This window comes from Hydractinia symbiolongicarpus, chromosome 4 (assembly GCF_029227915.1).
Source record: "Hydractinia symbiolongicarpus strain clone_291-10 chromosome 4, HSymV2.1, whole genome shotgun sequence".
Taxonomy (NCBI): Eukaryota; Metazoa; Cnidaria; class Hydrozoa; order Anthoathecata; family Hydractiniidae; genus Hydractinia; species Hydractinia symbiolongicarpus.
Genome location: NC_079878.1, coordinates 8638558 through 8756982, shown reverse-complemented (window position 1 = coordinate 8756982; position 118425 = coordinate 8638558). Strand labels below are relative to the sequence as shown.

The following is a 118425-nucleotide window of genomic DNA, read 5'->3' as shown; positions in this document are numbered from 1 at the left end:
TTTCATAAGCTAAGGATACAAAGATGTTGTTAAAAATAGCACAAACAGGCTATTTATAAAGAAGTTTTTTGTTCTATCTTCTTTAAAAGCTGAATGATCATCAATTTTTTTGGTATTCAGTAAATTTTTACAATATGCAAAAATATTAAAGACGTTACGTAAACTTAAAAAAACTTTTATAAAATAATTTCCAAGAGACTTTTTCGGGCATCGGGACTTAAATTGGAATTTTTTGTATTAAACAGAATTACTCATATGTGGTGTAAGGTATTCTGTTAATTATTGCCGTTTGTCGATTGGAACCAAGATGGTGGAGAGAGCTCTGGATTTGGTGCAAGTATTTAACTTATCCACAAGATTTTTTCGTTGCCAAGGTTCGCTTGAGTTAGCATTGTATTCGCTTAAAATATGTTCCTGGAATATTTTGAAAAAGTTTTTCATGAAATAACTTTGAGATCTTCTCCTTCAAATTTAAGCTATACACACCAAGTCCAACACGTTTTTACTTGTAAAATATTGAGAAAATTAAAAGTGTATTCGTAAATTGACAAGCCTCTTGCTCAAAAGCATTTCATATAAAGCAGGTTTAGATATAGCTAGCTAGTTGCATTATAGCAAAAAAGACACTAGTTAGGAGCAGCTTCTATACTAAAGTTGCCAAGTTTGATGTTTCTTCTGACATGCAGATCCCAAGTTATGGGGTCGTCAGCAAAAAATTAAGAGGCCTGGGACAAGCGAACGAGTGTGATTTTGTCCAAATAATATATGTTAATCAATTCACCTTTAGCTATATATAAAATTCGTTTCAAACTTTTTTTTAAAATCATTTCAAATTAGTTTCAAGATTGTTTCAAAAAAAATATGAAACATGGAATTTGTTTCATAATACGATTTTAAAACAATGGAAACATACAGTATCAATCGGGAGTAACTATACATGAGTATTAAACTACTGGTACAAGTAATTTCTTTAGTGGGTATTCAATGAGTACGAGGCGAGAATAATGCGAGTATGAGTACGTCAAAATTACTCGCACATTTTTGCTACAGTACTCGCTAGCGTGCTCGAAAGGCAAACAATATAATTAAACGAGAAACTGGCGGAGAATGCACTTGCGGCCAATATGCTTTTATGTTGGTGTTGGATTTATTGAAAAACATATTTTTACAGTGTTAATTTCTTCGTTCGTTAGTTTTCTATGTTCAATAGTGAGTTCAAACTGGTAATGAGATTACATGCTAACACTTTAAGCCCTGGCGTATTGTTGTTATACAATCGAATCAGCAGTCCCATTTGGAACCATGACACAGGGACCTGACACTCTGAAGAGCCAGATGAGTCTAAACTGATTCGCGTTATATTCAACTCAACTGCGGAAAAGTGCGCACAAACGCAAGCTATATATGATAGCCAGAACGAGGGATAACCTCAATTGCCTTACGGCGAAGTTGTAACTTTTAAGCGAACTCTTTTGCTTCTGAACAAACAAACAAACCAGCGTCACTTCTGAAAAATGATTTTAAGTCTAAAAATAAGAAATGAAATTCAGTTGTCTGCGTTATAAAGATCTCCTCACTCTCTCTAAAACACGATTCTGGAGATAAATTTTTCTTTTGTGTTGAATGTTATTCTAATCTATTTATATCTTTGCAATAACATTGAGAATATTGAAATGATTTGGTTCTGGTAATAGAACAATATATCAGGTATCATGTTTACGAGTTATTCACATGTATTTCACAAGCTAGTGCCTAGGACTAAATTGAGAAATGCTGTTAAAAAACAGTAAAAAATGTAACAATTTTAGTTTGAATGATATTCATTCTTTCTTTTCTTTTTTATATTCGCTACTTTCAAACTACAGGTGCCCACAAAATATGTGAAAAAAATTAAAAATACAATTTCACAAAACACGTCAAACTTTGTCCTACTTATTACTGCTGCTTATTTTATTATGCACACTATGATTTGTAAGATTTGAATGGATAATAAAATTATAAAAACATGAGAAAGAATCTTCTGTACATCATTGTTATAGACGATCTGTAATAATTCATTATTTTGTTTGTTTTTTAAGACGCATATCCTTGATATACGTTATTTTTAATAACATTTTTCATATAAGAACATAAAGCTTCATAGAAATAAAATTTAGTGCTGAAATTTGGTACTGAAATGCTCCTTTAAACTTTCCGCGAAATGCTGGCTACACGATAGACTTGAAAGCTACTTATAATTTATGACAACCCATTTTATAGTAATTAGGGAAGTCACTCAAAATTCGGGTGCACATCATTCTCACTGGATTCAAATTTCCCTGCTGGGCACATTTTATTTTTGGTTACTTACAAAACAATAAAATTAAATGCGATTGGCCAAATTTAGTCTCGAGAGTTCATTGTTTAATTCATGCTTAGGAAGAAAAATAATGTTTGAATGTAGCAACAAAACATTTAGCTAGGAGAAAAAAGCATTTAGATAACAGATGTAAATAGCAAAGGGTTTCCTCGTCACTGAGAAATTAACTATATATAAATCCAAAGTTACAGTACAGTCCAGATGTAGGCGTATGCGTACGCTCAACTTGCAAAAATAATTGCTTTCATTAAAGAAAACAATAGGATAGCGAGATCCTTTCAAATTGCGTGTAAATAATTGCTTTGTGTTAAAAACAAAAACATAGCAAGAAACATTGTTTAAAAACAATATTCTGCGCAAGAAAAAAATAAAATCCGAAGGCCATTTAATTTTTATTTTTTTAACAACGAAACTAATTATAGTAACACGATTTTAATCTCGATATATTTAAAAAACATAAGCTCTTTTAAAAAACAACAAATCCAATGATCTAAATATTTTTTAAAAAAATAATGCTGTTTTTAAAACTTTTAGCAATATTTCTTTATCGTCAAAACATATTTTTTAACATGCGAAACTTTTAAAAGTTCTTTTTATAAAAAGCAACGTTTAGCAATGCAAACGGAAAAACCCTACGTTCGGGACTTTTCCCTTCGCAATAAGATTTCGAAAACAAATTAAATTTTAATACCAAAGAAAGAAAAAATCTAAAAATGTAACTTTTGACGTTTTATAGTATCACATTACATTTTATTGTTAAAAACATTGTCTTTGTTTTTTTAAGCGCGCAACAGCTCTATCTCTTAGAAGATTTAAACAATGCATCTTGCTGTCTATTTTATAAAACTATCAAACAATGGCTTGCCGTGTTACATTGATAAAGTTGATAACATTTTAAATACTTAAAACGCAATCTAACGAAGCTTTCCTATTGCCGTTCTTCATTCTTTAACTTTCTAAAAAATCATTTCTATCGCCGCTCTTTGTTATTAAACTTTTAAAATGTGATATAAGGAAGCTTTTCTATCGCCGTTTTTCGTTCTTAAATTTTGAAAAGGCGATCTTAAAAACATTTCTATCGCCGTTTTTTCATTCTTAAACTTCTAAAACACGATCTAAAATAGCTTTTCTATCAAAATTAAAGTTTCAATCTTTGTTAAAATATAATAATTTCTATCGCTTAAAAGCTTTATTTAACCCGCGCAACCAACAATGCCTTTTCGCTAGTTTATTTAACTTTTAAAATGCAATCTGAAAAAGCATTTTATCGCCGTTCTTCGTTCTTAAATTTTTTTTCATCGGAATATTTTACATTAAGGAAATTGTTAGTTTTAAGAAAAACTGTTTATTTTTAGTTTTTGAAAAACTGTTTTACGATATTTACGATAAAAGATGTTGTTGATGATGTGGATGTTGTGTTGAATAAAAGAAAGAGAAACAATTATTTTACATTTATATATAAGTTTAATTGGTTTTTGATTAGTTCAACATCGTTTCAAAATTCGTTTCAATAACTTCAAAGACTTTTACATCGTAATCACAAGTAATAGTTTGACAATCGTATCAAATCGTTTCAGAATTTTTTTTAATCGTTTCAAAATAGTTTCAAAACTTAGTTTATTACTTAGTTTATACAAAATCGTTTCACAAATAAAATATATGAAACATTTAATTCGTTTTATGATACGATTATGAAACGATGTGAAAAAATATTGAAACGATTTCCATACGATGAAAAATCGTTTCAATTCGTATCAAAACTAAAAGGATCTTGGAGATGATCCCTTAAGATTCGTAGGGAAGAATTTGTGTATTGTGTAATTTATAGTGTCTTATCTGGACAATGTTATATTACCATATAAAGTTTCAACTTTTTGAAAAATATAGCTATATAAGGTGTATGTTTTTTATTTTATTTTTTTACATTCGCTGTTACAAAAGCAAAACTCGTATTTGATTTTGTTTTCTTGGTGCATATTCTTTTAAAATAAGCTCTCACGCACAGAGGATAAAGGTTGCATACAACAACTATGTATTTTTGAAAAAAAAGCGTTTGTCCGGAGTGATAAGAATTTTTAATAAAATTTAAAAAACATGCAGAAAGTTTGACGAGCTTGTACACTGCATTCTTTAAATTCTTCATCAACACGTTTGAGGTCGGGTTTACTCTTATCTAGTTTTCTTTTTTGACACACCATGTTCTAACGAATTTCATAAACAATTTAGTTTTGATTTTATCTCGCCCTTCTCAAATACACAATTTACGGACATGCAAGTGATGCAACTGGAAACGCAGCTTATAATTTTTTCAATAATATCTGGATTGAGATCATATCGACATATTCTTTGCAGGAACGCGTTGGCTGAAATGTTTTTTATTATGTGTGATATTAAACCGACCCGGTTTCTTGTTTATGTTTGTGAGCTTTATTTCTTGAGATATTTGGGTCAAAGTAGTCCCACAGTCGCCGCCATGACAGTGTTGATTAGTACATTCTGTTTGGTGTCACTTGTGTGACATACGCATTTTGAATTAATGAGGTGAGGGAATGCTAAACTGTGGCTCTTGCGATTGTCTAAAAGTTTTTTTTTTATCATGTTTTGAAATAAATATCTTCTGCAGAATAGAATGATGTTTCACTGTGATAAATAAGTTTTAAAATTTTTAAACATGAGTTATCATTCGGAAAAAAATAAATATTGCTGCATGTATATATTCATATTTATCATGATTTTTTTTGTATCAAAACATCTTGAAAGACAACAGGTACCTCGTTTAGTTTGCTACATTTGAAAACAAAACTTCAAATGATTATACACAATAAAGTGTAATAAAAGTGATTTTGTGGGAAGTGATTTTGTGATAACAAAACAAAAACAGTCTCAAAGTTGTAACTTTCTCTGTTTACCCTCTTTCGCATGTTGCTAAATTCTTGAAAATTAATTTTCCTACAGTAATAATGTTCTGCTACCTAGTAGAAATTCGCTTGTCTTCCTCACTGCCCGAAACCGCGATAAACTTTAATCACTGTAGGATGACCAAAAAGTGAGTGAATCTTTACAAGTCCTGTTGAGCTATGTATGCTGCGTGATGTCGTAAGAAACCAAAAATATGTATGTACTAAGTTGGCTTTTGTTCAATAATGGTGTTCACCGTTAATGTGATTATCGAAACAAATTTTTAGACATAACAAAGTAAGAATTTTTTTTTTATCCCGTGTTATTTTAATCATGTAAGAATGTTTTTGTTTCATAAAAACATACACAGTATTGGGATCAGGACTCCTAACATAGTGGACCGCATATCATGTGCATCACGCACGATTCGCGATGCTGTCTTGATGGTATATTTTTTTAGCATCGTGAAAGTTGCACTCTATTTTGAGGTCGACTTTTACAATGCATTGTGTTTTTCGCGATCCACATGGAGATTGTCATGATACATCTTTAAACATTATAATAATCACTTAATTAACGCATGAGAGAATAACACCATTAAATATAAATAATTGTTTTTTTGTTGTTTTTTTAAATCAAAAATACTTTTGTCGTCGTAAGCTTCCTTCTTGTTTAGATGACTCCAACTTAATTAGTTGTCCTACGGGCCCCACCGACCCTAATTTTTACGAAAAGAAAAAAATAATAAAGCAAAAAAGTTTAAAAGAAAAAAAAGAGAAAAACAAACCAACATTTTCTTATCCATCTTGTGAAAAAAGAATTATTATTGTCGTAACACCCTCCTTCATTAGGATTTTTATATATGTTTAACATTTGCGTTTGATAAAATTTAATACTGCAGGACTTTTAGTTATTTAGGAAAAATAATAGAGACACGGTAAAATACGTTTGTCGTAACACCCTCCTCTGTTATGAATTTTAAATAAATAATTTTAATGTTGTTAAGAACTTTAAATATTGTCGACTAAACTATAGTCCATATAAAGATTTTGCTCTTAGATTTAGATTTTTTGATAAGACTTCGCAAAAACATTAAGAGAACACTAAACGTTTTATGAAAATAACTTTTTTTTTTTTCATTATTTTAAGTGTATAAATTCTCAAAGAACTCACGTATATGTAACTTGATGTGTATATATAACTTTTAAAACAACACAATTATATTCTGTTTAACTTTCAAAACAGCACAGGGAAATTCTTGCTGTATATATAGCTTTCGAAACAGCACAAGAATATTTCTTGTTGCATAACCTTCAAACAACAACAAAAAAATTCTTGCTGTGTAAATTAAAAAAAAAATCTTGCCAATAACTCCCAAAACAACAACAAAAAATTCTTGCTTCATAACTTTTAAAGACAAGTTTTTGAGCATGCGAGTATTTTTATCTCAATTTGCAGATGAACTATTTTAGTTTTTGATTTTCTTACTAACCTGTAGACTATCTTCACACACATTTGGCACTTTGCAACAATTGCTTACATAGTGTGACACCAATTCAATATTCCATGTATTTTTCATCCTCTCAATTGTGGTTCCCTGCAATAAGTTTTAGATTACATGTCCCCCAACTGTATAAAAATTTTAATATTTGCCATGACATAATTAATGTAAACAAAGTTTTCTGAGAAAATAGGTCTTTGCTTAATTTTCAAAATTCAAACTTTTCAAATTACAGTTGCAAAACACATTACAGTTTTACCTAAAATGTTTGCTTTTACCATCTGCAAAACTTTTTTTTTAATATTTTAGATTTACAAAAAATACAAGGTTATGTGCAGTTGGAAAGATTATTTTGAGATGAAAAATGAAAAAGAGAATGAAGCCCGACAAGCTGCTGCTGAGTTTGCAGAACTTTCTTTGTTGTCTGTAAAATCTGGTACTACCACGTTTAAAAATGATGTTGCCGATGTCCAATTGGAAAAGCCAAAAATCGACAAATCATCAACAGGATCTATCCACAGCATTATGCAAAATTGTCAGGACACTGAAGAAACGAGTTCTACTGTTCAGCACTCTAAGTTTGCAGTGTGTGCTGTTGATAAAGTTATAAATAGCAGAACTGAGATGAGAACCAACGATTTAAAAGATGAATTAAATAACCAGGAAGTTTCAGCAATGGCTTCAAAAAGTCTTATTCATGCAATATCTAAAAAAAATTTAAGCCTTTTAAAAAGTGCTGATGTTAGCAGCCAAATTCCTGTCATAGCTATCACAGATCCAAATCATTTATTGAGTGAGAAAAGTTTAAAAAAGACTTCAGAAGTGACAAGTGAGAATAAACTAAATGAAAACTGTGACAAAGAAGTGGGGCAAATAAATATTAATGTTAAGGAGACGAAACCCTTGAGCTACTCACCCATTGTTAGCAATGGTATTAATGAGATTACTGTTGCAGAGGAGACTGTAAATGATGTCTGTCCGAACTGTAAAAAACTGAGGGAGGTAATTAGTTGCGAGTACAATCAATGATCAAATTTACACACTGATCTCTTGAGAGCACTGTTAATGGACCCATAAAAAGTTTAGCTTAGAAAAGTAGTTTTAACATCGACCTTCTGTGTATAGTTTGCTTTACATATTTTTTGGAGTAACTTTAACTGCATGTGTATTGCTTGTTAGGAAATGAATACAGTAAAGAAACAAGCACATTCAAACTTTCACATTTTTAAGCAAAAATTAATGTCGACAAGGTATGTGTCATATTTTTCCCCTGCAACAGACGTTTTATTGATTGTTAGTGTAATATTTGTTTAAATACTAGTCACTAAACTTTGGAAAAATCCTAGGCAGAATGACATAAAAAAGATATGTCATTTAAATTTTGATAATGTCAGCAATGACTCATTGATACAAAAAAATTAATTTAAACTTTGCCTATGTACAATTATGTACAGTTTAAGAAAAGGTGATCAAGAAAATGTATAGGATTATGTGCTTTTGACAAGCATTTAAAGTGATATTAGGGTTTATGGTTTTATTTAAGATTAACCTGTCTATTCTGAATTGGTTGGCTTGACCCAGCTTTAAAGAATTGGTCCTATTTTGGTCCCAGATGAAGATGAAAATGTTTTAATAGTCGTTAAACTAATATATATTCAGTACTTTCAGACAAATTTAGCCTATTAATATTAATTTTTTTGTTACTTATCTCATGCCTAACATTGGGGAATTTACCTTTAAAGCCAGTATAATATTATTTGACTTTCAATTTTATTTTAGTGAACTTATCACAGAGTATCACAAGAAAAATCAGGGTATTTAGAATTTTTTTTTTTTGAAAAATGTTTTCTGCTCACTCTTCCTAATATTTTGAGAAGCTACAGTTTACTTTTTCATTGTGCAATGCGATGCAACAGCACAAATAAATAATTAGACTGTCCGACAGAAGAAATTAAAACAATTTAGTCAAAAGGCAAGCAAATGTTCGTTGTTTAGAAGATTTCTGTAACAGTTGTCAATATTTTTTAGAGCTTGAAAAACAGATTAAAATCAACAGTGCTTTAAAGAAAAAACTAGATAGTTGTTATGGGTAATATTTTTTATTTTCTGATGTATTGGAAATATAAACAGTGTGTTTATTCTTTTCTGTTTGTGATGAAGTTGTTTTGAGGAAAGTATGATGTTGATTTGTCACACTCTATTAGTTTATTTAATTTATCATGCATGAAGTATTATTGAAAACATCTTCATAATAAATATGAACTAGTAAATTTAGTTAAGTCTGTTCAACTTTTTTTTAACTTGCTACCTTTTAATTTCAACTGCAAACAACCAGAGCTTGTTTTTTTTTAATTTTACACTTATATGTACATGATTTCTATAAGTAACCTCATTTTTAAAGACAAATCTTGGGTTGCTAAGGGTAAAGAGCCTTTTTGGATGTCAAGATGGTTATCTATGTTGACCTTTTGGAATTGTATATTTGCCAGTAGTAAACACACATGAAGAATAACTATATTGTGTTATCTCACTGATATATTTCCTTCTGAAAACATAATTTCCAACTGGGAAAAGTGATCACAGGATGAATGTGATGTGAAGGTTGCTTAGTAGAACTTTGAAGTCAAAATTCTTAGGAGCTATGCAAGGTTTTTAACACATTTCCAAACTCTTTTATCTGAAAGTAACTTGTTAAGCTTTAATGTTTGGCCCGGTTTAAGGGTAGAACCTTAGAAAATGGGTTACTTAGAAAACAATATGGAACACATTTTATTGAGAAACATTTTTTAACATATAAATACAATTTCCATAATAATTTGTCAGGTGTTACTTGCTGTACGTGTAACATATGCTAATCTGTTTCCTATATGCTTCTGTTAACACCCTTTTTGAATTCTGGTTCTAATAAAAATAATACAGCAACTGGCTAAGATAGAAAACATCAAAAAGTTGGAACAAAAAAGGAAGTTTTGAAAGGAGCTTAAGGTTTTTAGGACCTCTGAACAGTGTGAGTGCATGTAAGACTGGGGTAGACAGTTTTATGTAGAGCTTGCCTGCAGCTATATTACTTTTTATTTTTATTCAGGGAAAATGGATCACTGCGTATTCAACTTGAGAAGACTGTGCAAGCAAATGAACCATTGAAAAAGGTATGTCACCAGTGAGAAATCCAGATTATATCTGGGCAGAACATTTTTTTAAATTAGTTTATTGACAACTTGAAGCACCAACAGCCTAAAAACACACCACTTTGGTCATAGGTGCTTAGGGGTAGAAAAGCTTTTTTTATTTTAAAGCACTGTTAAAATGAATTTGTTTGTACTGTTTGTTAGACTAGTGCTAAATCAATGCAGAACCATTTTACACTGAGTGTAAAATAATCAGTAGAATTGTTTTTTTAAATTTACAACATCGAAAACTATATTTATATGTCAACGCTTTAACATTGCTGGCAATTGGCATGGTTTTTACAAAAAATGTTACATGCAATACGAAAACTTATAAATAATCCAAAAAGAAAAAAGTATCATGATTTTTGACCAGTTCTGTCAAGCATACAAAACTCACTAATGCTATTCTTTTTCTTCAAATTCTTCCACATCCTTGTTTTCTTTGTAGAAATTGTGGATTGTTATTTATACTGTCAGCCTTTTTTGTAGACAATACAAAGACTTGAATATGAGAAATCTGTTGCACAAGTGGAAAAAGGAGAAATAGAGAAGCACTTGGCCTCTATCCAAGTATAAACTTTTTATTTATTTTTAATTTAATTTAAAGAATATTTGAGAAATCCTAGTTTTTGATTCGAATTAGTTCACACAGTAGTGTGTAAGTTAAACTAGTTATCTTACATACTACCTTAAAGGGATCCCAAGGTACTTTTACAAGTTGGACTCATCTTAAAGATTTGCATGAGTAATGCTAAATGATATATTCACTTTTTGTTAAAACTTCATGTAAATCCAGATATAGCTTTTTAAATATTTATTTTTCTTGTCGCTCGATCACCATTTTGGTTATCTTCAACCTTCTTCTTTGTTAAAAATTTTCATTCTAGCTCTGGTCTTTTGTTTTGGCATGTGACCCTGTTACGTATTCTTTTAGTAGGGCTTTAATTATTATCGACTGAATATCCAGAACATATAGCTTCGCGCGACAAAGTGAAACGAAACCTCTCTACGAACAATTATTTTTTTAAAATAAAATTAAAATTATTCTGCATATGTTCTCACATAGCTGAGCAATCAAACGAAAAATAAAATATGCATGATTTTTATTTCAAAGGATATTTGTTTGAGACCCAAGTTGTGCATGATTTTTATTTTAAAGGACTTTTATTTGAGACGCTGGTTGTGAAAGTTACTGATCATTTAACATGTCACACATTTGTGTATATGGTTGTTATTTTAAAAGGATATATTTTGGAAGGCAAATAAAAGTAACGAAATATCAAGGTGTGACTATAAGCCCATAAAAAGTTTCGAATTTTTTTAACTTTGTTGCGACAGTATATTAATTGTGTTTGGCTATAAGTCATTAGTAATAGAGAGTGAAAGTCATTAATTTGTGAGCGCTACTGAAATACTATGTAATAGGGTCACGTGCCACTAAAAAGAACTGGAGCTAGTCTGAAATTTTTATCGAACAAAAAGATCGAAGCAGCCATAAAGGCGGCAACAAAAACAAATATTTAAAAAACGATATCTGGGGTTACATGAACTTTTAACAAAAAGTGAATATGTCATTGGGAATTTCTTATATAAGTCTTTCAGGTAAGTCCAACTTGTAAAAGTACCTCGGGATCCCTTTAAGGCGAAAACTAAAAAAAACAAAATATATCTTTTTATCTTGCTAAATAAACTCAGGACAGTTTGTATGAAACCCTTTTTAATAACAAGAATTGTTTTAAATGTGATATATTTTTTAATGTTAAGACTGACGCTGATGAGGCTAAAGAACTGATATTCTCATCCAAGATGAAACAAGAGGCCTTGAGAAAGGAAAAGCAAGAATTTATAAAACAACATGAAAAAGAAAAGAAAAAGTAGGTTTACCTTTTTGTTGACATTGCTATACTACCTTAAGAGAAGAAATATTTACTAGCTAGATTTTTTTATAAGAAAATAAAGTGAAGTATATCGCAACATGATATCATTTGAATATTACCTTCTTTAAAGATTAGCGTTTTACTCTTCGTCTACAAGAATTATTTAGCATTTCAATATATATTTTTTTTAAAAAATGCACATAACTTCATTTTGTAACTTACCCACTTTGGCGCTTTGCTCTTTATGTTGCAATTTTGTAGAATCTAATTTTGCTACCAGGGTCCAAATTTGCATAAATAAATTTTGCAAAAAGTTATGGTCTCCTACTTACCTCTATTTACATTTCAAGATGGATGCTTACTTAGAGTTCACAAATTATTTTGCAATGCATGCATTTTTTTTATATAGTAAAAAACTTTTCAGAAGCTGAAGGTGGCATTTATTGTATTTATTGTATTTACAGTATCTTATTCATTCTTTTATTCTGTTTGCATTTCTATTTAGAGTATTAAATCAAGCAAAATTAGTGGACAAGTTAAATGAAAAATTAAAACAAAGTCGAGGTTAGATTATCTTTGTCTCGCTTGCTTCATCGAGCAGTAACACTAATAGCAATAATACGGTAAAAAGATTTTATTTTTATCTTTAGTACAAGTGAAGAATTTAATTGCAGCACGCAAACAGTTTGAGAAGGAGAAGGAAAAGTTAACAAAAGAAATTCATAAACTGCAGGTAATTTCTTGCTAACCTCCTTGTTAGTTATTTTTCATCTTTATAATTGTGTTACGACTAAAAGATGTTATCGTTGGATTTACTATGATAACACACTATGATCACAGATCAGACTGCAGCATCTTGATTACTGGTCAAAAGCTGACACCTAATTTAAAACGTCCTTTTTATTTTTCAGAGTGAACTTACTCAAGCATGATGTGTTCTACATTTAAGACTTATTTTAAATATTAGTCTTTGGAATTTCAAGAAACCATGGCACCCATGCAATTTTTTTTTGCCAACCTGTCTTATCCAAAAGTTTCTCAAAATATCTTCATTATGTGTATATTTATCTCTTTTTTTATTCAGACAAAGAACAGAACATCGATGCAGAAACCCAGGCCTGGTATGATTTTTAGCATTGTTATCTTTTATATCTAACAAACGTATAGTTTGGTAGTAGAAAATAGATCTGATGAGATTTTGATGTAGATTCTTTTGACATCTGGTATGAAAATATAATCTTTATTTTTTTTATTATTTTTGTTTGTGGAGTTATTGATTGTTTTCTTCAATACTTAAAATATATCTTGTTTAAAGCCGCCATTAAAACCTGGAAACAACACATTTTGACATTGCATTCTTAGAATTTTTTTTATACTAATATATAATGAGAAATTTATGACTAGCATTCAACATCTCAAGTTTAGCTAGAATATTTGGAGAATAAAATTTTTGATTGATGTGATTCTCTAACTTTATTCTTTGCTAATTTCTGTTTTCCTTATGCCTGCAATGTGGAATCAGAATTTACCAAAGAATTCACTTTAAATATTTTTAGGTAAGGCAAGCAGAAAGTCTCCCAGTGGGGTATTATCTCCTTCACCGTCTCCACCTCACTATCACCATAACACGGCAATAGATAATCAAGCACAGGGAAGGAAAACACTTCTAAAGAACATGGTGTATGTACCTTGCATTTTTTTATTAAACCGGGTCAAATTTCACGAAGATAATTTGAAGACATTGGATGCCATTTTAATTATTAAACTTAAATTATTTATACCAGAAATTACTCTGTCATTATTCTGATGAAGAATTCATTAAAACATATTTGCACATTATTATTTTTTGCATTTTTTTTTCTTTTAATAAGATTTAAGAAGGAATCAAAAAGTCCTTCATCTTCGTCAGCATCCAGTGATTCAAGCTGCGAAAGTGAAAGCGAAAGTGGTAAGTTTTATTTTCCAAGTTTTTTTTTTGATTTAACATATTATTAAGTGCAGGCTGGACGAACTGGGGCTCCAAAACTGACTCCAAAGTATTGCATATTAAAAAGCACATGGAAAATTTCTGAAAACTTTGTGATTATGCATACTTTCCTCCAGTTGGAGCTCTTAATTTTTTAACTTTGTTGTAACCTAAATTCTTATCACCTGGAAAGGAGTGTAGAATTTTTAAGATTGTAACAATAAGCAGTTAAGAATGCTATTTCTATCTAACAACTAAACATGCACTCTAAACCTGTCTATGTTCACAGTGGATCTAAATAGGTCCCAAATCTTAAGCAGTTCTAATCTTTGCCAATTTCAACACTCCCCATTTTTCATATTTCTCACACCTATCCTGGCTGTGGTGTAGATGCTTCCATATTTTGAACATTATAGGGAGTGTAGGTAACACATTTCCGAGGTTGTTTATTACTAAGTTAAACATTTGCAGCCTACAGGCCACTGAAGACTGACCAGGTGATGCTGTTTAACCATTGTAAGGAATAGCTTAAAATAGCTTAAAATAGCTATTTTTATAAATGTTGTGTCCATGGGTGTATGTACGTTAATTATACCTGTTTTGAAAGCTAAATAATTTTTCTTTACATGTAGATGACGATTTAAAATATCGGTTGAATCAGATATTACGTTCTACAATGACATCTTCAACAAGACTTCGCCTACCAACATATCTATCACCGCCACTATCCCCAATGCCTCCATCACCTCTACGAGTACCAAATAGTAATAATAATAACAAGGGTGAATTTAATCGCAATTCTCCTTTAGTCGAAGAAGCAGAAAAGATACCAGATGTTGATGTTGATATAGAGGACAGTGACATTGCAATGAATGACGAGGCTACACTGTTTGGTGATATCAGTCAATCAGATAATGATGAGGATTTCACACCTTTAGCTGAAATTCCTATGGAAAACACAAACTCAATTGATGAAAATGTTCCCAGAAACAGTGATAAAATAGAACACTTATCTGAAAACAGTTTTAAGAATGTACTGGGTACACTTATGGAAACTACAATTAGTTTAAATAATTCTCTTACTAACAACACACAATATAAAGAAACATTGAACAACACAGAATCTCAAGAGACATTAAACAATGCAGTATATGAAGAAACATTAAACAACACAGAATATGAAGGGACAATGAACAACACGGAAGCAAAAGCGAAAGAGAATTTGGAAAAACAAGATAATGAAAAATGTACTTTTAACGAGTCTGAAGTTATAAACAAAAGTCTTAATTCCACCAAGACAGACTTTATTGTTTCCAGTGTGGGATATAATTTATCTTCGCCAAAACAACAGTCTGCAATTTATAATTGTACGGAGTTGGTTGGCAAGAAAAAAATGCAACCCCACCATTCAAGGTCACTGTCATTTTCAGGCACTAATTCAGATTCTGCTTTTAGGCCAGTTACTCGAAGTATATCTAATTTGTGCATAAAAAATTTTGAGAAAGAATTTAACAGTAAAAATGAATCTATAACTTTCCTAAGTCAGGACACATCGAGTCAAAATTTTAAGGCTAAAAAAACCAGTAGTGATATTGAACCAGAACCACCTTCAGCAATGCAAAATGTTGTAAAGCACGAAGACAAAAAAATACATAGAAACACATTTAAGGAGGAATCGTTATCAAAATCGAAGACAGGGAAAGGAAATTCAATAATTACAAATTGTCGAGATGTTAGTAAAACATTTGATCTTAATTCTGAAATAACAATGGACCTGTCTTGTAGCATTAAAGATCAAGACATTGATGAAAGTGAAACAATTTGCTCTTTTACTAACAATGTTGCGAATAAACCACCCAGTGTATCAAACGATACGGAATCGAAACACCATGATGTTGTTACACACAACAAATCTCTTCCATCAATAATATCACTACGGAAAAGAAAAGCTTCAGCAAGTGAACTTAACCCCCCTAAAACCAAAATGAAGTTGACACCATCGCCTTTACCAGTTGATGTGAATGAAAAAGAAAGTCGGGTTGTTGATAAAAATATTACAGTGCATACGAATGACGATAAAGAAAATACAGAACAGAAAAAAGAAACTATTTTTCCGGATGATACTGCATCAGAGAAAAATACTGATCCGAAGAAGAATGATAGTGGTTCAGTAAAAAGCAATTTATCTGATGAGATTATTGTGATCAAGAAAAAGCCACTTACCACTCGTGTGAAAAAGTATACAAACAAACGTAGAACAATAATCACCAAAAGAAAACATTTTGTGTCTATTGCAATGCCTATATTATTAGAAAGCATTTCTGACAATAAACCTGCAAGTAAGCCCTCTCTTTTCGAAGAGCATGCCAATGATTCGGAGGTAGCCTCCTTTGATTTAGCAACAAATACAAGTGACAAAAAAGAAGTGCATGGCAACAACATAAACCGAGATAAAGCAACTGGTGATATTTACTTATCTCCAATTACATCTGAGGATAGTCACAAAAATAGTGTTGTTGATCGGATCCCTGTAGCGACTTCGCTTAGCATTTTCACCACCATTGCAAGTCACAATTGTCCAAAAGTAACTTTCACTTGTGCAAAAACAAATCCTGCAAGTGTGACTAGAACAACAAGATCAGTCTTGCGAAGACATTCATTGTTTAGCGGTAGTAGTACTTCTTCGGTTCCAGCACAGCGTATTGATCGCAGCAGATCGCTTAGTCCAAGTATGTTTAAACCACCTTCGCCACCACTGTCACCGATACCCCCTTCGCCGAGAAGATCAATGCTTACACCTATAATATCCCCTTTACCTACAACACCCTTACCGGAATCAGTTTCGCCTTTACCTCCTTCGCCAAAAATTACCTCACCTCCATTAATAAGAGGTTCTGCATTACTGTGTTCGGATAACAGCACCGTGTTTGTACCAAAGCCTCTTGCACATAAAAGTTTGAATGCTGCTAAAGAATTGAACTTTTCTAGGACAGTTGCTAACAGTGTTAAAAATACGGACGCGACTTACATACAAAATGTTATGTCTGGTACAATTGTTAACTTTAGCAGAGGACTTGTCGCTAGTACAGCAACATCACAAGGTAATTTAGAAGTTCACAAGCCTTTAGTTTCAAATCCGATGAGACAAAATGCTGCTGAAAAAATCATAGAAAGGGCAGATGTAAATTTTGCCTCTAAATCACATTATGAGCAGCATGCTGCTTGTGCTAAAAAACTTAAAACCTTCTTATCAAATTCGAACAAGAAACAAGGCCATAACACAAAAAGGCTGTGCAACTCATCTACAATCTCAAAGGCTCCGTTATCTAAAGTCCCAAAGACGATTACTTCATCTGTTTCCTTTAAACAGTCAGAAGTCGTTGAAACAACTTCCAAGCTAAACCAAGTAAGTAAATTATCTTCCACCTATACTACCACATCTGCTGCCTTCACGACGACGTCAGTTTTGATGTACAGCGTTGCATCACCTGCTGTGGACACAGGTGTATCATCAGTCACCGATGTAATTATGTCTCAAGCAACAAATATTAGAATGCTACCAAAAAACCCAACTGCCACTCCTTTAGCTCGATTACCGAAAACCATTTCATTAGCAGTTACCAGTGTGTCATCTGTTATCACACCTACGCTTCCAGCAGTGGATAGTACAGTATCAACAGGCATGGAAGCCTTTACATCAGTAGTGACAAGTGTGTCTTTGCCTGTAACTACACCTAATTTACCAACTAGGGGTAACAATGTATCAGCAGCTTTGGATAGCTGTATCTTGCCTATTGTGGACACTATTTCACTAGCAGTTAACAGTATATCATCATCTGTTGCCACACCTACAGTTGTTGCAGTGCATACCACTGTACCAGCAACTATGAATGACTGTACATCAGATAAAAAGAGTCCGATTTTAACAGTAATCAAACCTAAGTCACTACCTAAGGATACCACCATATCAGTAACCATGAATACCTGTACATCATTATCTTTAGTCACTACTTCGTCAGTAGTTACCAGTGCAATAACATCCCTTGTTACTGCTAAGTTGCCAATTACATGTACTACTACATCAATAGCTATGGATAGTTGTACGTTACAACATACATATATCACTGTCCCACGAACTTCCAACACTTCTTTATTACCAGCTATCAGTGCGACGACATGCAGCAGTACAACCACCTGTTCTTCTCTCCTTACCACCATGCCACAATGTATCGTTAAGGCTACACCCGCTTTTATTGGTACAACGATATCAGTAGTAACAAGAGATAGTAACAGGAAGCATGAAAATAGGGTATCACACCCAATTGTGTCTGGTGCAGTTTCTAAGAAACAAAATCCTCAACCATTACTGAAGGGCGATTCATCGAGATACGTTAGCAGTTCTGAAGATGATTGTTTGCAAATTATCACAGAAGATTCAAGTCAAGACGAAACTAGTTCTAAACCTCAAAAAGCTACTATTCCAAAGAAAAAGCAACCGATTATGAACAGTCTTTCCTCTGCACATAAATTTACCGAACATTTAACAAGACCTGTATCAGAAAAAGAGGTAACTGCCAAAATCTCTGCTACAGAAACTAAAGAAGAAGAAGGAGAAATATCTAACAGTGATGAAGAAGCATTAAGGATTGCACCTGAAGTTGACAAGCAGAAAAAAACAATTGGCAATATGGAAATTTCCGTAGTGGCTGCTCCAGGGAAAGTAAAACGATTTCCCACCAATATCTCCAAGAAGCTGGACAAAAATAAAAAGAAACGCAACCCTAAAGAAACTGAAGTTGGCTTTACTTTAAAACTGCTCCAAAAGTATCTGAACACATCAATAAATCAGGATAACTTGATTGCAGCTCTAAGAGATCGTCAAAATTTAAGTCACGTGATTAACCTGAACAAAGCTTATTTGTTGTTGTTGCGTACCTGCGAGGAAACACTACTGCCGAAAATATTGCGATGTCTGGAGACGGGTGATTCAATTTGTGAGTGCGAGGGTAACATGTGTCAAGTCTGTTCTCAGTTGACATGTCAATGCCCAAGGGAATTACCTGACTTTTGCACCGAATGTAATAAAAGACGTGCACAACAAAACAGTGGGGAATTGGACTTAGACGCGCAACTTCGAAAAAACATTTTTCGAGTTTGTCATCCGAAAGCTGAGAAACTGTGTACGCCGATTTTAACACCAGCTGAACATAGTCTTTTAATGATATTTCAAGAAATCACAAGAGAAAAACATCTGGAGAATGCGTGTAACTCATTGCTTAACCTGCTACACGAAACAATATTCTCTAACCAAGAAATGCTTTCCTGTGAGAGAATGGCATTATGGTATGTGCTTCGTCTGCATCTTTCATTCTAAACAAATGTCAACTATTGGTTTAGTAGTTTATGCAATCACTCCCTGAGAATTCTTTGGCTAGGTTTAACATTTCTATACCTTTATTTGTAACACAACTTGCTTGTAAAGGGCTACATTTAGTTTGAATCAGTCTTGCAATGTTTTCCCTTTTTAGCCGTTTTTATGCAGCAACGTGTCGTGTGTATGACAGACTTGACGAGCTGGTGTCTTTCATCTACTCACTGGCGTACGATTCACTCCCAATCAGCTATCCCATGGTTTTTGTAACTTGTTATTCCGTATGGCCTTCTATTCTCGCAAGGGCAGATATTTGGTCACACAATCAAGATGGAAGCGAAAAGCTAACGTTGTATAAAGTGAAACTTTCTCCCTTGTCTGCTGTTCTTCAGCTGGTTGCATTAGGAGATGCAGTGGCCAGAAAGGAATCAACGTGCCAGAAGGTAACACAAATATACTTTAATGTCGACTGCAGTTGTCCCTCTAGACAAACAGTGTGGTGCATTTGTTTACCTATAGTTTTAAGTTATTGGAATCTTGTCCAAAAAATGCGTTTTACTAAGTTGGAAAACAGATTTTTTTCTTATTCCAGATTTTGTATTTATTTTAAAACTGTGAATGTGTTTTTAAAGTGGTTTTGTAGCGTTTTCATTACAGTTAAGAGGGTCAAAGGACGGTATAAAAAAACTTTAACCATTGCACATAATAAAAGTTTCAAAGTTGTCGTTTTATTTGACAGTTTGTTAAAACTAAACCTGCAAAAATTAAATAATTGACAAATCGTTTAAGTAAAAGTTGAAGTAAATTGTGAAATGTTTCGTGTTGTATCAGACTGGCGCCTTGCACGTGGTCTTAAGGTCGACAGCTATATAAAAAATGCTAATAACTGAAATAACCCTTTTACACCTTTTAAATATGAGATCATTATTTTCCTGTACACATGCATGCAGACATCCTATATGAAACTATCTTAATCAAAACATTTCACCATCCTACCAAGTTTTAAAACTGATTATTAAAACTCGTGTTTTTAGATTTTGGAGAAGTTACTTGACATTAAGTGGTCATCAAATGCATGTTATTATGAAGATGTAGCCAGTGAATTGTTCTCCCTGCTATGCAACTCCCAGCTTTCGTACGTGACGAAATCAGAAGGTAGGCTGAAGTGAGATAAGCTATCCCACCACTATAGTGTTTTAGTGACGTTGTGACCGAATATCATTAATTGAGGTTTCTTTAATAAACATTACACGGGGACTTATTCGCAAACGTGTGTTATTTTTTAGATGGACGTTTGGTGATGTGTGAGTTTGTATTCCCAGTTATAAAAGCCATGCAGGTGTTATGTAAACGATTGGGTTGGGAATGGTGCTATAATGCGCTTATTGTTGAAAAATCGTGGAATGTATTGAGGGCGTGGTCGGAGGGTGAAAAAAGTGTGTGTAATGATACTGTGGCTATTGTTATACGCTTAATAGGTAAGTCTCAACAGCTTGTAGGACGTGTTGGTTGCAAATTATTTTATTGGTTCATTTGACGAAATATATCGTCTGAGATATTATCACTCCTCCATATATGATCAAGTCAGAGAATGTTAAATGCTGCATATGCACTGTAAAGGTATTGCAGAATAACAATAATTTGCCAGTAATCGCCCAGTCGTTTGTCTTGTAAAGGACAAGGCGATCGGTAGCGTTTTCATGCATGATTTATTAGAAAGGGAAGGGCGTTTGTCCCAAAATACAAGTTTTAAAATGGAAACTACAGGACTCTCACCGAAACTCGTGGACATAGAATATATTCCTGGAAACAACTGGAATACTGATAGAAAATAATTTTTTGGAATGTATTTTTTCAGTTTTTGTTTTTTTAGTGGTCGTGTTATGGAAAGCGTTTACCTTTACTTTTTGTTACTCTTGAAAGAAAGTGGCATAAACTCCTAAGATAATTACTGAAAGCTTCTTGAATTTCCTTTTTCTTGTCAGTTTGTATTCAGCGTTTAAGAGAGTAGAGAAAGGAAGTTTAGCCAAATCATTGATGCCTGTGAATCTCAGTATGTCAGTTGGAGTAACAATGTGCATAGAAACCAGCCAATATTATTTTATTGGTGTGCTAAGATTTGTGTTGTTAAATGTTAATAGCTATAGAACTGAAAAACGAATACAATCATTAGATATTAACACTTGAAATTTACCAAAATCGTGTTAAATTATTCGTATAAAATTGTATTGAGTGTTAAAGTTATTGTTAGACTTATTATTGTGTTAATTGTTGCTTTGTTGGCCTGCTTTGTGCTAACTAAAAGTACCACATGAAAAGAAGTTACAAAAATTTGGACCGTGCTCTCCTCTTGAATAAGTATTTGATCCTTTCCTAGCAAGACTACTACTTCGCACAGATTTTCTTTCATATAATTCAGGATAGCATTTCGAATTTGCAAAATAATTATATCTGTTTTGACGTTAACGAAAAATTTGGCACTGAAAGTGACGGAGTTTTTTGTGTTTCAGGTCATCTTTGTCGTGGCGGTTTCGCTTGTGGTTATCGAGATTTCACTGAATTGGCAAGCACTCTGTCCTCTTTTTTGCAGAAGATTTTAGACTGCGAAACAGGTACGAATTGTATTTGTATTAATTTTAGTATACTATAGTACCAGGTACGTATGTAATATTCAAACTGCTACATCCGCTGCTCGTCGGAGTTTTTTTTTTAATAAGTGAACACACAACTGACAGTACTGTTCTTATGACATTCTTGAAGATATAGAATGCTAATCTATATACGATGTAAGAGGTGGTGAATTTAAAGTTGAAACTCGCTGTTGTTGTTTTTTATTGTGGTATTTCGAAGTTAAATTGTGTTTATCTTGTTTTACTGATGCGAACTGGAATATTTTTATTTTCGGTCTCAAACTTTATACTTAAAACTCAACTCGGAGTGTTCTCCTATAAGTTAAGGAAGTATGAAGCACCTATTAGCCATGTTGAGGATACTGTCTATATATCCTAATCTGTGATATAAAAGTTTATAAATCTGATATCTAAATATATTTCCTATCGAATATTCTTTTTTTTGTCATAAGATAATAAACTGAAAAGATGTAAAAAATTAAAATCATCTTTTCTCTGTTAAAAATTTACATTTTTTATTTGAATTAAATATTTCGAGTAATTAAAAAATCGGAAAGTTGAAAAAAAAAAAAAAAATTGTGTGTTTTATGTATCAAGTTGCCCCATGATTTGACGAATGTAATTTAGATGCAAAAGCCAGCATTTTTTGGAACCTATTCTCTAAAACAATCCTGATTGCTGTAAAACCTTTTTTTCTTTAAAAAATATCTTATGAGGGAAAAAGAAAAGACTATCGCGGCTGTATCTCCACGAAAAAATTATTCCTTCGACAAAAAATCTTCAGCCACAGCCACTTGAAGTTTCTATTATTTCAAGAAGTTAAAACTTCATTAATATCTACCTCTACATTTTGTTGCACTAGGCTCAAAGCTTGTATTTATTGTTCATCCTTATTTTAATTCAGCTTTTGATTAAACATCATAACAAAAACATACAAAAACAAAAACTAACATTTTTAGATCTCAAAATCTAAAAATTTGCACACGCCTGGTCACATTCTGATTGGTTAATTTTTAAAGCAGCAAAAAGCATGAATTAATTCTATTGCACACGTCTCGACATTTTTCGCGCTACTTTTAAAATATTACGCAATATCTAACAGTGCGCATGTCCCGCCTTGGAAAAAGTAGTCCGCCGGGCTAACACGTCCGTAAATTTTTATTTTTTTAATTCCCCTTTCAGCATGTTTCATTAGCTACTATTTTTATTGTAAACACTTCTTTTCATCGTATGTTCGTTGCACATAATTGTTCTTTTTTCTTGTTTTTTTCTTGTTGAATTTTTTTGTTTATTTTTTTCCTTTGCTAACGATTCATGGTGGCAAACAACCTGGAAAACCGCACGAAAAATGTCAATGGGAAGATTCTAAGTACTCTTCTTTTAAAATTGTCTCCTAACGTAGAGAGGTCAAGTTGTCATCAATGTGTTTGCATGAGAACTTAATCGCGTCGTTCTACTTGTGGTCGATGGTAATAAAAGTGAGCCATCCTTAAAGTATTCACTAAATATCAAACTGAACTCGCCACAATCTTTGCCTTAATCGTTAATAACACAAAATCTAACCTGGTTTTTTTCATATTTCACCCCAAAGTGTTATATATAGTATATTTTTCTTCTTTAGTAGCAGAAAGCGTGCACATTGCGACTGCTTACACCTTGTTGGATATTGCACCAAGTGATCCAGAAAAGTGTAGCTTCGTTTTGCGAACTTGGTTGGATCAATGTGAGAAAGCGTACACTATACCCCAATCGTTACGGCAAAATATTTCGTATTTGGCGCCTCGTTAATATTTGTTTTATTGGCATTGTGAAGAATTATATCTTTTTATGAAAATGCAATTTTTCTCGACATTTGAATTTTGATAAATAAAAAAAATAACAAGTAAGAATAAGAAGGGCTGAGTTACATTGCCACAGAATAAAAATCACATATTCACGCCTGTTGTTTTGAGATATAGCTAAGAGTTTATATTCTTAAAGCAACCTGTTTGTCATGTTTAGTTGCTCTGTCGAGTTATTTTCTTCGTTGCATTTTCTTTGTGTGACTTTTTTAACTGTTTATAATCACGTAAATGAAGGTTTACGATATTTCTCACGAAAGATAATATTTTTTTCAAAAACCTTGTTAAAATTATTTTGTTGAGTGTTTTTTTTCTGTTTTATATCATTTTTATCACACATTATTTATTTATAGATTTTTATTATAACTGCTCGTTACATGGAAAGAAAACAACATACTCTCATTTTAGAGTTTGTACTTCTTTTTTTTTTGTGGTTCACCCTGCTCCACCTTCTTCTTGTTGTTGTGGTTATCATTGTGCATGTAGTATTCACCCAGGGCTCCCATTCCTCTCGTGTTCTGTACATTTCCTTTATTTGCTTACCTTTTTTTCCGTTCTTTGTCTAACGATTTGTCCAGTTTGTCCTTTAGTTTCATTAATTTTTTTGTTTTTTTTTTTTATTTTGCATGTTTTTTGTTACAGTTTAGGGCCTTAACTAGCAACCATGACTCATATAGCAGATATTTGTGAAGATGATGTATCATTAGCCAATGTAGGGTATTAAAAATATTTCTTCTGGGGCGTGAGTCCTTACCATTAAAGGAAAGGACCTCATTGTATAGTGAACTAGTACCTTATAGTGAATTGCTACCTACTTTTTATATTCATGTAGTTACAATTGCATGACTGAAGAGTTGAAAAAATTCTTTTATTGTCATTTGGATATATAGTGTAAAACATTGTTTTGACGAAAAGCTCAAGGAAACTTTAAAGACCAGCAATGCTGCATTCATTTAAATAGCTGTCTACGTCACTGTGCAAAAAATGTTTACCAGACGGACTTCAGCTTCCAAGGACACCATAAATCTAGACCAATCACACTTCTTCAAACTTTCAACTGCGACAAATTGGATATTATTATTCTAGAAATAGCCAGCCAGATATTCTATGCATTTATTTCTACTTTTGATATTCTTATCAAGTCTCAAAAATGTGGAAAAGTGTCCCTTTTTTCTCTCCAAAAATTCCTATTATTTTTGCCCGGTTTCATCCACATTATATAAGAACGAGAGGCCTGCTAACATCCTTTATGAATGTGCCTTTTTCTGCGAGCGCCTAGCTGAGAATAAACCTCGTTCCCAGTGCATTTTACTTTTTGATTAATTTTATAACAGCCTAGGGGCCAAGAATATTTTGGGATGAAGATGCGTAATAACGGGATTTCCTTACACGTTCGTTCCCAGTGCTTAGTGTTACATTATGCTTGAACGATATGAACATCCCACTTTGTTATGTTAACATAGTCAGAAAACAGGCTTGTGTGAACCTCTTTGGGCTGATAATCCCTTCAACACTTTAATGTAAAATTGTTGAAGAAAAGTGTGAAAAACCCTGGTAACCACTTTGCTGTAGAAAATTTGTTTCCAGTATGGACGTAGTCAAGACACATGTTAAAATTCACCTTAAAATGATTCACCAAAAGTCGATTTAATAAAAATACCCTGTTATAAAACATCGTATATATTTTTTATTGCTTCTGATACTTTACAAGTCCCCTGTACAGATCTCTGATCGTCCATTTGAAGATGTTTGTTACCTGAATTTTGTGCCAGTAATAATAGTGACTTATGTTGTGCTTAAAATAACAAATGACGCATGTTATTGACATCGTCATCGAAATTTTGGATGACACTAACACATTAACCAAAGATTAAGATTCTTCACTTAAGTAAAGGGCTGATCGTCATAATTGTGAGAAGATAGTGAGTTAAAAAGTGGCCCGGTTTCTACATTTCATATATAGCAGCGGACACACTTGTCCAATATTATCGACCGACTGTGTTGGCAACGATTAGCGCTCCTAGGTTAAGTCGTCGGGCTTCTCTCTAAACGTCACCGTTTGAATTTTTTTAAATAAACAGTCCATTGCCCACCTCGATCCCAGGACCTGTTGTCCCTGTTTGCATATCGGACGGCAACGCGGCACCGATTAGACACAAAGAATCAGGAAACGAGGTTCAGTCTAATGCATCTTAGGGTTTTCGCATTAACACCTACAAAGCGCAAATGATCGCAAAATTAAGAACCCGTAATTTTTTTTTAACATAATTACAACTTGACCTTAAAAGAGGGAGAGAGATAAGGAAAGAAGAAGCGGTACGCCTGATTTGACTATAAAACTATATTTAGCGAATACGTATCACTTCCTCCCCGACTCTTATTTTTATTATTAATTTATATTTATTATTGAAATTGTTTGCCTCTTTAGTTTTTATTAGTACTGCTGTCAGCAAAGGTTCTGCGATGGAGGTCCTAGTACATTTGAAGCTCCCTTTTTAGTTGAGGTAAAATGTCGTGCAAGCACAGCGATCGTTCTCAACTAGACAATCTCCTAAGATATCAATTCTATTCTCATGCTGACATTTTCCATCTGAAATCTTGAACTTACGTAATCGAGATTTCTTTTGGAAAGGAGGTTTTATCATGATGTTGTTTCTATGACCACAAATTTAGTTTTAGAAAGTGGAAACGAGGTTGGTATATTTTATATTTTTTTACCCGTCATTGTTTAAAATTGGTTTGTGCATATGTGATTATCAGATTAATTGATTGATTGATTGATTGATTAATAACTTTTTATTATAATGCCAGCCATCTTTTTTTTCCACCGCTGATATAATGTTGGCTGATTCGCAGCCACAAGATTGCCTTAAGAACGAATCACAATCTGCGAAAAGGATGTCAAATACACGGCTTTCTAATTTATTAGAACGATAGTTTAAGAACAGGCGGAAAACATCTTAAGATTATACTGAACCTGTATGCTTCAATTTCTCTCTTTATAAAAAGATAAGATCGCCAGTTTTCCATACATGTCAGTGACATCAGGAATAATAAAAATACGTGGCGAAACAACAAAAATAATGTTCATATAAAGGATTTATTCCCCTTATTGTGTAAATTACCTGTTACATTCGAAATATTGTGCATGGTTAAGGAACGTAAGAACGTTTTAGCCTCGATTTATTCATAAAAAATAATTACATCCAGCCTAAGTGAAAATTTACACGTTTCTATTAAAACATGTCGCCTTCTCAGATTGTCAGAAAGAAAAAAAGAGCCCTTAGGACGAGGTTGGGAAAACATGTTGCACTCATGCTTCCTGTTTCTTTGACAACTCAAATAAAGACAAATGACGAATGTAACCCGGACCACTACATTATAGATGTGCCCCCAGGGTTCAATTAATAAACAGTAGGGGTGCGAATCTTGATCTATTCTCGTCTTCAGAACTCCTGGTGATAAACCTAAGCTCTAAGGGCCGAGAATGGAGCCGTTGATAGTGTTCTAAGGTCTCGGGTAACTTTTTTTTTACGGTGGACATAATATTTTATGAGTATCATGCTTTATATTAGCGATGAAGTTTACTACAAAAACGACAACCTCTTTGAGTTAAGGCGCCAGTGATATTATACACACGAGCAATAATTAGGCGTCGAAATCTTTCGTGCTGAGTTGTTAAAGACACGAGATGAAAAACTCCGACTCAATGACTAGATTAGTGATATCAATGAAAAGTATTTCCGATTTTACCATTTGCTTTTTTTTTAAACGTAAACATTTCACAGCAAAAGGTTTTTTTCACATCTTGTTGCTGAATTTGATCAATAATAAAAACTTTTACTATAAAAACAAAATAATTACTACGCTGTTAAAATCTTTTTTTTGCGCGTTGCATGTAAACACACACGAAAAACTGTTAGCCGCACGTAGAAACCACACTCTTCATTCATTTCGATAATTCCCAGGATTTAGATTCCCGTTGTCTTCTGGCAGAAGGTGAAGCAGGTCTTGATATGCTCTATTGTAAAAGATAAATTAGGGGACAGATGTAGAACAGTGTTAACAAGAAAGTTAGCAACAAAGTATAACAACACGTTGTTTAATATGATATGGCGTTTATCAAGCGCAAACAAAAGTATTTCATGCTTTTAATATGAATCAAAGACCAAGAACTTGTCCGGGTTTCTTGTGTCCAATATGCGTGGTCAAGTTTCCGTACTCGGAAAAACTGTCAGTACACTGGAAAACTTTTCACAGTTGCTACAAACGTGGAAGACTTCGCAGTTCGCCTTCCGTTGCATACGCAGCTCGACAAAATAACAGAAAGGTAAATTATTTTTGTTTCCGTGTGATTTGTATCAAGCTACAAAAGTAACAGCTCGCTGAAATATCTTTATAGATATTTGAACCAATGTTATATAATAATATCAGGTTGTTTGTTTTGGTCGGATGCGCGGCAGTTTAGAACTACTTCCCCCGGAAGATTTCCAAGAAAAAAATCAACGCAAAATGGTAGCTGCAAATGTGGGACCTATAAAGTAGCGTGGCTTTCACTTTCAAAATGGTTGTGTTGTGACGGCTCCAGAAATACCGTGCTTGTATTTATAAGCAATAGTAAACTAGAATGAACAATAACTCATTAAAAATCTGAAAATAAATCAATAATTTTTGCCTTGGGTTTACATTAAAACCGAAAACCGTTGTGAAAGCCCCTTTATAGTTAGCTATATGACAAGCTATACCTAGTAGCACCTCTACAACAGGGGTCTTACATTATGCGCCAGCTGGCCAATTTAAGTTGTGACAGAGAGATGTAAAAATGTTTTTTCAAGGTCAAAAAGTTCCAAAGATAATTGCTGAAAAGAAGGAAATACTTGTACAGTAAAAAATAATTTGTTATAATGTAATTCTGGCCTTAGTGTTTAACACATATTATAGCTAGTAGCTACAGCTAGCTAGAATAACAGAGCTAAAATTTTGAGAAAGGGCAAGTGTTGAGTGGGTTTTTTTAATTATAACTAACTAGCTATATATACGTGTATCTGTGTTTTTAATCTATGTTTATTTAAAAGCTATAATGTTTTATTATTTCAGCTGTTTCATTTGAAAATTTTCCATCAATTTAAAACACAAACCGTGAATGAACATGTTCCAAAAGTTTGTCAATTCTGTGGTGATATTATTTGGAATTGCGCAAAGTTATGTACAGGTATGTTACGTACATCTAATATACTTTTGCATTTATCACTATACATAACATTTACACAAAAGAAACTTTTTAAAAACCAACTTTTCCCTGTATAACGGTCCTTTAGCCATTTATATACCTCTTTTATCTGTCTTTAACAAGCACTTGTTTATATTGTGTTTATGTGTATAATTTACCTTTATTGTCTCTTTGATTAATATTTTTTGAAACACACTAAAGAAATGCCATATTTATATACCTGAATTTGTGGACTTTGAGGAGGGATATTCATTCCAGGATGGAGCTCTTTCAGCACAGCAGGTGCTCATTAAATGTATGTACTGAAAATATTATGTGGATACCATTTCACAGGTTTTTTGTAAAAGGACCTGTAAAATCTGACCTAAGGCTGTCTGTTTTTATTTTTCAAGCCTTTTCAGCATGTTTTGTTTTATTTTGTTTTTAATAGTAAAAATACAACTTAAGAATCGAGCCTTATGTATTTCTTTTCTCTTAAAGCTTGTGTTTTTGTTAGTAATGGAGATGCAGCTCTATAGTAGCCTTGTTTGTTAACAATTAAGCTGTAGAAAAGAAGCTACAAAAAGCAATTGCTAGTTTCAGAGGAATGGTCGAGAAATGTATCCTAAATGTATACTATTATTTTATCATAAGTAAGATCAGTAAAAGTATACAATAAAAATGAATTGTTTTTCAACAAAACAGAAGACTTGTGTTGTTATAAAATTGTTCTTATAGAAAGGGTATATGCACAAAAAATTATTCTACAAAATAAATTAAGTCCTATTTTGACTCCATTTGAATATTTCCTAGCATCCCCTATCAGCATGATATCTTAGAACAAACACCTTACAAAAATAGATGACGCATGCTAATTTGAGGTTTTATACACATGAAGTATTTTTAAACAAAAGAAAAGTGGGAAGAAGAAAGGTGGGAAGGAAGTGATTTAAGTAAATATATATGGTATATATATATATTTGTTAGGAAACCTGTGATCAAATTTCGAAGCATATTTTTCTCAAGCTACTGTTATAGTTAAATGTTCTGTTAATGATTATTTGATCTCAAGATGGCAACATTTTAATAACTATTGATACGTGTAAATTAGCTGCATAATATTGTATAATTATTTCTTATGCCATTTTTGAAAATGTTAAAAAGCCAATTTTCCAAGCTGCATTTATAATGTCTATTCAAACTATATTCAGTCTGGGGTATTTTAAACATTGCAACTGAAAGACAAGATTTTTCCTTCTTTTTTCCAAAAACATGCACTTTCTAAAATAAAACTATATGCAGTTGTTGACAAAAGAAACAAAATGCAGAGTATAATTAAGAGTTTAATTAAGAATGATAAATTAAAAGTTTAAAACTGTAAAGTTTAAAACTGTAAAATGTATTTTGTAAAATAAATTAAAAGAGAGAAGATTATCTTTACCTATTCCAAAGTGTAGGGTTTAAAGTGTGAAAAATATGAAGCCTAGGTGATTTATTTATAATAATGTTCTTTGTACTTTTTGACTTTGTTTTCCAATAAGTTTGCAATCAGGAACAACTAAAACTAAATCAAGAGGGATATCTTTTTGTATAGGTATAATTAATGTTTTGTTTCCATTCCTCACTTTTAAAACAATTATTTTAGAACATAACATTTTATTTACTACCTATTTTTTAAGGACAGTTTTTGAATATTTTTGTTTTTAAAAAAAAAATATTACCCGTGTAAAACCCCTTATTCTAAACAACAACAGACTCATTCATTGTACAGCTAAACATAGTCTACCTAAAATAATCGTTAAGTATTTTTGAATACATTAAATATATACCTTAACTCAAGCAGGTCTATACATATCCTGTTACCATGGTAATCCAATTAAAGCTTGTTTATATGACACTGATTGCCTATGAAGTAATTTAATCCTTTTGCTTTACATTTTATTGAATTCACCAAAACGAAAGATGTTAGACATTATAAGCTATACAATTTAAATTGGATTTGTATATAAAGTTTTTTCTTCTGCTATTTTTATCCAGTTGACACAAAATAGGTAACTATAATTCTATATATAAGTTAACTTTTGTAACTTCTGTGTATAACCTTTATAGCAGAGTGAGTTATTATATTCATAAACCAATCATTATTTCTACACTTCGCTATGATTATCTCCCTCAACTCTTCAGATTTTAAACTAATTTTAAATATAATCATAATAACAAAGAAGTAAATATAATTTTTTTCCAAACAAATGTTACTTATATGCAAGTTTGAATGTAGTAAGCCACTGGACATCACAGATGTAATTATTTTTTTATCTAAGCATAATAATTTCAGCATTAATGTAGTTCCTTTCAATCGATTTGTTTGTACTGAATTACCACAAAAAGAAAATAGCATCAATCTTTTTTCTTTGCATGACCAACGAAGGTGTGATAAGTTTAGCATATCTACATAAATTTCTTCTTTTCAGTATAACAATGGTTTTACACAAAAAAAAAACAGTTTTGTTGTTGTGTTTGCATATCTTGGTCATTAAAACTGTGTTTTTTATGTATCTTTGATAAAACATTTTGTTCTAATAGGAATCGGCTATGAGTTTTTTTTCTTAAATAAATATTTTGAATGCAAGCAAAAGACTGCAAGTTAAACTGCTGCTTAACCTTGCAAACATAAACCAGTTAAATTGAAGTTAAGCTTGGATTTGTTTACATCTTGACTTTATATAAAATACATATCACAAGTTAGTTTGAAACTTTTTTTTATTAAAGTTATATGTTTATGTGTATTTTTAATATTGTGACAATTTGTTTATAAAACAATTTGATATTTCGATGTGTGTTTATCATTTTAAGCATGTGCTTTTTTAATGAAGTTTATTACTTTATGTTTATATAACTGTCTACTCCACTTATAATATAATTTACTGTTAGAAGAATCTCTTTCAATTTTTTTTAGTTTTGTCGTAAACATGATTAACCAAATCAAAAAAAGCATTTTGTATAAATGTTGTGTTCTGAAGAAATAAACAAGATTCCATTACAGTCTCCTGGTAGAGTTTGCCTAAAAATCTAAAAAAAATTAAAATATACTGGCAAAAAAACATTTGTTATGAAATCCACTATAGGTCAGTATAATCACAAAAAGCCAGGCTAAAATCATGAAAAGTTAATAAATTTAACTTTTCATCCCACTACAAAATGATATGCAGTATCAACCTGGGATCAAGAAAATAGTATGACTTATTGGAACAAACAAATAAACGTTTCTTATAAGTAAATGATTTTTTATTATTTTTGCAATGTCAACCTTTTTCTTCCTAGGTTCTAGTCATGGAAGGGCATTTTGACCAAGGGATCCGTAGAAATAGACTTTGACCCAAGTCACCATTATAACTAACATGTAACAGATTGACTTACTGAACTTTGAGTTATATTAGATTATAGTGTATACGCATTGTAAAATGTGTTTAAATTTACCAACTGTGTTTATCTATTATATTTGCGAGGAAGTTGTGCTTCTCTGCTATTATTTCTCAGAATAGTTTTGAAGGTGAGCAATTTGGACCTGGTCTAAAGAGTCACCCTTTTAGCCACACTGAGAATACTTTATTTTAATTATATGTTTCTAGAGTACAATGTTTGTGTGAAAAGAGAAATAAAAGAGAAAATGACTTCTTCCCAGTACTGTTAGGGAATAGGACTGTATAAACACATAAAAGTGGTAAAAAAGTTAAACATGGGGGAGTGACTTTAACAACAACGACACCAAAGTATAAATATTAGAAGAGTGTAGAGTCAGGGTTCCCATACATTATATTTCTAAAAAATTCGAAAAAAATAGAATCCTCCTAAATAATCCTGAAAAGCCCTAAAATCTCCTGATACTACGTGAGAACTCCTAAAAATCTCCTAAATTTTTAGGAAACATTCATTTGTCCAATTCAATTTTTATGTTTTTTTTTCTAATTAAGTCCAAAATCTTTTTATTCTGCGTAAACTAATGGAAAATGAAATGTTATTATTCCAATTTGTCTTTCTTGTTCAATTAACACCCTTGGCTCTTGTAATTCTATTTACTTTGACTAATTTAAATCTCCTAGAATCACCTAAATTTTTGTGTTTATTTTCTCCACTAATAAAAAAAATCTCCAAAAAAAGTTACAGTGTTCCTAAATATTCTTTAAGAATTAGTTGGAAATTAAGTGGGAACTCTACTTCTGATCTTTATTTCCAGTGTGAAGAATTTGCAAAATAAAACTTATTTACTTTATATTGACGAAATATTCAAATTAGATGTATCTTTGTCTTTTATTCAATTGTTAAAATCACTGGTCCTATGTATTGTGTTACATTTAAATTTTATCACAACTTGTTTTTTTTATTTTAGATTGCTGGTATATCTGTCATGTAGAATGTCAAAGTCTTGTAAGTTGTGATTTTAAAGTTGTTTTTATTATGATGAGCTTTTCTTTTGATCAGCGCTATTATACTATCCTCTTGAATGAGATATAGCGGTCATGTTTTAATGATAGTTTGGGCAGGAACTAATTTAATGATAGATTAATAAAACAAATTAATTTGTCAAAAGAATGAATCCATTACTGAGGATTATTACTCCTTTTGTTTATTTTAAGCTTTTAGAATGTAGATCTATGAAAGATGTAGGAACTGTGTGTTGATTTTAACTTTATTGACATAAAACATTTACTTAATATAGAAAGAAAATATATGTATAATCCTTACATTACATACGTACTATTAAATAATAAATATATGTATTTTGGTTTTTCAGGCATGTCTCGTTATATTGTTTTGTATAATGTACATTTTGATTGCTCATAATGTTATATACGCGGAATAAAATAACGGATAAAATATCAAGATACTAGACAAATAATCAAGGATACTAAAAATTAGTATTCCTTGCATTTTAAAGGTTGTTTTTGCTTTTTTATAAAAACAGATAGTTTCGCTCTCACTCATAATGGTTACTTATCCGAAAACGATTATGATTAGCTTGGAACAGTTTGCCTGGCCTTCCAGGTTGAAGTATTGTATGTGCAAATCAGAGAAACCACTATTCCATTAATTTTACTTTCCTGTTGCTTTCTACCCACAAATTAAATGTGCTAGCTGATGCTAATTTTGTAACTAATTTGGTTGGTTTCAAGTAATTAATAATAATGTATTAAGATGTGTATAAATGATTATATCAAGCCTGTGCAACTTTGTGCTATAATGCATCCTATTCTCTGTTTACCTAATTTTTTTTCTTATTAAATGAAAGTTGTGTTTAGTGACTGATAAGTGTTTTGGACTCTGCCCTTTATTGATGACAATGCTAAACGACTGGTCATTTAATGAATTTATAAATGAATTTATAAATGTACAAATAACATCTATATATTTATATAAAGAATAAATATAATTAAATTTTTGTCAATTTTATCCTTTGTTATTTTCTGTGCTTTGTTTTTTTTTGTGGTTTTAGGTTTACAAAGGTATTAATTCACATAATCTAATTTGTACTAAATGATATTTTAGTCAATGGACAAGATAAATTTTTATACCTTAATGGCATAGGATAATGTTTCAACAGCCCTGGATAATAATGTTTGTGGAAATGACGGTTTTTGGCTATTTCTTGAAATGTCCAAACAGCATTACTTGTACTCTACAGCCATTGGGCTGCTGAAGTTTTACTTTAGCAGAAGTGTAGACCACGTAAACAATGTCTGAAATGCACTGACTGACAAGATTGTTCATAACAGTGATACATTTTATTGTTTCTTTTAAAAAAGTCTTGGTACATCAATGTAACAGTTAAAAAAGTTTGTAAATTATAAAATTTAGCATTTACAACTGTTGGATAATCGTGCAGGGGTGGACGATATTTTATGTTATTTATTAAACTTTTTTATAAATATTTAACCTTTTACTTTTTATACTTTGCTGCTTAATCCAGTTAAGATTTACCTAAAATATCTGTGTTAATCTCAAAAAACAAATTGTATATTTTATATTGAGATGTTTGTGGTGTTGTTTGAAGAGTGACTGTGTATAGTTGTTGTTTTGGATTCAATAAACATAAATTTAAAAATAATGCCGTCACTTGAATAATAATATTCAGACTGCCAAACTAAGATGATATTTCCAAGTAAAAAAAAAACAAGTTATTTTTAGAAAGAAGAAAGTATGTGTATGTTAGACACCGTTAAATAAATTTTATGTGAAGTGTCAGGGGTTAAAACTTGTGAATTAATCCATCAGAGTTGAAAGAGAAACAGAATGCATATGGTCAAGGTTTTATTTTTGTCTTTGTCTTCATAGAATTCCCAGTACATTAGCACCATGACATACTTTGGTACTACCACAATTCTGATTTGCATACTCACTTCTGTTACTAAACCAGTTTTGTTTATAAATAAAATGTTTTATTATAACCATATCTATATTATAATGCCCGTATACGTCTGTCCCTCTGTTTGTCTGTCTGTTCTCGCAAAATGGTAGCTTAGCTGTGACGGACGAACTCGTGAATTTTTCCACGGCTAACGACTAGTTTTGATTAAAAAACCTTAAGAACATATGAGTGTATGTGTCCAGCATTGTCACGCTCATGTTTTATAACAGCCATTATACAATCCAATCTCATGATTCTAAAAAGTTTTGTGTTAAAAAACAAGCATGTGGGTACCAGGATACAGTTAAAGTTTTACCGATAGGTATTTTACTTTTACGTATATTGGTTGTATTGACGTGTGTAGTCATGCGTTAATTAACAGCTTAAATTTTATTGGCCAGTTAAGTTATATTGTAAATTGGATTGTGGTTTTTTAAATTTCTGCTTAAGGTCAAGAAGTGGTCTAATTTAATTTAATTAATGCTGTAAAACTTTGTGATATCATTCTGTCGTTTGTTCTTTGCCAAATGTGGTAAACTAAGCCAAAGATATTGGTGTGGAGCAATGCAAATTAAATTCATATTTTGGCTATAATAGTTATTCTGTATTATATCCGCCATTTAATCTTATTTTCATAGTATTAGAGTGAAATTTCATTTTAGACATTAAAAAGGCAATTAATTGTGTGCATTTGGTTTCATAGATTTTTTTGTTAATGACCCCATTACTGCCTAATTTATTATATTTAAAAACTGAGCTTAATTTCTGTGCTGATAGATATCCTATCCCAACAAATAAAGTGTTGAATTTTGGTAAAAGAAAAACCATTTCTTCTAAAAAACTTACATTTTCACTGTACCAATATATTGTAAAGTAGTGTTCATTCACATTGCATTTTGCCCATGTCATTTCAAGTACCTTTTGTCCAAAAAGACACTTACTTAATAGGCCCTAAATTTCAATTTCGAAATTTTTCATTTTTTTCTTATTATCTTGGAATTGTGTACAGTTATAAATTAGTATGTATGCAAATTTTTTTTAAATTTAAATCTCCAGTCTTGTTTTGGAGGTATTATTGTTACAGCCAAGTGATCTCTTAATTTCTCTTAGTACCCTCACTTTTTAACAAAGATCAAATATAACATAATTAAATAAGCCATTGTAGCAGGTTAATTATTTGCAGAATTTTGTTTGTTATCAAACTTTTTGTACAGTTTTTTATTATTTTTTCCTTTGTTTTGGCAAATGATGCGACACATCAAATAAAATTTATTTGGAAAGTGTCTTATATAAGAACTCTTTTTAAAAAGGCACTCTTTTTGGATTTAATTTGTTACCATTTGGGTCATGACTTGCTTTTCATGTGTAAGTTATTTTACTTTTTTTTGCAGGTGACAAGCCATTGCGAAAGTAGAATTATGTATCGTGAAACAAAATCTGTAGGAGAGGTATGTAAGTATTGATGGGACAGGACAGAACCTTTTTTAAAACATCTATTTAATGAGTTGGAATGGTATAGAGTAGAAAGTAGTTCTTATTTAAAACAATGGTTCTGGATTGCTACCCTTTTCCAGACCTTTGTGCGTACAGCATAAGCTCTCTTATCCTCCAGTTTTGCTACTAAAAAAAATGTGTGAGAAAAAAACTGAGCACAACCAGATAATAATGTAGGGAAAATTTATTTGTTTATATTTTGTGGATGTCTCAATGTTTTATAACTTTAGTTGCGTAATTCTGATTTAAATTTATTTACAGTGCACTCGTGATTATGCAGTTGGTGATGCTCGATTGGTAGGTGAAGGGGGAAACTCTTTGGTTATATATAACTTGTATAGTAACTAGTACTTTTGAACTTTATTTTTGATATCATTTTTTAAATACGTGTGAGAGCTTTTTTAAGTGTTTTTATTTCAGCTTCAAAATGCTTCTCCATGTACATCTCCAATTTCATCCAGGTATACATTATTTAATTACATTATTTAATTATTTTCTTATGCAACATTATTTGCGGTCTTCTGAGGGTACTGCCATTCCTTCTGCCCTACTTTCATGTAAAAGTGACTGAACTTACCTTACCTGAACAATTGACAAATGACTTTTGTTAAGTAAACAGGTGGGTTTAGTCAAACCAAAAGTTACCATTCCATTTAGGTTACTTTTTCAATACATCGCCACTGTATGACTTCTGCAAATCTTTTAAACACAACTATACCCTGGAATATTCTTTCGAAAATAAATATTTTTGTTTTTATTATGTGTTTATGAAATTTAGGGCCATGTCACCAGCTAGTGAATCATCATACTTTGGAAAAACATCTGCATGTAATGATGCTGCAGAGCTCGATTTAACTTACATCACTGATCGGTTAATTGGTGTGTAATTTCAATTTTCTTTTTTTTGAGCTAGTATAAAAAGTATTCTTGTAATTCTAATTTTTGTTATAAAAAGATGTGCATAGAGTTTATTGCATGGCTTCTATGACATAATGTAGGCTCCATAATTCACCTTGGCAATTTTTTGCTGGATACACGTGGCGATAACAACATCAATTCTGCTTTGCCTACCCTATAAACAATAAAAGACGATCGATAGAGATACCAAAATTAATACAGTCTAGCCAAAAGCAATGCAATCATTATCATTTTAACTTCGTATAATAGGGAAATTATGAGTTTGTGTAATTATCAGAATCTATGTGAAATGTGCACTAAATCATCCGACCCTATCTTTTTCTAACGATTTGCATTTTCAAAGTAGCATTTTCAAAGTAGCATTTGTTTTCTTGTCCACTAGACAAATTTAGCAATATGATTATTTAAATTTCAGCAATGTCGTTTCCTGCAAGTGGTTTGGAATCCGTTTATCATACCAGTTTATTGAAAGTGTTGAAAATGTTGCAAACGAAACATTTAGATAAGTACAAGATAATAAACGTGTCAGAAAGAAGATACGATATTTTGCAGCTTAATGAACCTGGCCAGGTTGGTTAACTATGTTAATATCAATGGTAGTTGATTCAGAATATGGCACTTTTATGTAGTTATATCTTTATTTCATTGGTATTTTTATGTTTAAATAAGTAGTAGTCCCATTCACTTGACATACATATATTGTAAAATTTCGAAGCACGATCATTTGAGTGTGATTCCGGGCTCATAGATTCACCATTAAAATTTCATCTTAGTGGTAAAATATGTCACCATAGATAAAACATCTATAGGGTGTGTTGTAATAAGAGGTGGATACATAAAATGCGATTTATTTAAAAACATTTTAATTCTGTTTGCTGATTTTCTTACATATCTCGCGCTAGAAAAGTTACTTTTACTGGCACAAGTAACGCCACATAATTTTATATGTGTATATATCTTTAGTCATTTTAAAAAAGAAAGATAAATAATCGTAAAATTCAAGATACTTTTAGAATTGTAATGAAAACAACGTAATGAAGTAGTGTAAAGTTGTAGCGTAATGAAGGCAACATTACATTTTTATGTGGCACACGATACGTTTTACGAATTGTACAATTCAGTGATCCAATAAAAAGAGTAATACTTGTGTTGATTTTTGTGTGTGTACAGATGAAACTGCTCAAAAAAAAAAATCTCCAGCTACTACTTTTTGGTAACAGCTAAATATTCGTATCAAATAAATATTGATTTGATTAGATCTGTCCTTTTTTATATTTGTCAAATTATTGATACCATCAATAACAAAGCCTTACCAATATCTGTTCCTCATATCGACTGATGTTCTTTCGTTTTCAGGTTGTTGATTATGGATGGCCTGATCATCTGGCTCCAACTCTTGACAAACTGCATAAGTAAGTGTATATACCAGATGTTCGTTGCCATTCACTGTACACTTCTTAATAAACTGTAAGTGGTATATACCAGATGTTCATCCACTATAAAAATTATGTTCTCCAAAAATTAAAAAACTGTTATAAATAATAGATGCTCCAAGGTTGCTCTAGATACAGCAGAATCGAGTAAGTAAGTAAATGATAAAATAGCATAAAAATATTTTGAAAGTATAAAGGAAGCCTTTGCGACTACTAGCAACAGGGTGAAACATTTCTTTGCAACACAGCCATCAGGCTCACTATTCTTAAGGTTTTCCTAACAACCTTTTTTTTTAATAAAAACATCTGACGATGTTTGTTAGATAACCATGCATTGGTAAGTCTTCCAATACTGCGTTTGAATAGTAAAAGAAGATGTACATATATATAGAGTGGAAGTGTAAACTCAATGGTTCTTTACTTGGCTTATCATTGATAGTAACAATTTTTTGTGGGAATGAATTCTAGCTTTTAGGAGAAGTTAAGTAAAAATAGGAGGTTAATGAACAAATAATGTTATGTGCTTCTTCTTTTTAGAATTATTAAATCAATACATGCTTGGTTGCTGGGTGATTCCAAAAATGTTGCTGTTATTCATTGTAAGGTGAGTTGGGTGTTGGTGTTTATAGCAATTATATTGACAGCAGCTGCAGAAGGGAAGTGGGGTTGAACATAAACATGTTATTCATGTCATTCATCAGCACTGTGGGAGTAATGTACAATGAGATGAAACCTGAGTCTAAGAGAGCCTTACATGAAATTCCATTTCGAGTGTTTACATTTTTTCTGGTGAAATGAAACTTTTAGAAATTATTGCTGATGTAGAAAAAAATTGCGCATCCAAAATAAAAAGCTTTGGCACATGCGCGGTTCGCACATATCTTTTTAATATAAAGATTAAATTTCGGTTCCATCTTTAGCCTATCTAAGTATTTATGTTGGTGTCTGTGTGATCGTCTGTAATTTTTTTAGGGTGGAAAAAGCAGAATCGGTGTTGTTATTGCTTCTTATATTCAATTCAGCAAAAATTCTCCAAGGTGAGACAAAGTTCGTTGGTGTAATGCATTCTAATTCTTTGATTAAGGAATTACCTTGGATAATTTACCCATCAGTACTGAAGATAGTGCAGCATTGCTGTGAATGTCTTACCTGCCACACAGGTCGGATTGCGTTTCGTCAATGTCCCAAAATGGTTGGCAACACTTTTAGTACACTGGTGTATGGTGATTGTAACTAGAAACGTGTACATACCAATACATCCTTTCGCACGTGATCGTTACAATGTCAATCTTTCATTGATATGATGTATTCTTCCTCTATATCTTGGTATTTAGCTAGATGCTCATTTTTATTTCAGCCCACAAGGTGCACTTGATTGGTTTGCATTGAGACGATATTATGATTCCAAACTAGAAGGTGCAACTCAACCATCACAAAAAAGGTAGTGCCTGTTAGCCAAGAGGAAATGTCAGAAATTTTTATTTTCTTTAAAATGTTTGCAGCGCAGATTTAACAGAATCTTAAAGTTTGTTCTCTTGTTGGCAACGTTGTGTCGAAGAATGTAAATAATGATAGTGAAACGATTTTATTCCTAATGCAGTTTCTAGTTTTACCAAATTTTTTCTCTTATAGATATGTGCATTATCTTGGCAGTGCGTATGAAAAGAAGTTCACCTTGACAGGAAGGTGGGTAGTGTGAATATAGGACTTTGCTCTTCCAAAATACAATAAACCACTTGCGCCACAGTACTAAATTAGGTACTCTGAATGACTAGGATAAAAAATAGATGAACAGGTTGCACAATGATAAGTACTGGTTCATGAAAGTTTTCCTCTGACTCAAAATTAAGTTAATATTATGATTATAATAGTATTTGTATTGAAGAAAAAAGCACTCGTTTTACAAACATCTTTCGTGACAACAAATTCGATATTTGAAGTTGCATTTCCTTCACCCGGATCATTCTTTTGCGACTATGCTTAGCTTGTTGATCAAATTTCATTGAATTCAATGTGATATGACACAATGAGTTTTCATGGGAATGCAAAATTTACAGCGCCGATTTCCACCTCTTTTAAAATTGCTCTACTGTGGTTTTTGATTTCGGTAACCAAATTTCTGTTAATAGAAGAAATGCAACGCAAAGCCGCTGTACTATACCTGCTTTCACATTTAAAAAACAACAGAAGAATTGTAAATGATGAATCGCTACGTGATGATAAATATTTTTTTTATGAATTTTATTTTAGACGTCTTTTCTTTCAAAACATTATTATGCATGGTATTCCCTATTTTGGAAACAGCACAGGATTTCAGTTTTATTTGAAAATTTATCAAGCATATCTTTTGAAGCATACGACGAAGACGTAGTGAGTATTTAGCTTAATTTTTATAATACATCATTTAAGAAAAACAGACGGAAATCAAAATATTTCTTTCGTTTTTTTATCATTTATTTCCAGCGTATTCGATGTTATAAACAATAGATTATTGCTCTGTAGAAATCAAGCAATTGGCTTCTGTACGCTGTCCTTTTAACAGCTCCGTTTGTTGATTTTAGCTGTGTATCACCGAGTTCGAAACGAGCGTATGTTTCTATCGAAGATGGAGTGCAACTACATGGAGATATTATGGTAAATTTAAATTTAACGTGAACAGCATGTCTGATTTCACTAGGTGAAAGTCCATTTGTTAGGCGTGGTTAGTGTTGTGAGGTTGTGCGACCAATGCACAAACAAACTCTTAATGGCGGCGAGTCAAACAAATTCATTGGCCGATGTGTATAGCATATGTATGTGCTAAGAGATTAAAGGGGACTTTCACCCTCCGGTGCTACATTCACTATTTTAGAGTCCTCTGCAAGCTGAATTTTTCTGCAAGGGTAATCAATGATAAAAAGAATACTTTTATCATTGGCAATTTTAAATGTTACTGTGAACTAGACGAAGATAAGATAGCTTCAAGGGAAAGGGAAATACACTAAAGTAGCGTAAAGATGCAACAAAACCGATTTTATCCCTGGTGGTTTAGCCAACAGACTATACGCTGAGCCAAAAGTTTGATAAATTTTCTAAATTCATTTTTGATTAGACGCGAATAAAAGCAGTTAAATCCCAGGCCCCGCTGGTATAATTTAATGCAGATGAAGAAAGTACCCCGCAAGGTTTTTTGTACAACAATGAAGGTGTTAGTAGAATCAAAAGCGCTTTTGGAAAACAATGGAGTAAGATTAGGAATATGATATGATTTCTTTATTTTTGTCAATTTCTAATGTGACATAATATCTTTTGGTGTTTTATGTTTTAGGTCAAGTGTATTGAAAAGGGCAGCGCAACACAAAATGTCATCTTCCGTTTGCAATTTCACACAGACGCTGTTGATGGTTGTGTGGCTGTTTTCGGAAAATATGATTTAGATGAAGCGTTTAAGGGTAGGCTGTACATTTTACGCCTTTTACAGGCTATTCATTTTACGCCTTTTACAGCCTGTTCATTTTACGCCTTTTACAGGCTGTTCATTTTACGCCTTTTACAGCCTGTTCATTTTACGCCTTTTACAGCCTGTTCATTTTACGCCTTTTACAGCCTGTTCATTTTACGCCTTTTACCGCCTGTTCATTTTACGCTTTTTACAGCCTGTTCATTTTACGCCTTTACCGCCTGTTCATTGTATGTTAACTTCCATATTTTTCTCAAGTCCGCTATTGTTTTGACAGTTTGACCAACCAATGTCAGCATTTTTAGAATAAAATGTAAAGATATATTTTTTAGTTGCTAATGTTCCCCTCTAATTTACTAATATCAGAAGGAATGGCGTCATTGGGATAAAAAAAAATGCGTACAAAAGTTCCTTATGTTATGTAAAGTAAAAATGGTCCGTTTTTCCAGGAAGTATTCATTTTATGTCATTAAACTCGGTACATGTCTAGAAAATTGCATTTAATGATGTTTGATGCACGAGCATGCATGCAATAAATAATTATATAACCGATGCAATATCCTACATGCACGTCGGTACTTTTTAAAATTTGCATTAGATTGACCCCAAATGCAATATAATATAAAAAAATTAAAAGAAATTTTTAATTTTATCACAAGCCCCAAAAGTTAGGGGAAGTCACAAAATTTTAGTCTTTACATGCCGAACAAAAGGCCGCGGACGCTTTCAACCCCTTCCTTCCCTCGCACTGGTGTTCAATAAGAATAAACCACTGTCAAAGTCAGAGCGACTAAGCACGTTCACGCGTTTTATTCGGGCATGCATACTTCTGTTTTGTAAAATGGTAGCAGTAAAAAAAAAACTGCTAAAATTTCAAATTAGGGCAATTCTTGCCATTCTTTTTTATGTCGCTTCAGTCTTAGCAAAAATTCCTTTTTTTTATATAATAGAATCAACATGATAAAATTTATACATGATCACTAGGTCATTCGTTTACCTGCGTGTTTCATTTAATGAATAGAAGATTCCCCATAGTGTCTGTTCACTTAGTTATGTCATTAACAGTTAGTGAACGCTGGCTGTTTGTTTTTATAAGCTAATTCGCATGTTACAACTTTAATAGGAGAAAAGAAAAAAAAGTTCACTCTTTATAATATCAAAACTCGTTTCTTCACGTGAAGTTTTTTCATTCATTTAAACTTTGCTTCAATTTTTAAAATGCTTCTAAAGGAAGGTTTGTGTAGCGAGAATTTTTTAAAAACTTTTTTATATTTCGTGTGTTCTAATTGAAAGTTTTATTGAAATTACAAGTGGAGTTGCTGGAGAAGCCTGTGTAGCTTAGGGCTTTGTTTTTTCTATTTATCTGCTTTCTGCAAATGACTGGCTCTAGAAGATGCTGCGCGTTTTTTGTTTTGTTTTTCCAGCTCGACAATGCTTTGCTTCGTTCGTGGTTAACGTTACAATTTTTTATTTTTAAGATCCACGATTTCCAGATTCATGTTATATCGAATTTGTTTTCGCGCCTGGAGACGAAGAGCAAAGAAAACAAGAGCAAGGTAAAAGTTTTTCTATAACGTCACTATTTTTTTGATGACATTGCATATTTTGTTTCTTCGCTACGCCAATCACTGGACAGCTTTTGTGTTTCCGGATCCCTATTATTCATCCGGACCCCTACTATTCATCCGGATGGAACTTCTCAGACGTAAACATCATTTTACGAGATGGAACCTCGCTTAACCATTGTGTGAAAGAAAGAGCAATTTAGTTTTACACGAATCACGGACAGTCAAAGGACGACCGCCATCTTAGCCATAATACGTACTTCTACGCCACCATATTGTTTGCCTACGTGCGTTGTCGTTTGTATTTGTTCTACGTTTGGTGTATCATGAAGAGTGTGGTTTACGCCTTTTTAATCTGAGCGTTGCTATTGCTTTCGATTTCCGGTTGATTTGTATTGACGTACTCTATAATTAGCAGATTTTTGTTGTTGTTTGTGAGATTAGCGGAGACCGGCTGTTTAGTGATATAGTACTGCTAGCTAGATTTTACATTTTATTACACGTTGTGGTGACTTCAGCTCAAAGGTTTCAATACAAAGTGTTTAAAAAAATATGGAGCTGAACAAAAAGCGGCGCTTGAATAAACAGACCAAGATTTCCGTTGTACGTAATTTTCGTCACAGTAAAAAATTCAGTCTTTTGCCGCGTAAATAGTTGGATTTTTTCACTGCATATACATTATTCACGAATTATTCGACAAGATTTACTGTTATTTGATTGGTTGTTTTTTTTCTTTTTTCTCTATACAATTTCCGTTCCTAACTGCGGGGAAAGTCAATAATTTCAACTTTTACCGCGGGAAAGAAACAGAAAAAACATTAACTAATCACAATTTAGAAGTCTTATACCCTAAACACCTGCACACAGAGCTCTTTTTTAAAACTTAATTGATTATTCCCAGAAATCTACACTGTGATTAGTGATTACAACATTTAAGTTAAAAACATGGATTTAATTGCCTTTTACATTTATGTAGAGTAATGTTTATAAGAACTTAATCACCGTCATAATTTTTCTATTTACGTCCATTCTGAAGTAGATTTTTGAAAACATTAACTTCTGTTCAAGTGTATGCAAAACATTGATAACATTCCAAGTGGTTTTACATAAAACAAAAAATAATAAGATTGATTTCGGATTTCATATTTTCTTAAATGATGTGCTGACTGTAGAAAAAGTTGAAGCAGGAACATCAAGTAGTCTTAATTGACAAGTTTGTTGACTTTTGGGATTTAGTAAAGTTTTTACTCTTGATGAAAATTTTCTTTTCAAGAAGTTTTAATATCAATGTCATTTATGCTGTTGTGAATGGAAAAATAGTGAAATTTATTTATTAAAAAATATCCGTCAAATTTACAGCGAAATAGAAAAAAAAAACTGGTTCCGACTTTCTAATATGGATGAAAACAACAACTTGATACGAAATCTAGTAAAAGAACCCCCGCAAAGGAAGAAATGTGCTATTAACGAAAGCGTAAGGCGTAATAAAGCAGGAATAACGAACATGTCAACACCGATATCAACAAAACTCGACCATCCGTCACATTCAGTTAACATGAAAGATTTTCACGATCGTTATGATTCGAAATTTGATGCTGATTTTAAACTACATAACAGCTATAACAATGAAAATACAGGCGATCATAAGCGTGATTGTTCGGTACATCACGAGCGTAAGTTTGATAGCGTGGATGAAAAATCTTTTATGGACGAAGTCCTTTCACAGGCGAGTGATGCAACAGGAATGTTGTTTATACTTGAGGACAACGTCAACACTGAATTGACAGAAACTCACTCAGTCAATGATAAAAACAAATTCATTGTTGGCTCCGATACCCAGTGTTTTACAGCGAATAAGGATAATAAAGTGGACTCGGTTAATCAAAGGCTAAGCTCTAAGTTTAAGGAAAACTCAATTTCAACACCTTCAAGGGCAAAGAAAACGAAACCTGCTCCGTTGATATTATACGATGAGTCAGACTATGTTGTTGTGCCAGATTTTGAAGAAAGACAACAAGAACTTGTGAAGGAGACATGTTTGGTTGACCCTCTCAGTCCGGAAACACAAAAAAGAGAAGTGATTGGTTGTTTGCGGACAATACGCGGTGAGGTTTGTTTATAAACACACATTGACGACTTTCCGCTTACTGTAAATAAAGTTATAATTTCAAACCTCTCTAGTTCCATAAAATTGACTTTTAAAAACTCACAGGGGGTGTCAAGTTTCAGCAAAGTCGTCAATGTGTTATATCCACTTTGTTTTTATGAGATTAATCTTACGTTTCTAGCTGCATGTATAGACAGTAGGCTACAGGAAGTAACTACACAACATAAACACTCTTTTACAAGCGAACTTGATGATTTGATAAATAAAATGTCTTCGCCTCAACCCGGAAACACAATAGGTAATCTTTTCTCTCGTTTATTATTTTGGTTAAGCATCTATTGAGTGTTTTTCTTCCTGAATCTTTGCTCTTGTCTCTCACCTTATTAACTGACATCCCGACAAATGGTGTAGTTCATTGATACAATTTATTCTTTGTTGATATTTTTACAAATCTTTTATTAATTTGTTTTGAATAAGCAAGGATATGAAAATACGTTTTAAGGTTTAAAATTTTGCCTCTTTTTTTTCAAATTTAAGTTAATATAAATACTAGTATAAAAATAACTCGGCATCTAATATTGAACTTCTGTTCTTTTGGTCGATGTCTTCGTAGTCATGCACCATAACAAAGGGAAGCAAATTTTAGATATCTAAGGAAGGCGGAAAGGTGGGGCATAGGGAGGGAGAGGGGGGGAGAGGGGGGCAGTAAATAAAAGGGATGCTAAAACGAAGGGTATTACATAATCTTTTCTTTTCCTGCTACATCTTGTTATTTTACTTAGTCAACATTAAATAAACGTTTGACTTTTTTTTAAAAAAAACAAATGAGTCTGTTATTTTGATGACTATACCCAGCATAGCCTTCTTAAGTTCTTATTGCTACTATTGTTCTGCTGAGACTCAGTAGTAAAATTCGACAGAAACTTTTTATAATCCTCTGTGTACTCTATTACACCAGTGCATTTTGCATATGTTTTGTATTGCTGCAGTACTTATTACACACACTTCTCCGTCTGTACTATATTACTGTAGTACTTATTACACACACGTCTCCGTCTGTACTATATTACTGTAGTACTTATTACACACACTTCTCCGTCTGTACTATATTACTGCAGTACTTATTACACACACGTCTCCGTCTGTACTATATTACTGCAGTACTTATTACACACACTTCTCCGTCTGTACTATATTACTGCAGTACTTATTACACACACTTCTCCGTCTGTACTATATTACTGCAGTACTTATTACACACACTTCTCCGTCTGTACTATATTACTGTAGTACTTATTACACACACTTCTCCGTCTGTACTATATTACTGCAGTACTTATTACACACACTTCTCCGTCTGTACTATATTACTGCAGTACTTATTACACACACGTCTCCGTCTGTACTATATTACTGTAGTACTTATTACACACACTTCTCCGTCTGTACTATATTACTGTAGTACTTATTACACACACTTCTCCGTCTGTACTATATTACTGTAGTACTTATTACACACACGTCTCCGTCTGTACTATATTGCTGCAGTACTTATTACACACACTTCTCCGTCTGTACTATATTACTGTAGTACTTATTACACACACGTCTCCGTCTGTACTATATTACTGTAGTACTTATTACACACACTTCTCCGTCTGTACTATATTACTGCAGTACTTATTACACACACGTCTCCGTCTGTACTATATTACTGCAGTACTTATTACACACACTTCTCCGTCTGTACTATATTACTGCAGTACTTATTACACACACTTCTCCGTCTGTACTATATTACTGCAGTACTTATTACACACACTTCTCCGTCTGTACTATATTACTGTAGTACTTATTACACACACTTCTCCGTCTGTACTATATTACTGCAGTACTTATTACACACACTTCTCCGTCTGTACTATATTACTGCAGTACTTATTACACACACGTCTCCGTCTGTACTATATTACTGTAGTACTTATTACACACACTTCTCCGTCTGTACTATATTACTGTAGTACTTATTACACACACTTCTCCGTCTGTACTATATTACTGTAGTACTTATTACACACACGTCTCCGTCTGTACTATATTGCTGCAGTACTTATTACACACACTTCTCCGTCTGTACTGTATTGCTGCAGTACTTATTATACACACTTCTCTGTTGTACTATATTTCTGTTGTACTTGTTACACATACATTTCCTTCTGTATTATAATATTGAAGGACTTAATAGACACACGTCCCCGTTTGCACAATATTGCTGTAGTATTTAATGCCCACGCGTCTCCGTACCTAATATAATACTGCAGTACTTATTAAACGCACGTCCCTGTCTAGTTTTAATTAAAATAATATATTTACCGCGAAAAGCAAGAAAAGAAAAAAAGTAAAAATCCTTTTCTTCAAAAATTTTTGCCAGAATTATTGTTACCGAATTAGTAAATTCGCGAAGATATATGTACGCAAATTGACTTTTACAGGAATTGCGCAGACTAGTTTTCGCGATAGTATATAAAATTTGCGAAATTCGCGCAAAGATAAATCATAAGGTAGTATCAGCAATTTCTCGGAAAGAAGATTTCACTTTTCATAAAATTCAGAAAATTTATTTCAAGGATCAAATTTGCCACTTTTATTGAAAAATTTACTAGGATTTTGTAGTTTGTGATATAAATTTGTTTTATATTTAAGCAAGGAATTTATTTGACAAATTGAAATAACAAGGTGTATAGTTACATATTTCTTCTAGGTCTGCGAGCTCAATTTTACTTGTTAAAAATTCGCTAAAACCTTTTAACTGAATTTCTTGAGAATCCACTAGCTGACTTTCGCTTCTTAAAAATCCGCTAGCTGAATTTCGTTTGTTGAGGAATACTAAAAATCCACGGGATTGCCCGTCCTTGTTATAGCGCATTGCGTGCATCTTGCTACTTGCGTTACCATTTTAAGTGACAGACAGACGTATACGGGTATTTTAATATACATTTGTAGTTGACGATGTCATGTAAACATTACAGATTGTACTAATTTTAACACTTTTTTTGTGATCGTTTTTTTATTCCGATGTGATAGATTTTCGGATTATTGAATTATCGTGTTTTAAATTTGAACAAGAACAAGAAGCCCTAGTGCTCTAAGAATTTCCGCTTGCTGTCAAAACATTTGATGACAACCTGCTAATTCGTTGTGTTATCGTGCCAAACATTCGAAGAGGTTTGGTGCATGAAGCTCTGAAGATAAAGCACACAACATTTTATCTTACAATAGACGCAAACAAAACGAAACGTGTCATTATAAACTCACATTTTAAAAGAAATTGCTAACAAAAAGTACAGCCATCATTCATGGTTGAAAGTCTTGCGATTGAAACGTTTATGGTCTTAAACGGCATTTAGTTGACAAAAAATAATTTTGATGTGACCATCATGTTCAACATACTTTTTTTATTAACTGCGCCAATTTTTGTCGAAAATAAAGTAGTTTTAATTTTTGGACAAATTATGGCCTGAAATGACATTTAGGTAACACGAAATCAAAATTTTGATGTCGCCATCATGTTCAGCATACTTTATTTGTTAAACTGTGCCAAATTTTGTTGAAAATGAAGTAGTTTTAATTTTTGGACTAGTTTTGGCCTAAAATGACATTTAGGTGACAAAAATCAAAATTATAATGTCACCATTATGTTCAGCATACTTTTTTTGTTAACTGTGCCAAATTTTGTCGAAAACAAATACCATACGTCATTTAGATGACTTCCCAGTACTTAGGGAGTTTGGGTACGAAGTTTAAATCTGTGACCTTGCAATTGACCATTTGGGACAGGGTTAGTTAGTCAGTTATACCATAGTCATAAGAAAAAAAGACTCTTATGACTATGGTTATACCAATACTATCCTCCCCTCTCAGAAGAACGTGAAATCCCAGGGTCGATTTTTTCTCAAAAAATGCTCCGAAAGAAAAAAACGACGGTTTTAAAGAATTTCCTACACCTTCGGGCGCGGAAATTCAATGAAACATTAAATGAGCAATAAACCAACTGAAATTTTTTTAAAGCACGTTAAATTTGTGTGTTTTGCTATTCGCTTTTTTTTCCTTTCCCGAATATAAATAAATGATGAATGATCATCATATATCGAAAACTCCCAAAATTGTTAAATAAAGAGTACTTGTTTACGAACAGTAAAGACCTTGCACACAGCTGAAGGATAATTTCCATTATAAAACTTTTTTCTTCTTTTTTTGTTTAGTTTTCTCCGCTACTTTAAAATTAGAAGTGGCGGTCGCCTGTAACTTGTGAGCTTTAGTTTTGTGAAGTTTATCAACTTACCCTAAATAAAAAATAGGATCCGTAGTGTCTTTTACAGAGATGTTTATCGTATTTTCTCATTATTTCTAATTCATCGAATCTTGCCACTTCAAATCTGCATCCGAAATTTAATAGAAATATTTCTGTAATGGCTTGCTCCTCCTTCTAATAGTATTTCTAACAATAGTTTGATAATTTCTTGTGTAAACAAATAATTTGTAGCCATATCTCAGAAAAACTGATTTTTGTTTTCGTGTGTTGATAGCACAATGTTTGAAACAAACACACGAAATGTCATGCATGAGTTTTTTTTTGCTTTTTTCAGCCGATTAGATGTAATTGGGCTGGTAGGTCCTTATGAAACAAATAAGGTTATAATGAATCATTTTTCTTATTCAGAATTTTAAATTATGAAAAAAATTAGCCGTACGTGAATATTTTTAAGCGACATCAAAATATCGATGTTTCTCCATGTGATGTCATTTTTTGTCCAACATATCATGTTTAAAAACATCATATGTTCACACTAATTAGTTTACGTCCTACGAAGATTAAATTTCTTTGTTTTCGACTATATTAGCTCTCTGAAAAGCCAAAATCTTTAAGCCTTAGCTAAGATATTCTGCGATGAATTGTTAAAAAAAAACATTAGCTGGATGTGTGTTTTTCTACCTGAAAAAATTTAAAATGTTGCAGTGATTATTGAAAAAAAATTTTCCCAATTTTTATAGAAAACCAACCTTACTGACAGATTTGATCTCTCTCAAAATTCCTAATACACTCTGCTCTGAAATTTACGATAAAAATTTTACTCAGTTTATTTTAAAAGCAATGTGAAAAAATCACCAAAATTTTTTTTCTGGTTTTGTAAATGTTCTTGTGTTTTTGATAATCTTTAAACTGTTTAAAAAGAGAAAAAAATGTAGGTTAAGAATTAGACAAACAAAAACAAACAAACAAACAAACAAAACAATAATATGATAACACGAGCCACGTGATTATGTAATGATTTTTCTGTCTTCTACAATTTGCTTGATCTCTTGTAAGTAACTTCTTAAGCTCAGCTAAATCTCCAAAACATATGATGTTAAGAAACACTAATCTGCACCCCTATAACGTTTTAAGTACCCCTAGTGAGATGTCTTGTCATTGAGACTTAACATATTTCTTCGCATGTAACATTTAAACCATCGATAATAACTTTGTGTGAGTTGGTTCAGTTGTGAAGTTTCTTGTTGCAAGCAGGTAGCTGCTTTCTTTTTCTGTAAGTTCCGGAACTTTATTGTTTCTCAGTAGCGGAATGATACATTGCAAATTTTCCGAACCTAACAGTTTTTTACGACTCGTTTTTTACCATCCTAGCCTTTCTCTGTCATTTTCCTTACTCTGAGCAAAAAATGAGTAGTTTGTATAGTTCGGAAGTGAATTTTGATTATAAATTTTTGTTGCCGTCACTTCCGCAAATTCTATAACCGTTATTGGTGTCATATTAAGTAGTTTAACAACATTTTTCTTCTATTTCAGTCTGACTTGAATCAACCGCATTGTTAAGTATCAGGCTGTGTAAAAGACGACCATCCTCTCTTTGTCGCAAATGAACATATAGTTGTGAGAGTAATTTTGCAGTTTTTATTCGAGTAAGCGAGGTTTTTCTGACTGATCACTTCCGTTCTGAACTAAACAACTATTATTTTGTGTATGTATACATCTTAATATATACGTTATTTAAGCCGCATTGCGAACAGGTTTAAATACGGCAGTAAAATTCCGTAAGGTATGTGCGAATTAAAAAAAGAGCGTAATTAATCAAAGCTTCTTATAAAGTCAAAGAAAAAAAGAGAAAGCATTATTTCTTTTTTTCTTATAATCGCATTTGATAAAATATTGTTATCCGAATTATATCATAGTAAGCGTATAACATTTAAAAATTTCTAGATGACGATATAAAAAAATCGATAAAAAGGTAATTATTATTTCTTTTTCACTACCTGTAATGTTGGTCTGCTGATTTGAACCAAATGGAAAATGTTTTTCTTATATCTTGATGTTTTTGTTTCATTGATGATTTTACGTTACTGTTGTTGCTTGTATAATTTCGACATAATTGCTTTTTTGTCCTTACGTTCAGCAATACTTTAGGCTTGTACTTACTTAGCGTCGTAAAACTTACATGTTACGACAATCGTAACACTTACGTCGGTTTCAAATGTTTACGACAGTGCGAACCATAATACGACGAAGATTTAAAATTTCGCTTCAGATCCAATTAATCCGTCACATGATTTTACTATCTTTCAGGAAAATTTTTTTTTTATTTAAGAATTTAAGGTGGCACACGAGAAACCTAAAATAGCTTCTGAACATAATCACTTAAAAAGTAGGAAAAACCAGAGAATTTTTTGGGCTTCCTACTACTGGCGATTGCATAAAATTACCTATACAGACAAAGATGTTGGAGAAAAAACCCAGTGTTTTTGGCATCACACGAGAAACCTAAAATAGCTTCTGAACATAATCACTTAAAAAGTAGGAAAAACCAGAGAATTTTTTGGGCTTCCTACTACTGGCGATTGCATAAAATTACCTATACAGACAAAGATGTTGGAGAAAAAACCCAGTGTTTTTGGCATAATTATATAAACGTCTATGCAGAACGATAGTGTCAACAAATTATTTGTCACCAATAGCTGTTTATTTTTGTCCATGTCAACTGTCGTAAAATCTCCCAATGTTTGGCAAGTGCCTGTTGGTCGAAAACAGATTTTTTGATCACATTAACAACTATTGCTAAAAATTTTTGACCTTCTTGACAAATAACAATTTAAGCAGGCGTCGGTCGATAAAAATGAAGATTCTGTTTGCATAGGCTTTTCAGTACCCTAAGTTTTAATTTTACTGAGATGTATTTGCAGAATTTTAAAAGTGACTTGGCATGATAAAGTTCTGTTCATTAAAATCTGGTTGTATATCATTGGATGGATTCTTAACTTGCTTTCAAGATGCAAAACTTTCAAATTACTTAGCTATTGTGTTCATACCTAATTACCATGGAAAATATTGTTTGACTAATTAATCATATTTAGCTGCTATGTATAGAACTAGTTACGCATCCAATTTGTTTTCTTAAACTTAAAACGAAGCTTTCGAAGGAATGTTATGAAATAAGTCGTGCGCTTGTTACAAATGTAAGTTGAGAAATATTGATCAAAATAAAGGTTGGTATTTAAGTTCTTTTATATTGAACGTTCATTATTTTACGATTTTACCTCATGACTTGATTATAATATTTTTGCAGGTTAATTTTACCCATTAAACCTTCTGCAGTCTTTCTCGCAAGCTATTGTTTACAGAAAATGCGAGTTGCGTTTCCTTTTTGCCAAGAAATTGCGCATTTTGATTGGCTACAAACTTTCGAAACTACTTTCATATTCTTGTGGACATTATGTCTGTATTTTCTACACATGTATCGTGGAAATTACCGTTGAGACAAATCAGAATTTCGCGTAAAAGCGGAATTTCGCGTAAAATAAGAATTTTGCGTAAAATTTCCTTCCCCAGAGATTTGAAATTGGAGAAGGGAGGGCCTTCTCCAATCTCAAATCTTTACATCAGTAAGAAAGTAAAATGTTGTTAAAGAAACTTCCTGCCAGAAATGTCTCAAGATTATGCAAAGCGATATTAAGATTCACTTTCATCACTGAAATTACTTGTAGTTTTATTTTAAAACCAATTTGAAACGAATTTTTATTTATGTGTTATTCAAACATTGATTTTACTTGAGAACAAGGCCAATCATCTAACCATTTTTTTAACAACAACGAATTTTTCTTCACCATAGCGTTTGTCTGTCATAGCAGGAAATTTAACTCCTAAACAGTCTGTCTGTGAGTTGGATTGCGCTTTTGATTCTAAAAAAAGATTGGTAAGGTTGATAAAAAAACGTGTATATTGCTTCCTGGTCCGTACTTTGTCGCTTGAAGTTCCGTGTATTTCAAATTCACAAAAAGAATAAACATGAGGAATGTTTTTCATTTTCAGATCGGAGTTTAAAGTTAAACTTCGAATCGCAACGCAGCTTTTGAACATTCTTACTTCAAAGAGTTGCAATTGGCTAGATTGACAGTATTATAAGCACTAAACTTTATAAATGCAGAAAATGATCAACACAATATGGTTTTAACTTTCATATCATGAAAAAATGCAAAAAACAATTTTTAAAAGATAACATTTACAAAAGTTACTTCAATTCCTCAACATGTCGGCGCTTATTTAAGAAATTAAAAAGTTTAAAACTACGATGTTATCACTCTTACACCATTCATTTGTAAATTCTCAGCACTTGCGAAAGTACAACTACTTACCATATATATAAGGTGTAGAGAACAAACAAATTTAATAGCTAATTACTCACACATAATTAAAGTACAATGAGATTTCAATTATATGCCGCCTCTTTGTTGATCCCTTCTGATTGTAAACTAAGTTTTCAAAATTTAATACTATATACTGGATGAAGTATTTAGATCATTTGAACGCATTCGTTTGAAGTTTTGATTTTCCAATATGTCACCTATATTTCTTTCTTATCGTGCGACACGCCTATACCTGCTTTAAATTAGTTTAATTAAGCTTTATCTAAACAAGTAATAAGAAAGGTCAAAGTAACCAATTTACATGGCATGCGATTTTATAACCAGCTTGCTTCTGTATATGAAGCACAAAAGTATTCTCGATTCTATGAAAAAAAATCTGTCGACTTTACTCTTCCATAAGCTAGTCGCATTTAATGTCCTGGTAAAAAAATGGAACTTGCAAATTTTCTCGTGGTAAGAATTGGCGCCATTTGTTAAGTAGAATTTCAACTCGATGAGGTTCATTGTGTGTAATGGTAAATTTCATTGGTGTAATGTGGAGCTATATAACGGCATATGAAAACAACGTTTTTTCACTTTTTTATTTGTAGAATAACATTTTTTTTGCAACAAAACTGTTAAATTTGATATTAGTTCTGATTTAAAAAATGGTGGACATAGCTGCGACATCTAGTCACTCCAGTAGCAAAGAACTTCTAATTAGGCTCATCAATTTGCCTTAATTTGCTACTTTTTCCAAGCTTCTGTTTCGTCGTAATTGAGGGGGATGGTTTCTCCGTGGATTTTTTTATCGATGGGCAAATTGCTGAAATTCATGAATAGTCTTTTTAAGCATTGCTGATTTTTTTCCAAAAATAACTTGGAGAAAAATGCCGCAAATAGAAGTAGGCTGTGTATTTCCCATAACTCAATTCTCTACTTTTTTTGCGTTGAATACAGAAGAGCACATCCAGTTCATGCGGAAACCAGGTTTATTTTGACAGAATTTGAAGTCGTACACGTCTGTGACTTAAAAATACAACTACGGTAATTTGAAGAAAGAAGAAGTTTTGTTTGTTTGTTTGTTTGTTTGTTTGTTTGTTTCTAAATGCCACAATAGCTTGCGGCTTTAACTTTATTCGCGACAGTGGTGATGGAATCAAAGGGATAACGTAGACCTACCTAGTAAATTTTGGCTGATAAATATAGAACGGTTAACCATATGTTCCTTGTTACAGGATTTTTTAGAGTAACAACCTTTAAAGAACTTCCTGAAGTCGCGCGAAAAACTTAGCTGAAACTTTTGTTACGAATATTCGACGTGACTTCGTCGAGACTGGCTTATTATTAGTTGTTTTTGTTTTGTCAGAAGCTTCTAAGTCGTGACTTTAATATCTTTCTCTCGCGCACGTTTTTATTGATTCAAGCTAGAAGAGTAAATAAAATATAGAAAACTGTGAATATACAACCATCTCTGTTTACTTTATGTTTGACTTAAAATATTGATTTTGGTCTAGGCGCAGAAAATGATAGTTTTTATTCGAGTCCTCTGTGAAGTTTAGGTTTTTTCATCGCGCGCCTGAATGTCACCTTTTGCGGTAAAGGTGTTACATAAAGCTGAATTGCAAGTCACGTGAGAAGAAACGACTATTTCTTTGGCGGTTTGTCAAAGAGGTATCATTCAAAACCACATCGCTTGTACAGAGAGGAATCATTTTTGTTTTCAGAATTTTATGGTCTTAGAGTAGAATTTAAACTTAATATCGGAAAAAACTTAATTTCTGATTTATAATGGTTTTTACTGCGAACGCAGAAATCTCCAAATGCGTCATGTTTATATCGTGGATGCACATACCACGTGGAGTAAAAAAGAAGAAAGGTATCGTTTAACTTTACTGCAGTTTTCACTAGCCGTAGAATTTCTCTCTGATTTAACTTAACTAGTGCAATTTTAAAACTTCCAGTAAAGTATACTGAAGTATACTGAAGTAAAAATGAGTTACGTGACAAATTGCTTATATATTTTATAAATCGATTTTATTGAGTTTAAACATTTTTGGAATTGTTTTTAAGTGACCGCTTAATTGTACATTACTTCGACGTGTTAGCTTTGAAGTTGTAAATAGTTAACTGCGCCGGCGTGCGTCTTTTGATATTTATTCTTAGCCATTTATACTTTCTGGGAAGTGTTTGCGGAAGAATCTTTCGCGGTTCTACAAAATTACATTTTTTACGGGGAAAAAGCCTGTACGAAATCTCTCATCTATTTTCGACTACTCTTAAACATTTTCGCGTTTACAATCGAATTTTTTGCCGGTATAAACTTTTGCGATTTTCCCATAACTGCGAAATTCGCAAAAGTTTTTTTTCTTAAACTTTTTCTTCACTGAATATAAACCTACCAAATCCGTGTGGGTCCGAATAATCTTGCAAATTTATTACATATCATCTTCACCATTCTGTAGTATAAAAAGAACGTTATCAGATGTTAACAAATTACTAAGCGTTACTACAAGTCGCTAACACACAGCGTGAGGTTAATTCTAAGACTCGTTGTGTGTCTGTAGATGTCATACCAGACAAATTGTAACGATGGTATTAATGTTCTTGTATTTTTAGCTTACGTTTTAATCCTGGATTATCTGCTTCGCAAAAGTAGTGTCGTCGCGGCAAATGTTTTTATACACAATTGTCGACCACACTATTATTGTTTATGCCGTTATTTGTCGCAAATGCCAACTTTGGTGTCGAAAGGAACTATTATTTATGTTTACGCAATAATGACGTCATCACGTTTCTTCGTTTAAGTTTCGTTGTCGTATTTTTTTTATCATCACTTTATTGTTAGTGTTAAAAATGCGACATTTTTGCGGAATTTATTTTCGCTATTGACCAAGTTAAATGGATTTTGCGGAATTTATTCCCGCGGATGATTAAAAATTAAATTTTGCTGAAAATGGAAAAAGTTAATTATTTTCTTCCTGCTAAAACTTCTGGGAATAAATATGTTATGTCCCCCTCCCAGCTTTAAAAAAAAGTACTTATGCTACTCTCCACACGAAAAACGTTGTTTTCCCATTCATTAAGATGAGAATGTAATTTGTTTGTTTTTTCCTTCGGCTATCTTCTATATCGCTCGAAAAATCAACTCAACAATTATTCTGACACACGTTGATAACTGTTATCGCACCGTTCTGTCGTAGGTGTTCTGATTTTTCAAGAACAAGATTTTCAAAACAGCAAAATATAAAATAAAGTATAATCAAGACTGTAATTTTTTTCTTTTTGACGTAAAAACACAGGTGTTCCATACACCAGGTTTATAAGCTTCAACTTCACTGGATGTGTTTTTATAGCTCATTTGATAACATGTGTCGTTTAATATTTACAAACTGGCTAATCAAACTTTCAAACAATCAATCAACGTATCATTAGGTGTAATTAAGTCAAATTAATTACAGTCTAATGAGAGTAATTAAAATCTGACAGCTAATTAGAAGTACGTTAGACAAAGTGCGAGGGTTGGGTGTTTTCTTCAAGAAGATTTGTGTTCGCGAAAATGGCGAGTTCTGAAGATGAGACGTTTTTCACTGTTGAGTTGAGTTTCCGTTTGCCAGGACATTTGACAGCTCAGCAATGTTTGACTTTGTCAAAAGGTAAAAGAGACGGCATTTCTCTCTTTTTTTGTGATGATTTGATGGGTTGGGCTATTCAAAATTTTTACGATATCTATATGAAAGATAAAGTATATTGTCTATTATAACTTCGGCTTTCTAGTGAGTAGAATTTTCCTTTCGAAAGTGATAAGCATAATAGACACCATAATAGAATTGCTATTATCTGTGATTTAAGTAAAAAAATTCAATTTTTTTAAAACTCTTTGTATTTCGTCCGTTGTTCTTGGCAGTAGTGGAAACGTTAACACGCGATAAAAAACACTCTAATATTCCTTAATCTCACATCCTTCGTTTAACGGTATTTCCTAGGATTAGCTAGTATTATTTCTCTAACGTATTCCCGAATTCTGTGTATGTGTGAAGTCGAGGTGGTGGCCTGAACCCATCTTAGTTATTGAAAACACGAAGGTAAGGCTTAAAGACACCGTCATTTTTGAATAATCACTGAAAAATCAAAGTGTGTTTTAGCCTTTACTTTTTGTGTAACTGGTTTAAAGGGAGTCCCTTTAGATTTTACAATGATTTCGTGAATTTTCCCTTTTCTTTTACTGTTGCGTGCATGAACCCCAACCAAGAAACAAACAAATAAACAAACAAGTAAACAAATTAACAAAAAATATGTAAATAAATAAATTTATTGATGTATTTATTTATTTGTTTATTTATTTATTTATTACAAATTATTAAGCATCTCTAGTACTAAAATGACGGATTCACTACGTCGTTGTGATGACGATTTTCCTAGAACGTCTAAGGGAATGATCGATTTTTTTCGTAAGTGTGATCTTGCATTCAATTTTACACTCCTACCGTAAATGCTCAATTAGGCGCCCCGGGCGCTTATTTCAAAATTTGACTTTTAGGAGGGCGCTTATTCGAGATGGGCGGTAAATTGAGAGGGACGCTTTCAAAAAAAATCTCATTTTTGTGTTATGGAAATACTTGAACGTAGGGTAGCGAACTACTTAAACGAAAAGATAGATATAATCATTTTGACATGAAATTTCATCCTGTAGATGATTTTTAAAAAAAAGGCTGTTTTTGAGTTAAAGGTCGTTTCTAATTTCCAAAATATTCAGAAAGGTGCCCCGTTTGGCTCTAGTATTACATTCAAATAAAGCCCAGGGCGCTTATCCGAGAGGAGCACTTGTAAAAAAAATTACAAAAAAAGGGTGGGCTGTTAATCGAGAGGGGCGTTTAGTCGAGAGTGGGCGCTTATTCGAGAGTGGGCGCTTAGTCGAGTATTTACGGTATGTTTATTTTAGACGCTGCTCGAAATTATGAAAAGTATGGCGATGTTTAAATGTTATATCAGAAGTTCCCTTTTGATTTCTGAAATATATATCTTCTTTACTTAAAAAATAAAATGATCAATTTCTTTTTTTTTGTGTAGGAATCTTCGATATAGAAAGACAAATGACTGGGATGGTCGAGACAACTAAACGTAGGTTTTGTTAATTTGCTATGACTGATCCAGTTTTAATAGAAATAATTAAATATATGTGAGGAGCCAGTTACACTACGCTTTTCCATAGATCGTACAAATCCGAAACATGTAGCTGGTCCAGTAGATGGAAACCCTTATGCTCAGATTGATCCCATCCTTAAAGAGAAACTTCGAGCCAGACCCTCTATGCCAGAAAACGACAGTTATAATTTAACAACTGGCATAGAAGATTTGGATAATTTGTTAGGAGAGATAAATTACCTAACAAGTAAGGCGGACGTAAACGGAAACACCTATGCCAGCAAGAAAATTGCCACAGTTGACGTCACAGATCATGGCGCAAGAAAGTCAAAGTCAAGCGTAACCAAACACGCTCCTCCGCCAGTGGAAGGGAAAATAACTATGCAGCAATGTGGGATTCTGCACCAAGCTCCAAGTTTACAACTTCATCCAGTTATGGAGGGTAAAATTGCTGTCGAACAGCGTAGAGTCTTGCACCAAGCTCCTGGTGTACAACACAAGTCAGTGTCTGATGACGTTTTTTCGAACAGTCCAAGTGCAAGAACCGTTGACGATCTGTTGTATGAGTTAGATCATTCTCCTTTGAACAGTAGCTACGGCATGCGCAAGCCTTTGAAGAGAAACGCCTCTTCTTACGATAACGACTCTTTGTGTAGTGGCAGTGAAAGTGACCAACATATTCTTCGAAGTGACACAAGTAGAAACGATTCCGTTGATGGCATAATGGAAATACATCCCGGTATGGTAGCCCAGCATGTTCGGAACCTTAATAAAGTTTTATTCACAGAAGAGAATGAGTACCAACGAAAGTACGGAGTGCCATTGGCTGGTTTTAATTCACCGGATGTTGTTCAACAGAAAGTGACCAAGTTTAACAGTCGCTCGGTTGCCCCTGGTTACTGCAGCTCTCCTCCTTCGCAGATTTATCACAGTCAAGGTGGCATGACCAAGATTAATTATGAACATCAACCTGATCACGTGGATGCTGGTACTAGGCAACCAGGTAGCGGGAACATTTTGTTGTTGTACTACTTAAAATGTTCGGCCAGTTTGCTATATAAGACTCCACTTAGTTTGGACCTTTCAAGTAATTATAAGAATAATACCATTATTTTTTTTGTGGCGCATGCGTACTGCGTGTTAAATCCTTTTTGTGATAGACATATTGAATGCGAATCCACCATTGTAGAGGATATAAAAATTTATTTAGTGTTGTTTGACCACTCCAAACAAAATGGTCATGTTTTGCATGATAGTGACTTTCATGATATGCCAAGCGATGATATGTCTCTACCATCCCATCACGAGGATCAAGATTATTCATCAAAAACGTAAGTTTGAATTTGACTTATCGAGTCCAATTTATAAGAAGTTTTTAAACTTACCTGTTCTGTAGTTAAAATGAGGATAGCGAAAAACGAAATTAAAGTTAGATTTTTATGACTCCGGTGTGATAATTATGCGGGACTTTTGCGACCGCATGTCTCACGCTTAGAAGAAAACTGTCTGAGTATGTCTGATAAGCCAGCTGTATGTTTAGCAACATATCATAGAAGATATTTTCTGTTGAAGTCACAGGGGGAATTTTTTGTTAAACCAGATGAAAGCCGTGGTGCCATATTTTTGTGCGCATGCGCGTAAACATGTTGCTATGAAACCATAAAACGCAACAACAATGGAACGTTTTTTCAACGTATGGTAGAAATTATTTTCAATTTCTATTTCTAAGAAAAGGCCAAACAACTTTCAACATGCATCTATACACATATATTTTTTGTATGATAAATTTTTCATTCTTGCTACATCACTCGACTTAACAACGAAAATATCAGGCGAGGTTAGTTTTCCCTGTTCTTATTATTATGCAAGACAAGGGTTATAAACTTTTAAGAGTATCTGGTTTATGAAAACGGGGTCGATGAGTACTTACAAGAATTAAAAATATATAAGAACGTACTCAGCCTATAAATTCTTGCTAGATTTCGAAGATACTAGAAAGCAATTATTTCTTTTCTTTTTTTACACGTATACTATACGTGAATATTTTCCGAAAAATAACTCACCAGTGTGGTCATGCACTTCCCTATTTTTTGGTTGAAATATCTAATCTGCAATTTTTTTGGAAAAACACAAGCAAAAACATTTGAGGTTGAAAAGTAGCTATAAAAAATAAGCACACTTGAAATTTAGACGTTCTTATAAAAGAAATGTGTGTTATTTAGTTAGATAGTTCAGAGGCTTGGGTTGTTGCGTAGATTTTCTATGCAATGGAATGATTTCAAGTATTTCGATGTTTCTATTATATAAAAATTATGTGCAGTCATATCTGTTTTGCAATGTGTAAGTTGGCCTTTAAACTAGAAAGTCCCAATACTTTTTGTAAGGAACTGTTTAATACAAAAGTCTTTTTTGTAAAAAAAAGTCTAACAAAAAATCATTGTATTTTTTTCTACTGTTAGCGTGATGTTTTATTATTTTTTTCATACGGATTATAAAATAAAATAACAAATAATAAAAATACCCGACTTTCCGCTTAAGACTGCGCAAAGAAGGTTTTTAGGCATGTAGCCAAATTACGTGCTTGTGAAGAGAATGAAAGCCGCACATCGGAAATTTGTTAATCATATATAAAATGAAAGAATCATGGAAACTTGTGATAGTGGAAAGTAGGTCGGGAAATTGTAACGTACAAAATGGATGGATGGAATGTGGAATATTTCTTTTAAGCTCTGTTGCAACACGGGAAATGTAGAGGGCTAGGTACGAAGAGGATCGTCATAGTCCTATTTTGAGACGGTGAAACAGTGTGTGCGGTGTCTCCTATGTTTACAGAATTTTTGAAATTGAATTTTTATTTGTCTATTAAATCAGTCATGGGTTTCCAGTTTATCTGTTACGTTACTTTGAACCATGGGTTTCAAACTTAATTTTTTTTAACCAATCGTACCGTTACGAAATGTCATAGCTACAAATTAATCATTTCATGTATGGAATTCTTAAACATTTTTTCTCAAAATAAACTTTTGTTTTGGTTTTAAAACAATTATCCTAGTTAAGCATTTAAGCTTGCATATACATTCCGTTATGGTGTGGAGGTTTCTAAAATAAATTTCCTGTTTTTTTGTTTATATCTGCTATTTTAGTTGACTCCAACAGAAAATGCCATGGTAACTTCTCAATAGCGTTAACTTCTTTTTTTTTTTTTTGAAATGAAGAGAAATTTTGCACTGTTTGTTTTTGTACTAGCCTGGTTTAAATCTGGTAAAGTTCGTAGTTTGACACCCGGGAACGAAAATATTTTTTCTTTTTGATGTCATATCTGAAGGCTGGGATGTGTTTTGTTAGTTGCGTACCTAGTGATAAATGTGTATCCAAGTAGCAACCATATATACGTTCACAGTTCAAACTGACTAGGTGTAACTGATAGTCAAACAACAAAGATTTACTTTAGAGAAGACGGACAGATTTGTGTCGAATTTTCAACAAGAAGTGGAAAATGGATTACGAGGATTTGGATTAATCGTTGTGATTTCAAATACTACGTGCAGTATTATTGGTGTGCATATAATTTACTTCTAAAAAACGGGTGCTGTATGATCATTGCGCAACTTCATCGAAACTTTTTTTTCTTTAAGAATATGACGCTTATTATTGTCATATATTTGGAGGGAAAGGTTTTACGTTTCTTTGTCTAAGAACATTGGCTGAAACTCATCCATAATTACGATACATCTCAATTTTGTCTTATTTTAATAATTTTTTAAAGCCATTGTCAAAAATGTTTTGCAAAAAATGACTTTCACCTGGAAGGTAGAAATCGCGCAGGGTGTAAATGCAGGGATGGGTTTTTAGTTTCGTATGTCCCAGTGACAAGGACACTGGTTTGGTGTAACGGAGACACATATTTTGTTTTTAAATACAGGAAATATATGTCTGGGAAGTGAAAACAAAAATATCCGATTTGAAGTTGTCTTATAAAGCTGTTCACCATTTAGTCGTCGTTATACAGTAAAAGGATTTGCATTTAGGGTTACGCGATTAAAGAGTTATTTTTTTTTACTTTTGAAGCTGAAGACATAACTTTGCTATAAAATAATACACAATAATAGTTCAATAGTCTGTGATGAAGACAAAATCCGTGTATTTGATTGGTGGAAAAAAATTGTACTATTCTCACCCGTGGTTGCTTTTATTCGTGCCATGTTGTATGAAGAGACGACAAAAGTGAGATTATGTTATTTCGTTTGACCATTCAACTTAATGAATACAATGCGTTCTTATGAATGAAAATATGATATTTTTTGTTCATAATTTTCGTTCGTCAAATAAGTTCACATTATAACCAATCAAATTTAGTTGCTATGTAAAAAGTGCACCATTAAAAATCCACTGTCATAAAGAAAATGAACTGTTCAGAATTTGTACTGTATGGAGATTCCAAAAATTTCAGAGAAATTTGCCTTGAAACGCTCTTTCAGACGAGAAGTCTAACCATCAAATGAAATTTTGTTGGTACGGAAACAAGTTTTTCTTCATATAAGAATTGCAAGCCGCTAAAAAATTTTAGACGAAATGAAATAAAAACCTGCGAGCTACGTGATAAAATAACCCGCACAAACTTAATACCCATAAAACGGAAAGTTTTCTTCATTTTTTTAGCACGCATCAAAGTGCTAAAAGTGTTTAAACGCATTTCTGTTTCCAGTGAATATTTTGTTGCTTGGACGCACGACTGCGCAGCGCTAAATACGTCGTACTGAGCGATTGATCACTTCCGCCTTAATGCTAATTCTCTCTGTAGCAGTTATAGTAATCTAGGAGTATAGGGAGAGAGAGCAGTATTTAATAATAATAGAATAAGAGAAGTTGAGTAACTTTTTTATTGACGTCAAAGACGTTAAAACTCAATTTTATTTTTAAACAGGAAATAAAATTGCACCTAATTGTAAAAAAATAAAAAAAATTATCCTCATTTCTTGTGTTGAATTATAATGAACAATTACAACCGGAAAATCCTGCAATGAATCATGGGTAGATCACTCTCTGTTTGGCGACTGTTACATCTCATTTGTTGTTTAATTGATCATTTAGAATATTTGTGGTTCAAGGCGGAAACTTATAAACGATTATTTAGGAGAGATATAGTATAGAAGTATAGTGTCGTTTGTTGTAGAGAAAGTCGTGTCGTGTGTTCAAGGGAAGGAGAAAGACTTCATCATGTTGTGTTTACTTTCTAGAGGGACACTTTTATCGCGATCAGATTCTGCATATGGAGAATCGATGAGAAGTTCTTCGCCGTCGCCCGTTATGACGCCCGTCAGTCGTTCGTACGACGGCCATCTTGACGGGCCGTTCACACACGTTAGTACGTACCCGAGTCATGAAGAACGAGTAGGTAATTCGTACAGCCCAAGATCGGATACTAACAACAATGGAAAGTCGTCGGGTAAGGCTACATTTACATTTATTATATATTTCGTGATGGTTTCCTTAGCAACAATATTGACTATATACTGAGTTAAAAATATTATAATGGCTAACATTGTTTTAAACAAAATTTAAGAAGATCTGAAAAGAGTCTATTAAATTATATGCCTTTCGTGTCCACGTGTTCACGTGTTCGTTTTTTCTAGCGGTATTATTTATTTATACGTTGCGTGTGTGCGAAAAACAGGGAGAAATAACAAACACATAAAAGTTAAACAGAACATAATTCTATCAGTAAATTGCACGCAAAAGAATTTATATTACAGACGTTCTCGCCAGGCTATTCTTTTTTTCGACATTTTATTATCATTTGTTTATAAAAAAGTCTATTTTCCAGTTAACTTATTGTGAATTACAACTTCTATTGTTGTGAAAACACCATATTGTTAATTTCTTCTGTCTCCGCGTTGCTCTAAGCAGATTTTGATACTTCATTTTTATTCTGTGAATGACTTTTCTAAAATAAGACAGATGTAAGTAAGTGAGTAAAAGTTTAGTAGCTTATTTTTTCGCTCATTTAAACCTGCTAAATTTCTTTAACCCAAGGTACGTTATTTACTAAAAACATAGCAGTGAGGCGCCAATGCGAGACAAGTAATTTAGCAGACCCAACACAGACTGCACTATCCTTTCCCTCTCTTTTTTCAATATTGACAGATTGCAGCATAGAGCATTATGTATGATTTTTCTCAAATTCAGCTTTTGTCAATGTTCAGTTTGCGATATTTTACGATATTTGAGTGCCAGTAAAGAAAACAACTTTGCTTACATTTCGACTGTCTCGTTTTCAACTGGCATGTCAAATTGTATTCTTCGTTGGGTGTTTTAGGCATCGGTAGCCGTACATCTAGTATGACCAGCTTAGAATATGAAGAAGATGGCGCCGGTTACGTGAAAGTCGACGATATCAAGCGTCAACCACTTGTGCACAAAACAGTCACTCAAAGTGAGCCTGAGGTGCCGGTGAAGTATACGCCTGTTAAAGGTAAAAGTGAATCAACTCAAGACACCATTCCCATTCAGTTAAAAGCAGTTCCTGCAGTGGAAACCATCCCATATCAACGCTCAACAAAGCGGTGAGTGCTTCATATATTTTCTCTCTCCGCTTCGCCTTACTTTAAGCATGGTCTTGATTTTGTCTCGATTACTTATTTTTTCTTTACTAATCGCGTGTTTGACTTGCTTCGCTTTTTCATTGCAATAAAAACAAGTTTTTTTTAATTTAATAATAAGATGGCGTCTTATTGTTTCGTCCAATCAGCTTCTTCCATGTCTTTTTCTTTTTGTGTTAACATCTTTGTGCCCAGTCTTTGTTTTGAAAGAATTAAAAAAAGCATAAGAACTAAGTTGGTCAGGAGATTATTATCTGATTCGTTCACTATTTTCTATTGTTTATCATTTTAAATGAAGAAGAAAAGGTCATTTTTGAATGTTTGTTGAAAATTATTATCCAAGTGATATCTTTCACACCAAGTTTTGTGATATCCTATCTTATTCTCTGTTATTCACCTCCTCCGAGAATCGCACGACCAGTTTTTTTACATGGAATTATTAGCGATGCAATCTGAACAAGACATTAAATTCATACGAACTGAAGTCTGACAAGTTTTTACGCGCAGTTGTTATGTACGGGTAGCTTCTTTGTTTTTTTGGATTCTGTACATAAATAAATTGTTGAACAATCGATGTACATCACAGTTATGTTTTTCATAAAAACACATGTCACACAACTAAGCGACACAAGAAACAGCAAATGTTTTGCAAGGATTGCGGTATTTCTTGAATGCAATCCTTTGCTGGTGTCCTTGCATGCTGTTGCAGCAACTTTGTTTCTAGATCTCCCTATTTATTTTAGCTAGCTATATACTAGCTTTCAACCTTTCGTGTTGCTTGTATTTAAAGTTATGCCTGTGGCGCAGTTGTTACGCACGGGAATTGTTTGAACTTTGACGTATGTTGTAGTTAAACATGTTAACTTGTCATCCATGTCTGTTTGTACCGTCACGTGACCTGCTGTTTATTTGTTTGTTTGCGTTTGCACGTGAAAATGAAACATACACAATGTTTCTGGGAATTTGTTTTCTTCTATGCAATGTTGGCAACTTGTCAAACATGTAATTTGCAACCAAACATTAAACTTCATTAAAAAATCTCCTCCACAGAGGACTTATTTCGACGAATTGCTAGCACACACGTAACTTTCCATACGTGCAGCGTTAAAGTAACTTAAGAGGGATTTTCACAAAGCGAACTAGACGGCGAATTCGCTGGCGAGATGTATCTGAGCATGCGCAGTTTTGCTTATTTTGATTTTGATTTTACTTCAAAAGGCTCGCTTCGCGAAAAAGTAATAACGGTCCTCACTTTCAGCGGCGAAGTATTTCGCTGTAAACTTTCATCCAATCAGAACACAATCTTCAGTGTTTAGAAAATTTCATTACTGGAAAGAAGTGTGCTTACATCCAGTATTTTAAATTCGCCGCCAAATTCGCCATTCACAATTCGCTTCGTGAAAATCTCCTTTTACATCTTTGAAAATCTCCACCGTCTCAACCGTTTCTTGTGTAAATCACTTCTTATCGGTCATTTTTATGGCGCATGATGGCGTTGGTAAAAAACATGTGTGGTGGAGTTCTGCATTACTGTCTTTATCCGTTAAAGTCGCTATGCATAAGTTTTTTCTTTTGATTTTGAATTCGATAGATTAGATAGCATATAATCAAGAAATGATAAGAAATGATGCTTGATAACATTGTCAACAAAAGGTTATTGTTTCTTGCACGGCAGGGTTTAATTCCATCGCTGATCTAAGTTTGTGCGTTGATGTAGAGTTGAAAAGTTATATGTTGCAAACGTTGCGAGACCTGTTCTGGTTATATCAGCTTTGTCTTGTGTCTATTGATTAAAGGAATATTTCAAAGGTTTGAAAATACTTTAGTTTACTTATTTATTTTTCGTGGCGCCTTCCTCTTTTTTCTCATTCTGATGACTTATTGGTCGAAACACTTGTTTAGAATTCTCTTCTGTTTTTCCAAGTGTTTTCTTACATTTTTTGCCTTTAACGAGCGTGTTTTTGGATTAGATATTTATAATTATATAAAATTATAATTTATAATTATAAGCTGAGAGATGTCTCAAGCTTCATCCATTCTTACTTAACACACATAATTCTTTTTTTAAAAAACGCACCTACAAAAGAAATATAACATTAAATAATTAAACATAATTAAAATGTAATGTGTTGTGTTGAAAAATTAATTTCTCAGTTCTTTTGATGGTGTTGCAACTAACTAGTTGATTGTCAAGTGAATTCTACCTATGAGAATGTGATTTGTTTATATGTTTCATGTCATTTTGTTAAAGTCGAGTATAACTTTATCTCGCTGAAAAATTAGTAAGTTTTCTTATAATTTATGCTTCTAAATTTCGCGGGACAACTCTGTCTCACCTTCAGACGCTATAATACTTATTAGATATAGATAGTAATATTTTAGGTATATTTAGCTACCAACACGTTTTTTTTATATTTTCTGTAAGAATCATACTTTTTGGATTCGATTAGTCCAAAATAATTTTGGAAGCTTAAAGAGCCTAATATTTCTGTTGGTATATAATTAATTTTCTCCGTATGTCGCGAGTTCTCAGTTGAAACTAACTAGCTATATAATCTTATATATACCTAGATTTGTGTTTCTTATTAAAAAAATGAGTTGATGACATCATGGTATAAGCATTTAAATTTTATGTGTAGCGTTTGGGGTTCGTTTGGGATTATTGACAGGTCTGTGGAGCATAGAGGATTGGGGTCTAGCTATGAAAGAAAATGTTAAAAACGTTAAACTATTTTCACTTCCAAATGCTGCAAAATAAAATTATGGAGTTATTTTATTATGAATTTTATTTTTTACATCCATGATGAAATACTGGTCACATACCGTTGTTGGAACTGATAATTACGTGTTGTCGCTGCGAAATCGTTGAGTTTATTCTGTTCAGTCGGTGAAGTCATCTTGTGATTTTTAATTTCTGATATTATAAAAACCATTTACGCCACATGTCACATTTCAGCTTTTTCATCGTTTATCAATGCACTAAAAATGCTTTAGATAAAATGTTCCTCTGGAAAAAAAATTGTTTTATTTCGGGTTTTTAATGTTCATCTTTAATATTTTCTTTTTTAAATTAATCTCTCTCTTAAGATACCAAAGGATGTTGTACGTTGATATTTTAAGAAATTCTTTCTTAAACACATTTATTCATCACTTACTGTCATGTTCATACTCACCCAAGTAAATGTGTGCAGTTAGTCAGCTAGAATTTCTTCTTTACATGAACAATGATCTTGATGTTACTGCTACTAGCGATGACAACTTTATTTTTCACTCTTTTAAAGGATATAAGATCTGTTAAATTTCCTTTCCACATTTTCAGAATAAGCAATTCTTTCAAAGCTTCCTTTTTATTACGAGTTGTTGGTGAAACTAAGAACAACAACATCTTTGTGTTTTTAAAAGTTGCTTTGTGTTTGTTGTCGGTAAAAATGTCCGACAAAACGCTGTTAACCACACGACTTTTGGTAGCTTAACAAAAGTAGACAGGATAATGTTTAGGATGTATGAATCAGAGCTAATGTTTTTGTGTTATATATATCTTGTCATCCCTCCATCACTCCGCCTCACAAAGACCCTTTTTTCTCTTAGCTAACTCATTCTCATATAAATATATGGACCTACTCACTTGTTCAACTTTGACTCATTTGTCCAAGTTAGAAAATAAGCTGGCCTTGTTTATGTTGACGACTCATCGTCTTCTGATCTCTACGGTTAAGCAATCTTTTAATCTCTCTCACGTGGAGAACAACGGTGGAGTGCGTTTAATTATGACACGATTAATTATGAAAAGTAGATAAGAAATTAGCTGGGTGTTTTTCGGATATTAAAAGGTACTGGATAGCCTGTAGGATATATCGGTGGCGCGTATAAAAGTATTCTTTTACAATCTTTGCTTTCCTTTTTAAGAATTAGTTTGTTAGCTTCTAAATAACTGTAGTTTTGGGCGATGACTTTACTCGATCAGTTATGGGAGATTTTATCGACCAGGTAAGAATGTTGATGTGTTGTTTATTTGTGATCAACTTAATATCTGATGAAGATCTTTCGTGATAGAGAAAAAAAGCATGACATATTTGTTTTTGATGTTGTTGTGTTCGAATGTCGGTTGTTTGGGAATCTTTGTGCCATGTTTCTACGTGCGTTGTGTTTGTTTGTTTGTCTGTTTATTAGGTTGTTTGATTGTTCGTTTGTTAGGAATATATTTCGCTTAAGCTATATCCACACTCACGTAAAAAAATGATACAGACGTGTATTTAAATATGTCATTTTATCTTTCTGTTTCTTTCGTCAATATTTAGATCAAGTGTTGTGATTTTTCTTTGTCGATATTTACTTTGTTCATTCATCTTCTGTTTTATGTTAAAGTGGTTTTTGCATGCACGTGTATTTTTATCTTTGATTTGCGACGTTTATATTTTATTTCTTTTTTTTCTCCATTTATAGTTTTTTTCTTTTTTTAGTTAAAAAAAGGAAAAGTGTAGTTGTAACCATATTGGGGGTTATAACTAGATCCACGTTTCCCACTAAGGTGGAAAGTGAAAATCACGAGTTTTCGAACTTTAAAAGTTACGTTTAGATTATTTTTTTCGTATAGTACTTTAACAGTGGTAGAAGAACATATCCAACCCGCGCATATACAACGAGAAGTCGAGTGTTTGAACGAAGATATATTCAAACATTTACTGGCTGACGATTTGAAGCGAACAAATGAAGTAGGAATGCCGACATATGTAATGCCGGCATATGACGACCGTTTGACGACGTCGAGTAACGAAGACGAAGTCCACATATCTGGCAACGTTTTACATCGAAAACAACCAAATACCAACACGTATGTCTTGTTTATTCAACTTTTTGAAAAGGAAACACAATGTCTTGGTTATTAAACTTTTAAGGCTATAAGTTTTGTTTAGATATATTTAATTCAGGAATTTAATAACGGCAGCTTCATTCGCCTTTTAGCGTTAAAGAAAATCTGGTAACTCAGACTAAGCGTGCGTAAAACCAAACAAGCTAATTTTTTCTGCATATTTTTGCCTATATTTTACTTTGCGGTGGGGTAACATTGTTCTTGTAGAATTTTTTATTTAATCGTTGCAAAATTTGTTTGTTTTTAGCTAAGTTGTTTTGTTATATATAAAAAAATTTTATTTATCTGCCTGCCCGTTTGTTTATCTGCAATTCGTAAGTAAATGTTAGAGAGTTTATAACATAAAGTTGTTCATAAGAAACAAAGGTGGAAGAAGGCCTAACATTCAGATTTAGTTCGAGTTAGTAGTTTATTAATATGCATGCTTTCCACTAACAGGATTAAAAAAAGCACTATAAAATCCTCATCACGAAGAGAAGAAAATCGCTATCTATCATCTGACACGGATCACTCGTTCGAGAATGGATATGGCGTTCACCTCGTCGACAAACCGACGTTTGAACGTGCTATGTCGTGTGGCAGTTCTGCAAGTGATGAACCATCGAGTCCAAGATCGCCTGGTAGATATGTTGGAACTCTAAGAACTCGAAGGCGAGGTGGATCTGGAAGTAGTAACTCGTCAATATCGTCTGCCGGTAAGTTTAATTGCTTAAAACCTTTGTTTTTTTATTGCGTAAGTAACTGAACTTCAATGGAAAGACGTTTTGTGTGAAAATATTCTTTGTGGAGATTTTTTTATGGAGATATGTTTCATGGAGATATGTTTCATGGAGATATGTTTCATAGAGATATGTTTCATGGGGATATGTTTTCATAGAGATATATTTCATGGAGATATGTTTTAATGGAGATATGTTTCATAGAGATATGTTTCATGGAGATATATTTGATGTAGATATGTTTCATAGAGATATGTTTCATAGAGATATGTTTCATGGGGATATGTTTTCATAGAGATATATTTCATGGAGATATGTTTTAATGGAGATATGTTTCATAGAGATATGTTTCATGGAGATATATTTGATGTAGATATGTTTCATAGAGATATGTTTCATGGAGATATGTTTCATGGGGATATGTTTCATAGAGATATGTTTAATGGAGATATGTTTCATGGAAATATATTTTACGGAGATAAAAAAATCGTCATTGGTCTATGAATACCACGTTCATACAAACTACATTTGACGATCTGACATGGTTTCTCTATCTAACCTGGTTTCCATATGATTTTAATCAATTATCTACATCTAAACTTTTTAATATATTCATGTTTACACAAATCCAATCACATGAGATGAAGATTCGAAGAGATTTTTACTGTAGACGTGAAGTCATATCAAATACAAGAATTGTTTATGCTTGTAATATGTTTTAATTGTTGTTGTTAATCTTCACATTCTTTTTGTATATTTAACATGGTCTGCTTGTCTCGTACAAAACCTTTACATTTTTGCACTAGTTAGAAAAAAATAGTTTACCCTTCATGGATTACTAACAATTATTTTCAATATAGTTGAATAATTAACCGGTCCCGAGTTTCTTCCAAGTATAGTCTTGCATTATAATATTCAATTTATTATTTTCTATAAACGATCTTTTCTTATCTTTATATTGTCTTTGCAACTATTTTGTTTATTTTTTCTATGTAAAAATAACAAATCGGGTTGATGATAACCATCTAACATCCCCTTAGTACAAATCTTATAACCACAACAACAACAACAACAAAATTCTTTTTATTTTTTCTGTTGCTTAATCTTGATGACGTGTGTTCTTTCTTTCTCTCCATTTGACGACAACGAAATTGTGGTAGCTATGTGGTCATGTGAGCAGGACAAAGCATATTTGTTTCAAAACCAGTATTTTTCACAAATTTTCACGTATTCATAAAATCTCTTTCGATAGTCTAATAACAGAACTTTATTCCTGATTGTAGAGAGTGCTTTATTTTGAGGTAAGTTTTAACTCGTCTGATCCAAGTTTTACTTTGTGTAACACAAGTCTTAACTCATCTAAGCCAAGTTTTACATAGACTAAAAAACACAGTACTATTCTACCTACTACACGGCGTGAAACGGAACCTATAACTGGTAGATTTGATAAAACAAATCTGGCTGTGTTATAGATTCTCCAAACTAATAAAAATCTTATCTTGGTGTCAGATTTCAGTCAAGGTGTGGTGGTGGAGTTTTGTGCCCAGCAGTTTCCTTCGTAATTTCAATCAAAAATGTTTTCTAGATGCGTTTACTAAGTTGAATTCTTGCGCTAGAATGGAAATATTATTGGAATAATGAATTATGTGCCAGAAGTTCTTTTTTCTTAGCTCCAAATATTACAATCCTATTTCTAAAAAAAAAACATTGGAAATACCACGTTAAAACTGAAAAATGCATTAAAATTTAGCAGGGTCATTATGACAAAGTGGAAACTACAAAGTCTCCATGATGTTGTTTCTCCTAACACTATTTACTCATCTTATTCGCTTAAAAAATATCTAGTTTTTCTTATATAATGTCATTTTAATTAATATTTGAGTTGTGCAGAGGAATATAGGAGGGAATATACTACCACAACATCCTCCTTCGCATAAATTTGCATGTTCTATAACCAACAAGCTTTTTTTTTGCAAAACCAGCAAACTGTGGGGAAGTGTATTTTTTCAATCAGATGCGAAGTGTCTTCATTTTCGCTTTTGTGTGAATTCAAAAACATTTATAATCTCTTCTAACAATATGATAATGATGGGAAGTCTTCAATAGCTTTTTTTTGCTTGTTGCAAATAGAGTCGTGTAAATGTTTGATCTACCGTCAATCGAGATGGTAAATTATTGATGTGTTTGCGGTTTCGATACTAACGGTTTCTTGAATCACGTGTATTTATACTGTATTGTTTTTAGTATTAACTCATTATTTATTTTTGTGATATATATTTTTTTCTCTTTTCATTGCTATGGAAGAAGAAATCTAAAAGGAAATATTTTCGTCTTCGTTGTAGCAACTTTAAAAATATGTTTCGTTTAGAATTATTTCACGAAGTTTCACGATACCCCTCGATAAAGTTCGAAAAGGATACGATGGGTTTATGGTATAAACCGAATATATCGCGCGACGAAGGTGAGCAACGGTTGTTGTTTCTTTGAGGGGAATTTTATCTGCGTTTCTTGAAGGGATTCCTACATTGAAAATGATACTTTGATATGTTGTGGAGGTTAAAACGTTGCTGTTTATCAAGTCCTTAATGATTTTTAAAATTATTTTTTCGTTTTGAAGGTTTTCAAGGTTAAATTTAAAAACCTGAGAACTTATGTCATAAGTACTTTTCTGCTAACGTTACATTTCTATCTTTAATTAAAAGACGAGATCACAAACTTCACATATGTCAAGACATTATCAAAAGCATAAGTCCACACTGCTAAAAAATTTGATATTTTGCAAGTTTGCAAGATTTTTAAATTATGCATTTATGCTTACTACCTTATGACATCATCAATGATGATGTCATAAGGTCAGCTGGAAATCTTCGAAGCTGAATAAGAACGAAAAAATATTTTTTAAAAATTCCAAAAGACTTCATAAACAACATTTTATTCTTTTTAACATACGAAAATATCATTTACAATGAAGTAATTCGTTTACTTTCAAATAAAAACTTTAAATGGGAATGAATGTGTTTAAATTTTTTATATGCAAAACACAGTTATGTTATAATAGAAATATAGAATGTTTCCTCTTTCTGTGATGCAAAATTTTTTTTTAATTTTGAGAGGTCTGGTACGAATAAACAGGCATATCATTGGTTAACTTCTTCTTTTAGCTACGAGCTTATTGCGAGAGAAGAAACCTGGTGCATTTGTTGTGCGAGACAGCCAGTCCTATGAAGGAGCGTTTGGTTTAGCTGTGAAAGTGGAAACTCCCCCACTGGGTGTTCTTCAACAAGTGGGAGGTGACCTTTGTAAGTTTTCTTCCTTCCTGTTTCAACAAGAAAAAATATCTCACAAATATCTACATATTTCTGTGGTTCTTGTTTGTGTGACGTCACATATTGTGGTTATTAAAACAATAGAAATGACGTCATGTTTGTTTATTTGCTCTTCTCATAGAGGGAGCACACACCCTAGTTAATATAATGTCCCGTCGTAATTCGGTTTGCTTGTTTTTTTAAATACTTTCTATGGGGTTTGTAGTGTCTTTTTACCTTTTAAACTTTCTATTTGTCTATGTGCCTAAAAACCGTAGAATATGGCAAAAATATAGCAAAAAAAGAACTTGATAACTTGAAGTATTAAAAAAAAAATAGAAGGCACCCTAAATATTATTGCCGCCGTTCTTCGAAAGAAGTAGTCTTATTGGTCAAACATTTAAACGCAATCGTATTGGTCAACATTAAAAATGCGATGTTATTGAATAAACATTAAAACGCAATCTTATTGGCTAAACATTAAGTGATACTAAAGTTCCCCTTTTTTTTATTCATTCATGCATTTGTTATGTGTTTTATTAGTAATTTTTGAAGGTTCTGCGCATATATGCTAGCGAAGTTGCTTTGCATGTGTATTGGCCTTTTATATAATGCATGCGTTTTTCAATCTTAAGAGAAAGCCAACATACCTCAATACCATATAGATAATCAGTCACATTTTTTTTTAGCTAAAATTGATTTGGATAACGAACTAGTTCGCCACTTCTTGATCGAACCGTGCAAAAAAGGCGTCCGATTAAAGGGTAGTAACAACGAACCAGCTTTCCCAAGCTTGGTAGCATTGATCTATCAACATACGTTGACTAAAATGGCGCTTCCTGTACCTCTCATCATTCCCGAGATGGGTGAGTGATAGATCGATTTTCTTTATAATGAATTTCATAACTTAAACACAGCCTGCGTGATGAATTTAATTCACAATCCAATGTAAGTAAGTAAATGTAAGTGAGTAAATAACAAAAAAATCTAATGTCTATGGAGATTCCATCCTAATGGCTGTCTCTTCCTCCCCTCTAACTGTAACTATGTTACATTACCACCAGAGATACAAATATCATTGCTCTAACTTGCTTGCCTGCCACACAAGTTGGTTAGCGCTCAGTAGATAGCACCAAATGGGCTGACAACCTACATTTAAAGTGTGTCGGAGTGGGGACTCCAACGTGAAACCTTGTAATTACAAGCCAAATGCGCTACCATTACACCATCTCCGCATAACCGCGTAACCCTAACCCTAGCTTCGAATTATTACGGCTTACATTTTCTGTTCGTAACTTTCTATGCATGATTGCAAATATTTTAATTTTTCTATAGACTCCGTCGACGGTGCAGCGAACGGTATGAAATCCTCTCTCACTGAATCTCAACTACTAGAGAAAGGCGCTGCGTGTAATTTAGTTTATCTTGGAGCTGTCGGCGTCGAATCGCTAACTGGCGACGGTGCCGTGCATTACGCGATGAACAAAGTAACGTCGCAAAATATGACGCAAAAAACAACCACCATTAATATCAAGGTGAACCAACAAGGAATCACTTTAACTGATAATCAGAGGAGGTATGGAAACTAAAATTTCGTATAGCAATATGAATAACTTCGTCATGTGTTCACAATATTGTTTTTTTCGTTTCAGACTTTTCTTCCGTCGTCACTACCAAATGGCAAACGTCATACACTGTGGTGTCGATCCAAAAGGACGACAAATAAATTTAAAACCGATTATCGGAGACGTCGATCGGGAAGTCGGGTAAGTGTGCATCAAATTTTCAGAACAATCGTTAATAAATTAGGTGGCTACGCCTGGTTGACACGTGGGATATGGATATCGTAGTCACGCTGCCTAAAGCTAGAAAATTCATTTCAAGGAAGGTTTTAATCTGCACCTTTAAAAACCATTATAATATTATAGTATTAAAAAAATAAGTCACATTCTGAGAATTAGGCTTCGTAGTCGCGAATGTTAAATAAGAAACAGCTCTGAAACTTTCGATAAAATATATTTACCATTACGCCGCTCTGTTGCGACTATGACAACACCTTTTAAAAAATACAGACATAATGCAATGCTTGGAGTCAGCCAACGAAGCATCAACCGTAACTGATAGCAAAGGTTTTAACTGTACCACACAAGTTTATGTTAATTTTTCAAAACATTATTTTTTAGCTGTTTTGGTTTCGTCGTTCGTAAACAATCAAATAATTCTCAAAATGAATGTCACATATGCGCTGAAATGGATCCTGATCAACCAGCATCTGCAGTTATCAACTTCATTCACAAAGCTATGAGATATGCTAAGGTCTGATTATAATTTATGGGAAGTGTAACCATGGTTCGAGATGCTAAACAATCGGATGGAACGAGGTCGGAAAATTGCGGAAAATACGACAGCTGATTATGACATTTCATGCCTGATACGTATATAGAGCTTGAGAGAACTACATAGACTTACAGTCGTTAAAATCACGCCAATGTGGGTGCACTGATATAAATTGTTCATGATGTCTCGTCATATACAGTTGGTTCTATTTTAATTTATAACAGCGTTTTATATTTTTTCAGTTATTTTTTGTATATTTTTCATGAGTAATGTATTATATTTATATATCTTCTTAAAATTAACCTCGGGTAGAATGCCATGGCAACAATATTTTAGCACCAGGCTGAGTCTACTGCTCCATAAAATTATATCCCAAAAATGTTTTTCCCTAAATATATTTTATCTTAAAATTATTTATAAACATATTCCCTTCTCTAAAGAAAGTGTTTTGTATTTTAAACTGCAATTTCATATTGCTAGTGCAACCTCGTTTCTAGTCCCATCTCTTTTAATCCAGCATGTGAATGGTTAAGTTATCTGAGGAGAAAAAAGGCGATTTAAGTATGAGGTTGTCTCTTCCTGTTTAAATTTAAACTTTAAAATTTTCACTGTCTCTTATATCTAAACAAAAAAAAATCAAGGTTAGCAACTTTGTTTCCAGACTTCCGAAACAGGAGTGAAATGATCTTTGTAAAACGTATTTATTGTAAATATCATTTGAAATTTAAAGAGCTTATTTTTATAAACATTTATTTTAAGTATCGACGACATTTTTTCTTTTTCTTTGACGCAACCCTCCCCAGAGCGTGGTTTACACGAACAATTTAAATCGGAACAAAACGCTCTCTTTAATATCCAAACCTTTTACTGCCAATTTCCACATGGCGTTGTGAGGGCGGGCGATAAAGGACTGGAGGAGTATTCTATGCTACTTTTTTCAAAAAACTGGGGATTAAATCTGTTTTTTTTTTGCCAAGTTAAACACAACTCGGTAAACTTAAAACTTTCATTTGCGAGATATGTTCTCACAGCTCTTTTACAAATCTTTTTTAGGGAGACAAATTTTTGCTCGCAAAAGTTTCTACTCCTAAAGTATGTATGTTTTTTTACATTGCACTTTCTTCGAAGAATTATTTTGCTCCCACATCACGTGACCACAACCCCTTCTGACATTATCAAAATACTCTTGCATTGATTTAACTTAAAGAACCTGCGCAATAATCAACTAAATTTAAAAGAACCCCTGATTAAACATAAAATAAAATCGTCAATTTAACCTACGGTGTGTATTTAACAAAAATATTACGAATTTACATTTTTCTAAGCATGTTCTAGACGATCAACTAGCCAATATGATTCGACACCTGCAGTATATTCGCGACGAAATCTAAAACACGAAGAAAAATACTTCAGAATCAGAAACTTTTACGAACTTGCAACTTTTTTTTAAGTTTGCAACTCCTGGGATGTTTTTATTTCTCGCCTGTCACAGAAGACGCTGATAAACTTGCTGTCCTAAGGAAATGAAATTTTTTCTTGTAGAAGTATCCGTAATTAGCAAATTGAAGTTAGGCAAAAGTTTAAAAAATCCATAAAAATAACTACGTCGCCAGCAAAATTTTTGCTTTTTTCGTACTTCCACTTTCTGTGGAATGAAAGCCACTGATTTTTGTTGTTTTTTTTAAAAAATTTATTTCAGACAAAAAATAAATGATTTCGTTTCTACCAAAATATACTCCGCATAGAGATGGGACCATGCATACACAAAAACTTCTTTCTCAAATAATTTGTTCCCTTAGCGTACATTTCTGGCGATATATTTTTCGATAATAGAATAAAGAAGTTTAGAACACATATTTACGAGAACTCAACTGCCGTAATTTCGTAAAAAGAAACATCCTAGCAGATAATAGGAAAATGCGCTCACTTAGCAGATACCATCGTCTTTCACTGGGAAAGCCAATTTAGACGTTAACCGGATTTTTAAATATAGAAGGAGTCAAATATCTGCGATGGAGTTACCGCAGATACAAGTCAAAACGTTTAGTTAAAAGCAATTTCGCCGAATTCAAATTCTCAAATGACAAAAAGAAGTACGTTTTGTGGTAGCTAGTTCAATTCTAGGTTTATAAAACTTACGATGGCTTTGTCATGGTATAATGCAAAAATGTTAAATTAGAATGGCATAATGAAGGAAATTAGCGGAAAATTGTACCGTTTAAAAACTAAAAAAATTTATTTCACGAAAAGGAAGCAAAACCATGAATTCATTTGAAGAAGGAATTTTATTAAATTGAATTCTTAAACTTTATAGTCCATGACTCATGTAAGTAAACCTAGTTAAGAAATTAACTTACGAATATTTTAGTATTCTAGTGCGAGTAGCTATAATATCAATATTTCCAAATGTTTTTGTCACAGCTTCTTTGGCCGTACAGATACATACAACTAGAACATACGCCCATTTACGCCCTAAAAAACAAGTAAGATATGAAAAAATTGCAGATGCAATGTAAAGACTCAGATAACGCACAGCTTTTGTGAACGGCCTTGCCCTTAAAACATTTACGGTAAAAATTTTAAAAATTGAGTTTCCAAGTTTATTGAATATTATGACAATTAAAAATTCACTTTTTATAAACAAAACTGAAAGCAATAGAATATCAAGTAACCACCAAACAACATCTTTAATCTCAGTTTTTTAAAACTTAAGACATGGAACCGAGATCTTTTTTGTTTTGCATTCCTATAGCTATGTTTTACATAAAAAACAAAACAATTTTGAAAAATAAATGTGTATTTTTGTCAATTACTTCTATTACTTCCCCCTAATTCATTACATTTATCATCGTCGTCTACAAACTTAACACTACTAACACCGAAGGCACACCATAACCTGCAGTAAATTGTAATAAAACAGTGAAGTAGAGATAAAAACTGTTTCTTGCAAAAACCTATAAGTTAAGTGCTTGCGAATTTTGTCGTACATGGGTGTCAGTGACAAATTTAGAAAATTTAGACACGGGACTCGACTCAAATTATATTCACAATCACTGACAGGATACTGTAATATACCAGTACTCTAACTTACAAAAATATAGGTTTTAGCATACGATCTTGCAAAACATTGTATTGCAACGAAACATCTCAAAACTAACCTTCATCGCCATATTCGAAATCAACATCCTTCATAGAAATATTCACGAAATCTGACTCATCAACACGTAATGAAGATGAACTCTTCTTGGCATTAAAATACAGCTGACGGCTGGCCGACATGCCCTTAATACAAAACGCAGGTACATCATCGGCTTAATACAAAACACAAGTACATCAGCAACTTAGTACAACCAAAATTACATCAGCGGGTTAATACAAAACACAAGTACATCAGCGACTTAATACAAAACACAAGTACATCAGCGACTTAATACAAAACACAAGTACATCAGCAACTTAGTACAACCAAAATTACATCAGCGGGTTAATACAAAACACAAGTACATCAGCGACTTAATACAAAACACAAGTACATCAGCGACTTAATACAAAACACAAGTACATCAGCAACTTAGTACAACCAAAATTACATCAGCGGGTTAATACAAAACACAAGTACATCAGCGACTTAATACAAAACACAAGTACATCAGCGACTTAATACAAAACACAAGTACATCAGCGACTTAATACAAAACACAAGTACATTAGCGACTTAATACAAAACACAATTACATCAGCGGGTTAATACAAACACAAGTACATCAGCGGGTTAATACAAACACAAGTACATCAGCGGGTTAATAAAAAACACAAGTACATCAGCGACTTAGTACAAAACACAAATACATTAGCGACTTAATACAAAACACAAGTACATCAGCGGGTTAATACAAACACAAGTACATCAGCGGGCTAATACAAACACAAGTACATCAGCGACTTAATACAAAACACAAGTACATCAGCGGGCTAATACAAACACAAGTACATCAGCAACTTAGTACAACCAAAATTACATCAGCGGGTTAATACAAAACACAAGTACATCAGCGACTTAATACAAAACACAAGTACATCAGCGACTTAATACAAAACACAAGTACATCAGCAACTTAGTACAACCAAAATTACATCAGCGGGTTAATACAAAACACAAGTACATCAGCGACTTAATACAAAACACAAGTACATCAGCGACTTAATACAAAACACAAGTACATCAGCAACTTAGTACAACCAAAATTACATCAGCGGGTTAATACAAAACACAAGTACATCAGCGACTTAATACAAAACACAAGTACATCAGCGACTTAATACAAAACACAAGTACATCAGCGACTTAATACAAAACACAAGTACATTAGCGACTTAATACAAAACACAATTACATCAGCGGGTTAATACAAACACAAGTACATCAGCGGGTTAATACAAACACAAGTACATCAGCGGGTTAATAAAAAACACAAGTACATCAGCGACTTAGTACAAAACACAAATACATTAGCGACTTAATACAAAACACAAGTACATCAGCGGGTTAATACAAACACAAGTACATCAGCGGGCTAATACAAACACAAGTACATCAGCGACTTAATACAAAACACAAGTACATCAGCGGGCTAATACAAACACAAGTACATCAGCGACTTAATACAAAACACAAGTACATCAGCGGGTTAATACAAACACAAGTACATCTGCGACTTAATACAAAACAGAAGTATATCAGCGACTTAATACAAAACACAAGTTCATTACCAACTTAATACAAAACACAAGTACATGTGCTAACGTACCTCAGGTGTAAGGACTTCATTTAAACCAGTAAAGTTACCATCTGAAAGATGATTGGACACAAAAACAATAGCCTATAATTAAATATAAAATTATCAACAAACAACAGGATAGATTCCTTGTCATCTAATATATTTGAACCAAATTGTTATTTTTTAAAATTTAATTAGCGGACAGAACATTTTGCCATTAAGCATAGCATATTTTTTCATTTAAGTTGGTAGATTCCCTTGGTGAAAGATAAAATCATGAAAGTACATTTTTTGATGTTCTGCAAAATAGAGCCTAGTGAAACTTGTAATGGCAGGTTTTAAAAGTTTCTCCGGATTCCTTGGGATCAAGAGGTCTCTTTGGAAACAAAATAAAAACGCAACAACAAAAAATTACCTGTTTGGCTCCAGCAATAAATTGATCTTCTCGAAAGTCACGGTCGAAATAGGTCTGCATTAAAAATAACTTAATTTTCAACGAAATATATTTTATGGGATTGCTAAATGTTAAAACTTTGGTTTGAAACTTTTTCTCTGTGTTATGTCTCGTTTTGGATACATGAAGTTGTCTGGTAATAAAGACCAACTTAGGTTGTCTATTATTATCACATGTCTTTCGATTCGCTGCCAAGCAACAGCATGACATAATATTTCTTGTGCAAACACCACGTCTTAAGTATAAAAACAACGTCGACGTATCCTTCTTGGTCTGTTGAAGACAAGATTTCCATACTTGAGATAATAACAAACTCATTTTAAGATCCAACTTTTCTATTTCTTTTCGATGCTGCTAATTTGACTATGACATCCTTATGTATATCACTACAAGTTATATTGACGAAAAAATGAAAGTAAATTTAGAGATATGTATTTTTAATGTCCTGACCAACATTGATACCTTAAAAACAGTGGACAGAAAAAGCCTAACATTTTGAACAGAAAATGGATGTACAGTGATTGTACGATAAATAAGCAATTAATTGTTATATAGCGAATTCTGCGGTTAAAGATTGTTTCAAGGTTGCTTTGTTAATCAGATACTTTTTCAAAGAAAGCTAATTTGTTATAAATAAGACAAAGGAAAAACGATTTCTCATCGAAATTATTTTCAGAAAAACAGAACACTTTCTCAGGCTACTTAATTTTTCAAAGGACTAATTTTGTTGCCAATTCTTTATAAAAAATAGCAAGTAGTTTCTATAAATAATTGCTTCAGAAAAAGAAATGATTCAATTATTATTTGCAGTTATATATGAAAATTGACTTTATTTGAAAGGATAAAGCTTCGGTTTAAAGCAACTACTTATAAAAAACTAAGATTTTTCTTGTTAGTTTATCTGCAACTCCCAGTGATGAGGACTGCAGATTGAGCCGCTCACTGCCAGACACTAAATGCAAATGCAAGGATGTTCTTATTTGCAGTTTAGTGTAGCATGATGAAAATGAGAAGCAATCGTGACGTTTGTCAAAATTTGAAAGGTAGCTTCTGTTTGCTGTGATCAACTTTTAAAAGCAGAAAAATACTCACAATACCTATTAATATCTATACTTGTGAATTTATAGAAAGTTATGCAAATAAATATAGGATTCCGGAGAAAACAGCATACAGTAGATAAAGGGAGTATAAAAGCAATGATGGTCTTGCATTTTACACAAAGTAAAGGACGAAAAAATGTATTTATTTCATTGTGGGGCAAAGTTACTTCCCTTGATTACAGTAAAACTATAAGTGCGTGGAATGAAATGTTCAGAAAAAGACAAATCTGTAAAAAAGAAAAGTAAATCACAAGAAAGATTGGACAATCAAAGAATTTGTAAGCATATATTATATAATGTATAAAACTTGATTTAACGCAAGTGCTTAAAAATTTTGTAATAAATATTATTATGTGTATTTCTAATCATAAATAGCATTTTTCCTTTTATATATTAAAAAAAGCCTAATATTTTAGTTACAGACGTTGTTGATTGTTTTTTTAAAAAGTGACATTAACAATGGCTTGTGCTTACACTGCTCAATGATATCCCAAACCTTCTCACGCAAACTCATATGAATCTTTTCCACTGACAGTCTAGCATCAATTACCTAAAACAAAGACAACATTTTATTAACTGCTTCCTCACTATGTTTATTTTGCCAATTTTAGGTCATAGTAAAAATACTCTTGAAATTTTGAATTCAAGTGCTAAAAATGTATTAAAGTGGCAAACAGAGAATACTAATACAGACATTCTAATTTCAAACAAGATGGGAAAAAAATGAGTTGCTTTGAACATTCTTGTTTAACCAGAAAGGTTAATGAACAACATTTTATATTTGCACGGATATAATTAATAATGATAAAAACAAGTACCCTCCAGGAATCATCTTTTAAGGTTAAAAATAATTGCTGCACTTTCTTTTGAAAATCAGACACTTCATAACGCTCACCACCAAAACCACCCCTGTTGCTTGCTTCATCTACACTAATGTCCATGTAAAATACTGCGTCTGGTTGTGGTAAACCTGTGTCACATGATTTGCACCACTCCACATCTAAACCCTAAAATGCAGCATTATCATTTCTTCAGGACAAATACTGTTATCAAAAAAGATTTAATGAACTATACACAGCAATTATATAGAAGTAATTTTGGAACTGACAGTCTATTTGATTAATATAAAAATACAAATACATATATGAAGAAAGTGGTTAGTTCACTCATTCAGGGTGAACACTCAAAAAATAGCAGACAAAAGTAGGAAAGATTATCTCATTTAGAGTTATTGATTAATCTATAAACATTTTTATACAAAACCAAATAATGGTAGAAAAAGGATAGTCATTTTTTTATATTTTAAGATCTTAAGGATTGTCAAAAGAGCATATGTGGTTTACAGAGTAGTGAGCACGCTATCATTTTAAGACTTTCAAAGATTTGGTGATGAATCGATTGATGTGTCCGTTAGCAATGTGTTTAACATTTATTTTGAACATACAGATCTCAAAGTTATAGACCGTCACTAACAATTTAAAAGGCCGTGAATGAGGAAACTACCATCATTTTTGCATATTTCCTTGCAAAGGATTTGAATTGATATCCTAAGGATCAATTTAGGAATTATCACGTAAATTATAACTAGAAGTAATTACATATAAATTGGAAACGTTATACTCATATCTTTTATAACTCTAGCAGTGCCATGCAGAGAGATAAAGCCAACATTGGCTTTATCTCTCTGCAAAAAAACTCTGAACAGAACAATCTAGCTTAGGAAAGCAACATTAGTTTGTGCTGACAGTGTCTCATTGTTGAATGCATTTCGCATTGAAGAGAATCTAAGGTGCTAAATGATGTCGAACGTATGTTTTTAAGTTCAAAAATATGGACATTTTAATATCATGCTCAAGTTATGATGTCATGTTGGCCCCACAGAAATTGTCATATTATTAGTCGCAATTTCTGTAAGTTTGAATTTTTTCACAGGATGCAAATAATGACACCAGAAAATAAAAATGACAATTCGAGATTGTGTTTTGATGTGCTTTCTTGTTGTGCATTTTCATTTCAATGTGTCAAATCTTATGTCATTGATGGCGTTAAAGATACTGTGCTGAATGCTATTAATGGTTTATTTTTGACCGTGTTGTGGTTGATTACTGATATGTTCTACATAATGAATCTAAATAAAATTATATAAATGCTTACAAATTTTCTTTTAAAAAAGAACAATAACACTAACCTTAGCAGCAGTAAATGCTACACCTGAGTACGCATATCTATCTACAATGAGAGTGACACCACTTTTAAGTTTTTCATTTATCAAAGGTCTAAAAAAAATTCATAGGGTTAGCTAAAAATAAAATATTGGACCTAAAAAGCTTTTAATTTTAACAATTAAAAGGTTATTGTTTAAACACTATGTAAATAAATTGACTAAATTAGAACTAAAAGTTACAGTTGAAGAGATGACAGAAGGATTCTCAAGTATTTTACTTTTTACATTTGCATGTAAAAAATATTTTGTATATGTTGAAAAAAAACCAAAAATTTGTACCACTTTATAACCACCCAAGAATGAACATTTTGTGGAGGTGTGTCAGTCACCAAGTAAAAATCATAAAAAACTTTTAAACTCACACTAATTCCCATCTGTTAGCCGAAAATAACAAATGTACAGCTCGATCGTGCAGTTCTGTTTCTTTTGCAATGTAACTGTTGATTACTTGCCCAATTGCAGTCGATCGTTCTACATTGAAAAAAATAATGTCATATAAGATCAATATGCAAATCTAATTGCAAGAGTCAGTGAAGCCCCTCCAGTGGTTAAAATATAAGACCCTATACATTATATACCTTCAAAAAAGCTCCTGGTGTTTATATTCTGAAAAATAATTTTAGGGTGGGGCATGGAGTAAGTATTTTTTAAACTTCTATCGTTGTAAAGAGCTTGAACACTGATTACAATAATGTATAGGATCTTCTGTTTCCTATATCAACTTCTCGCTTTAGGTGAGTTATTCCCACTTTGAACAATTTGATCATTTTTGGAAAACACAGGAAAGATCAGCTACTTCTATTTCTTTTCAAATTTTATAATGACTTTACTATTTACAACTTTATTGACCTAACTTTGTCAACGTTAATGCAATGACTTTGTTCATTGAAAATTGCAAAAAAGGTTCTGGTGTATTGCTAGATAAGGTTAACTGTACCAAGAATAGGCTTGGTAGGTGTCAAACAGTCATTTCACAATCAAAATTAATCTTAAATTGTTCAGTTTTTTTAAATCACCTTTAGCTTTTTTAAAAAAATACAGACAAACCATCATACATCTAGTAATTGTTTTCAAAAATAAACTGCCAATGTACTGATGATGTTCATCATAATAAGCAGCTTGGATACAATGAATTTTATTATTAAGGGGATTCCTGCCTAAAAATGGTTTTTATATGTCGTGAAGAACAAAAAGTTATTTATCAAGTGTTTTGGAATTTTTTAAAAATCTTATTTTGTTCTCAAGATATTACGCTTCAAAGATTCCCAGCTGACCTTATGGCATCATCATTGATTTTCCCCATGGTTCTAAAAACGAAACAGAAAGTTCCCATTTTAGGCCTAACAACAGTTATTTAGACCTAACAAGGGTTATTTAGCATTTTGGAATTCCTGGACATCATTGAGTTATAGCAAAAAGAAAATTTAGAGTGAATTTACCCAATAGGGATAGGGTTACAAAAAATTAGGATAAAAACAATTATAAATGTAGAAACATGTATCACCTGGAAATCTCCACAGTTCAGCTTGTTGTCCATTGTTCTGCAAATAGTCAACTAACTTCTTGCATTGTGTGCTCTTTCCACTTCTATCACAACCTTCTAATATGATTAGTGCACCTCGGGTTGTCATAACTTCTTGACAGGAAACAGAAACTATGTTTTATTATATACAATAATACCAAAAAAACTAAAAACACTATTTCTCATAAGAACCAAAGTCTTATATATATTCACCACTTGTTTTTGTTTGTTTTTTAGTGCTTTAAAGGTTCTAAAAGGATACAAAGAATCCTTGTCTAACACAATGTTAGATTAACAACAAAACATATTTTAGTTCATTTTAGCAGATTCAGAGTAGCAAACAGAACATTCGTTTTTGAAAAAACATATCTAGAAGATATCTAGGATAATTTCACATTTCTAATTAGTCATTTGGTAAACAAAAGGAAGCAAGCAAATTGAAAATTTCACTTTCAAGGTATTTTTTCTGATATTCTTAGTAACAGAAGATGCTTGTTAAAAAGTCTTAATTAAAAACAATTCAACAACCAGCCCTTAAAATTGTCTTTTTCAGATACATTTTCAGTGCCAATATTCCCAAAAGCTACACTCATTTTTTAAAAAACTCATTAAAATCTAACCTGTTGCTGACTGTTCTTAGTCTTTTTGGCCTGATTGGTTGTAAAACATTTTAATAATAAAACACAACTTCAGAATATATAGCTTATTTTGTTTTTAATTATGGAATTTTCTTATCAAATTTAATTTGAATTTTCAATGTTCTTTGCTAATGAGACTCTATGTGTTCATGAACAATCGAGCAAGAGAAAAGTAACAAAAACAACCATTTGTTAGTTTTACAGAGTACTGGAAAATAATAGTCTAATTCCTTTTAGTTATGACAAGAATAATTTGAGCCTTAAGATGTTCTTATTCTGTTCTTACTTCCTGGCAGGATCTGAGGTGCGTGTTTTTATAAATCTGTTCTTATAAATAATCATGTGTTTATTTAATTTTAGAACAATTGCCTTCCCTGAGCCTGGACGATATACTGTTATTGTCTCTTAATTTTTTAGACCTTAGACTTGGGATTGTAGGAACTTTTGCTGTAACAAACACAAAAAAATATTTAGGGGACTTAGCGTTGTCGTCCTCCTCCTTTTATTGCCCACAATGCAGGTATTTAGGCATATAACCTAAAGCGAACCCAAGGTATAAAATGATGTTGGACTTACATTATAGAGATAAAAAAGGTTGGTCAACAAAACTTTGTAAATTTTTTAAAAAGCTGTGTAGGTACTCAAGATATTCACATTTAAAGAATTTTAGATTTAATTATGCTGCATAAATTATGGTGTCATATTTAACTAATAGTAAAATTTAGACATTTTCTGTCATCATTAATTTTAGACCTGTTAAGAGATATGTGCATTCAACCTTTATCAACGCACAGATATTATAAAGGTTAATTGATTAACATAAATTTTTTTGTCAAAATGACATTTGTTTGGTTAATCCAGGTCTCTAAAAATTCTTATAATGATCCAATAACCCAGGTCTCCAGCTTGCTTTACAATAAAATTTTCTGGGTAAGCTTGTATAGCCGCTATATGTTTACTCACAAAAGTTGATTGGAAACTGACATGCAGATCCCACGTAATACAACCAAAAATTTATGATAATCAATTTACTTTTTGTAATATCTGTGCGTTGATAAAGGTTGAATGCAAATCTCTTAACAGGTCTAAAAGTACTGATGCAAAAAAAGCGATAGAAAATATTCCTTTCATGCAAGAATTAAATAAGATCATAAAAGTGGTTTCTGAGCATTTTGCTTATTAACCTTAATTAGAATTAAAGTAGTTTAAATGTGAACAATCCAGCTTGGAAAAAAAAGCTCGAATTTAGGTAATTTGCCGATGTCAAACAAGGAGAAAAAGTTCATGTCACCGTTTTTGCTGATGTGAAATTGTAAATTGTTCACAAAAACAAAAAATTCAAGTCGTAATTTTTTGGCTGACGTGAATGCCAACCCAAAATAGTATAATGAAGACTTGTGTTGGTAAAGAATTGCTGATGGTGAAAAATTTGAATCAGAAAGGCTGGGCTCATATGTCATTTATTTATTTAAAGTACCTCTGGTGAAGAGTGACAGAATACAAGGTATTATATTGTTTATTTAAAAATATCTTTATTTTTATTTCTTAAAGTTAACTGATTTTGATGAAAAACAAGTTCTGAAAAAAGGGGGTCTGGCAAGATATAAAATTTTTTCAATGTTCATACAGAATTCTTGAAAGAGGTAGGCAATGCCACATACCCATTTTTTAATGAATCAAAGTTCTATTAAAAATTAAATTATAATTTTTGTGTTTACTTGCCCGTTAAATAAAACACTATGGCAGAACTTCCCAATGATAATAATATTGTAATTATTTGGATGTAGAATAAAGCCAACAGTTAGCTGGATCATTAAATCATACAGTTTGTTCATGGAAATGTGAAACTTATTAAAAAGTATTGTATTCAACACAAATGTTAATGTTGAAAGTAGTACATAATGTTTTCTTTGTTCTGAATATTCTGCTAATTACATTAATGAAACATGAAATTCATCTTGTGTATGCCCCAATAGAGTATTAGAAGCATTGACCTCAAATCGATGAAACTAAAGGAGGCAACTATAATAAAAAAAAACAAAGACCTGTGATATAGATTTAAAATGCCTGAATGGTTACACATAGATTCACAGGAGATAAATATAGAAGTGTTACATAATACAACTAAACCGTTTTCAGTGCAGATTGGTTACCAAAATCCTAAAATAGTTAGTTTAAGCAACTTAATTCAATCAAGCATAGAAAAACATTGAAGCAATCACGAGTTTACAGTATTCAAATGCTAAAAATCATGTCACAATAATAGCACAACTGATGTACAGATACTATGCATATAAGTTCTATAGTATAAATTAAATTCACTTCGTATATCATAGTTGTATTTACAGAAGTAACAACAATAATATTAAATCAAAATAATGGAAATATTTATTTAATACATATTATGTATCTGCAACTAAATCCTCATATAAGAAAACACAGAATTAAAAATAATTTTTAGAGAAAGGCTTCTACAGGATTCATTTTTGTGAATCATTAAATGAAGAATAAAGTTAAAATTGCGAATCCAATTTTTTATCCATCGTTGGTATGACCTAATTCTTAATAGATTTTATAAAAACATAATCAATAAAAAAGATCAATGGCAAGTGGCGTACAGTGCTCCCAGCTAAGAAGATGTTTTCTTCTTTTTCCTCTTTTTTCATTGACAAATTTTGGCGAACTTACGTTATATTTCTAATTTAAACCTTGTATTACAAGAAATAATTTTATATTGACTAGTACAAAATAAATCTTCTTTTTCATATTTAATCCAGTTCATAATCACTGTCCACCAAATCCTGATCGAAATTAGTCCCATTTGTTAGAATGTCAGAATCAATCAAAAAGTTTTCAACATCAGATGCATAAAATTCTTCATCAAGTTTGTCCTGCATCTTTAGAAAATTGCCAATTAAGACACGTTCTTTGTAAACTTGCAATGCTGGCAAAGCATTCATCTTAAAATTTAAACTGAGTCCGGCTGTTGAAGCTCGTACTTTACAAAATTTTATGTATGGATACTGCTTCGCAAGACATTTTAAACATGCATTCATTTGTTTACACGAAGAATTTGTGTCTTCATATAAGTGGATTACAATAATAACCTTGCGATCCTCTTTGTCAATAGCCTCACTTAGTTTGTTTCCATTTAGTTCCAACAGCTGACCAAACTTTGGGGCATTTTCTGTCAACTTGTTTTCCATTTCCTTTTGCAACTGAGCAAGCCTTTTCTCGTGGTATTTCTTCAAAAAATCATCATCATCAACGTCAAAGTTTTCCTCTTCCTCAACTTTGTGTTTATCCACATCAACAGTGAAAGCATGTTTTTTATGCAGTGCAATTCTTTCCTTTGTTTCTTCAGCATCTTGTAACTTTTTTAATTCCTGATATCTCCGATAATCTTCTAAAACACCTTTGGGACCAGTCTTTGGTCCAGACGTATCAAATTGTGGCAGGTCATTTATTTCTGCAGGAACATCGACTTTCGCTGTTGAACTTTCATCATCTAAGTCTCTGCCCCGACTGCATTCTTCCTCATCTGAATCTGATACATAGTTAATATTCTCTTCCCCTCTTAGCTTGCTATCTAAATCTGTCATTTTGTATTACTTATTTTTAATCTATAAAATTAATTTTTTCATTTGAACTATGTTTGAAACATAATTTAAATGATTTAGACAATAAAAAGTTAAACTCTAAAACTCTGAAAACCACATACATATTTTATTAAAATTATTCATACAGGTATGCTTAACAATGACACATGTTGAACATGATAGTATCCTTCTGTTGCAGTATTTTGTAATATGTGGACAGAAGGTGTGAAAAGATAAATATTTAACAACAACAACAATGAAAGTTTGTTTGATTTCAAAACTCTTGCCAGTTCTTGTAAGCTGAAAGCTGTAGAAGGATTACTAGTTTAAAAAGACACATGTTTATAGAGCAGAAAAATACTAAAATCAAATAAATTAATAAAAAAAATTTAGCTCAACATCATTTTTCTGATTAAAAGGATAAATAAACTAAAAAGCTCTTATAAAAGATAAGGATAATATCATTTATTTGAAGTTCTGGTCATCAGCGCCTGTGACTTTATTGTCTTCATAATAAAGTTTGTGATTTTGAAAAAAATATCAGGTTTAAAAACAAACCTGATTGGTTTAAAAACATTGTAAAGAAGATTTATTTGTGACTAATTTTACTTAATTTTTTTTTAAATGCTACCATGTAGCAAGGGGTTGGTCTGGGGCAGACTGTTGTGTTTTGCTATTTCATCAATTTCTCAAATTCAAGTAAAGCAAATGGTGTTGAAGCTTTAGTGCAAAAAAGACACAGGAACGTTTATGCTATTTTCTGGATTTTTGTGAAAAATAAAATATTTGCCTGTTGTTATTGTAGCTTAATGTTCAAAGGAAATTTAAAAGTATCTTGTTTATATACTTACAGAGTGTTAAAGTGTTTTTTCGCAGGACAGGAGGTGAAGTTTTGTGCAGCATAGATTTATTTAGGTGTGATGTTAAGGCGGTGTTAGGGTTTGGTGTGACGTTAAGCCACTGCATGAAATGTAGTCTGAATGTATCACAGTCAGCAAAATTAAAAAGCTAAATCACATAAAAATACACAAAATGTCAGCTTTAAAGTGAAAGAAAATTCAGTCCCTGTTTATAAACGACAAGTTTTCTCCCAAACATAACGGCTACCCTAAAAATAAGGACATGTAATTTGTTTAAAAGTATCATGTAAAATTTGCAGACTGAAAAAATAGCAATGTAAATATATCATAAATTTTATACATATAGATATAGTAAAATCAAGAAAGTCAATTTATTAATTCAAAATTTTTTTATATATATTTTTATATTATAATTATATAAAAGTATAAAAGTATAAATTTTCTCACACATAAGGCAAGGGGTTGACATAACATTAAGCATCCCAGGTCCATTAAGTACAAAGAGGATTATTAACTTTAAAGTTCTTATGGGATGTTCTCAGGCCAATTTATAGCAATTACATAGCATAAACATAGTTTGGCATTAGCTGTACTTCTTGAGTTTCCGAAATTAGGCATTTTAAGAGTCTTTAAAGAAAATGGGTACAATTTATTAACAAAATGATTTCTTCAAAGCCTGTGCATTTACACTTTTTATTATTTTTTTTTTCACAGTAAGGAAGAAGCAAAAAAAGTATAATGCATAAATTATGAAGTTGAAGTAAAAACTTTATTATACCTGAACAACATAATATACATCAAATTAATTTTACAAAAAACGAAAATGTAAATAAAAGTATTCAGCGTTGTTTACCTGTCTGGATAAAATTCACTTGACTGTCGTTACCTGGATGAGGAAAACATTATACATCTTAAAGGTTTTCTATGATACTAACATGCATGTCAAAACTAAATATATATACAGATAAAAAAATTTAATAACTTTTAACAAAATAACTCTCCAGTGTTCAGAAATTGCTTTCTTTTTTTATTATTTTTAATTATTTTTTTTTCAAAAATCCTTTGCCTTAACATCTCAATAAATTTTTGGCAATTTTATTAGCTTCAAACAGCCGAGATTTATCAGAAAAATAAGCTAAGAAATGTCTAAATACTCCGTCTAAAAATTTTGGCCTCAGAAATATCTTAGTTGGTTAGTGGGCTATTGGGGAACAGGTCTGTAAGCACCAAAATATTGCTGACACAGACTAATACTTTGACAGGAATTGAAAAAATTCATTTTGAGACATGCATTTTTTAGTGACTTGAACAAAAATAAACACATCAGCTATGCCTGTCACAAACTTACTGTATATTATGTATATACTTGTGAATAAGTTTATGGAAAATCCAATCAGCGATAAAAACAATCACAAAGTTATGTTTTATGAATTTTTAGTAGTATGGTAATTACACACTCTCTGTATAAAGCATTTTGTTTCAACTTTCCATTTTAAAAAAAACATTGCAAAAGTATATATGTACTTGTTAACAGAAGTTTGTTCTACAATATTACTAAAAAAATATTAAAATGTTGTAACAGAAAAAAAATATAGTCGAAAGCCTTAAAAAAATATGTTCACATGTTCTGCATAGTCTGAATTTACATTGTGTGTCTCATTTTTTCTCAACTTTAATCGTTTTAAAAATATGCCGTAAATCATCTATAAGAACTTAAAATAACACTTCATTTTTTCCTTTTTCTTTCAATAACTTCTGCATCCAAATCCGCTGACCAAAAATTAAAATAAGACACGCTAGAAATCAAACACTCGTGAAGCCGAAAACGAAAGTTTCATGACGTCATCCAATGTATTTTTGAGACAGATCCCTTATAAGAAGAGTAGGCAACCGAAAATTTTATAAAAAAAGATATTCGTTAACAAAGTTTTTTCTATCAACCTGTGATTGTTTACAAGAAATTAAAAAGAGAATATTTAATTATTCATTAGTTATATTCCAACTTTTTTTCAGTACTTTTTGTCTCGCTTATCTCACACCTTATGCATAATTATTGCGTAAACAGAAACAGTTCTCAAAGCTGAAGGTCAGATTATTTTTAGTAAAGGTGAATCATTCGTGCACAGAAATATTTGATCACCAGAACAAAGACATACGGAGTGGAAGATTTTGTAACAATAAATCCTTCAATTTTGAGGAAACATTTTGGAATAAAATTTAGTTCATTGGAAAGAGCAGTTTTAAAAGTAAGATGTTCCTTAAAAAAAATGTAAAAAAAGTAATTATTTACCATACCGCTACTTTAAAGATGTCAGCACCCAAAAAATTTAGAAATTTGTCAACCCGCTGCATCAAACATGAAGAGCTTGAAGTTTTGATTAAAAATATATATTTGCAATTTGGATATTGGCACAATCTACTTTTTCTTGCACGCAGTCCCAATATAAAAAAAGTGAAAACAGCACTGGGGATGATGAGATTGACAAGCAGGACATTTATTGTTCCCTTTACTTCAATAATTGGAAAAATTCAGAAGTCTACTATGGTCTTCCACTAAGTCTATATATACAATTCCACTATATGACACATGTAGAGGCAAAAATCATCAGTGTAAGATCTAGTAAGGGGTAAATGTTGTGCAGAATAAAATGAAATAAACAAAAAAATATTGCTTCTGAGGTTCCTGGCATCCCTTACCATGCGCGTGTGTTACTTTCAGTAAACTTCTATTGAATGCAAAGAAAACAAAGTGGTTCTCAATAATTAGTACTATAGCTAATCCCTTTTCTGATCTTATTATTATTAAAAATTTTGTACACAATTAAAGGTGAGCTCCAGGATTTAATAATAGTGCCCAAATGTAAACAAAAACATGTCAAGATAATAAACTTCTCAAAATAGCCTCTTCTTTTAGCACTTTTTGTATGCTTTGGCACAGAGTATTGAAGGTTCAACTTCCAGCTTGGCCCCCTATGTTAGAAAATTAAAGATCCTAATTCCAAAATCCTGTATATTTCATAAATGCTATCCACCACCCAATCCTTAATTGACAGGTCAAAAGCACCCTAACCAAAATGATTTGTGATTGCGACCTTAGAGAGCATGGGCATGTATCTCCATACATAGTTGACAGGAGCCTAAAAAGACTCACGTCAGATTTCAAGCCCTTAGCTAGCTACCCACCACTTTATAGTGTTAGTGATTCCTGTTGATTTGGATCGATTTCATACAAGAACAACTACTAGAAAAAGAAGAGCGTGCCACACACAAGAAAATTCAAGAAGAACCAAGAAAGACAACATCCGTCTTTCTAAACGGAACATACTGAGGATCAACAATACAGAAAGCGGCCATAATGGTGAACTCTCTTTGGTTTTAACAGGCGCCAAAGTAACAGTTAATTCATGCAAGCTCGTTAACAGCGTCTTTTTCCCCGGGCTCTCTTCACCCCTGAGCCGTTACAACTACTTTCAAGGTGTGCCAGGTGGCCTTTTTGCCGCATAAACAAACCTATCAAGAAACCAAAATGCCCGATTTTTATAGTGGAATATAGGTTTAATAAAATGATATAAAAACCTTCTTTTTTCCAACTTATTTGAAATGAATATCTAGGATAGAGTACGCCGTAGTTACAAAATTCAGACGACTTGCGTTAATTTAATAAATAAAATGAGGTTAAGAACGTTGACAGTCGCGGCTAAAATAAAGATTTTAGCATCCAAACTGAGTTTAACAATAAAAGTAGACATATCCGTATTCTATGATGTTTACTTGCCAAGGAGGTCAGACCCGACGACATTGTTTTAAAGTGAACAGAAAACGGTGCCCCCGTATGGTTAGACGCCGAGAAGTGATTTGGATTTCAGATCCTTTAAAATGGCCTCGAATTGTTTCATTTTAGGTGCTTTTTCATGTCAAACTACATAAATGTGTCAATATTCGCAAAAAGCTACTGACTTTTTTAGACTCCAGCAAAAAAGAGGTGGGAAAAAGGAACAGAGATGTGCATTATAAGCAGTATTTAAAAGTTTCGACATATATTTTAAAAAAGTTAACGAACGGGTATGCTTTGTATGTTTGGTGAAATATTTTTTTGGTTCCAATTTTCGCGTAAATTGATTTTTGCACATTTGCTAAATTTTGATTATTCGCAAAATTGAGTACCAGCAAAATATTCTATCAGATACCGTCGCGAAAAAGGGGAGGGTAATTAAAAGGCAAATAGCCATACGTGGAGCTGCTGCTATAAAACAAACTTGTGGATCCTCCCACCAACCGGTATTCTTGAATTTTCTAAGTCTCAGAAGAAGAAGAAGAAGAAGAAGAAGAAGAAGAAGAAGAAGAAGAAGAAGAAGAAGAAGAAGAAGAAGAAGAAGAAGAAGAAGAAGAAGAAGAAGAAGAATATTGATGATTATTAGAAGAAGAATATTGATGTGGATATTTAATTGAATTTGCACATACGTGAGAAAACGAATTCAGTAGTTAAACTGTCGTTCCTCTGTTTTCAGATTCAGCATGATTTTAAATAAAAAGAAATGAAATTGCTATTGAGTGTGATTAGCATGGCGTATCGCTGTTAGAACGCAAAATTGTCGTTTACTTTAACTCATATTCGGCTTTTAATTTCATCGACTAACAGCATGCGCACAAACAAGATTTTTTTTCTCGTAGGTAACAGCGCTAGCTGGAATAACCAGCAATAGCTGGAGAACGGAAGAAGAAAAGGAAGAAAATATTTAAATAAGATGTACAAATATGTGAAAAAAGTTGTTTGTTTTTTAAGTTGCTTATTGGTTGTTTATTTGCACTTCTATTTTTTTTCTGCTGTAGCAATTTTTTTGACATATATTTGTTTAGGATTACATGAATTTTTTTTACTCACTACTTTTACTTACTGTTGTAATCAGGTAATGTTTTTGTATTAATTACCATGACTGAATTATAAATCCACAAACTGGTTTTTCTCTGTTTCTTGTGTTTTTTTAACGTGAAAATCGGTAATAAAAGTAAAAATTAACTTTTTCAAACAGTCGCCAGTTGCAGGCTTTAGTTAAACGAACTGACAAGAAAAACCGGCGAATTTTAAAGCCGTTTGAAATAAGGTAAGGCGGGCCTGTTTTCAATTTATTCATTTTTATCTATAAAGCTTGTTTTTTGCATTTGACCCAGTTTTGCAAACAACACGAGAATATAAATTTTAGACAACTGGCAAGCAAAATCCTTAATATCAATTTAAGCTTAATTTCAGTTACAGAATTCAGAAGGTGTAGATTTGATCAATAAGAATAAACATAAATATTCCAAATAAAAAAGCGTGTGGTTTGTTTCTTACAGTAAAAAGAAAACTAGTCATCAAAAACTGCATTCTTCGGTAAAGCAGTCTAACAAGAAGCATGAAGCTTCTAATTGGTTTATTTGTAACCATCTGCTGCATTGTGGAGCGAAATCAAGCATTTTTATCTGGCATAAAGAAACTAGCTAATAAGGTAACTGGGGCAGACAATGCAGAAAAATTATCACAAAACGTTATGGGAACTGCCAACAGTAAGTAATAGTTATTATTTTTACTAGTTTTGTTTAGTCGTTATGCAGCACATCATATACAAAAAGTTGTTCTTACCTCATTGGATAGTTAAGGTTTAAAGCATTTGGGCAACTATAGATCCACTAATTAAACAAATGCAAAATTTTAGATAAATATGTACCAAAATTGCAACCCTTGTTGTGGAAAATATTGAATCGTGAACTTGCAGGTACATACATAGCCTTTTTTTATTTTTTTTATTTTTTTTATCTTAACGTAGCTTTTTCTCTTCTTAATATTTTCCTCGTCGTGTGTGAGTTACATTTGATTCGTTTTGAAGCACAAGACATCGAACCGAACAACTTCGTCGAAGGCGATATTCGAAATGATGATTTTGTTAAAGCTGTGAGGTCAGGAAGCGCCTCCAAGCGAGCAGGAACAGCAAATACGAAATGGGATAAGAGAATTCCGTATATGTTTGATGGTTCGATGAGTAAGTCGGCTATTTATTGAAATAATTTTTCGAACTCGCGAAACTTTCCATCGCAAAAGCTTACTGACAAAAGTTTTTCTCTTTTTTTAACATAAATAGCGGCTTCGAAGAAAGCGGTTGTGATGAACGCCATAAAGGATTTAGAAGATTATACTTGCTTAAAATTTGTGACGCCTGGAGCTGAAGACAAAGATTATCTTAATTTTATTAAAGATGGCAAGAAGTACGTAGAATTTGTTTCGTGCCCGCTCAATATTTCTATCGGTGAATCGCGCTAAAACCTTCTTTAGCCTTGTCGCATAATTTGTAACGTAGTAAAAATTTAGCAAATAAACAAAACAAACAAAAAATCAACATCTACGACCGTGTATTATTGTACCTGTATAGTTTCCCCGCAAAATCTTAGATGCTGGTCCCACGTTGGACGTGTTGGTGGAAAACAAGACATAAGTATTGGTTCTGGATGTGGCTTCAAAGGAACTGTAATACATGAAATAATGCACGCTCTTGGATTCTTTCACGAACATACAAGACCTGTCAGTATGTCTGTTTTAATTCTATTAATACAAAAGTCAATACAAACGCAAAAACGTTTCCTTGCATATTCAATTTATTACGCTGGCCACTATTTCAATTTTATTTTTTTAGGAGACAAATACATCAAAGTTAATTTAGAAAATGTCAAAACAGGTATTTTTGTTTAAATGCTATGTTGTAAATAACAAATTTTGACTTTGAAATGGATTTTAGATATTTTGAAGAGAAGATATCTATATTTCCTCTTCATTTTCTTACAAAGTCCATATACTACGAAATGCGCGTAAAAATAATGACGACGAATTGAACGACAAGCGGCGACCCAAAAATAAATTGAAAACAAATATGGCTGATGTCACAACAAGCTGTTGAACACACAAAATTTAGAAAAATGACATTTTATTTTTTTAAAATATTTGGCGTTCTACCCACAACCTCAAAATGGTACGTTTCAAGTCGAAGAGAGAACGGCAATTTTGTTTTAGGGGGTATTCTCTTTATTAGCTGGCCCGTCCTTATTTTTCATTTTTTTCATTTTAGACAAAAGAGACAATTTCAAAATACATGAAAGCAACGCAATTATTGCAAAGCAACAAGACAGTCCGTAAGTAATTAATTTTCCAAAAAAACTTCATTAGTTGTATTTATTTTTATGTAATATTTGTGTGCCGTTACCGTCTTAAGATTTATAACACGTGCAACAACTCCCACCTTTCTCCTAAGTCGATTAACCATTAGAGCTGTAACAAGTTAAAGAGAAGGGCCGCCTCCCCACCCCTTAAAAATGATCTAAAAAATGAAAAGGGTATTGCCTTTTAAACTTAGAAATACGCCGTTTCTATGGGTTCTTTCCGGAAAAAAGGTGAATGAAACCAACCTCGTTTGATTACGAGTTATCGAAAAGATTTTTATCCTAAAAAAGGCAAATCTCTAAGTAAAAACTTGCACTTAAATCAGTAGAAAAAAGGCGAATAAAAAATTGTAACGATCTTGAAAAAGTGTAATAAAGACGTGATATTGAGATCAAAATAACGCTAACTGTTAGCTAGCATAAGTCAAAGTTGTAGATTAGTAGAGAAGCCACGGAGGCATATTGCTAAAGGGGAGGATAGGTTAAAATTCGATATTTTAAAGACTGATCTTAGTAGAGAAGCCATTGGACATATTGATAAGGACAATTAAGTCATCTATGCTTTACATTTGCATTTTTACACTTATGTATTTACGTATTTACAGCTTGGATATTATATGGTTATTATTGTCCCGCATGGAGTTTGAAAATAAATAAGGTTATTTTCGGTTGAGCAAAGCGAATTAGCAAATAATACTACAGTTGACTCTCCCTAATTCGAATTGCCAGGGGGAATAATTTTTGTTTGAATTACACAGAGATTCGAATTATAGATGTCTCTATAATTCGAACTTTTAGCTTCAGAGAGTGAAAATTCGAACTGCAGAGAGAAATTACGTTAATTTTAAAATCAAGAAAACATAATTCAAGTTTCATTCAATCTTTATTTTCATAGTTCACACAAAAGAGAAACTTTATTTGAAAAACCGTTGATATTTGATTGCTTTACATTACAGAGACGATCTCTTTCGACAGTATGAGTTGCGTTGACAAGTGCTTTTCTCAGGTCGACACCAAACGACACTCTAAAATTCGAGTTAGGAAGAGAATCGTTTCGAAGGGACTGAACAACTGTTTGAATTAGAGAAAGTTTCGAATTAAAGAAATTCGAATTGTAGAAAGTTTTTTATAAGAGTTTCTAAAGGAAAATTGACGGTGACTGAGCACTCTTTCGAATTATAGAAATATTTAAATTATAGAGATCCGAGTTAGAGGGAGTCAACTGTATTTCTTACGCGTTAAAATAATTCCTTTTAATTTTTGGTCAATCATCTTAAAAGACCAGCATAAAACATTCTTTACTCCAGACCCCCGGGAATCTGAAGCTTTTTATTATCTATTTCTGGTCTCTTTCATTCGTTTACGCAGACATTCTGAAAACAAGCTCGAATTATCAGATTCTGAGATCATATTTTTAGACAATACAAGCTTCGTAGTGAAATAGCCAGGTAATTATTTCTTTGGTAGTAACGTCTTTATCCTGCAGTGAACCTACAGCATAAAAATTCACAGAGTGACTTGTTATCTTCGAATCTTAAGTGTCATTTTAATCTTCCAATAGCCTAAACATTGAAATATCACAACATTAGGGTATTTAAGCATGGCAGCAGGGCTGTTCCTGTGCAGATTTCTTATTTGATGTTATTCCTATAAATCCATAATAGGGATTCTAATAAATAATAGTTTGTTATTGCGGAATATACGGAAGGATTCTTTAAAAATACTTGCTCCATTAAATAAACAGCTTTTACGCAATCGAAAGCGTAACAAGTGCAAACTTCCAAACATTCAATAAATTCGATTAATTCATTTTTAAGAAGGAGAGACGCTAAAGCATTTTTCAGGTATCAATCTCTGCACCATCTCTACGCCTATTGTTCGCCAAACGTAAACGAGAAGACGTAGTGTATTTTTTTTCCAGTAAAATGGTAGTTCTTGCATTCTAACTTTATCTCTTTTTTGCATGCGGTTTAATGCACCGTACTTGTCGACCACACATTCACCCTGTGTTCTGCCAAAGCATTTATGTGATCATTTGTTTGATATATTGGTTTTTGCAGCTTTTTCTGTTAGTGACAACCTTGTTTTTAATAGTGTGTCGTATTATTATCGTGTTTTTATTAGATTACTGTTATCATATGTTTCATGCTGCTCAAAAACGTCTTCAATTCTACTCTTGCATAACATAACATAAATGTTATCACTTGCATCTTGATTCTTTTTTTTTACTGTAAGCCTTTATTAGGTTAATTTTCTTCCTCAGACGTATATTTTATAAGTAACTGCTATAAAATTTCACGACCGCTTAGCAACCAATGATTTCTTGGTATAACGAAATGTTGTTCTTTCGGTGTCTCCGAGATTCTTGTTTATACGCATTTGTAGGAAATCTCTTTTATCTTATATTTCGAACTGGGTTTTAGACATATTTAGCAAAGTTTTTGTTATCTCTCAAATTACACCACATTTTTTATCAACCTAAAGTTCAAGGACAATAGTGGAGTTGCTTATAAAAATAATACATGCATACCTTCATGGAATCAAATCAAAATTCGATATGCGCAGAAATTCTTAGCAGGACATTATTAGAATAAGAATACCTTAGAAGGATAGAATTTTATCCTCCTATGAACATCTAAAAAAGTACAAATAAAAAAACGAAGCTTTTCGTAAGTAAAAACTCTTACATGATTAGGTAAGTATATATATCACTTTTTAGACTATAAAACCACTAAATACAGTAGACGTCCGAATTTGTTATTTATTTGTTTGAATTATCGGAAGTCAAAAAAAAGAAGAATTTTAATAAACGTTTAAAGGTTTTATGCTAATATAACTTTACTACAACTTTAAAAAAACTTTAAGGGAAAGAGTAAACCTAGGCGATGGACAAGGCCTCCAAATTCCTTGTAAACTTTTATTGGAAATGCCAATTTAATTGATAAATTGAAAGAAATTTTATCACCATTGATGCAATAAAAAGGAAACCGTTTTTTCTATTTTCCCATAAGATTTTAATATTCGATACACAAAATTTCGAATAAACGAGCATAATGCAGCCTTGGGACTAAAAAATTGTTCGAATTAGCGAAATTTTCGAATTAACGGAGTTCCAATTAAGCAGCTCAAAATATCAGACTTTATTAAACCAAACTCAAGGGACTTGGCAATTTGTTCGAAATATCGCAAAGTTCGAATTAAGGGGTATTCGAATTACCGGACGTCTACTGTATGTTAGAAAAATTGCGAACTCTCAAAGGGCTGCAGTTTTTAAATTAAGCTATAAAGTAAAATTAGCGCCGTAACAAAAATATATTTCTAGGAAGTTGACGTCCCATCATTTTAGGTATGACTACTATTCCATTATGCATCTTGGCCAGCGTGCATTTGGTAAAGATGCAGGACTGCAGAAAACGATTATTCCATTAGATGCTAGCGTTAGTTCTGACGAATTGGGACAAAGATCTGGATTAAGTAACATTGACATCCAAAGAATTTCTAATGCTTACGTAAGGCGCTAAGTTCAAATACATATTTTTTATCTGAAAAAGAGGAAACAAAAAGCAATCTTAACCTATCCTTATTCTTACTCGATTATTTTGCTCATGAAAGTTGATTACAAAATTATGGCTGCACAGATAATCCTCATGACATTATTTCTAGTGTAATGAAAAAGCTACTACCACTGCCGCTACTGGTGTTAGTACCTCTCCGTCCCCAAAAACGGAAGAAAGTGCTACCACGACTAAATCACCATCCGAAAATCCATCTTCTGAAAATCAAAAATCCAAGGAAGATGATGACAAGCAAGTTGCATCACCAACAGAATCAACAGAAACGATGCTTCGTTCTACACAACCCGCAGATGTATTAAAAATAAGCACTGATGCACCAATTACGAGTACCAAATCAAAACAAAAACAGTTCGATGATGCAGCAGGGCCAACAGCACGAAGTAGTTCAACGGCTAAAGCAACGAATTCAGTTACTGGCAAAGCGAGTGCTTCTTCCGCATCCGACATAAGCTCGTCAGACAAAGCAAAAGCTACAGTTGGACCGACTCTTTCCAGTAGAGCTTCGGCTACAGCAGGTCCAACGAGTGGCCTAAAATCAGGCAGCAATGGATCAAAAGCAGGAGATGATGATGAATCGAAAACAGGAAGCTCTGGATCAAAAACCGGAGACGCTGGATCAAAAACAGGAGACGATGGATCAAAAACAGGAGACTCTGGATCAAAAACCGGGGATACTGGATCAAAAACCGGAGATTCTGAATCAACAACCGGGGCCATTGGATCAAAAGCAGGACATGGTGGATCAAAAGCAGCAGATGCTGCATCAGGAACAGCAGCTCCTGCAACGCAGGAAGTTACAAAGGTTATACCAACTGTAGTAACAGAAGTTGTTTCTAAAATTGTCCCGACGGTTGTAACTTCTATAGTTACAATTCCAACTACCAACACAAAGAAGCCAACTACTGCAAAGCCCACTACGAAAACAACAACAACAGCTGCGCCATGTTGCCTGCCAGCTGCACCCGCACCCGCACCAGCACCGGCACCTGCACCTGCACCAGCAGCTCCTTGCTGTCAGCAGCAAGCTCAATGTACAACAAACAATGGTATTAATTTAAATATTTTGCCTGATTTATTGATATAAATACAATATGAAACGTCACTGGTAGTATGCATGTGTTTCATAAGATAAAGGTCAATTGGATAACTACAACTAGCTTAAAATGTGGTGAACATTTTAGCATATTTATGTCGCGTTCAGTCACATTGTTAATACAACGGAGATGTTTCAGCTTTGAAAAAAGAATACTAAAAAAAGTATAATATAATGTTTTATAATATACTAAAATGCATGTGCAGTGCAATTGAGGTATAAGCTGAAATTTTGATGGTTGTTAAGATGGTAAGACCAAAGGTATTGTTAACAGTGTTTTAATGGCAGCATAAGCAATTTCTATGTGCCTTGCAATTGAGCTAGTCATAGTATTTACGTATATTGATGTATTATTAATTCTGTAAAACTAATAGATAGTAAGGCTCTTATTTTCATTACCGTGAAAGTATTTAAAACATCTATACCAAAATTTATTTTGATTTACGGGATGTCATTTCCTTTCCTACTTTAGGTTATCCATGCTGGCCCCAAGACTTTACTTGGTCAAATAATGGTCTACCATCTTCATGTAATTGCAATACTGCAGCTCCATCTTGCAGATGCAATTGTGTGAAGATCGAAGGAGCGAAAAAGAATCCTGTATGGTCTAACAACTTCCTCTGCTACAAAGATAAAGAAAAAAACCCATCATTGAGATGGTCAACTAAAGGTAATGTTTAAAAGAATTGAATCGCAGATTAAGTTGTTTAATTGTTTAAATAATACATATTTTTGCGAGCAATAATTTTTACAAGTCATGCTGAATTGTATGCTTTGTCAAAGTTGCTTGCGTTTCTGTATTTTCCAACCCTTGCTCAGTTGTTGCTGTCCAATTTTGGAAGACCAAATAAGAATTTATGAAACAGATATGACCTCTTACTTATAACTAATAATAATCGTTTTTTAGGCACCATTCCAAACATGAAGTGCGTAAAAGTCACAGGATCGAATAACACGGATGGTTGGGATAATAATTATTTGTGTTCAAAGAAAGCAGCCCCGTATAACTTTTTTTGGTCATTCAACGGAAAAGACGACAAATCAGGAGAATGCTTACAAATCGATGAACCGGAAGAGAAAGGTTGGGGAAGGAACTTTCTGTGCGCATGAATTCTGTTTCCGGTTTATTTTTTTATAGTGTAGATGTTTTTACTAAAGGAATATAGCTGAAATTTAAACTAGCACTCACGTTTCCCTTATTCCGCAACAGACAATCTGGAAAAATCACACATAATAGAAAACAATGGGCATCCGCGCGCACTTTTGTGTAGGTAAAAAACAGGACACGCAAAGGGTAGAAAGCTATTAATGAAGATTAAAGACTTTTAGGTAGTATAAGAGGAACTGAAATTAAATTTTAACTATATTCTTCTAATTTTTCTAATTATCTTTTAGCGAATGTTTCATTTTTTGGATGGACTCCATTTGTTACTGCGTTCTGTTGCTCATATTTTTTATCTATAGAAATGCTTGCGCATATGCAAAAAACTACAAACTTTTTTAGTTTTTGTAAACATTGGCAAGCCATCCATTGACGGATAATAGGTAAAGGTGCTTTTAAAAAATTCTTTTTTCATTTTCCAGCATCATTAACAGTGATATAAACGAAAGTCAGGCTACTGGCGGTAAATAAATTTATGAGCACTGAGGACAAAATCAACATTTCAAATCATCTTAATTTTCACATGGACATATAAGTGTAACCGAAAATAACAGAACAGTAGCCTCCGTGTCGTATATATAATATCCATAATTTATTCAATGTAACCACTTACCTAGCCATCAAATCAAGCTTTCTGATGAAGTAAACTTCAAACTTTTTTGAACTAGCTAACTAGCTAGTAGAGTTTTAATTACCTTATTAAATCTAGTAACGTAGTATTTTTCACCAAATATAGCTCTTCGCGTTGTCTTTCTTTTCTAGTCAATACAAAATTTTAATTTACTGATACTTGATATATTTGATAGACCGTAGCACATTTTACCGCCAAGAAAATACTAAAATTTTATTACCATTGTTATTTTAAAAATAACAATAAAAAAGTAGCAGAGATAAAACAGAAATTGCTCATAAACAGGTTGCCTATACAGTTGTGATGTACTTGATCTTTAGAGTTTCATTTATTACACATCTCCTCCAGAAGGTACGAGGATGGAGAGTAACGTCCATGGCGGAGAGCTCACATGAGCCGTTTTCTAGGCTCTTTAAAAACAATTCATCAATATCTTAAATCAATGATGGCTATTTCTAACGGAAAAAATTCCTACTATGTCTTCTTTTCTTCACAGAGATTTTTTTTGTTATTTTTTTTCTTTTGTCTAAGTATCAGCTTGTCTTTTGCTTGAAGAGTAAAGTAAAGTTTCATTTGACAGTGTAATTTACGGAGAGGCTTTTTGCATACAGGAAAAAAGCAAATGCACGAATCTTAAAATGGTACCTTCAAAGCATTGTTTTTTGCAAATTTCTCATAACATAAATCATACAAAAAGAAACCAAGCGTAGAAATACTGTGAAAAATATTTAGTTAAAAAATGTGCGAAATCTTATTAATCGTGATTACATTATCTGCATGAACATTGTTGAATAAAAGAGTACATCTCACATTTCTATTCAGTAACTCTGTTGGTGACGTATGCTTTCCGCATGAATAAGCATAAAAAAAGCCGTGGCTTGAAGATCTCCACTTAACCTCAGGGTTTCCAATAATCTGAAAAGTCCTAAAATTATACATTTTTAAACAGAGGCTGAAGATGACTGAAATAAAAAGTTACATTATTTTCTGAGTAAATAAGGTAAAAGTTGTACCAGTAAAATCTTGTTTTATAAAACAAATCCCTGCATAAAATAACTAAAGCAATTGAATTTTAAGAAGATAGCCGTGTTTTGCTTAATTTTTAAGCGTTCGATAAAGTCCCAATGAAACTTGTGACAAACAAAAGGTTAGCATTGCAATTTAGTTGAACCAGTGCGTACCACCACGGTGGAGTGCTTCCAGTGAAACTCCTACAGAGGTCTGATATAGCAAAAACTTTCAGGCTGCATATTTTATTTTACTTGGTTATTCTGTTTCCCTACAAATCTAATTTTAAGGTCAAGCACTTAATACAATAAACCACATTGACCATCAGCATACAGGTACATGTGTTGCACATCCAATGCGAAGCCTTTTTAGAAATTCTATTTAAAAAAACACCCATGAAGGCTTATACAATAAAATGTCCTGCAGAAAATTTCCACAAATCTAAGCAATTTCAGACTAGTTTTATTGTGATATGGTGTTGTATCCCAAGATCATTTGCACAAACTGAGAACTGATGATTAGCCTGTAAAGGATAGTTAGCTATTACAGTATAATTACACATGGTACATGCAGTAAATTAGCTGATTGTACGGCTTATCATACGGTAGAGATCTTATTTGCTTAAATTTCACACTTCTCATTGATATCGATCTTCCGATGTGATCTATTTAGTTCCATAGCATATTATGCTTCAAAAAAACAAACAAAAAAAATGAACAAGAAACGATTGCGCATGAAAGACATTTGTTTTCAAACTGATACCAGCTAATTAACCGTAAAAATACCGACCTAGCTGGCACTGCATGGCCTCATCTTTATCATAGCAAATATAACGGCTGTTACTTTATAGCCGTAAATATATCTTATGTATATAATTAGCTGATTTAATTTATGGATGCTCTTGAAATGACAACACTCAGTTTAGGCTTAAAAAACATGGGAAGGCATACACTGCAATACTAAATATTAAAGAAAATTGTGGAATTTGTCAAAAAAAATCTCGACGATCTCAGCGACGACTAACTATCCTGTTAAAGGCTAATTATCAATTCTCCCTAACCGTTAACTTTCTTTTTCTATAGCTATAGTCTGCATTTTATTATCTATCAATTTTTCAGATTTTATGCACACGCGTGGAAATCCTATCGAAACGTAAACATTGAAGCTCGTTTATACCACTAGGATAAAATATTTTATTCTGCTGCTGCGAAGCTAACGCAATAAATTGATGTATGTATGGAAGGATACCTTGTTAAGCAGAGTGTCATAGCTAAAATTTTCAGGATTATTGTTACAAGATCTATGCCTAATTTCTACTTTGTGGCTAGCTTCAGACTGGTAAAAGATAACAAAAGAGAACAACGATGGTTAGCACAAAATGCAGCCACACCAAACTAAACGGAAAACGCGGGAGAAAAGCACAAAATAGCTAGGTATAGCTGGTTAGCTATTTGTCTAGTTGCTATCTACTGGACACTGACTACGTTAGCTGGCCTGCTATTTACGTCAGTTATAGCCAAAACAATAAAGATGATTTTACTAAGATTTGCATGGATGTGATGGTATTTTTATTAGCATATAAAAAGTATAGAAAACATACAAAGTATCTACAAGATAAAAAGATAAGAAAGAGATCTTTTGCAAACCTAAGCTATGCAACTTCTAAAATAGCAGATTAAAAGTAAACCTTATTAACTGCGTATAAGATTCGCATATCTTTGCTTAAATCCTAGAAGATTCGGAATTATTCCGAAATTGAATGTCATTAAAAAGTGTATTTCTTCTTCTGTTTTAATGTCTACGAATCTTTTCATTTACTTGGGAAAGGACGCAATTTTAAATGAGGCATTCGCTGTAAAAGTAAGATTAGAGATGGCGGGCGAAAAAAGACACAGAATCAAAGTTGTCGATGAAAGAAAAAATGGTCGGAATATTACTGACTTTATTCTATTACTTGATCTGGCTTATGACTTGATTGTTTGCTGGCAAAAGGTTTAAATTTAAAAAAATTTTCTAAAATTTTGTTACCATTAAAATTTATGAGGTACCCAGCCACACGTTATCTGAGTATCCTGGAAACCTTTCTCTTCTACATCTTAACAGAACGTGAATTTAATGTGTTTCAAAATAACACTGTGTACGCTTTCTGGAGACAACAAAACGTGGACTATTTTTTCACAGTGGAAACACAAATAACATTTCACATTATCTTACAATCAAAATGAAGTGTAAGAAAGAATGAAATTTCCCACTCAGTCGTAGGTAAATAGGTGAATTTAAAAATACCAGGCTACACATGCTAAGCTACCTATTCCTACACGGAACCCACGACCAAAAAGTCATTTTCCGAATAACGGACAGTTATTATTACTTTGGAGTAATTCGAAACATTACTGTGAAAGATAGAAATAATGACTTTTTAATATAGAAAATACATTGACAGAAGATCTAAGTTAGCTAAAGCATTTATAAAAAAGAGTTTAATCTTTTCTCCTATAAACGGATGTTGTTAAGCAAGTGCCCGCATCCCCAGCTTGGGATTCTAGGATGTTTTAGTACGAGTAAAGCCCTCATCAAATCAACATGTGGAGGAAATTTCATATACTTATGAATAACATTAATAAAGGCTGACAATAACAGTAGGGAGTGGAAGTATTACACATATATTAGCTGTTAGCCTTTGAACATTTTCACAGGGGTTTGCACGTCATACTACTTCGTGAAGTCTTTCCCTCATTTACCCGTTAATTAATGCTTGTAACCAAATTGAAACAGCATCCGACTACAAGTAGCCTAAAAAAAGGATGAAGAACAATACTGCATTACAATGATGTGTCATTTAAATGAATTAAGATCATAAAAAATATCTATGCTCCCTTTTTTTCACCCATCCAATTGTATCACGTCACAATTATTTTCAATACATATTCCAATATCCACCCCCCCCTCCCCCCCATTTCTCCCACCCCCCTCCCCTGTATATTCAGTATTGTAATGTGAGTTAAAAATTAGAAAAAACAAAACAAAACCGACAGGCTATTAAATTTTAAAACACGCTGCAAAACCGACAGGCCCTGACATAAACCAATGAAAAAATAAAGTTCAAAACTATTTTTTAAAATGTGGGGTGGAACTGATAATAAACACATATTCAAGTTATTTAAATAGTAAATAATTTTATTTCCACACTTAAAAACACAGATGTGATGCAGCTACTTAATAATACATAGTACATCCTTCTTTAGTATAAGGGCGGTTGTGAGTATGTGACAGGTCGTTTTTTATTGTTATTGAATAGTTCTTTTTCTTTTACTCTCTATTGGAACACGTTTAGATCCACATTGTTGTGTGGAGCGCTCAAAAATTTGTGGAAGTATATATGATTAGTTTTTTCGTGAAGAAGTTTAATGAATTAACTACAAATAAACCTTTGTTGAAGATGCCTAATGCACCTGAAGGTCCAAAGAGACCAGGCAGGGGATTCTTTCAGTCTTCTAATGTACGAACGCGAGTTCAAGAGAAAGAAGAACTTTCCGATCTAAATGATCGTTTAGCCACATACATCGATCGTATGAGATATCTGGAGCACCAAAATACCAAACTATCTGCAGAAATATCGACCTCGAAAGAAAATGTGTCTAAGGAAGTCGCAAGTGTTCGAATTTTGTTTGAAAAAGAGCTTTCAGATGCAAGAAAATTAGTGAACGATACTGCAAAAGAGAAGGCTTTGCTGCAACTGGAAAATAACAAGTTGTGTGGTGCAGTTGAAGATCTGCGTTCAAGGTAAATTTAGATCAAGGTTGATAAAAAACTTGGTTGTCTTAAAACAACAACAACAGGAATATAAATGCTATGATAATTAAGGAGCTTAAAAATATGTTAAAATCACTAAAAGCAATACATCTTAATATCATAAACCTGTTTATGAGGGCATTAAACAAGTAATATATTGACCAATGTCAAAGGTATTGGCTGCGCTTGCAAAAACTATAAAAATAACAATGAGAATTCTTAAGGAATTTCAACATAAGTCAGAGCACAAAGTTAAAGGGGGACTTCATATTTGATGTGTAAAGTTTTCTTTGATGAAATGTTACTGGTGCTATATGAAATGACATAAGCCTTAAAATATTTGGATGTGGATTTGTTGAAGATGCATAAGTTTTTGAAGCATATCATCTTCTTAAACTTTTTCATCGCTTTGCTTTTTGTTTACAATCAAAGTTTCTATATGTTAAGTTGCGATTTGAATATTCATAATGTTTCAGCGTGAAGTACCAGCGAGTAATAGCCTGGTTAGGCAATAATCGAACGCCTCTTAACTAATCAGATAGTCTAGTTTAGTTATTGTCGCTTATTATACCAAACGGTTTGTTTACAAAAGAAAATTTATTTTTAAAATAAGAAGGATTCCGGTTCTGTATTTTTGACCAATGGATTTTCGTTTTCTTGTACAACATCAAAAACGGTCGTCAGTTTCTGTTTAGAAAAACACTTTGATATTTCAAAGAATAAAAAACCCGAAACATAATTTATTGTCTCAAATAACTGGGTTTTATATGAATAGTTAATCAAATACCATAAATTGATTTAAATTGAATTGAATTAAAAATATATCCTATCTGGAATACTACAGTTAGTAACTTTTAAAGAGTATATGTCTGCTACTACTTTAAGTGATTAAGGAAGAAAATTGTAAAAGAAAAAAATGTAATTCAAACATTTAAAATTAAAAACTGGCAAAACTTTTTTCTAGCAGTCATCATTGAGGGCATGATTTTTAATTGAGTACTATCAGACATTATTATCGGTATAGCTACTATTCCTTCTACCTTTAAGTTTTATGATATAAAATTCCACAATAAGCAGGTGAGACAAGGAGAAAATTTGTGCTTATTCCGCAGTAACCACGCCCTCTTGTCACCTTGGTGCAAAATTGCAAATGTGTCAAACACATTATATTTTAATTTAAAAGGATATGACAAATAAAATATTAAAAGAACTGTCGAGTTCAAAAACTTTGCATAATTTTTTTTAAAAAAAGTTCTGCTGTCAGTACCGTAATGCTTGTTTTTTGATTAAGTGTCCGTAATCTCCAGTGGAGGATTCGAAGTATCGTATGTAGAGAAAGGATGTTGTGTGGGTAAAGGGATGACCTAAGAAACAAAGGCTTCATCAGACGCACAGGCCTTGTTTCTTATACCGCTTTCTGTTAGGGTAGTGAAATTGATCCGTGATAGAATTTAAGTGTGGCGCAGGGCGTGATTGTGGAAGTTGAAAGTAGTAGTTGGACATTCAGTATGATGTAATGGGGTGAACGCTAGGGATCCACAACCTCATCCTTAAGCATACACGACATCTTAATTAGCCTTCTTGATTTGCTTTGCTATAGCTTAAACATCTCTACAATGGTTTCCATTCTCGCCACATTTGCAAATCTGTTTCTCTCCACTTTTGAATTTACCCTACATACAGCTGCACCAGTGCATGACTAATAGTTTAAACGTAAATATATTTACTACCACTTAAATTCCAGTCTTATTCTCCCCTTCATAAACAAGTAACCTCACAATTCCACAGGTGATCTGTCTATTTTTTCACAGGTATTAGGACAGGTATCTTGAAAACTATGTTACGAAGTAGTCTTATATACTTTTGACATTGCCACTGTAGCATTGATATTTTCTTCCATTAGCTCCGACAGGGTAGTGCATGACAAAAAATTTCCACATAATTCGTGTGATTCTTTTTTCTTAGCTTTATCTCTGTTAAATGTAATGTTTATGTGTAATGTTTGAATTTTAAGACGAATCATCTATGCCGATCATGTGTGTTTTGTAAATAAAGCTTTTAAACAATCCAAAATAAACCTCGACGAGCGACACAGTTTTTATGTTCTACCCTATTTTTTTGTCGGTCAAAAAGTAAAGTTGTTTATTGATGTTTCATGTTAAAAAACTGAACTTTCTTGTATTTCTTTTTTCTGATATTCATATCAAGAAGTTTATAAGACTACTTTTTTTTTATTTCTATTCTATTTTTAATTAGGCTTAAAAAAGAGAGTGCTTTACGTTCCCGTGCTGAAGATGAATTAAAACAAACTGGAAGACAATTGCATGAGAAAGAATCTTTGTTAGTTGAAATCGCTAAGGAGCGCAAAAAGCTTAATCAGCAAATAAAAGATTTAGAAAAACAGTTAAAACAATTACAAGATAAATTGGAGAAACAAAAATCTGCATTGGAAGAAGAGATTATTCGAAAAGTTGATGCAGAAAACCAAATGCAAACTCTTCAAAAAGAAGCCCGCTTTTCCAAACAGGTTCATGCCGAGGTATGTACTGCATAGCACAAAATTCAAATTGTCCTTCCAAAAAAATTTTCAGAAATATCCTTAAATTATAATGCCGTTATTTTTCTTGTAAAAAATTAAACAAAGAAGCGGACAAACAAATTTTCTTACTTGTTTTTTACCTGCATCCTAAATTTTATCATTTTTTTTCCTTTGACCACAGTAACTTATTAACCTGGCACGGTCTAACTCGCTTCCGGAGATGTTAATTTTCTTTTTGTAGGAGATAAACGAATTGCGAAGTACACAGGAAATGAAATTTACAATGGAAACTGATGGTGCTTCACATTATGATACTTTGCTACATGACAAACTTCAAGAACTCCGTGATGAGTTTGAAGAGAAGGCTAAAAATGCTAGACAAGCGCTGGAAAAGGCATACGATCAAAAGGTAAGATGTGCTCAAGTAATTTTCAAATTTTTAAATCTATAGTACGCGCATGATATTATTTAAAATCAATTTTATTCAGTACAAGGAAGTGCGAATTGGGACAGATAATGAAATGAAAATTGAAATGGACAAACTTAGATCCAACTACAGCGTGCTTGAAGTCAAGGTAAAATTTTTTGGACGAATTTTTATTTTTTTGCAAAAATCTGGAACAAATAAAAATACAAATCTAGCTCTGTAAAATCTCAAATCACTTAAAAGATAATAAATGACCGTTGCAGCTTGGTAATAGCGAAATTTGTAAAAATAATAGGTTTTTGTACCTTCTTCAACAGGCTAGTCTGTTAACACACTCATAAAATAACAATTTACGCACCGCAACCTTAACTGGTACCCTTCCGTGTTTTACCAGGCTCGACAGTAAAACAGGCGACACAAAAGGAGCCCATTTTAAAGTTCTACCAGCGAAAGTACGTCAGTAAAAGTTTTGTCATTGGATTTTTAAAGTATTTTATCCCTCGATAACTCAAAGAAAGTTGAAGGGGTATAAGTATTATATTATTCAGTAAATTATTTCTCAAAAAAACTTGCTATTTATTTTGTTTTCCATACATTCCATACAACTTTTACGGGGATTATTATCCTATTTGTTTAGGAAATTTGATCTAGATTTGATAGCACCATGTTTTTAGCAGGTGGCAATCAAATTCTCTTCCATTTGAATTAGTAATTATGATGCATGATTCGATCTCTTTTTATCCACTATGCTGACATAAGGGTCCTAATGGCGAAGGAGATAATTGTTGAATAATTAATAGCTAAGGATTTTTAGATTCCAAAGAGTTGAAAAATATATTGTTTGGCTATGCAGGATAAACATTGATATCATGTATAAATATTCAGACACAAATAAATGAATAAGTAAATAAATATTATTAAAAAAATAATAAATATTATTGTTTAAATTTTAGGGGATTTTTTTCCTATTTAGTTATGTTGTTCCTAGGAATCTTTACAAATTAAAAATTTGAGCTAAATGAAAATATGGAAAAAATTTGCCAGGTAATTTTTGCCTGAAAATTTTCTCTCACACAGCATAAGATTTGCTTTAAGCAAACTCTCTAGTTAGGCAAATATTGAACTAAAAAGACTTGTATCATGTCATATATAATGTAATATTATATTATGTGTAAAATTTTTTAAACTTATCCGTCAATAAAGTGCTCTGGTGACACCATTAGTCACATCATGAATCCGCTTTTTGTAGCTCTCAACAGCCTCAAAGAGTCTAGTAGAAAAAGTGTTAAACTTAACAAAGCTTTCATATACTTACTATGTTTGCGAGTATGTATTCTATGTTTCGCCCATGGCTTTTTGTAGAATGTGGAGTTGATGAAGACAACTGCTGAATTAGAAATTTTGATAGATGCTAAAACGGATGAGTTTGAGCTGCAATTGCAGGAGCGCGATGCAAGGATTACAAGTCTAAGTGACAAAATTGGTGATTTAGATAAAGAATGTGAAGTTCTTTTTGGCATCAAAATTGCTTTAGATATGGAAATAACTGCGTACCGAAAATTGCTAGAAGGGGAAGAGCAAAGGTAGGTTCTTAATGCTACAACGCAGGCCAGCAAATTCTGAAACAGCAAAAAGGGTTATTGTCTAATAATCATACAAACTGAAATATATTCACTAACGTCCTGTTCACAATGTTATAGACTGGACATCGTGTCATCTCAGGTAACACAATCTTTATCAAAGAGTGGAAAAAAACGCTCTCGTCACGAGTGCGAAGTACAACCTGTTGAAAGCAGCTTATCAGGAGGGGTAGAAATATCGGAATGTGATACAGAAGGCAAATTTATCAAGCTTCACAACAAGAGTGAGACCGTAAGTTGCATAACCTACGTAGCAGTAAATAAAAATAAGTTTGAGCTAGCCTGCTACACAAAGGCTATGATGGTTGACCTAAAACCTTTATATAAATGTTTTTATACTTACACTCCAATAAATAGAGTTGTGTACGAGCATGATAATCATAATCAATTTGATGTACAATAGGATGAAGCATTAGGAGGTTGGCACGTGCAACGAATAGTTGATAATAAGAAAGACGATGCAGTAAAATACAATTTTACACCTAAATTTGTGTTAAAAGCTGGTCACAGCGTTACAGTACGTCGTTTTTCGTTCTTGTTTTAACTGTACTTAGAACAAAAATGGCGAAATTTCAAGAATTTTTTTTTTGTCTGTTTTCAGAAATCTAATTTACCTTAGAATACGGCGTTAAGTAGGGCTTGTGATAACTTTTGGTTAATATTGTGCAATCCTCCACTTCTAGCAACCGGTCGCAGGAGTTAAACCTGCATAACAACGCTCATTGCAACCGGTTGCAACGATTTTAAGTGGCTCTCCAGTCCCTTTCCTTGTATTCAATGCCTGCGTTTTTTGCCGTTTAAGTTCAGAAACCAAGCGAAAAAGAAAATCTTAAGATCAAAGCATTCTTTCAACTTCTTATGTCGTTGAAGACATAAGTACCACCTAGTGTTTAGACTAAAACGATTTTCAGTGTTTAGACTAAAACGATTTTCAAACAGGCGTTTCGTCTTTCAGTTATTTTCCTAAGAAATTTCGCCGTGTTTTAGGCTTTTTCTCGTCCTAGAAATTCCACAACATGTCCCTGAAAGAAGATTCAGCGTTAAGAAAATCCGTTTAACCCAACCCACGCATATGAGGGTTGTGGAACATAGTTGGCTAAAAACTTTCTTGAAGTGGCATATGCTATTGAGCCTCAAATTGTCATATTTTGCCTACATTTTGCCTAGCAATCATGGCTAAATTTTGTCGTATTTTTGAATAGTATACCTAACGTCCCTTCCCCTCTTCGTCTGCAGTATTTGTCAACTTTTGAAAATCCAGCAATAGATGGATGTTTTCTTGTTTAGATTTGGAGTAACTCTACTGGTGTGAAAAGTAAAGCACCAACTGATCTTGTATTGAGAAGTGTCGACTGGCCTATTGGAAATTCCATTGTGACTTCTGTTATCAATAATGAAAGTGAGGTTAGTATCATTCTGATATGAACATCTGTTCTAAAAATTTATACATAAATCACACAGCGCATTTCACATAAAGTAATATACTTCTTTAAGTATATGAAATTTATCTGTAGCTGCTTCTTACGGAAATGAATCTAGTTTTACCTCTGTTCGAACCAGCCATGTAAGCCAGCCATGTAAATCTAGTTTGGTACATCCTAAAAAACTAGATTAATATTCTTTAATTATTATTTTGATCAAATACACAGACACTATTTGCTTTTAAGCACATCAAAATTATATTATTCCAAGTGTTCTCGTCAATTGCAATATTGTCGCATTATTTAAAAACTGGTGATATAACGTTACGTATATTGACATTGTTCATTGGATCTGCTTGTTTTCATAGATTGTGGCGAAGCATACATTTGAAACTGTTACAACTGAGAAAACAGGACCACCTACAAGAAGATCGAGAAAGGTATAGTCGACAGTACAATCACTCTGTTGGAGTAAAAAGGTTTTGACTTGTAGAATGTTCGTTTATTCATTTTTCAAAGCATTAGAACTTAACAATTTAAGTGTAGAATCTTAGGCCTAAAGATTTCGCATGTCACAAAAACTATTTCCACTCTTCTAAACAGATCTTTTAAGACCCAAATCTATTGGATTAAATCCATAATCTCGTTTTTTTTAGACTAGAAGTAACTCGATTGGAGTCACAAAGCAAAGCAAAGTGTTAGCATGTCTTCTGTGAATTCGACCGTAAAAACTGTTTTCGCAAATTTTTGCGATACTTGGGTGGCCAGGATGTTATTATTATATATACATTTAACTGCGAACGCAATTTTTATTTATTAAGAAAACAAAAAAAGATTAAACTAATGAATTAAAGGTCTTTTACTGATAAACCTTTTACACACAACCAGACTTTTTCTTTAACGAAAATTGAGGCTGAACACAAAAAATATTTTTCTTATATAAAGTTT

At 32.6% G+C, this 118425-nt stretch overlaps 7 protein-coding genes across 13 annotated transcripts; 4 read left to right on the top strand and 3 right to left on the bottom strand.

Moving 5' to 3' along the window:
- The first annotated feature begins 265 nt into the window (after positions 1–265).
- Positions 266–24020, top strand: LOC130641103 (mucin-16-like). 2 transcript variants are annotated; one of them, XM_057447767.1, is made up of 19 exons: positions 266–374; positions 7068–7760; positions 7938–8008; positions 8538–8572; positions 8787–8847; positions 9844–9907; positions 10418–10498; positions 11693–11802; positions 12311–12369; positions 12456–12538; positions 12890–12926; positions 13362–13485; positions 13677–13753; positions 14404–19114; positions 19300–19585; positions 20177–20297; positions 20429–20620; positions 21653–21754; positions 23397–24020. In XM_057447767.1, the coding sequence occupies exons 2-19, from the start codon at positions 7089–7091 to the stop codon at positions 23558–23560; spliced, it is 7050 nt and encodes a 2349-aa protein (XP_057303750.1). In that variant the 5' UTR covers positions 266–374; positions 7068–7088; the 3' UTR covers positions 23561–24020. The 2 variants fall into 2 exon arrangements, with proteins under 2 accessions (XP_057303750.1, XP_057303749.1); XM_057447766.1 differs by having other exon boundaries at positions 23394–24020.
- A 3577-nt stretch (positions 24021–27597) lies between these two features.
- Positions 27598–78597, top strand: LOC130641099 (tensin-1-like). 6 transcript variants are annotated; one of them, XM_057447757.1, is made up of 31 exons: positions 27598–27943; positions 28711–28825; positions 33210–33247; positions 36617–36673; positions 36981–37016; positions 37140–37180; positions 37498–37598; positions 38053–38207; positions 38994–39049; positions 39608–39674; positions 40043–40107; positions 40428–40511; positions 40703–40756; positions 41321–41440; positions 41632–41704; positions 42378–42501; positions 43988–44065; positions 46363–46479; positions 59925–59975; positions 60067–61002; positions 61210–61330; positions 65237–65445; positions 66316–66562; positions 71193–71429; positions 71907–72163; positions 74556–74648; positions 75349–75486; positions 76182–76358; positions 76828–77068; positions 77145–77258; positions 77676–78597. In XM_057447757.1, the coding sequence occupies exons 1-31, from the start codon at positions 27770–27772 to the stop codon at positions 77812–77814; spliced, it is 4515 nt and encodes a 1504-aa protein (XP_057303740.1). In that variant the 5' UTR covers positions 27598–27769; the 3' UTR covers positions 77815–78597. The 6 variants fall into 6 exon arrangements, with proteins under 6 accessions (XP_057303740.1, XP_057303742.1, XP_057303743.1 ...); XM_057447760.1 differs by lacking the exon at positions 27598–27943 and adding an exon at positions 28380–28497; XM_057447758.1 differs by lacking the exon at positions 27598–27943 and adding an exon at positions 28390–28492.
- A 503-nt stretch (positions 78598–79100) lies between these two features.
- LOC130641101 (m-AAA protease-interacting protein 1, mitochondrial-like) lies at positions 79101–84353 on the bottom strand. The gene is made up of 5 exons (XM_057447764.1): positions 83023–84353; positions 82638–82709; positions 80988–81111; positions 80187–80301; positions 79101–79216 (listed from the first exon to the last, which is right to left on the bottom strand). Exons 1-5 carry the CDS (start codon positions 83377–83379, stop codon positions 79150–79152), a joined length of 735 nt encoding a protein of 244 aa, XP_057303747.1. The 5' UTR covers positions 83380–84353; the 3' UTR covers positions 79101–79149.
- Positions 84354–84493: 140 nt separating this feature from the next.
- LOC130641102 (uncharacterized) lies at positions 84494–88180 on the bottom strand. Its single transcript, XM_057447765.1, has 5 exons — positions 87890–88180; positions 86748–86856; positions 86350–86437; positions 84980–85168; positions 84494–84711 (listed from the first exon to the last, which is right to left on the bottom strand). Exons 1-5 carry the CDS (start codon positions 88014–88016, stop codon positions 84574–84576), a joined length of 651 nt encoding a protein of 216 aa, XP_057303748.1. The 5' UTR covers positions 88017–88180; the 3' UTR covers positions 84494–84573.
- A 3133-nt stretch (positions 88181–91313) lies between these two features.
- Positions 91314–92147, bottom strand: LOC130642211 (phosducin-like protein). Its single transcript, XM_057449296.1, has one exon. It carries the CDS (start codon positions 92145–92147, stop codon positions 91314–91316), a length of 834 nt encoding a protein of 277 aa, XP_057305279.1.
- A 6195-nt stretch (positions 92148–98342) lies between these two features.
- On the top strand, positions 98343–106035 carry LOC130640655 (mucin-2-like). Its single transcript, XM_057447174.1, has 11 exons — positions 98343–98548; positions 98698–98757; positions 98869–99021; positions 99121–99244; positions 99428–99561; positions 99670–99711; positions 100099–100162; positions 103536–103698; positions 103853–104810; positions 105330–105527; positions 105765–106035. The coding sequence occupies exons 1-11, from the start codon at positions 98398–98400 to the stop codon at positions 105965–105967; spliced, it is 2250 nt and encodes a 749-aa protein (XP_057303157.1). The 5' UTR covers positions 98343–98397; the 3' UTR covers positions 105968–106035.
- A 4912-nt stretch (positions 106036–110947) lies between these two features.
- On the top strand, positions 110948–118193 carry LOC130642210 (lamin-L(I)-like). The gene is made up of 15 exons (XM_057449294.1): positions 110948–111441; positions 113707–113989; positions 114231–114439; positions 114680–114733; positions 114811–114868; positions 115666–115734; positions 115779–115999; positions 116117–116288; positions 116460–116573; positions 116676–116710; positions 117044–117134; positions 117344–117464; positions 117571–117647; positions 117846–117917; positions 118134–118193. The coding sequence occupies exons 1-15, from the start codon at positions 111038–111040 to the stop codon at positions 118191–118193; spliced, it is 2040 nt and encodes a 679-aa protein (XP_057305277.1). The 5' UTR covers positions 110948–111037.
- Positions 118194–118425: the final 232 nt, after the last annotated feature.

Coding starts and splice junctions, on each gene's coding strand:
- LOC130641103 (XM_057447766.1), top strand. CDS start 7,089: ATGTGCAGTTGGAAAGATTATTTTGAGATGAAAAATGAAAAAGAGAAT. Junction 10,499..11,692: donor AGCACTTGGCCTCTATCCAA/GTATAAACTTTT, acceptor TTTAATGTTAAG/ACTGACGCTGATGAGGCTAA. Junction 20,621..21,652: donor TATTGTTATACGCTTAATAG/GTAAGTCTCAAC, acceptor TTTGTGTTTCAG/GTCATCTTTGTCGTGGCGGT.
- LOC130641099 (XM_057447757.1), top strand. CDS start 27,770: ATGAATCAAAGACCAAGAACTTGTCCGGGTTTCTTGTGTCCAATATGC. Junction 37,017..37,139: donor CAGTTGGTGATGCTCGATTG/GTAGGTGAAGGG, acceptor TTTTTATTTCAG/CTTCAAAATGCTTCTCCATG. Junction 39,675..40,042: donor TTGCTGTTATTCATTGTAAG/GTGAGTTGGGTG, acceptor TAATTTTTTTAG/GGTGGAAAAAGCAGAATCGG.
- LOC130641101 (XM_057447764.1), bottom strand. CDS start 83,379: ATGAGTTTGTTATTATCTCAAGTATGGAAATCTTGTCTTCAACAGACC. Junction 81,112..82,637: donor ATGAAGTCCTTACACCTGAG/GTACGTTAGCAC, acceptor TTTTGTATTAAG/GGCATGTCGGCCAGCCGTCA. Junction 79,217..80,186: donor ACTAGAATACTAAAATATTC/GTAAGTTAATTT, acceptor TTCGTGTTTTAG/ATTTCGTCGCGAATATACTG.
- LOC130641102 (XM_057447765.1), bottom strand. CDS start 88,016: ATGACAACCCGAGGTGCACTAATCATATTAGAAGGTTGTGATAGAAGT. Junction 86,857..87,889: donor TGAACTGTGGAGATTTCCAG/GTGATACATGTT, acceptor TTTTCAATGTAG/AACGATCGACTGCAATTGGG. Junction 85,169..86,349: donor TAGCATTTACTGCTGCTAAG/GTTAGTGTTATT, acceptor GCTGCATTTTAG/GGTTTAGATGTGGAGTGGTG.
- LOC130642211 (XM_057449296.1), bottom strand. CDS start 92,147: ATGACAGATTTAGATAGCAAGCTAAGAGGGGAAGAGAATATTAACTAT.
- LOC130640655 (XM_057447174.1), top strand. CDS start 98,398: ATGAAGCTTCTAATTGGTTTATTTGTAACCATCTGCTGCATTGTGGAG. Junction 98,758..98,868: donor ATTGAATCGTGAACTTGCAG/GTACATACATAG, acceptor TTCGTTTTGAAG/CACAAGACATCGAACCGAAC. Junction 99,562..99,669: donor CGAACATACAAGACCTGTCA/GTATGTCTGTTT, acceptor TTATTTTTTTAG/GAGACAAATACATCAAAGTT.
- LOC130642210 (XM_057449294.1), top strand. CDS start 111,038: ATGATTAGTTTTTTCGTGAAGAAGTTTAATGAATTAACTACAAATAAA. Junction 116,711..117,043: donor AGGGCTTGTGATAACTTTTG/GTTAATATTGTG, acceptor GCCGTGTTTTAG/GCTTTTTCTCGTCCTAGAAA. Junction 117,465..117,570: donor CAATAATGAAAGTGAGGTTA/GTATCATTCTGA, acceptor ATTTATCTGTAG/CTGCTTCTTACGGAAATGAA.